This window comes from Pistacia vera, unplaced genomic scaffold (genome assembly GCF_008641045.1).
Source record: "Pistacia vera cultivar Batoury unplaced genomic scaffold, PisVer_v2 Contig241, whole genome shotgun sequence".
Taxonomy (NCBI): Eukaryota; Viridiplantae; Streptophyta; class Magnoliopsida; order Sapindales; family Anacardiaceae; genus Pistacia; species Pistacia vera.
The window spans coordinates 117,966-243,949 of NW_022196048.1; the positions used below are offsets into that span (position 1 = coordinate 117,966).

At 35.6% G+C, this 125,984-nt stretch overlaps 7 protein-coding genes and 1 pseudogene across 8 annotated transcripts; 5 read left to right on the forward strand and 3 right to left on the reverse strand.

Annotated features, from left to right (window-relative positions):
• The first annotated feature begins 12,804 nt into the window (after positions 1-12,804).
• LOC116131763 (pollen-specific leucine-rich repeat extensin-like protein 3) lies at positions 12,805-14,085 on the forward strand. The gene has a single exon (XM_031417441.1). The coding sequence runs from the start codon at positions 12,805-12,807 to the stop codon at positions 14,083-14,085; it is 1,281 nt and encodes a 426-aa protein (XP_031273301.1).
• Positions 14,086-28,237: 14,152 nt separating this feature from the next.
• On the forward strand, positions 28,238-34,247 carry LOC116131764 (hydroxymethylglutaryl-CoA lyase, mitochondrial-like). Its single transcript, XM_031417442.1, has 8 exons — positions 28,238-28,365; positions 29,148-29,346; positions 29,628-29,807; positions 31,044-31,124; positions 31,218-31,381; positions 31,739-31,875; positions 33,205-33,320; positions 33,832-34,247. Exons 1-8 carry the CDS (start codon positions 28,238-28,240, stop codon positions 34,081-34,083), a joined length of 1,257 nt encoding a protein of 418 aa, XP_031273302.1. The 3' UTR covers positions 34,084-34,247.
• Positions 34,248-57,967: 23,720 nt separating this feature from the next.
• On the reverse strand, positions 57,968-58,981 carry LOC116131765 (uncharacterized mitochondrial protein AtMg00810-like). Its single transcript, XM_031417444.1, has 2 exons — positions 58,613-58,981; positions 57,968-58,096 (listed from the first exon to the last, which is right to left on the reverse strand). The coding sequence occupies exons 1-2, from the start codon at positions 58,979-58,981 to the stop codon at positions 57,968-57,970; spliced, it is 498 nt and encodes a 165-aa protein (XP_031273304.1).
• A 14,399-nt stretch (positions 58,982-73,380) lies between these two features.
• Positions 73,381-75,814, reverse strand: LOC116131768 (serine carboxypeptidase-like 45). Its single transcript, XM_031417447.1, is given in 11 exon segments — positions 73,381-73,718; positions 73,789-73,906; positions 74,007-74,099; positions 74,223-74,347; positions 74,426-74,713; positions 74,828-74,898; positions 74,968-74,995; positions 74,997-75,061; positions 75,153-75,248; positions 75,329-75,430; positions 75,515-75,814. Coding segments are annotated over 11 exon segments (1,383 nt in total). The 5' UTR covers positions 75,765-75,814; the 3' UTR covers positions 73,381-73,571.
• A 1,949-nt stretch (positions 75,815-77,763) lies between these two features.
• Positions 77,764-80,619, reverse strand: LOC116131769 (annotated as a pseudogene).
• A 13,894-nt stretch (positions 80,620-94,513) lies between these two features.
• Positions 94,514-95,885, forward strand: LOC116131770 (mitotic-spindle organizing protein 1B-like). The gene is made up of 2 exons (XM_031417448.1): positions 94,514-94,643; positions 95,432-95,885. The coding sequence occupies exon 2, from the start codon at positions 95,434-95,436 to the stop codon at positions 95,644-95,646; it is 213 nt and encodes a 70-aa protein (XP_031273308.1). The 5' UTR covers positions 94,514-94,643; positions 95,432-95,433; the 3' UTR covers positions 95,647-95,885.
• Positions 95,886-100,472: 4,587 nt separating this feature from the next.
• Positions 100,473-105,256, forward strand: LOC116131773 (putative SWI/SNF-related matrix-associated actin-dependent regulator of chromatin subfamily A member 3-like 1). Of its 2 annotated transcripts, XM_031417450.1 has the most exons (4): positions 100,784-100,884; positions 101,007-102,113; positions 103,165-103,456; positions 104,107-105,256. In XM_031417450.1, exons 1-4 carry the CDS (start codon positions 100,876-100,878, stop codon positions 104,910-104,912), a joined length of 2,214 nt encoding a protein of 737 aa, XP_031273310.1. In that variant the 5' UTR covers positions 100,784-100,875; the 3' UTR covers positions 104,913-105,256. The 2 variants fall into 2 exon arrangements, with proteins under 2 accessions (XP_031273309.1, XP_031273310.1); XM_031417449.1 differs by having other exon boundaries at positions 100,473-102,113.
• Positions 105,257-120,892: 15,636 nt separating this feature from the next.
• Positions 120,893-121,450, forward strand: LOC116131766. Its single transcript, XM_031417445.1, has one exon. It carries the CDS (start codon positions 120,893-120,895, stop codon positions 121,448-121,450), a length of 558 nt encoding a protein of 185 aa, XP_031273305.1.
• The last annotated feature ends 4,534 nt before the right edge of the window (positions 121,451-125,984 follow it).

Sequence of the window (125,984 nt, forward strand, 5' to 3'; positions counted from 1 at the left end):
GGCACATAACTCCCTCTGACTGACATCAAAGCTCAATCACGATAAGAAAAAAAAAATTTTATTTTTCTTCATTTGTTTTATCTATTCACATGTCATATTCAACACATCATAATTTGTTTTATATTATGTCCATCCCGAGAGTAGTATGATACTTTGAAGCCTCAAAACACATCTCCTATGTTCGTAATAAGTTTGTGCGACTCTCCTTTTCTTTTTAGCAATAAAGGAAAAGTACAGAGGTTACTCAACTCTGCAAAGTGGGCACATTCCAACCAGCTCTTTCAGGGGAATAGCCAGCTTTGTTCTTCACACCTCAAACCACTACCGAAATCTCAAAAGCATAGAACTCACCTTCTTACTCCTTCAAGATTGAGAACCCACGAGAAATCCACTAAAACCCACCAGAAGAAAGGAAGAAATCAGAAGAAAACCAACACCAAAACTCTTTTAGGCATATTCTTTTTCGACTTCTCCTCCAAAAATACGCAAAACTCAATAAACTCATCTAGTTTCCTTTTCACAAACTACCCAAAGTCAATCGACTCTAGAAGATCAAAAGCTTCATACAACTAACTAGCCAACCCAACACAAGCAACAACCATAGCAGAACAAGTCACCAAACACTTCATTTAGATCAAAAGCCTCCATTGGCTTATCCATTGAAGTTATAGACCACATTCGGCCCTATGTTTCACCATTCGGTTCACTACTTAGTACATGCACCCCATGCATATCACTGCTCCATTTAGCTTTTTCTTTTCTTTCATTTGGTCTGTATTAAACATCCATGCCATGCATACTACTTCTCCTTTTAGCTTATTCAAATTTTGCTCACCACGTGTTCCTCTATCATCAAGAGGATTTTTTGTTAGTCTATCTCCCCACTTTGCTCTTCCAACTCTTTTCCAGTTGTTCATGGCCGAGAATATTTCAGCGACTAATCCTAAATTCAGGAATAGCGTTGCCCTCGGATGATCTTGTCGACAAAACAGGTACCGGCTTTACATATTCAGTCAAATGGTTGGAGCAATGCTAGCAACAGGAGATCTCAAGTCAAAAAACAAATACTCCACTCGATTCAACAAGTGTGGGCGGTAACACTTTAAGGGGAAAGCTCAGTCTTCATTCGGCTCTTTGTTTCTCCATTCGGCTTATTGTTCAACACATGCATCCTAGGCACAGTATTTCTTTCTCTATTTGATTTATTATTTATTTGGTATATATATATATATATATATATATATATACGCACACCATGAATCACTTCTCCATTCAGCCATGAGTTTGTTTGGCTTAACTGTACACCATGCGGGATACCATATGAAGTTGTTTTAAATCATCTACTGTGATCACCTTCAATCGGCCCAGACCGATTCATGAGTTTACACCTTCGATCGGCCCAGACTAATCCACGAGTTTATGCCTTCACGAGTTTACGCATTCAATCGGCCCAGACCGACTACTAGTTCACGCCTTCATGAGTTTACGCTTTCGGTCGGCCCAGACCGATCCACGAGTTTACGCCTTCATGATTTTACGCCTTCGATTGGTCCAGACTGATCTATGAGTTTTACGCCTTCATGAGTTTACGCCTTCGATCGGCCTAGACCGATCCACGAGTTTACGCCTTCATGAGTTTATGCCTTCGATCGACCCAGACCGATCTACGAGTTTACGCCTTCGATTGGCCTAGACCGATCCACGAGTTTACACCTTCATGAGTTTACGATTTCGATCGGCCCATACCGATCCATAAGTCTACATTTTCAATCGACCCAGATCAAGTGAAAGACTTGTACCTCAAATCGACAAGTCATCGACCCAATCCACATAACAGTCCATCTGACCTAATGAGTTGCTATCACTAATCCGCTCAGTCTACACTCATTCGATTAAATCTACTCTCTAAGCTAAATACTCTTTAACTTAGAGAGTGGGGGGCTAACTGTTAGGGCCAAAAATCGTCTTGGGCTTGACGAGGTCTAATAACGAATTAAACATGTCACGGCTCAAGGCCTTAACCCAATCCCGATTAGGCCTACGCTTAAAATTACCTTGTGAACTACCCATTCTATAAGTTGTGCTATCCTATAAGTTAAGCTAAACTAGGTTTCAGCCCATTAGCCTACAATAATCCATAAATAGGAAATCAGAATCTCATTCTATTTCCTCTTCTACTAAGATTCCAAATCTTACTCAAACTATCAAACTTAATATGATAAAGTTAAGAAATCATATCTCTTTCATGATAGGGATTATCTCCCAAAATAGGACTTAGTGTCCCACTAAGATTCCAAATCTTACTCAAACTATCAAACTTAATCTAGTAAGGTCAAGAAATCATATCTCTTTCATGACAGGGATTATCTCCCAAAAGAGGACTCAGTGTCCTACTAGGATTCCAACCCCTTGGGTTCACTATAAAAATAGAGGCTTGCCCTCTTATTAGGTATGTAATCTCCCATAGTCAATCTACACTACTCAAAACCATCTATTTGCTCCTAACGTTCTTGCTTCTGAGAACCCGACGCCTTCATCGTAGTCCTAGCTTCTGAAAAGACTCCTAGTAATTCTTCATCTCCTTAATTCTTATCAAAAAATCTCTTTCAGCCTTGCTGACTTTAGCGTCAGAATGCCTACGGCAGACACCACCCTGTTGTTTTCTGGAAGCTTCAAGCTTGTCCTTTCATGTGTGCAGGTCTAGCAGATTGTCAGTGGCTTCAACCTTACGGGATCAGACCCTATTTTCATGATAGTAGATTTTTTGCATCTATACAAGTAATGATATAAGAGATCAAAATGATATGTATAGAGAATGTAAGGACCAAATAAAATTGTCCTTTATTCCATTTCCATGCATGACCCATTTTTTTTCATTATTTCATTCAATGAGTGCAAACTATAAATATAAAAATGTCCTCGTGGTAATCTTAATATTTCCCGTACGTCAACAGTTCTGGATTTCGTTACCATATTTTCTTGTTCATCAATCTAATACTCATGCTAACAAAATTTCATGTTCATGATATGAAACTTTAGGTTCATTTATCATCTCAATTTGCAAACTTCAGGTTGCAATAATATTCATTGTATCAAATGATACTGATATAACAACAATATAATTCAAAATAATAAACTATAATAAACACATTAAAATGATAGACTAACCGCATTTTCTGATATGAAAGATCCAATTTTATGGGAATCGTAAAGCATACTCCTAACCATAGTCATATGTAGCAAAATATCATGTTCATCATTAATAAATACCGTATGGAGATACTTTTGACAATTAATTAGGAGTTTTTGTCTCATACCTGCCCTAAGGTTTTGAAAAATACTAGCAAGACGCCCATGGTATCATAAATGATTAGGTACCTGCTTTAGCCATGTTAATTCAATGTGGAGGTCAAAAAGCACAAATGTGTAATTGCATAGGGTTGAATCTCTTTCAATGGCAAAATCACTTCAAATGGGAGCTTAAGCTCCTCTTATGACAACTTTTCTTTAATACATTCCTTGTTTCAAAGAGCATGACAACTACATAATATGTATCTTTAAACCTTAGAAAGTTTGAACAAATGGATTAGTGTTGTACATAAAACTGCAAAGCCTAATCTACTAAGTCATTTAAGAGGACTACTAATATGCATGTGACTTATTAAAATTAATTAGGATTGATATTCATTTATTTTTCATCAATGCTAGCAAAATAACGTTAAACCTAATCTTGATATGATAATATCTTAATCAGGATATACAGCAAATTGGATTTGATTAGATTTTTTAAATCTCTAACTTTAAATGCTATTAAATACTATCTCACATTTCATATATTGTAGATTTTTTTGTTTTTTGTTCAAAATTTGTGCTATAAATACAATGTGTACATTGATTTATGGAAACTCAAGTTTCAAATTTGGGAGCCGTGACTTGTAAGACAACCTTGTCATTGTTCTTCTCTTTCATCATCTTTGAAGTACATATTTTGTGTTTGGAGTCAAAACACCTTCATGGCTTTCGAGAAATGCAAAAAAAAATTCATAATCTTTATTTACATGAGCTTAATTGTCATACTTACAACCTTTAAAAATGTCAAAAGTTGTTCACAGATGGCGGTGGTCTTACTGATCATTCATGTTGTGATAGTCTAATGTTAAGAGGACCAAATTCCACAGGAATGAAAGGAGAAGTACTAGGAGGACCTTATCCTATCCACAACTCATCGCCCATAAAGAGAGAAGTATCAGGAGGACCTAATGCTATCCACAACTCGTTACATATTGAGAAAACAACAACTGGGGTACTTGCTCCTCTTAATAACTCATTGCCACCACAAGGACGTGATGAAGTGTAATATACAGATTATCGTATTATAACTATTATCCTCGAATAAAATTACAAAAAATTCTCAATACGAGGCCCATAGGTTTTGTGCGTTTGCATTATCAATATCCTTCTCATCTTCCTTTTGTTATATAAAGATATAATATGTTATTAAATTGTTTAAACATGATTAAAGGCAATGATCAAAGTTATTGCTTATATAACTTTGTATTAAGATTATAATTCAAGTTCTAATTGTTTTGGCAATACAAAAGTCGTAGAAGGTATGTATCAAATGCTAAATAAGAGCATGGGTTACTTTTCTTGTATTCCACCATAGGAGTGAGAAGATAAACAAAGAAAAAAAACTTATTAGATTTCATGCATTCTCGAAAAAAGAATCCTTAAGAACATATTGCAAACAGAAAGTGTGTGTATTTCTAAAGTGCATTAGTTATGCAGTTGTTTTGAATCTTGACAACCCAAAGTTCTTTGAATCAATTGTTAATGTATGCCCTAGGAACTAATCGTGTCGTTGGTTCCAAGGTATTATGTTTTGTATTTATGTTAATGTATAAATTTTGTATATACATTTTTATCTTATCAATAGAAGAAAGTGTTCTTATTTCACATGTGGTTTATTGCTTCATTTATATATATGTATTACATGTGAAATGTTTGGATGATACAAATCTTTAGAAGATCAAAATTATCAAAGTATTCCCTACATAGGTAATATTAATTGGATAATAATATTACATAGTAGACATGCTAAATGCCTCCGTAGAATATCATGTGATGATATTAGTGTGGGTAATTATAAAAGTTATATCACTAGGGCATTAGCATGAATAAGCTGTTTGTGCACTGTTTATCGAATATGGCCGTTTATGATGAATCACATGGACATTTAAAATATAATCAATTATTCATCATAAGATTGTACTAGTGAATTATTAATCCTTAGACCTGAGATATCACGATTGAGTTCTGCATAAACGCATACGGTTCATATGTTGTATAAACATGAGGCTAATCATGTCATGTGTTAATAAGCCGATTTGGCCATGTGTTGTTTATGTGTGAGGACAAGTGATAGTTAAGATGAGATCCGTTGACTTGATAGAGATTGGTATCAAGTTCCTAGACAAATATCAAGATACATTGGAAAAGGGAAATCACCGGCCGGGATATATAAAATGTTACTTGAAAGGTTGTTTCACGGTGACACATTCCATATTTATTGATTGTCAATTTGATATAAAATTAAGATAAGGATTTTGATATACCATGAATCCATTCTTAATTGGGATTAGACAACGGAAGGATTTGATTATATAGCGCATATGATTATAAAATTGTTCATTGGAGTCTATCTTCATTGTGACCTAGGGGTTACGGAATATTGCTAGATGCCTACCATAATCGGTGGGAGTTTTGTTCATAAAGAGTTATGACAAAACATATTGGAATAGACTATGATACTGGGCCTACGGCTAGGCCACAATGAACCTAAGAGATCACACATAAAAACTAAGGAGAATGAAGAAATAGCCAAAGAGAGTTGATTATCCAAGGTTGGCTAGCACCTACCAAGGGTAATAAAGTTATTTATATTATTATCATTGAATTAGATTCAATGGAGGGTTATATTAGTTATTATAAATAATTTAAAGTTAAATTGTTCATAATTAATCATTTTCTTTATATTAAGTTGAATTTAATAATGGATTGTAATCATAAACATATGAACAATTTAACAATTTAAGAGTTAAATTGTTAATTGTGATTTAATGTTAATCCAATGTTATTATTTAAAGAAGTTTAACAACTTCATAATAATCATGGAATTATTTACAACTCCAAAAACAATTATGGAATTGTTTAAGGAAGTCCAAAACAATTATTGAATTGTTTACAAGGCTAGATATATAAAGAAAATGATATATCAATTTTTGAGATAGAGATAAAAAATTCCTAAGAACCCTAAATGTCTCTCTTGACCTAATTCTTCTTTTACCTTAGTGTGGATACTCTTTTGTTTAATTTCTCTTGAAATTAAAAGTCTCCAAGATTACTAAGGACTTAAGGTGGTTTTCATTTTGATTGAATTTTTTTGCAAAATATGAATATACATGTTACAGTATCACATGCATCATTCTCCATGCATTCCATCTTTCAAATGGTATCAGAGCCAAGGATTTGGTCCTTATTTGTCTAAAATTGGCCAAAAAGTTCATATTCATATGTTGAACAATGTTGTGTAATTTTACAAATTCTGATTTGTGAAGTTACATGTTAACTTGCTTTGTAAGAGTTGTAGATCCATGGATGTGTATCCTTTATATGCCACAAAAAATTGTTTTTGATCATGTTGGTTGACTTGCAAAATTTAGCCATGGCTTAAGGTTTTTTTTTTTTTTTTTTTTTAATTTTTAATTGCACTTTATGTTCTTTTGATCTTTGTTTGAAAAACATGATGGTTATGGCACAAACATCAAGATTTAATTGAAATTTTAGTGTTTGATTGAAGTTGGCCAAATGAGTTTTGGGTTAAAATGTTGCTTGTTCAATATTTATGGCTTGAAGAATATGATTCGTGATGATTAGGACATTGCATGGATGCTAATATGTCAATTTTGATGAAAATTGATGTTGTTCACATAATTTTGATAATGTGAAATTTTGGCCATGAAAAGTTTGTAAATTAATTGTTGATTAATTAACATACTTGTTTAGACAATTTAAAAGTTTTAATGTTTTAATAGTGATTAAAATGTTCATGGAAGCATGGAGATGAATTTTGTTCATGTGAGAGATTATTACATGTTTTTTAATTAGGTGTAAAAGGGTTGTTTGATCTTCTTTGGCGACATTATGTTTGTTAAATATGTGATTTAATGGACATTAAAGGGTATTAAGATGATTTACCTTAAAGAGTTAAGGGTAAAATTGTCTTTATACCAAGAACATGGAAAGGTAGTATGAACACAATTTAATTGTTCATTATGTCTTTGATAAGATTAATTGAATCAATCATTAATGTATATTGATATTTCATGTGATAAGATAAGCATAAATTTACTCCACCAACTTTTCATTACCAAATGTTGGTTGTATAATTGCTTATTTAATGTAAGTGTTACATTATCCCCTAAAGTTTCATGAGTGATTATTAATGGGCAATTTATTAGATATAATTGAATAATTGATATATGGGGAATACATGTGTTATATTAATACAATGCATATTTGTTATGTTTGACAACATGTGATGCCATATTTAAGCATGTAATATGTTTGTATGATTTATGCATATTAAGTATGTTATTGTTTATAGTTAAGTTTTAATATTTATATGAAGTGTTGAAACTTAATTTTATGGCATGACATTTAGTTTTAGGTTTGTAGTTTGGGGTTTATGTTTTATATTTAGTTGATACATATGGTGGATATGTATAGGCTAGATATTAAAACATTAACCTAAAACAAAACCTAATCTTTAAATTTTCCCTAATTAAAATATTAAGTCTAAGACTTCCATTATGAGTCAATTAATTCTTTGCCATAGAATTAGAGATCCCAAGATTTCTATTATGTGAGGGTATAATAGGAATTATATTTTAAGAAAGCATAATGGGTCAGATTTAACTAGTCTAGGGTATCAAGATTTCTATTATGTGAGATATTCGAAACTAGAGGCAAGGAACTGAATCATAGCTTATATGGTGATGTAAAAAGAAATAGTTTCCTACTTATTGAATTTAATGGACCAAGATTTCTATTATGTGAGGTTTATTAAATTTGATAAGAATTTGATTCCCCACTAGAAATTTTAATCCAGTGAAATTTCTGAATCTTTATCCAGGGAAGTGTAGGATTTGAATAAAATAGTGGGAGCTATTAGATTAGCTTAATGAAAGACATATGTGACAAAACACTCATAATTTTTTAATTTCCTTGCAGCATCTCTCATAAAATATTAAACCGTAAAAGATGAATAATCTACTGTTGAAAATCCTGGATGAGAACAACAAGTTAGTTGGCCATAGTAATTTCAATGATTGGCTGAAGAAACTGACAATAATATTGAATTCAGAAGAAGCAGCCTACGTTTTAGAAACGCCCATGCCTGAACTTCTTCCTTCTGATGCTCCTTCTGATAAGCATGATGAATATAAAAAATGGAAGGAAGATGAACTTAAAGCTCGCTCTTATATGATGACATCGATGAGTGATGAGCTCCAAAGAAAGTGTGAAGAGATGACAAGTGCTAATGAAATTTACCTCACGTTACAATAGTTGTACCGTGAAAATTCAAGGATAAGACAATATGAATTAAGTTCAACTTTATTTAGAATGAAGTTGAAAGAGGGTGTGTCACTAGAAGAGCATGTCATGAAAATGATTAATATTCTGGGGCAATTACATGCCATGAAAATTGAAATGCCAGACACCCTTAAGGTGGATTTAGTTATTCAATCTCTACCTTTAAGTTTCACACTTTTAATCAACAACTATCATCTAAATAGAATTGAAAGGAAACTTTCTGATTTGTTGAATGAGATTCAATAGTTTTATGATCAGGAAAGAAAATGGAAAAGGCAGGAGATTGTTAGTATGGTTTCTTCCAATAAGACAAAGAAGAAAAAGCTAATGAATTCCCAAAAGAAATTGGGAACAAAACCCAAGGGAAAGGGGTTTAAGAAAAAAGTTGCACCTCAAGCCAATAAATCTAAAGAAAAGGGCCAATGCTTTTGGTGCAAAGAAAAACGACATTGGAAGAGGAATTGTCTTCTCTATCTAGAAAGTCTTAAGAAGACTAAAGCTCTTCTCATTGAGAAGACTGGATCAGGTATATCCCAATGCTATGTCATTGAATTTGAATTAAATGTTAGTTCAAATAATTTATCTTGGATATTAGATACAGCTGCTACTTCGCACATTTGTGTTTGTTTGCAGGATCTGCAGAATAATTCTGCTCTAGCAAAAGATTAACTCATGTTAAGAATGGCGATGGAGCAAATGTTGCTGCCGAAGCCATGGGAACATGTAGTTTGATGCTTCCATTAGGACACTTTTTGTATTTGTACAATGTCCTATATTTTGCTAAAGCCACTAGAAATATAATTTATGTTTATGTATTATGTAAATATGGTTACAATGTATAGTTCAATAGAAATGAATGTTTAGTTTATTTTGGAAATAAACTTTTTGGCAAAGCTATCAATATAAATGGTTTGTATGTGCTAGAATTAAATGGCCATAGCATAATGAATTCCATAACTAATAAACAAACTCAAAATGAAATTAATCCTAAATTACTTTGGCATCATAGATTAGGTCATATAGGAGATAGAAGAGTAATCCAGTTAGGAGAAAGTGGACTTTTACGTTCATTGGGTTCATAACCCTATCCGACCTGTGAATCTTGTCTTTAAGGAAAAATGACCAAGTCACCTTTTAAGAGTAAAGGGGAAAGGGCAATACATACATATGTATTTGGACAATTTAATGAAATAGCCAGAGGAGGTTTTCATTAGTTCATTACCTTTACTGATGATTATTCAAGGTATGAGTATTTGTATTTAATGAAATACAAATTAGAATCTTTTGAAAAGTTCAAAGAATTCAAGAATGAATAGAGAAACAAACTGGAAAGAGTATTAAAATTCTATGATCAGATCGTGGAGGTGAATACTTAAGTACAGAATTTTGAGATTTCCTAAAAGAAAATGGAATTATATCACAATTAACTCCTCCATTTACACCACAACACAATGGTGTATCTGAAAGGAGAAACATACTTTATTGGATATGGTACGATCGATGATGACTTTTACGGACTTGCTGATTTACTTGTAGGGGTATGCCCTACAAACAGTAGTGCATATTTTAAATAGAGCACCATCTAAATCAATCCAGAAAACACCATATGAAGTATGGTGTGGCAAACCACCTAGTCTTAACTATTTAAAGGTCTGGGGTTATCCAACTTATGTCAAGGCTGTCAAAACAGATAAGTTGGACGTAAGATCTGAAAAAGGTCAGTTTATAGGGTATCCTAAAGAAAGTTTAGGATATTATTTTTACTTCTCTATTGATAAAAGAATCTCAATTAGTAGAAATGCATATTTCCTTAAGAAAGAATTCTTAGAAGAAGGAGGTGCGGGAAGAAAAATTGAACTCAAGGAATATTCCAAAGAGTCTCAAATCGATCATACTCATATAGGTGAACTAGATCAAGAACCTTTTCGCATGACACAATGGTTCCAGCCCGTAAATCTTCTAGAATATCTCAACCTCCAGAGAGATATTATGGTTTTCTACATGAAAAAGTTTTTGAATCTTTTTCAGTGGGAGAAGCTGATCATGGAGATGATCCTAAAATTTATGAAGAAGCGATATTAGATATCAATTCTGGAAGATGGCTAGAAGCACTGAATTCTGAAATAGAATCTATGCACACTAGTCAAGTTTGGACACTTGTTAACCCTCCAGAAGGAATAGTTCCTATTGGTTGTAAACGGGTCTTCAAGAGAAAGGTTGGCAAAGATGGAAAAGTAGAGACCTATAAGGCTAGACTGGTAGCGAAAGGTTATACTCAGAAACAAGGGTTGGATTATGAGGAAACTTTTTTACCAATTGCAATGCTTAAATCCATAAGAATCTTGCTAGCCATAGCAGTACACTATGATTATGAAATTTGGAAAATGGATGTCAAGACTGTGTTCCTCAATGGATTTGTATCCAGTACTTAAAGACATAAAGTGTGCAAATTACATAGATCCATTTTTGGATTGAAGCAAGCTTCCAGAAGCTGGAATATCCGATTTGATGAAACGATTAAGACTTTTGGTTTCATAAAGAATTAGGATGAACTGTGTGTATATAAGTGGGTAAAAAATCATGTCTCGATTTTCCTCATATTATATATAGATGACATATTGTTAATGGGAAATGATATTGGGATGATGATCAAAGTTAAAATGTGGTTATCAAAGGCTTTCTCAATGAAAGATTTGGGAGAAGCAAATTATATCCTAGGAATTCGCATCTATAGAAATAGAGTGAAAGGATTGATAGGGTTATCTCAAAGCATGTATATAGAGAAAATGTTGAAAAAGTTCAACATGCAAGACTCCAAAAGAAGCTTTTTGCTTTGTGGTCATGGACTACATCTTTCTAATGATATGAGTCCTAAGACTGACCAGGAGCAAAAACGGTTGCGTAATATACCCTACGCTTCAGCCGTAGGTAGTCTTATGTATGCAATGCTATGTACAAGGCCTGATATAGCCTATGTTGTAAGTGTTCCGAGCAGATATCAATCAAATCCAGGAGAAAAACACTAGTCAGTAGTTAAAACAATCTTTAAGTACTTGAGAAGGACTAGAGATTTGTTACTGAGTTATGGAGGTTCAGAATTAAAAATCCAGGGATACTCAAATTCTGATTTTCAATCAGATGTGGATGATAGAATGTCTACATCTGGATTCATCTTTACATGTAATGGAGGAGCAATTAGTTAGAAAAGTTCCAAGCAGTTGACCACTGTCGACTCCACTACAGAAGCTGAATATTTTGAAGCAAAAGAAGGTGTGTGGATACGCAAATTTGTAGCTGAACTTGACATTTCCGAACATGAGTTATCCAATAACCTTGTTCTGCGACAATAATGATGTTATTGCACAAGCAAAGGAACCAAGAGCACACCAAAAATCAAAACATATTCAGTGCAAATATCATATTTTGAGAGAGCTTGTTGAAGATGGAGAAATTTTGGTGCAGAAAACACCTTTAGCCGATAACCTAGCTGACCCACTTACTAAAGTGATGGCACATAAGCAATTAGATCATCATCTTGAGAAGATGGGTATTAGACACCACAACAATTGACTCTAGTATAAGTGGAAGTTTTGTTAGTGTATGCCTTACTCTCTAGGAACCAATTGTGTCGTTGGTTCCAAGGCATTATGTTTTGTATACATGGTAATGTATATATTTGTATATAAAACTGTGAAGCTTAATCTACTAAGTCATCTAAGAGGACTACTAATATGGATGTGATTTATCAAAATTAATTAGGATTGATATTCATTTATTTTTTTCATTAATGCTAGCAAAATAACTTTAAACCTAATCTTGAAAAGATAATATCTCAATTAGGATATACAACAGATTGGATTTGTTAGATTTTCTAAATCTCTAACTTTAAATGCTAATAAATACTAAATCTCTAACTTTAAATGCTATTAAATACTAAATCTCACATTTCATATAATGTAGATTTTTTTTTTTTTTTTTTGTTCAAAATTTGTGCTATAAATACAATATGTACATTGATTTATTGAAACTCAAGTTTCAAATTTGGGAGACATGACTTGTAAGCCAAACTTGCCATTGTTCTTCTCTTTCATCATCTTTGTAGTACATTTTTTGTGCTCGGAATCAAAAAGCCTTCATGGCTATCGAGAAATGCAGAAAAATATTCATAATCTTGATTTAAATGAGCTTAATTGTCATAGTTACAACCTTCAACAATGTCAAAAGTTGTTAATAGATGGTGGTGGTCTCACTGATCATTCATGTTGTGATAGTCTAATCTTAAGAGGACCAAAATCCAAAAGAATTAAAAGAGAAGTACTAGGAGGACCTGATCCTATCCACAACTCATCACCCATAAAGAGAGAAGTACCAGGAGGACCTGATCCTATCCATAACTCATTGCTCATGAAGAGAAGAGTATCAGGAGGACCAGATCCTAGCCATCATTCATTGCCCATAAAGAGGGAAGTACCAGGAAGACCAGATCCTAGCCATCACTCATTGCCTATAAAGAGAGAAGTACTAGGAGGACCAGATCCTATCCATCACCCATTTCCTGTGAAGAGAGAAGTACTAGGAGGACCAGATCCTAGCCATCACCCATTTCCCGTGAAGAGAGAAGTACTAGGAGGACCAAACCCTAGCCACCACCCATTTCCCCTGAAGAGAGAAGTACTAGGAGGATCAAACCCTAGCCATCACCCATTTCCCATGAAGAGAGAAGTACCAGAAGGAAAAAACCCTAGCGATAACCCATTGCCCATGAAAAGAGAAGTACCAGGAGGACCAAACCCTAGCCATAACCCATTGCCGGTGAAGAGAGAAGTGCCGGGAGGACCAGACCCTAGCCTTCACCCATTTCCCATGAAGAAAGAAGTGTTGGGAGGACCAAACCCTAGCCATCACCCATTTCCCGTGAAGAGAGAAGTGACGGGAGGACCAAACCCTAGCCATCACCCATTGCCCATGAAGAAAGAAGTGCCGGGAGGACCAGACCCTAGCCATCACCCATTTCCCGTGAAGAAAGAAGTGCCGGGAGGACCAGACCCTAGCCATCACCCATTGCCCGTGAAGAAAGAAGTGCTGAGAGGACCAGACCCTAGCCATCACCCATTTCCTGTGAAGAAAGAAGTGTCGGGAGGACCAGACCTTAGCCATAACCCATTGCCCGTGAAGAGAGAGGTACCAGAAGGACCAGACCCTAGCCATAACCCATTGCCCATAAAAAGAGAAGTATCAGGAGGACCAGACCCTAGCCATCACCCATTGCCCATAAAAAGAGAAGTATCAGGAGGACTAGACCCTAGCCATCACCCATTGCCCATAAAGAGAAAAGTACCAGGAGGACCTGATCCTATCCACAACTCATTCCATATCGAGAAAACGACAATTGGGGTACTTGATCCTCGTAATAACTCATTGCCACCATAAGGACATGATGATGTGTAATAAACAGATTATCGTATTATAACTATGATCCGTGAATAAATTATTAAAAAAATTATGAATATGAAACCCATAGGTTTTGTGCGTTTGCATTATCAATATCTTTCTTATCTTCGTTTTTTTATATAAAGATACAATTTGTTATTAAATTGTTTAAACATGATTAAAGGCAAGGATCAAAGTTATTGCTTATATAAGTTTGTATTAAGATTATTATTCATGTTCTAATTGTTTTGGTATTACAAAAGTGGTAAAAGGTATGTATCAAATGCTAAATAAGAGCATGTGTTACTTTTCTTATATTCTACCTCAAGAGCAAGAAGATAAACGAAGAAAAAAAAAATCTTATTGGATTTCATACTTTCTTGAAAAAAGAATCCTTGAGCACCATATTGCAAACAAAAAGTGTGTGTGTGTGTACTTCTGCAGTGCATTAATTATGCAAGTTGTATTGAATCTTGACATTCCAAAGCTCTTTGATTCAATGACTCATAAAATGTGTTATTTTGTGTCAAAAAAGTGGTGCTCCTAAACTTTCCCCACGTATATATTTTAATTCTCATTTTTTGTCTGCTAAAGGATACATAGGGATCAACTTGACTGGTATTAAGAGTTATTGGCGTATCAGCCTTCGCCTATCCTCATTGCATAGAAATGGTTTTCCTATTGAAGGAAGTTTTCTTCTTCAAGGATTTTATTCCTTAAGCGAGTCTATCTATTTAGAAAAGTTCATATTTGTTTGGGATATGCACGTGGTGAGGGTAAAAGGGTAAAATCATGTATGAATAAGGCCTAATGATTTACTTGAATATTCAAAGGAATGTAATCCTAAGTAAAGAAAGAAGGTCCAATGCCTTAGGAAGGTCTTTAGGTCTTGGCTCTTGTTTGATTGCTTTAGATTTAGGACTACGATGAGAGGCCAATGACTTTTCTCTTCAAAGATTATCCTAAGAAAACACCTATGTGTTGTCAAGTGAATGAATCTTAAGATGGTTTTGAGCAAGGACAGAGGGCGGGGGGTCAAGGAGGGTCAGTTGATCTTCCTTGAGTTTTAAATTTTTTTGCTAAGTTTTTTACAAAATTACCCTTATATGAAAAGTAAATATAAAAAAACCTTCAAGATGTAGCCCCTTTTTTGCTATAAATAGGAGTCTTTATATGAAAAGTAAAGTTTACCATACTCCTACAACCCTAGCACTATAAATATGAGTCTTTAGCTATTTTTATGAGGAGAGATAGAGAGAGAATAGAGAGAAGATTAGCTACTATTTGTAAATCAAAACAACAACATTTGGGTTTTTGGTTCATTATCTAGGGAAGTTTTCTTTTATCTTTTTCTTGAACTTATGTTTGTAATGATAGTTTCTTTTAATTCAATTATGAACTAAATAATAGTTTCTAAGGCTAAGATGTAGCCCAATTCTATGAATATGTGTTGATCTATTGTTGTTAATTTTTATTAAGCATTCTTTCTAAGTTTTATTATGGTTCTTAATGCTTCAATTCTTTTAAGCATAAGAGTTGATTGATATAATGGATTAGGTTGAGATCGAGAGATGAAATCTAGTTAGTCTAATGTAATAAAACCATAGGTTGAGTGAACACTGGAGATAGGTTATTGCGATCTGTGAGGCTTTGACAAACTCCATATAGCTTAATGATCTCTTAAGACTTAAATCCAATTTAGAGATATCTTGGTTTAGTAATAAAGAGTTAATTCGGTAATTGTTCGAGAGAAAGTTATTGGAATTCTAGGAGTTTGGCTTGTAGAAAAGGCTTAATAATATTAGCAATAATTATTGATACATAAGAGTAGAATTTGTATGAAGTCAATGCCCTAGGTTTAGTCATATTGTTTAAACAGCCAGTGTTTTATTTTGTTTGCAATTTTATTTCTTTAGTTTCTAGTTTATTTTAAATTGTTAGTTTTTATTAGTTCATCTCATAAAGTTTTGGTTAATCAAATAGTAAGAGGATAGTTTATTTTGGTACTCGGTAACTCGTAATTCTCTAGGGCTTTGTATACTCATACTATATTACTTGCATGATTTCGTATGCTTGTGAAACCCTTGCCAGTGAAATAATATGTCTCACTTAGATCTTCGCACACCTTAATGTGAAATATGAAGTGCGAAGGATAATACATCTTTAAAATATTGTTAATAAAATACTAGACACATTTATAGATGAATAATTTTATATAAATACACCAACGTGGGTTATTACTCTAGCTCAACAGCCTGAGAACGACGCCACAAATAATTTATCTGTTGCACGCCAAAAGTGTGGTAAACCACTTAGATCCAAAGATATTATTTCTTGAAAGAGGAAAATAAAGATTAAAACTAACATTGGTGTTACTAACAATAATGCCTAAGCTATAGAGAAAACCACATTCTTTCGGATTTAGAAATAATTATCCTTGAAGAGGTAAAGGCCTAGAAGAGGCCATGGCCCTTGTGAGATGTATTTACTTATAAAGCAAAGGAAATATACATAGAATTGATCTTGATGAGATGTATTTACTTATAAAGGAAAGGAAATATACTTAGAATTGATCTTGGTGAGACGTATTTACTTATGATAGATGATATCATATTTAGATACGTAATCAGGTATCAGTCCTAAAAGGACTTGATGTGTGTCTCATAGACTTTGCCACTACATACTTGTACGGAAAAAGATATACTAATATAATGATCACTCCTTGGAAGGATTCAAAAATGTCTGAAGCAAATTCAAGAAATATGTATTGCAAAGATCATTGTACGGGTGGAAACAATTTCGACGAATATGGCATAATTGTCTCACTGAATACTTGATAAAATAGAGATATATTAGTAATCTAATTATGCCCATGCATGTTCATATGGGGATTAGTATCTGGTTTTTCCAATTGTGGTAGTATGTGTCGATGACATAATCTTATTTGAACTTCTGAAAAGTTCACAAAAGTAGTTGAGTGCTTAAAAGAATAATTTCAAAAGTTTTTCAAATGGAGTGTTAACCCACCAATCAGCTTCTATTTAAAAAAATTCTAAGAATAATTTAATATGGATAAAGTCTCACCCCTTGAGTATTCATAGTACAGCCTTTAGATCCTTAGTCGGATCAATTTCTTCCTAAAGATGATGATGAAAATATATATACTTGGTCCTGAAGTATGATAACTTTATTCAGTAGGTGATTTATTATACTTAGCACAAGTATATTAAACTGGACATAGCATTTGCAGTCAATATATTGATGTTGGGTACCTTTCTAATCCCTATAATGCCCGCTGGCAAATGGAAAATCTTTTTAATTAAATGGCACAATAAATATCATGACGCTCTAAAGCAAACTTTGGTTGCAATATTTTCTAACAATTTATAAATCTTAGCACTTGATGAAACTAGTCAAAAATGCATATGATTATCAACACCAACTTTTGAGAAGTTGGTGTATTGCACCGGTATGCAGTGACTCTAAAGCAACCAAGTTAATTTTATTAATATAAGGTGGAGCAGTGATTAGGAGGAGCAAAATTTTGAAGCGAGGTATTATACTAGATATATGTGCATTATACTCTTTTCCCCTTGACTAGGTAGTATTAAACACATCCAAAACTATTTTATAGTTCATCAAATAATTGTGTTTATTTGCATAAGTTTTTGTCTCATTGGATTTTTCTTAGGCAAAGTCGAATATAATTATCTATAATTGGTGGATTTCAGTTTGTGGAAATCCAAGGAGAGTGTTGTATATTTGGTGGATTTCCACAGTAAGGCTTAGTGTCCCTTGTGGGACGTGTCTTCAAGTAGTATGAGGGGTTTTCTATTTTACTATCAAGTGTCTTTGATTTGACAACTTTTGATTATCTAGGGGGCGTCAAGAATGCTTATATAAAGTCCTCCCCCTATTGTAATTTGGCTGTACCAATATGAGAAATAAGTGAACAGAAATGGGCTTTTTACCCACCTCGTTGGGCCCCCACCCCCGAATGGATCAAGGATGGGGAGAAGAATATTCCCCGTCGGCAGGGGCAAGGCAGGTTTGGGGATAGGTGTATCCTCAACCTGCCCTATCCCGCCTTAAAAATATATAATTAATTAATTATATGTTTTATAAAATTTTATATAAGATAATAGATTTTGTATAAAATGATCATCTGAATCATATGATACAATCAAATTTTGTAATTATTATCTTAAATTTATTATTGAATATTTTAATTTATGTAATAAAAGTAACTATAAGCCCTAAAGTGAATATATTTTGACATTTGATTAAAGACCAATAATTTATTATGTTTCATAAGGATACTTAATACTTTTGAGTGAAAATTAATAATTCAAAATTGTCCCAATAATATATCCCTCTCTCCGTCTCTCTCTCTAATTAACAGATTAAGTAATTTATTTACTTGCCATAAGATGTGTTCGTATTTGTATATGTTATGTGATTGATTTCCCTTATTATTAGTAATATGACCCGTCCCGACCCTCCTTATCCCATAGGCTCCCAACGCACCCATGAGACTCAGGTGATCGAGACGTGCTATGTGTGAAAACTATAAAACCTGTTTATAAATAAAACATCATAAAACTCTTCTAGACAAAACATTTATAAACATTCTTTTATTTTATTTTATTTTTCTTTCTCACGAATAAATATAACATCATTTACAAATAAATAAATGCAATTGAATTTTCTTTTACAAAATGAACATATGGTATCAGATTTTTCCATATATTTAATAATCCAGAACAAGAAATAAATACATGATGAAGAAAACATAAACTTTACAACGGAAAATAAAACACAACTACAGAATATATGATGAAATGAAGTCGTGTGACCCAACCTTGAGTGGAATTCACTCCTCTGCACGATCTCCTTCTTAACCTGGTAGGGGGAAAAAAAACATTTGAAAACGAGAGGTGAGCTATAAATGCTCAGTAAGTGGAGAATGAGTTAGTATGTAATAAAACATTTCAATATACAATAAAAACACTCATGCTTATAAAATTTCATTTCTATAAACACATTTTATAATATAAGCCATATTTCATAACACATGTTGAAATCTTTCATGGCAAGACTTCTTTCTGAACACTATTATGGTAAACGAATCAATACTCATGTTTCTCTAAAAAATATCATTTCTAGGAAACAGTTCATATACAGATAACATTACATTTATAATTTTCCATTTTCAAATAAATGATATACATACATGTACATATTCAAATCATCTCTCAATCACATGTGAAAACTCTCACCCAACTAGTACCCAGGGGTAAATCCGTCCAACCTAGCAAGATCTAACATCGCGCTGGTGGAACCACTAAATCCATCCTGCTAGGCGAAATCGGTCACCGCTCAAGCCTTCGACCTAGTGAGTCCAAGCATCAATCGGGCCGGCAAAACCATATCCCGTGTAGCGATATCTGCCTCGCTCAGGCCTTCGACCTACTTGGGTCGGCAAATCAAATCATGTGTAGTGATATCTGCCTCGCTCGGGCCTTCGACCTATTTAGGCCGGCAATATCAATCATGTGAAGCGATGTCCGCTTAGGCCTTCGACCCACTTGGGCCGGCAATATCAATTCATACGCATGTGTAGAATCAAATCAACATCATGAAGGGGTTGGGTACTAAGTAGGGTGGTTCGAAACCCACTATCATCTCATACTTATTCTCAAAACATTTTTCTCATAAAATATAATAATTTCATAACATCTCATGCAACGTAAAAATATAAATGCAAGTTCTCAAATATTTTCAAATCTAACATTTTCAACCCATTCTCATTTCTTTTCAAACTGTTGCCCAAAAGCATCAAAATTCCATCTTCTCATGTCTATCAACAATTTCCAACAATAACATTGCAATAAAACTCATTTATATAAAGAAATCAAACATGTTAGGCAATTTAAAACAATAAACAAGTATAAATAAGCATTTAGAGATAACGTTGTTAAAATGAAAGTTAAGGGTTTTGATTTTTCCACTCACCGTTTGAAGCTCGACCCTTAAGCCGAAAAATGATTGAAATCTTCTAATAATGCCCCTGCTTGCCTCCCTATATACAAAATCCAATAAATCTTCCATACATAAGCCTCCATAAGGTAACACCTCAATATTAAAATCATTGGACACTTCACACATCAAAAGATTAATATAACTTCTTCTTTAACAAAACTGTCTCATAACCAAACATTGGTCGCTCTCTGATTTTTCTTAAAAATTATATTTATCATTTTAAGCTATAATTTTAACAGGGAATTCTAGAGACACATAAGTTGTTACCATAATTTTCTCAGGTCATTCCGGAATAATAACTATTTAAAACACAATTTTCTTTCAACTCATTCAAATCTGTCCCCTGTTTCCAGAATTGGGGTTACTGACTTGAAAAATTCATAACAATTCAGCCCTTAATCCAAACCTCACGAAAATCTTCATAATTAAACTAGACACATATAGGATTCACCAGAATTTAAAATCACTCAATTTGGATAAGCATAGATACATCAATTCATTTTCCAAAAATACATGTTCTGCAGGAAACGAAAATTCCAGAATTCACAAGGCAACTTCAAAAATCCATATAAAATTCAATCCTTCAAGTTTTTGAGTGAAATAAATTTCTAAACACTCCTCAAGAAGTATAAAACAGTATATCCGAAATTCAGCTGCAAACAAAAACCCAAAACATACAAACAATTTTCGGAGTTCTAGATGGTCAGATTTCTGTACAATAAACCCTTGTATCAAAATCATATCTTTAACCCATTTTTGTTTAGGAACAACCTCTATGTTCTACCCACACCAAATTATTAAAATCAATCTCCCTATTATAGTGTAATCTCATGTTATTACACTCAATGATAACCAACACAATCTAGTGAACTAAATCTCATCAAAAAAAAAGGAAATTTTAACCTTTACTCACCTCCCATATGCTTGATCTTCCTCCACTCTCCGATCACCGGAGTTTTGCTCGCCCGCGGCCACTTTTCCAGCCACCTCCGTCAGTCTCTTCTCTCCTCTCTCTCTCTATTCTTGGTTTCATCTTCCTCTCCCTTCTTTCTTTTCTTCTTCCTTTCCTTCTCTTCTTCTTCTTTCTCTCTTTTCCTCTCTTTTTCTTTTCTTCTTCTTCTTCCCCGTTTTTCTTTTCATTGAATGATCACTGTTCATCAAAATATCTAAAAAATTTTAATTTAGTCCTCACTTATTTCGGCTATTTTGTATTCTCCTAAACTTTCAAATTATTACACTTTACCCCTAGAATCACAAAATAAAATTTAATAAAACTCCATAAAATAGTACGGGGTATTACAATTAGTGTCAAATATAATCATCATAATTGTGCAATTTAAAAAAAAAAAAAAGGCCGTAAACTTATTAATTTTTTATATGGTATTTCTTGAATATTATAAAACTAATCACCACTGAAACCTTCAATAATGGAATAATATTTCTATTATGTGAAGTATTATTATTTTTGTTATTATTAATAATTTTCAAACATTAAGCATTATTGAGCACTAATAAATTCCAATAACAAAATATATGTTGAATTTGCAATTGCAATTAATTGTGTTGATGATGATCTCTCTATTATTAATGTAATGAATTATAGCCTATAATGAATCATATTAATTTTTTCTCAAACATAAATAAAATATATTATGTCATTATATATTTTAATTTAATTATCTGTAAATTAAATATTCAACTACTAACATAATCTAATAGATGAACAAGTCTATTATAAGACCCAGTTTGGTGATACATAGAAATTGGAACTCTTAATCTTAATTGCATAAAATTACAGGTCCAAAACTTCAAATTGTCTAATGTAAAGGTGGAAAATTAACCCGCTCGACCCGATCCATGGTGGGTTAGGCCAAATGGTAGGCTGAGTTAGGCTGTTTCTTTGGCCAAAAGGGTTGGCCCAGCCTGACCTGCCAACCCTAACCCGCTAGGTTTTGGTGCGGGCTGGGCCGAAATTTTTTTTATTTTTTCTTTTCTGTAATTATTTTAGCTAACTTTTCAAATATTAATTCAATTAAATTAATTTTTTTTAGTTAACATTTCAAATATTAATTCAGTTTTAATACAATAAAATTGTAATATAAGAAAAAATTGATTTATTCATTTATCAAAATAAAATAAGAAATAAGAAATTACAACAATTATTGTCTTATTAAAAACTTTACTAAGAAAAACCCAATTAGGACAAAAACTTGGTAAGGAAAAAAGAGTGCAATAATTGACAGTTAATTTACAAATTACAAAGTTACAATTTACAAAACAACTAATTTGAGGGTTGACTAGGATCTCCCTCATCTACATCATCTAAATTATGAGACTGAAATAATTCTATTAAAGTATCGTCGATAACCTCATATTGATCCTGATGGCGCGACTGTTCCCAATCTCGAAGACATGTGAGGATTTCAATCATTTTTTATAAAAATTTAGTCCTCATTTCATTTAAAATTCTTCCACTTGCACTAAATGTTTGTTCAGATGAGACGGTTGAGACAGGAACAGAGAAAATATCTAGGGCAAGTCTTGATAATACCGGAAAAATACATTTTCTGGTTTTCCAATATTCTAAGACATCAAAGTTGGCTCTTTGTTGTGGATTTGCTGGTAGCAAGTCAGGGGTTCCCAAATATTGGTGAAGCTCATTACTCTGCAGTTGCATGAAGGACAGTATATTCGTTGTTGATGCTTCTGAAGAGAAGGCTATGCTTCGGGTTCGTGTCTTTTTCGGCCTATTAAGTGCACTTCAGGAGTCGAAGTCTTCATTTGTGTCTTCTGATGCTACTTCCTCAAGTATTGCGCCTCTTTGCTGGTTCCCATACCTACTTTCATATTGCAAATATACCTTTACAAGACACTGTCTTATCTCTCTTAGTTGATTGGCATATGCTTCGTCTCGTAAATTTTCACTTAATGTGTCTAAACCATTTTCTAAACCCGCTAATTTAATTCTAAGATCAAATATGACAACTAAACAAAAAAGAAAATGAATGAGTTTCTAATATTTTTTTAAATTTTAATTCCATTGCCTCTATTGGTCCTGCTAAAATTTAGTTGTTTCTGTTTTTTTAAATAAATCTGAAATTTTTATAATTGTATGTATTACCGATGGACTAGTAAGATAATACACATCAGAAAGTTTTAAAGTGAATTAATAAAAGATTTTAAGAAAAGAATGATATTTTTGAGCTATATGCCAATCACTGTCTACCAAATAATGATGACCTTTATTATTTACTACAAAATAACCAATTAAATTTCCATAAGGTAAACATGAATCAAGCATAAAATAAGTACTATTCCATCTAACAAGCATGTCTAATGCAAAATTTATAGGAGATAAATTTGATTTTATACAAGCATCTTGAAATTCAACATTTCTTCTATTACTACTAGTAATCTAAGCTAAAGAATCCATAATTCTATCAATATTATTTCTAATATTTTTCATACCACTTTTTACAATTAAATTAATAATGTGACACGCACAATGTTGGTGAAAAAACTTCAAATTATCATAAAAAGGAAAATTTATTTTAAAAAAATCTATAACTCTACTGTTAGCACTTGCATTATTTAAAGTTAAACTTATCACTTTGTGAACAATATCATAATCTTCTAAAACTTCAACAATTTTATTATAAATTTGTTGACCACTATGATCCACATCCATTAATCTAAATCCCAATAAAGATTTATTTAATTTATATTCGTTATCAAAATAATGACTAATCACACAAATATAATATTGTTTAGCTTTACCACTCCAAATATCGACGGTTAGAGCGACACTAACATGACAACTATGTATTTTATTTTTTAATTATAATTTCATTTTCCCAAACAATTTTATTAAATCATTTCTAGTTGCAGTTTTAGAATAAGTTTTAAATTTTGGAAAAAATGAATTTTTAATAAATCTTTCAAAATATTTATCTTCAACCATATTAATAGGTTGATTAGTTGCAACAATATATAAAGTTAATTGTTCCCCATGTACATCAGAATTATAATGCCAAGTAGTACCCATACTAGTTATTTGAGTTTAATTGGTTTCTCTATTTCCATAATGATTTATATATATTTACTAGCATGCCTTTTTAAGGTACTAGTACCATTACCTGCATCGGCTTTATAAATATTTCCACAATACTTGCATCTTGCTTTCTTCACTTAAACTCCATTTTCTGTATCGTAAAACTTTTTGAAATGCACCTAAACATCTGATGTGTGCCTGTCGTCGGTTCTGATTGCAGTTGATGAACCCGCTTCTACTTAAGATAGAGTTGGACGAGGACGACGATTATGAGAACGACCTCTAGAACCACCGGGAGCTGTAGCAGCATGGGGAGGAAGGGCGAGAATATTATGAGGTGTATCGGATTTTGAGAATGGGAAAGCGAGACTGTTTGAATTTACTGCATTTACGTTAGTAAATTCAGGGGGACTAGGATAATTTTTTTCATCATCGAATTTGATGGGACGGAAATATCTATCCATTCTAGGTTAAAAAAAAAAAAAAATGGATATAAAAGATTTAAAGAAGGAGAATTGAAATTTGGAAATATGAATTGAAAATTGCAAAAACCAATAAAAATTAAAATAAGAGCAAATTGACAACAAAGAGATTGAGAGATTTCAATAGAGAATGAGAGAATTTGAGATGTGAGGAAACATGAAAAGTTTAGGCCCTATTTATAGAAAAAAAAAAAAAAAAAGACCAAAAAAACTCCTCCAACTGCTATAAAACGGTTATATTTGAAGGGTAAGATAGGTTTTTGCAAAAAAATATATTTAATTAATTAATTAATTTTTTTTTTTGTCCAACCTGTCGGGTTGGTGGTTGCCAACCCACGGATCAACCCGGTGGGTTGACAACCCCCAACCCGGCAGTTTGGACGGGTTTTGAAAAAAAAAATAAAAAACAACCTGTCGGGTGGCCAGGTTGACCTAAGAAGGCCTAGTTCGCCCGGCGGGGGATACCCGAGCCGGGTTAGGGTCGACCAGCCTAACCCGACCCATTTGTTCCACTTCTAGTCCAATGTGAAAATTTATTAAATAAATTATTTATTTGTTTTTTGGAAGAGATTGATTAATATTAAATGCATTTATAATTAATTGAAAATATTATATAACCCTCTAAATATATTGTTTTGGGGGGAAATTCCCTGCGGTGATTACTCCACATTCAAGGGAAAATTCCCTGTGGGTATTATCACCCGAAAATCCCCATCCTTTGGGTTGGGGATAGGGATTCCTCGATCCACCCAACTCAAGGACGAGTGCTCCCCCATGGGCTCTGGGTCGGGGATGGGTACAGGGGACCATCCCTCAGCCAGGTCTTGCCCTACGCCCATCTCCAAAGTGGATGAGAAAGCAAACAACATTTTAGTCCTCTTATTCTTTCTCTATCTTTTAGTCCATTTATTTTATATTGTTTGTAATTATTTTACAACATTTTTATATTTATAACCCATATAATTAGGGGTGATCGGGTTTCAGTACCTGAAATTTTTGGAGGAACGAGAACCGATTGGTTCCTGAAATTGGGAATCGGAACCGAAACCGATCGGTTCCGATTCCGAATACCCTGAATAAAATTGGTCCCTATTAGTTTACAAAATGACAAAAACACCTTTAAAATTTACAATACACCCCCATTTGTTTACATATTCTTTAACTTTTCCCTTATTAATTAATTTAAATATTTCAAATAATTTTAATTAGTTATTGTAAAATTACTTAAAACTCCCCAATGTTGTATACTACTTTTTTAAACCCTGGTTCTTTTCTGGTTCCTATCAGGGTACCCTATTCTCGGTTCCTAGTAGGTTACCCTATTCCAGGTTCTGGTTTCGGTTCCTGGTTCCAGGAATGAAGGAACCGGAACCGGAACCGAAATCAAAGAGTCTCAGCTCCTATTTTTTAGAACGAGAACCTACCTTGTGAGGGCCAGTTCCGGTTTTGGGGGGTACCCGCCAGTTTCGGGTAGAACCTATTTTCTTACTCACCCTTACATATAATACTGATTCAGACGTTTATATCTTCATAAAAAAAATCATTTTAAAAATTAATAGTTTACATAATGGTAAGAAAAAGACTAAACTGTATTATATTCACCAAAAAAAAAAAGACAAAAAAAAGAGCGGCTCTGTTTGGCTTATTATTTCTACCCATATTCCCAATCATATTCCCAAAATACTTGTTTGTTTTGTTATTTGAGAAATATTAGTATATTTTTTTAATTACTTTTAGACACTTTAAGTTTATTAATTTCATTAAATATCCTCAGAAAAAAGTTTAAAAATTAACAAAAACACCCCCATCCACCCATACTTGTTAGATTTCGGCAACCACCATCTGTGGTAGCTGGAATCTATCACAACGGCCTACAAACAATTGGAACTAGCCGGTAATTCACCGATCTGGCCATTAGCAACGGCTAAAGAAAAAGAAATGGCCATCGTTGACCGACAACGATGACCATATCTTTGGTCATTGTTGACGGCCAGATCTGGACTTTTGCGGCCGTCGACGACCAGATCTAGCCGTAGATCTGGCATTTTTCGGTCAGATTCTTGGTGGACTAGCCAGAAAAGGCCATATCGACGCCCTACCCGCCAGATTCGACTGATCTACGTCGCAATGCCATTTTCCGGCCAAATTCCAGCGGTGGTGACCGGAATCTAACACTATGGGTGGGTGGGGGTGTTTTTGTTATTTTACAAAAAATTTATATATTGGGGTGTTTAGTAAATTAGCAAACTTAGGGGGTTTTTTTTGTAAATTTTTAAATTTTACCTCATAATACTCCCCTATTCAACTACCTAATATTATTCACAAAATTCTATCCAAAATAATAAAACAAACAGACTCGCAATATTGACATTTTCTTTTTCATTCACTCTAAAAAGTGAAGATAAGAACTAGACTTAGCAATCCCCTACCCGTACCCGTGGGTCAACGGGTACCCATACCCAACGGGCGGGTACGAATAACTCATAATTTGACCTGTGAAAACTTGACCCATACCCGATCCGCCCGTAACATTTGCGGGTAGATCGGGTAATACTCGCAGGCACCCGCAATTTGAATTTAAAAAAAATAAAAATAAAAATGTTTGAATTCAAATAAAAGATGAAAAGTTATCTAAGTGAAAAGTTGTCAACGGAAAAAGTCAAAAAACGCAGCTCTCACCTCTCTCAGTCTCTCAGTCTCTCAGACTCACACACGGTACTCAATCTCATACTTAACAACTCTCTTCAGTCTTCTCTCACACAGCATCTCAACATGGCAGTGGTAGCACTCTTCTCTCACGCAGGTGACGCAGCATGGCAGTAGAGCACATTCATCTCAGTCAACACTCTTCTCTCACGCAGGCGACGCCGCACGGCAGTAGAGCACACTCATCTTAGTCAACACTCTTCTCTCACGCAGGCGATGCAGCATGGCAGCAGCAGGTCTTTTCTCTCACGCAGCGAAAAAATACACACTCATTAGTCATTATGAACAACGTACAAAATGTGTTCTGTAATGTGATCCTTGTTTTAGAGTTAGCAGCGAAAGCACATTTTTATTTAAAAACTTATATTATTCAAGAATCAAGATTTGGATCTGGAACCATTAAATCATTTTATAAATTAGGGTACTGAAAAGCAATTTTTCACGGGTGACCCGCGGGTGACCTGTACCCGTACGAGCGGGTACAGATTATATATATATATTGCGACCCGTTCGAAAAAATGACCAATGGACCCGTATCCGTTTCACCTGTAACCCGTTGCTACCCAGTCCATCCCCGCCCGACCCGCCCGTTTGCCAGGTCTAAAATTAAGAACTATGAAGACGGATTGACATTACCTGGAGGGGTATTTTCGACAAATTTCAAAATAAATGGGACTTAAACTTGCAATAGCCCATCCAAATTATGTTGATACACGTGGCCCTTCTTTACTAGTGTACATAAAACCCTGCGCCATACCTTCCCGCAATCTGGTCAATTCTGTTCTTTCATCTTCTTCCTTGATAACAAATCCTCTTCAGGTTATCATTATCTCGTCAGACCTTGTAATTACTGTTTTATCGTCAATATCAAATGCTAAAAGCGAGGGTATTGAGCAAGTATTCAGGCCGTGTTATGGCTCCGTTGATGTCAAATTTCAAAGAATCTCATGGCGTTGCCGGGTTCTCAAACTTTGGACTCAATACATTAAAAGGTGGCAAGTAAGCACTCCTTTTTTTTCTTTTTTTTTTTTCTTTTTGGGTATTTAAATTTTTCCATTGAAATTCTGTTTAATCTGAATTTATTTTTTAATTTTCTTTTAACGATTTTGTTATGAGTTATTAAATATTTAGTGGTACATGAACCGCTCAAGTAGTGAACTTCTATTTTTTTGAATTAATTGATGATAGATAAGGAGTGAAGAATTGGGTAGATGCTAGAAAATTTAGTTGGTGATTATATGAAATACAGTTTTGAGAATTTTTTTTTTTTAAATGTAGTTCTTCATCCTAATGAAGATCATGTGGTTATTTGATTGAGTTAGAGAAGAGACCTCCCAGTGGCTTTTTCACCAAGCATACCAAATGCTTGTTAGCCCCAAAAGTATAAGAAATAAAGAGTGTCTGGCTATTAAAGGTTTTTATTTTATTATTTTTTGGACATCTTTATCAGGCGATTAAAGGATCAAATACTTTTTTTTTTTTTTTTTTTTGGTTTTTGTTTTTGTTATTTTTGATAGTTTCACCATTTGGGGGTGTGCATTTTTGGTTAAATGCTGAACAGACTAAACAAGAGATGTTTGTTCTGTCAACAGGTTTCGTTCGATGTTATTATTGTTTTTGTTCAAATTGTGGAATAAGGCATGTGGTATAGATTCAAACAAATTATTTTAATCAAGGGCTGTGATAATGTTTCTATAATGATCTTACTAAGGAACTTCTTTTCCTATCTGGATGGATTGTTTAGTAACTGTTTGTTTTTAATCTTTTCCTTAACCTGGCAGTGATGAGTATACAAGAGAAATGTTGTTTTGGAGTAAACAAGTGAGGAATATATCTCAGGGTAGTTTCATTCATCATAAGTATGAAAACATAAGTTGGAATAATATGGTGCATGGTAACGGTCATAGTGCCTGGTATTTGTCAAATGGTCATTATAGCTCCAAATCCAATGATAAATCAACGAGGGAATTGCCAAAGAAGGTGAATCAATTTTTTATGGAATTTACTATTACCTGTATTCATCTTGGCTCATAATTTATTATGCTAGAGTTATGATCCTCTTTTATGTTCTTTTGAGCAGTTAATTTAGTTTGAATGAATTCTGTTGTTTCCTTAAGGTGAACATTAACATTATGTATTGTCTTGAAAGTTTTATTTTCTTCTTTTTCTTTTTCCATAGTTGCTTCATTTAGATGCTTCTTTCTAGTTGTTTCTCTTTTGTAATGTAGTCTAATGCTGTAGCACTAAAATTGATCATGCAGCTTTTAAGAAGTGTTCCAGAATTTGTGAAGTTAGTGGAAGTTGGCCCAAGGGATGGATTACAAAATGAGAAGGATATTGTACCTACTGCTGTGAAGGTCGAGCTGATAAAATTGCTAGTTTCTTCAGGATTGCCTGTTGTTGAGGCTACAAGTTTTGTCTCGCCAAAATGGGTGCCACAGGTAGCTGAGGGTTGGTTGTTTATGAGATGATCACCTTTCTGTATACTCTCTTCCCTTTGGTTCTTGGTTCTTTTTTCGCGGGCTGGATTGTCTTGCTATATAGTGTACTCTAATAAATGACTCTCTCATGTTGTCTTAATGTATACTTGTACTGTGATTTTGATCTCTTTGCTTTTGATAGGAAAAACTCATATTATGCCTGCTATAGTTTTGTTTTTAAGATCCTTAAATGTATATTCATTTGGTGTTTTCAATTAAATTATTGGACCTTACAACTTATGGGTTGCCAAATTTTGATACTTCCATGCATCTAGAAAGCATACATAGTGATAATATGGGCTGGTGTTAGTCATAACTAGGTGATGATATAAAATAAGGATATTTGGAACAAACTTCTTGATAGTAGAGAATGTGATTTGGAGTTTTGACAGATCATGTTATGTTAAATGGATTTGGATGTACTGGTTTGAATTTGTTGATCCACTTCATAACTCAGGTCTTTGGTTCAAGTTTAGGATGCCCCTCTGCTCCTAGATAATGATTAGAAGTATGTGATTCCACCTTCATGGTAGCTCCACTGAGCTCCAGATGCAGGAACGGGGGAGAAAGATTTGTGATTTTTGTGATTGAATCTTCTACTTGAACCAAGCCAGTGATCATGCATGGTTACGTAGTCCTAAATTGATTCATTGCAAATACCAGTGGCAGAGTTGTTTAAGTGATTTTATTGCTTTATGGGAGCTGCAAAAAGCAGCACCCAGCAGCACACATTTATGAGTTAGCTAGAAAATAATAATAAAATGATAAATGCACCCTGTATAACAGATAGTAGTCTCAGTTACAGAATGAGGGAATTAACTAAGATTGAATGTTTTTTACCCTGGACTTACAGTTATAGAAAAGTGTATTTTGTTGATAGGAATCTTCTAGAGGGTAGAAGGTTCTAGATGAAATTTGTTTAACAGTGGTGAAAATTACAGGCTACTGTGCTGTGGAATTACCTAAATAAGATTTATTTTTTGGTGATTTTATACATTTTGAATTCTCCTTTTCAAATTTTGTATAGCATATTTAATACCCTTCAATTTACATCGGATAAGGATTAAACTGCTAATATGCCTCCATATTCCTTGGTTTGGATTTTGAAGTTAGTTGTGTGTGTGCAGTATTTGAAAGAGGCTATCCTCCAAAATAAGCTTAAATGAGATATTGAGCTATTTTATGGTTGAACCACAGCTAGCAGATGCAAAAGATGTAATGGAAGCTATACGAAATATTGAAGGTGCTAGATTTCCAGTGTTAACTCCAAATCTTAAAGTACGTCTTTTTGTAATTCTGAAATCTTCAGTCATAATCAGACATATATTAGTGTGAAGGGAATTGTTGATTTTTTGTGTTTCCCTCCTCCAGGGTTTTGAAGCTGCTGTTACATCTGGAGCCAAGGAAGTGGCCATCTTTGCCTCAGCTTCGGAGTCATTTTCAAAGTCAAACATCAATTGTAGTATTGAAGATAGTCTGATTCGTTACCGTGATGTTGCGTTAGCTGCTAGGGAGCTCTCGATTCCTGTTCGTGGGTATGCCTTTTAATTCCTGTGATAGATACTCACCTTTTTTTTTTTCCCAAAAAAAGCCCTCTACTTTTCCTATGTGTTCACCGAGCTTTAAACTGGGGCTACTACGAGTCCTTACAACCTGGGCAGCCAAAAAACTTATGAAATATAATATTCCAAGTAGGTGGCCCCTAGGGGCTTCCGACCGTTGACCTTTTAGTTGAATACAAAGGCTCTTACCACTTAGCTTAACCATCAGGGTTAGTAATAAATACTCATTTTCTTTTATGATAATAAAACATTTGTTTTCCCTTCTTCATCTAATGTGGAATTAGCGTAGTGAAATGATAAAACAACTACTTTTATTTCTAACTTTGATAGGTACATTTCTTGTGTTGTTGGGTGTCCAGTGGAAGGAATGGTACTTCCATCAAAAGTAGCATATGTAGCTGAACAGCTTTGTGACATGGGTTGCTCAGAAATTTCCCTTGGTGATACAATTGGCGTTGGTACCCCTGGTAATGTTTGAAGCTTCCTTTGGCCTTTTTTATAACAGATGACTGAATTCTTTTGTTGCAAGAGAATTTTATGTGTCTGTACTGTGAAACTGTTGCAATAACATGATGCTTCATGATGCAGGCATATATATTTTCTGTTTAATATATTGCAGTAGTCAAACCAATAGGACCTTTCAAAATCTGAAGTTTCTATTATCTAGAATCCAATACAAGGCTTTGTTAGTGGGATTTGCTACCGGTATGAATTTGGATTTTCTAGCTCATTTAGGCTTCCTTCTATGAAGTCTGAGGAAATATCAACCTTTCAGTGCTTCACCTGTTTGAATAAAAAATTTGGAGCAAGCCTATTTTTCTTTAAAGGATGGAATTTAAATTTCTGTGATTTCTCATGAAAGAATGTAAATAACACATCAGAGTTGAAGGTGAAGCTATCAGATTTTGGATGATGAGTGAGAAATACAGGGGTCAATGTTGGATCATTTAAAACTAATTGTGACTGGAGCTATCAAGTGAGAATCAAGTATTACGAACTGTTGCGTTGACAGATATGGCGAGTAAGGTTGTTCATTTAGAGAGGAAATGTCAAGAAATAATTTAGAAGGTGACAGGCACTTATTAAGCATGATTTAAATGGTGGTCTTACCATACAATACTCACATGTGGTTAGATGGCACTTCCAAAACCCTTATCAGCTGTCCTGATGAGATTGAGGAAATAGATTTGCAGAACTCATGCATTTACCAGGTTTTGAAGTTTCAATTTTATGACAGCTTGAAGATGGACATGGTTCAGATGCTTAATGTGTGTTCATATTAAAGGGAACATGTTGGATTATGCTATGATTTTACATAAAAATAACTCCAGAGCTAAACGTTGGAACGTATGGTCACTGTTTGAAAATTTATATGGGAAAGAGTGTAGGATTCTCTTAAGTAGGGAAACTAAATATGGGGTTAGGCAGAGGTAGTGGGCTTAGTCATGAGTTGCCTTTTGCTCTTCTATGTTCAGTTAAACATTTCAGAAGCCAGACCTGGAATACTGTCCTTGATCATTTCCAATATTAAGATGACACTTTACTCTTTTGTGACATCTTGATATCCTGCCTAAGAATTATTGAATCACGTAACAGAAGATCTGAAACTTTATCCACCAGCTTCCTGGAACTAGTGTAATTTAAAATTGTTGTTGGGAAAATTATTCCTTCTCTAGTTATTTACTAACTCAGCATTTGAAGCCAATTTCAGCATCATTATTTAGAAGCATTACGTTGTGTTACCTTTTTTTTATTAACAATAAATTAGATTTTTAATTTTTTTCCCCTTGGTTCAGGTACTGTCATTCCAATGCTTGAAGCTGTTCTTGATGTTGTCCCTGTTGATAAGCTGGCAGTCCATTTTCATGATACTTATGGGCAGGCTCTTTCCAATATTCTTGCATCACTCCAAGTAAGGGACCTTCTAATTATGACTTTTACATGATTAACAAATCAGTAAAAGCTGTTTTTGAGGATCTTCATGGCCTTGAGAAAGATTAAACTTAAGCTTTCTTTTCTGCATACTGCATTTCTGATCAAGACATTGTCCCAATATTTATTGTCTTACCATTATTTGTCAAAGCTTTTTGATGGTCAAGTTGTTTATCGCTCAGGCTGAGAATTATTGCAGATGACAAATCATATTGCTGAAGACATCTTTTAACCTCTAGAGCCTTTATTTTACTTTTTTTTGGTTGTTAAAGCTTTAGACAACTTCACAGTGTTCAATTATGACAATTTGCTCAATTCCTGCAAGTCTCATTTAAGTTCTGTAACATGACCTTTGTTTGTTAATTAAACTTTGGCTGAAATGACTAAATAATTTAAAATCGAAGTACTTACAAACTAAAATTTAAATAAATGTATTTAAGTGTTGAAACACGTAGAAGTTCTGTAAAATTCTTTTCTTATTTTTCTTATAGATGGGGATCAGCACAGTAGATTCATCAGTCTCTGGTCTTGGGGGCTGTCCATATGCTAAGGGTGCTTCTGGTAATGTTGCCACTGAAGATGTTGTTTACATGCTCAATGGGCTTGGAGTCAAGACTAATGTAGATCTTGGAAAGCTCATGATAGCTGGGGATTTTATCTGCAAGCATTTGGGACGCCCATCTGGTTCAAAGACAGCAACTGCATTAAATAAAACCACCATAGCTCATGCCTCCAAGCTTTAGGGTAGTAGAGCTAAGATCAATCTATGTTCTTCCATATTGTAAACTAAAATAATACATCTCTTTCTCCTCTTCCTATGCATTTCCGCATTTCTTTTTGGATATTGTTTCATGTTATCTTGGTTAACTTTACTATTTTAATTTCCCGTCTTTGCAGATGGCCCTATGTACATATTTTCTGAAATAAAAAGTATTATCTTTTGTAATTTCTCTATCATGTTGTTTGTTTGTTTGTTTGTTAAGTGGAAAGTTTAGACCTTGTTTAATGTCTCTGTGGTTTGTGAGATATCAGAAGTCTTTGTGTTATCGCTAGAATTGTCATTATGCCGACCATGCTGTTAGAATGCAGCCTGTACAGATGGTCATTTTTTTTTTTTTTTATCTGGGGTCATGTTTTTACTTTTGTGCAATGACTTACTAATTCGAATTTGCTTTGTTTCATTACACAATAGGGTCTTCATCCTTTTCATGGACTTCTAGTTTGTCAATTTGAAGTATATGGATCGATTTGGTGCTTGAGGTAAAGACACACTCGAGAAACTTATGATAAATTTTGAAAGATTACTCGAAAAAATCTGAAATGGCTGAAAAATATCTCCATTTTTTCCATTATGATAGCAAAGAGTCAATGATTTAATTGGTGATATGACTGATATTTAAAAGCTTTGTATTTTAGTATTCACGGTGCTGTGATTACCTGCATGGGCCTACTAGCTTCCAAGAAAATACTGAAATACACAGTGCAGGCCCTCTTGTGTATATCATGTGATGATCTGAGTAACAAATGATTTATAAGCTAAAGCCAGTCCAATTTCTTTTTCAAGAATTACTTGGTGTTGAAACTAATTGTTTTGAGAATTTTATTCAGGAAAACTTTAGAATCAATCCATGATTTTGTAATTTGCTGATCTGTTGAAACTATTACCAATGTCAAACTTGAAATTTGTATCATTGAAACTGCTGCAATTAGTATATGAGAACATGAAAATGAGAGGAAAAAAAAATGTGACTGGTACATTAATTTGACCCACAAAAAATGTCAAGGCATAAGACAATTTGGGTTTGATGGATTCAGGCATCATGTCATGTGCGTTCCGCAAGTGTTCTGGTGTGTCTTTCAAGTTTTGAAACATGTTATAAGTAGTAGCCACTTGCGTTTTTGTTTTGTGTTGAATTTGAAATCCTCGAGAGAGAGAGAGAGAGATTGGTGAGTGAGAATTCCAAAATAATAAATATGAATAAGCAGCATTTAGAAAGAGCGATTGGTTGGTGGATGGGTGGATTTAAGAAGAAAGGTTGTTGATGTTGATGTATGAGTATGACAATAGACTTAATAGCATATTGGCGCTTTTAAAACTCTCTTTAAATGCTGCTGCAGGCCTTGTCTGTCTACTGCAGATCAAATATACTTAACCTATCCAATGGGGAAGCCACCCTAGTTAATGAATTCAACCTTTCTTTCTTTTTTTATTTTTATTAAAAAAAAAAATACTAAAAATTAGAAAATGAAAGGAAAACAGAAAGAATCCCTTTGTCCATCTAGTGTAAAACATTTTTTCCCCATAATTCATCTCAAAAGAAGTAATTAATGCAAGCTTCCTTTGCTAAAGTGTGTTTTTGAGTATTATTATTGTTGTTAAAAATGTTTTTTCTATAGTTTAAACTTAAAAAGAATAATCATTTCCTATGATTAATGTAGTATTAGACACATAAACAGTTATATAATCCCAACTTTATTAAATTACATTATTGTTTAGTATAATATAATTGAATCATTTTCAATAGTATTTTATACCTGCTTCTTTTGGGATTGTTTTTGTTATCATCCGGCTTATGGATTTAAGAAAACATTACCAGACGTTGAAGTATTAAAGTATTTAATGATTAAAAAAAAGAAAAGATTGTAAAAGATTACTTGAAATACGCATAAATTGATCTAAACACTCTCGATCATTAAAAAATAAAAAAAAAAACATTGTTTGTACTTTCAAATACGAAGTTGAAGATTATGATTCTAATTTTTTTTTTTTTAATCGTTATCATTTGCTTTCATTTTATAAAAGTTTTTTTTTTTTTTCTGTTATAATAAAAGGTAATTTTTTTTAGAAGTGGTTTATATATGCTAAATGGGATTATTAATTCTAGGAAATTAGATTATTGGTAGCATCATTCGAAGATACAGTTAAAATATGAACAAATGAGAACAAAAAGTCATTGATATACAACTCATCTTCTTCCAAAAACTTCACATTCACACTACTCGATATAGTAGAAAATGTATGCGTAAATATGGTATCTTTTCGACATGAAAACTAAAGTCTTACTTGTTCATGTTTGCTCATACTTTATGGGAAATGAAATCACACAAAAAGTATAAGAAAAAAAGAGAAGTCCCGCATGCAAAAAACAAATGGCGTGTAGAAAAAGGATAGTCTCTTTATATATACAAACCAGATCAACAAAGTCACAGACAGAAAGAAACCCTTTTCAATTGTAGCCTTATTTCTTTTCACCTTTCTTCTCCTCTTGAGTTTCCCAATTTCTTTTTTTCCTGTTCTTTTACCTTTTTTCCTTTTTTAATGTCAAACCTATAAATTTACATGCACTGCGTGGTACAAGTTATAAAATTTAGAGAAAAATATTTCATTCACTTTATTAAAGTGACTGGTTTAAGTTTAATACACACACTGAGTTTCATATTCTTTATTGATTTCATTTTCGCAGCATTGTTTTGAGAGAATAGAAGAATCAAAATTTTAGTTTTCATTTTTTAGTAATAATAAATAATAATAATATATAGGAATATTGAAGTGTGTTGGGTTTCATGTAGTGGATATATGGCTGGAAAAGCAAGAATATATCAGTACCAAACATGGAGTGGGGTCTGCCTCATAATCATTCAAAGTAGAGAAATTAAGATGATTAGATGGTTGTAAGACAATTGAATCATACTTTTACCTTATTAACATTTCTGATACTACTGCAAAATTTTGCCGGTAATCTGAAAATTTTGATACAGACACTGTCGAGAAGAGTTAAAGTTTATTTTATCACTAATTTTCGTCCAGAACGTTATAGATTAAACACTGATCTCCCTCTGCACTTGACAAATAATTGTACGTTTCCTCTTTGACTCAAGGCCTCGAATCTATGGATTGCATGGCAGATTAATTGATTATAATCTTAACTAAATTCATGTATACGTGTGACAAATTATACTTTTGTGGAAAATGTATTATTCTTTTATTGCGAATTATTCTGAATAATGATGATTCGAATATTGAAAGTTGATTCTAATTTCTGAATTAAAGCTGATTATTCTAAATACAAAGTTATAATGCGTAGGAAATAAAAAGATTATATGCTATAATGCGTAGGAAATAAAAAAGATTATATGCTAACTACAATCTGTGAGCATTATTTGCATATTGAAAGTTGATTCTAATTTCTAAATTAAAGCCGCCTGTAAAATTTGGATGAAGCGAAGAGAAATTTACAAAATATAGTGTCTCCTATTAAGTACAAAGAGAGTAACAGTCGACTATACAGCAGTGAGCAGACCAACATTGATACCAACAACAACCCCATTAATGGCAGTATTAATGTTTCATGAAGAAACTTATATTTGAATAATAATATTTCTTCACAGTTCTTATATAGTAATCTTTAACAAATTAATAGGTATATTTCCTCACAAAAAAAAGAAAAAAAGAAAAAAAAAAACTCAAAAGCTAAACTTTCATATACATCTGTAATATTTGCTTGAGGCATCTCAAGCATCAAAAATGCTCATAAGAAAGAACACAAAAAAGAAGAAAGAAATAAGAGAGAACTTAAAGCTAACAGAAGAGAAGATTAATATCAAAGCTTTAAAGAGAGAAATCAGGGTGGTTTCTCCGATAAACTTATCTGTTGTGTAGAGGGTTTGGTCCGGTATAGACTTTTCTCTTTTCAGCACCAAAAACTTCATCTCCTTTTTTAACAGGATGTGCTTTAAAGCCGCGAACAGATGTGTGCTGAGAGTGAGAATTACCAGGGCCGGCTTTAAATCTACTAAACTTTGCAAAACCTTCGGCATAACATGGAGTCTCCAACTGTAGTAATAGCATTAGAAGCAGAAGAGATAAAAAGGCCAAGTCTCTTCTGAATCCCATGTGTTTGTTGGTGATGATGAGGACCAAAATCATGTCATGGAAGTGAAACTCCAGAGGAAGTGTACTGTAAATGGGTGGTGTTGTTTTTGGTGGAAGATGATGAGGTGTGAGTGTGAGGAGTATTGTAGTAAAGAAAGTTTTTGGCTTATTTTAGAGAGACCTAGGAGTTTGAAGAATAGGGAAGTCAATGGTGGAGTGGGAGTCAAAATGCATAGAACTTGCTGCCTGGTTTCTATAAAAATATGGAGCAGATTGCAGAGGGTGTTATTGGAAATTTATTTTGCTACTGATTTCAGAGCCTAGGTTTTTGGCTGGGAAAAGCTTTGAATTAAACCACTGAGAGAGAGAAAGAGAAAGGAGAAAGAGAGAGATAAGTGGTTTCAATTTCATAACCTGAAAGAAAACCCCAATGTCTCTCTTTCCAATCTTTATCAATCTTGGGTCATGTGAGATTTAATCATTTTCTTGGTTTTTCCTCAAACTTACTCCAATGTGACTCTCCTGTGTGCACCATACTCATATTTACGTTTCTACCCTTCTTCCTAAATATATTCCCAAGGGCATTCTAGGTAATTTTTACCTTCACAAGGCTTCTAGGATTCATTTGCCCCTTATGTTATATTATAGGTCAAACATATATCATATCTAAATTTTACATTTAAAGTAATACTACCAACTAATTTTTATTTCATAAAATTTGCCCCATAATAGAAAATGTTTATCTATATGATAAATCAATGAATGTATATTATTCAATAAATCTTGGCTAGTGAGGGACTACATATTGTATTTTCTTTTTAATTTCCATAAGAAAGGATTAACTTGATGAGAAGAAAAATGAAAAGAACAGTAGTAGGTAGCAAATGTACATGGAGCTAGTACAATTTAAGACCTTAAAAACTATTAAAAGCATGCATGCACATATATATATATATAGTTCCAAGTTCCAACTCCAGCTAAAAGTGCCGGTTCTTTTTGGGGTTTAAAGAAGATAGAAAACAAAAAGTGACACACCACCTAGGGAAAGAAAGGCCAACTGCATCACCATCACCAACACCAACACCTTTCAACAATCAGTTGATCCATGTAGAGCTCCCCAAATTGGACTCTCTACCCTTCAAAATAACCACACCATTTGCCCTCTTTCACACTCATTTAGTTTCAATGAGGCCACCTATTGGGGATTGCAACTTAATTACAATAATCAACATGTGGAACAAGTCCCAATTTATTATTCAAACATTGTGTTACTACTTTCAACATTTCACGCTACTTAATAATTGTTTTGAAATAAGTCAATGTTCAGAATAATACTATACTTTCGACTTGATTGATGAAATACTATGACAAATTCCTTAATAATCGTAAATTAATCTTCACAAAATTTCAGTCGCTACTAACAAACAAAAATGTATGTGGAAATGAATATCACACCCCTAGATCATCTATATATATATGATTCATTATATTCCCAATATCTATGTGATGTAAACGTAGCAGCACATGAGTAGTGAGAATGCACTTATTGCTTACACATTCAAAAGCTTTTTTCTCTAGTCTGTTACCCTCCAAGTAGGTTGATTTGCTCAACCGATATTTTACATTAATCAATAAAATAACAACATTAGGTGGAAAGGAGGAAGAAATATTTGTCACTCATTTTAGTCAATGACATAATTAAATGTGTGTATGCCAAAAAGGAACCAACTATATAAAAAGATATTACCCATATATACATATATATCAATAATGCGACTATCCATTATAATTGTCCGAATTGTCAGCTTAGCTTTATTTTTAACTTTTCTGCATTATATGAAGACTGGAGCCGGTCGATTAAGACAATGCATTATTTTGCAATAAGGTTCAAAATATGTTTAAAAAACTAGTAAAGTTTCTGCTTTAATAAAATTTAAAATGAATTAACATTTTAATTGAAGTGGACATCATATACATATACGTTTTGTAAGGCACTTCGAAAGTCTGAAACTCTCAGTTTCTTATATCCTTTAAAGATATATAAAAGGCATATAAAAAAAAAACTGGTACAAGAAAAGATTTGAAAAACTTAAATTTTCTACAATGGAGAAAATTTGGAAGATACTATTATAATAATTATTATTATTTAAAGAAAAAAGAGAGAGGTGTGATGGCCGGTGGGGCACAAAGAGGTGGGAGTTGAAATGTATCAGAATGTTTGTAGTGGTTTCTTTCTTAGAAGAAATGATGATGTTTTAGGTTACTTTTTTTTTTTTTAATTTGTAGAAGAAAAAGATCAGTACATGAAAGTCATAGACAATTGATGATTTTTGCACCAACAAAAGTTGATCTATAAATCCTAATATACCACCATACTTGTATAGTATTAATGCTTTTTACATATTCTCAGCAGTAAGAATTTGAATTAAGTAAAGAATATATTTCCCTTAAATTATGCATAATTATTTGGAAATTATGCTTTTTGTTTCCCTTAAATTCTTTACTATTTATCTTTTTTTATTTCAACCACTGGCTTATTGTAATCAAGAATAGTAAGGGAGAAAGAAGGTGCCTAAATAATTATTTCCATTAACTTTTACATTGAGTTAAGGAGTACAAATAATAAGTGTGTATACGATTGAGGGTCAGGATTATTTGTTACATTGTAATTTTGAGTTGACCAAAATAGTTATTGAACTAAATGGGGCCTTGGTCCATACTAATTATGCCATGCAAATAACAAATAGAATTACACATAAGAAGTTTTGACTATGCTTGTGTTCTTCATCTTTTCTACCAGATGTTTTTATTGTGTTTGGCTCTCAATATGTATATAACTTAATTACTTTTTATTGAAGTCGAGACCATATTCTTTCTTCATCTGATTTTTAAATCAAGGTTGTGATTAATTAGCAATTCGGGTCAGTTTAGTAAGACTTGATTCTCATTTTTTAGGTGCAAAAATTATCCAATGCATGACACACAATTTGGTTAATTTGGTCCACGTTGGTCGTATAGTATCAATTAATTGTAGTTGATATTTGACATATCTAACTATAATAGGGCCCTAATTATAAGTTCAAATGTAAATATAAGTTGCTCTATATTTCTTTGTAATATATAAAATACAATGTGTGCTATCAACAAACTTATAGAATTTGTGACAGTTAAGACAATTAATAATATTATAAAATTGAGCTTAATGCATTAACACAAGACTTCAATGAAGATTTTCACGATGTCTGTTCATGGTGATGATATATGCATGAACATCATGGTTTTAATATTATATATAGCTTAATGGTAAAATTCCTTTGCATTAAGATGAGAAAATAATTAATTATTTTTGAGGTAAGCTAATAATTTATTCGGAAAGTAAAAAATAGCTTACCAACACCAACTTATTGCAAAAGCAAATTAATCAACAATTAGGTTAGTTGAAACATCTTGATAATGATAAAACAAAGCTGGACTATATATAATTAATGTTGAGCCAGAACTACTAATCTCACACCAAACATAAATTAGTGTGCTAATTTAGAGCCAATGTACCTAGACCAAGTCAACTTTCATCAGTCCATTTGTGTACATCACAATTTAGTTAATACATATTTAAGAACTATAAAGATTAGATAAAGGGGGTGATTGTATTTGAATATAGAAAGTGTGATATGGTTGATGGTTAATTTCTCTGATTTTTTGTGTGGTTAGATTTCCTTTTAGAGATAATTAATTGCATAGACCCACCACTTGGTAAGGGCTCCAGAATGAAGCAAGAATGTGAAAAATGAAAATGAGTAGCGCATAAGCTTTGGGTGGCAACAAAAAAAGATGATCAAAATCCTTAAATGGGCAATGTCGTTAATGAGTACACAAGGCATGATTAAGGCCAAGAATATATTGCTCTACAAGCAATATTTGGTTTCTCCTTTTTATCATTTTGTTTTCTGCCTTTCTTTCTCTCAATTGCTTTCTTTTTCTCCAGTCAAACTCTACCTCCTTTCATCATTGGAACATAACTGCTATATGAAATTTTTTTTCATTATGTGGACTTCAAATAGTTACCCTTGTTAATACCAATCATGTGCATTTTACATAATTGAGTCTATTTGTGATTATTTGACTTCTTTTAACCATTTGCTTACCTTCAGTCTTATCATTTTACTAGTTACGTAACAATTGATATAAAAGTATTTAGATCAGAAGAGAAGAGGATCATAATTCTATATATTAGTATCTTTTTTGTTTTATTTATTTAGTTCTTAAGTGCACATTTTCACTCTTTCATTCTATTATTGTTTTTATTACAGGAAAAAAAAAAACACATTTTTTTGGGTAATCTGGAGATTTTATAAAAGAACGAAAAAATACTACCTATCAAGGAAAAAAAACCCTTAGAGAAGAACCTTGGACATGCCCAAAAGGTTCAAACTACAAACTAAAGGAACGGATATACAATCCCAAAATCACAAAGAGCACACCACAAGGCAAACACGAGGCACACCTTGCGGCAGCAACCAGACAGTTAGCATATAAACAGAAACAGCCCGAAAACCTTCCAAACAAAAACAATCCCACAGGGCAAACAAAAACGGTGTCCACCCAAATCAGTTCTATACACCTTTACTATCTGAATATTCACATCATAAAGAAGCCACCAAAAATCTCCCTTATACCCACTGTAGAAGCCACACCAGACAGAAACATCCAGGCCAGCCCCTTGAAACAACAAAAGGTTACAACACATATTTTGATTAACGTTTGTTATATATGGCTTATTCTTTTTCTTTTATAAATTAATAATAGCAATTTTAAGTAAATTTTAGATCAGGAAAAACATTCCATTCACAAAAAAATATTGATATTTGAAAGAATAATCAAATTTATCTGACTAGAAAATGGAGAATTGAGACTGTCCATTGAGCATTTGGGCACTATTTTCTCATTAGTTATATAATCACATTATTTATTTAAAAATATAGATTAATATTTACCTACTTGTGAATGAAGCATGAAGTCACATGCACCTAGATAAAATGAAGAATTAATTAATTTAATTTAAATTAGTTGATTAGATTCTTGAAGAGCAATAATCTTAATGTAGGGTTAAGTTGCTTAGAATTAAGGGTGGTCAAATCAAGCATGATGACACTCTAGCTGTCTGTGAATAATTCAACTTCTTTTTTCTTTATGTTTCTTTTCTAATAGGCATCTAACATCTTTTTGGTCTCTTAATCATAATTAGAGTAATATTAATCACTTTCTACCAGTAGTTAGCCTTCAAAAACTTTTATTAATTTCAACATTTTTCAGCATAATAAGATTTAATCATTACCCTTTTCGGTGCTTCTCAAAAGAAGGTTAACACTGCTCAGTGCCAGCCAAAAACAAAAAACAAAATTATAATTATTTATGCTGAAATTATTCACATGTGAACTCGATTAATTATAATTTGGTATTAAAAGCTCATTTCTTTCTTTTTTTTTAATGACAGTGGATAATAATTATCATTGTTTTTATTTTTTACAAAACACATTTTTTTATTTATTTTGCTAATATAGTTGAAGCCTTCCAACACATATACTGATATTATCAACCACCAATAAACCAAAATATATACAAGTAGATAACCTCATATCTATGGTTATATTATTTATCCAGGGAATTTAATCTCCGCTTCCTGCGTTTGGGAAATTAATCAAACCGTTAAAAAGAAATTCAAATTCTCAAATCTTAACCCCAAAACATACTCAAACCTTAAATATTAAAATTATATATACCAAATCTTCAAGCCATTGAAATCAAAATTTCCAAAAAAAAAAAAAAAAATCTAAAGATCTACCCACCATTGCGAATGGGACCGTGGATCTTCATTGGTTAAAAAAAAAAGATTTTTTAAATGTTATATATATAAAGTTAGTCAAAGTCAACTGCTTGTAACTAACGTCGAATTTGTGATGTTGGTTTCCCAAACCTGGCGGTTTGAGTCTTTCCACTAAACTTCAGGGGTGAAACGTAAATTTCTCATAATTAACATAACAATGAGAATTTAATCTCTCCTATGAACCAGCGGAGTTTTGAACTATATTTTGACATGGATCAACAATTAATTATCATGTAAAATGTATGATAAATCAATAAACAATATATCCTAATAAAAAGAATCGTGATCTCCCCTTATATTTAAATATTATTAGCAAAACCTTTAAGGTATGTGAGTCATCAACAAACTCCCCTCAAATTTGACAAAATCATCAATCACTTGACCATAAAATCTGATGGTCAAAACTAACATGATCAAGGGAAGTAACTGATGATTTATAAGATATGAGGGGGAGGTAGCGAATGATTTCTAATATCTTTTAGGTCTTGTTAATATTTCTTTACCCTCAGGGGAGGTAAGAGATAATAGCCTTTAAAAAAAAGGTGTTTAGCTAAGAAGATAGTTAGGCATAGTGACCAGTTGACATGACATAGCAGATTATGAGCCTAATTATGGTGTTGGGAAACTAGTTCTTACATTTTGTTGGTCAACTGAAAAACTGTAAAGTTGCCATTGTTACGTTATGCTTAAGCACAAAAGATCCAGGGTGCACATGTGGAGCGAACACGTCGTACACAGATCTTACCATTTCGTTAGCCTATGTGTCATGAGTTCATATACTGAATGTAGTTGGCAAAGAACAAGCAAAAGAAATTAACAAGAATCGAGGGAAACAAACAAAAGCTCCATTAATTGCATCTGAAATTAGATAGATTTCAAGTCATCGCAGATATCGTCCATACTGTTTTGATCTAAGATTTTGTAAGCTGATCAGTTGGTGAAGAAACCTATCCTTGATATTCTTGATTACTTTTAGCTTATACATAGTCATTGGCTTAATAAACTATACTTTTTATGACCCTTTCCTTTTAGCTATATGAAGGCCTTAGTTAATGTTTTGAACATTATTTTAATATGGGTTACGCCAGCAGGATATATTAATGGGATTAATGGTACTTGTTCATATACGATATATCTATATATATATTATCAAATTTTCCTGTTGATGTTTTTGGAGAAAAACAAGAAAATTGTAAAGTGTTTGAGAACATGAATTTGATTAATCTGAGTTGTTACCGCAAAACTCTAAATTATTGGATCTCTTTTTTCTGTTTGTCTTAAGTGATACATAATCAATGAAAACTCAACAGAAATTCCTACAATTAATTCCCTAGAGAAGAAAAAACATCATTTAGAGAATCTCAAATATTACTTGGAGAAGCTCAAACATTTCTTGCATCAGAATTCTAAACACTTGCATGAGAACTTTAACTTTGACACATATTTTAATAAAAGATAAATTCTAAAGACATGTTGAATTAACTATTGATGTGTTAATATCAACACTCCCCTGTAATGCAAGATCCTCACAACTCCAATGCTTTCCCTAAGATAACATAATTTTTCTTTTGGAAGTGCCTTGGTAAGAATATCAGCAAGTTGCTCATTTGTTCTGCAATATTCAAGACGAATCTTGCCCCTTTTTGACGATTTTCTCATGGAGTGATATTTAATTGCGACGTGCTTTGTCTGGTTGTGACTGACCAGATTTTTCACAATAGCAATAGTTGACCTGTTATCACAAAACAATGTAGTTTCACTCCCTTGCTTTTCTCCAAGTCTTCTAAAATTCTTCTTAACCAAATAGCTTGAGATGTTGCTTTGGTAGCAAAAACATATTCTACTTCTGTAGTAGATTGTGCTACATTTTGCTTCTTTAATGAGAACATAGTCAAGAGTGTTCTTCATGTCGTCAAGACAACTAGTCCTATCGCTATCGCAATACTTAATCAAACTTGAATTTACTGATGCTTCATATTTGATCCCATAATCAAGTGTACCCATTAGATACCTTAAAACTGTTTTAGCAACACCAAAATGAACTTGACTAGGTTCCAACATATATCTTGAAAGTAAACCTGTAACAAGCATGATACCTAGTCTAGTGATAATAGTATACAAAGAGTACCAATAGAGACTTTTGTACTTAGTAGCATGTACCATCTTAGCACCATAATCTTTCTTCATCTTCTCATTTGCACCAAAGGAGTAGCTATTGGTTTGCAACCTAGTAGATTAAACTTCTTGAGAATATTTTCCAGAATATTTCTTTTGAGAAATGAAAATACAATTTTTCATTTGGGACACTTCAATTCCCAAAAAATTGATGTAGTAGCCCAAAAGTCACTCATCATATCTTTTTTAACAATAAAACTACACTTATAACTTTTTTATACAACCATGAGATGGCAGCCTATGATTTGTCAGTTTGTATTTAGGTAGACGAGACCCACTATAAACTGACCAATCACAAGTTGTCACATTAGGGTTATATGAAAAGATTGTATGAAAAAGTTGTAAGTGTAGTATTGTTTCTTTTTTAAATTGCAAAAGCATATTTTCATCATTGTTAGTAAAATTTAAGTCATCAACAGACACTAAGACAATAAGAATGAGAGACTCTTTCTTCAACACGAAAAGTGAGGATTCATTCTTAACTTTAAAAACCTTTCATCAAAGTTTTTTATCAATTTCAGCATACCAAGTTCGAAGAGCTTGCTTTGGCCTATAAAGAGTTTTCCTCAAATTGTACACTTTTTTTTTTTTTTCTCCTTCCACAAGAAAACCCTAGGGTTGCTCCACATACACCTCTTTTTTTGAAACTCCATTCATAAAGGCAAACTTTACATCAAGTTGAAAAATTTTCCATCTCTTTTTTGTTGCAAAAGTAATCAAAGTTTTGATTTTTTTCAAGCTTCCAATAGGAGCAAAAGTTTTCATAAAATCAATGCCTAGTTTTTGAGTGAATCCCCTGGCTACTGTCAAGATATAAGCTTAGGAGTAGTCTGGGTTAAAATGTAATATTGGAAAGTAGTTAGGACTAAATTGTAAAATTTTGGGTTAAAGTGTCATAAATCAAAGTTTGTAAGAAATGCAACGTTTTGTATCAACGACTTTATAAAAGAGCCACGCACATTATTCCAGTTAATTAATGAAAATTTAATATTTCTCTTCTCTTCAATTTCATGCTTGTTCTTAGTTTTCTTCTAATTGATTCTAGAAAAATCTTCTCATGGTATCAAAGCCAATGACTAACGTCAAGTCTGATTTTCCTTCATTTTCTCAACAACCAAACAGTCCAAAGAAAACACAAAATTTGTCATCTTCATCAACTTGAGTTATGCTATCCACCAGTCTTCAAGCTATCTCATCAAAATTGATCAAGGACAATTATCGGTTATGGCGATCACAAGTGTGTAGACGATAAAATCTACAGTTGATTCAGAAAGGATGGATCCTGTGAAACTTGAGCCATTAACAATCTGATGGACCTGCACAAAAAGGAAAAGAGAACCGAAGGCTTGGTAAACACCAGTGTGGTGTCTATCCTAAGCACTCTGATGCTCAAGTCAGCGAGGTTGAAGTTATTTTAGTTATGGTTGAGAGCGGGAATAATGTGGCGATTCTTGAGAGCTAGGTGTTATGGGTTATTTCTGAATGAATAATGAGAGGGTTGGCCTCTGCTTATATAGTGAACCTAGGGGGTTGGAGTCCTAGTAGGATTCTGAGTCCTACTTGGTAGATGAGTATCAATCAAGAAAGAAGTATTATCCCTTACCTTTATGAGATTAGATTTACCACTTCAAGTAAGATTCTGGATCTTGACTGAAGTAGAAGTAAATAGGATTTTGATTCCTATCTCGGGACTGTTAGAAATTCAGATTTAATTGAAATCCCAGGATTCTTATATTTAGCAATAATTATAGGGATAGCAGTAATCATAGGGAGTAATTATAATCAATTAGCTGTAAATTAGTTGTTAATTGTTTCATGATTTCTAGGGATTAACTTTCTAGAATAACAATTCATTACTGTATAAATTCTTTGTATTTAGTCATGTTTAATAAGAATTAAGAATTCCATTATTCTCTTCATGGTATCAGAGCTTTAGGCTCCTTTCTGGGATTAGAAATCTCATCTTACAGGCCTTCATCGCCAAGATCCTTTATGCCCTGCTTGTATCCTATATTTTTCTTATTCTTTTTTCTGTTTAGCCTTCATTAATATGTCTTCCACATCTGAGAAAACCACTACCTCCTAGACTGAAGCATTGACTCTTAATCAAACAACAGGAGAGCTACCTACTATTTAATCTGCTTACAGATGGAATGGACAAAATCATAGGAAGTAGTCTCAAGTGGTGCAGACCTTTCTAAAAGGGAAGGGAAAATTGAGTCATTTCCTTGGTACTGGACCCAAGAAGGGAGATCCTAAATTTGACGCTTGGGATGAAGAGGACTCCATGGTCATATCTTGGCTATGGAATTCCATGCTGCCAGAAATCAGTGATACATTTATGTTTCTACCAGAAATCAATGATACATTTATGTTTCTGCCAACGTCTAAAGAAATATGGGAAGCGGCAAAAGAAACTTATTCTAAGGTAAGAGATTGTGCTCAAATCTATGAGATTAAAACTAAAATTTCTGGCATCAAACAGGGAGATCGCTCAGTCACGGAGTATGCCAATCTCTTGAAGAATCTATGGCAAGAGATGGATCATTATCGGTGCATTGAGATGAGGTGCAACGACGATGCAGCTGCATTAAAGAATTTCATTTAAAGGATCGAATTTATGATTTCCTCGCTGGTTTAAATGTTGAGTTTGATCAGGTGAGAGTTCAGGTATTAGGAAAAGAAGATTTACCTTCATTGAATGAGACCATCTCTATCATCAATGCCGAAGAAAGTCGAAGGGGAGTTATGCTTCACTCTCAACCAGTTGATGGATCAACAATGGTGGGAAAATCCAATGATCAGAACCTGAAGTTTAATACTGAAAAGACATCTACCTACAATACTACAAATTCAAAAATTGGCAAAATAGAGTCTCGGTCCTCAAACAAGGATAACCTCTGGTGTAACTACTGTAAAAAGCCTCGCCATACCAAAGAGAAATGTTGGAAACTTTATGGAAAACCACAAAGTTCTCAATGGAATAAAGGTCTTAGAGGAGGAACACAGCGAAGCCAGACGAATATGACTCAATCTAGAGAGGACAAGTCACATGATTCCAGTGGTGAAGAGCAGCATGAATTTAACAAAGAAGACATTGGTCACTCTTTGATTCATTAGAAAAGTCTATAGGTACCTGTTCCCTAGCAAATTCAAGTAAACTTTATTCCTTATATGCTTTAAGTGCCTCTAGTTCAGATTTTTCAAATTCCTGGGTTATTGACTCCGGAGCAATCGACCATATGACCCATTCTTCACACAAATTTCTCATATACCATCCCTGTCCTAGCAACCAAAAAGTATCTATTGCTGATGGATCTCTGGCCACTTTTGCTGGCCAGGGAGACATTATTTTAAGTCCGTACATAACTCTTAAAAATGTACTACATGTACCTAAGTTATCTACAAATCTTGTGTCTATTCATTAACTTATAAAAGATTTAAACTATAGTGGTGTTTTCTCTTATTTCTTGTACATTTCAGGACCAAGTTACGAAAAGGATGATTGGACATGCTAAGGTGAGACAAGATCTTTATTATCTTGAGTTACCCAACAGCCAAGTGAAGATGGGAATAGACCACATTTCTCTTTCTTGTCCAACAACCCTAATTCCAATAATGACCAAATCTGGCTTCATCATCTTAGACTTGGACACCCTTCTTTTAGTATTCTTCGTGTTATGTTTCCATCCTTGTTTAAGAATGTTAATGTAAATGAGTTTTACTGTGATGTTTGTGAATTTGCTAAACATTGATATGTCTCCTTTCCTTCGAGTAATAAAAGAACTATGGTTCCTCTTTCCTTAATCCACGGTGATATTTGGGGTCCTCTCGAGTTTCCAACATCTACGAGGCTCGTTGGTTTGTCTTATTTATTGATGATTGCACTCAAGTTTCATGGGTTTATTTGCTAAAACAAAAATCTGATGTGAGCACCATTTTTCCTATTTTTCATAAAATGGTCAAAACTCAATTCAATGTTGGAATTAAGAGGTTGAGAACAGATAATGCTAGAGACTATTTCAATCAAACTTTATCTCCATATCTTCAGAAAGAGGGAATTATTCATGAATCTTCATGTGTGGACACACCCCAACAAAATAGGGTTGCTGAAAGAAAAATGGTTATCTTTTAGCCTCTATTCGTGCTCTTTTGTTTCAAAAGAATGTTCCAAAAACTTTTTGGGGAGAAGCTACCCTCACTGCAACTCATCTAATAAATTGTATCCTGTCTTGGGTCCTTGACTTTAAAAGTCCAATGGAAGTGTTATCTCGGTATTTTGTAGATTTCAATATGTCAACTAAGTTAGCCCCTAAAGTTTTAAGATGTGTTTGTTTTGTTCATGTTCACTCTCATGGTCGGAACAAGCTTGATCCTAGAGTTGTCAAGTGTGTTTTTATAGGATATTTCCCTACTCATAAAGGATACAAATGCTTTAATCCTACCACTAGAAAAACTTATGTGTCTACTGATGTCGCATTTGCTAAACCAGAAAGTTATTTTTCTAATCCTTATCTTCAGGGGGAGACCTCATCTATGGAAGATAAGGATTTGTTTTTTAGAGAACCATCCATGTCAGTCAAAACATCTCCCATGCAAATTGAACCCAATCCTGAACTGAAACTGAACACATATCTGCACCCATTTCTGAAGTTGATCCTATTGAGTCATCTATTGAATCATCTCCTAATCCTTCTACAGAACCATCAAACCCTACACTCACACAACTAGTACAGGTTTACTAAAAATGAATAAAGCCCGTGATCAATCCTGTGCAAGTTCAAGAAATCGAATCGTCACCTAGGAATGAGGTAAGTCCTTCTACTAGAGTATCAGCTACTCTTGATTTGGATCTTCTTATAGCCACAAGAAAGGGTGTTAGAAAGTGCACAGAATACCTTTTATCCCAGTTTGTGTCCTTTAAAAAATTATCAGCCCCACATAAAAGCTTCCTTACTCATCTAAACACTATAGCCACCCCACAAACCTTATCTGAGGCACTTGGTAAAGAGGAATGGAAGCATGCAATGAGAGTAGAAATAGAGGCCTTGGAGAAGAACAAAACATGGGAACTAGTGGAATTACCAACTGGTAAGAGACCAGTAGGATGCAAATGGGTCTTCATAGTGAAATATAAGTCGGATGGATCCATTGAGAGGTATAAAACGAGACTAGTAGCCAAGGGGTATACACAAACTTATGGAGTGGATTATTAGAAGACATTTACACTAGTGGCAAAGATGAATACAATAAGGGTGTTGTTATCTCTTGTAGCAAATTATGATTGGACTTTACAACAGATCAATGTGAAAAATGCCTTTTTACATGGAGATCTTGAGGAAGAAATTTATATGGAAGTTCTACCTGGCTTTGGCATAAATCCAGGCAAAAACAGAGTGTGAAGATTGAAAAAGGCATTGTATGGGCTCAAACAATCTCCTCGAGCATGGTTCGAAAGATTCACTAAAGCAATGTTAAATATGAAGTACAAACAAAGTCAGGGTGATCATACATTGTTTATCAAGCATTCTGCTTTAGGGGGAGTCACTGCGTTGATAGTTTATGTGGATGATATTATAATGACTGGAAATGATCCAAATGAAAAAGGAAGCTCTTCAGAAAGATTTAGCAAAAGAATTCAAAATCAAGGACCTTGGGAAGTTAAAGTATTTCTTAGGAATAGAAGTAACTCGGTCCAAGGAAAGAATCTTTATTTCACAGCATAAATATGTTCTTGATTTGCTAGAAGAAACAGGTAAACTCGGTTGTAGACCATCAAACACGCCTATTGAGCCAAATCATAGACTAGGAGAGTCATTATGGAAGGAAAACCAACTGACAAAGGCATGTACCAATGACTTGTTGGGAGGTTAATCTACTTGTCACACACGCGGCCGGACATTGCATATGCTGTGAGTGTGGTAAGTCAGTTCATGCAAAACCCAATGGATGCCCATCTTCATGTAGTATACCAAATATTGCAATATTTGAAAAGCAGTCCAAGAAAAGGGATTCTCTTTAGAAAAGCATAAATATGGAACTAGAAGCCTACACAGATGCTGATTATGTTGGCTCTGTTATTGACAAAAGATCAACATCTGGGTTTTATACCTTTCTTGGTGGAAATTTGGTAACCTGGAGGAGTAAGAAACAACCGGTAGTAGCAAGATCTAGTGCAAAGGCAAAATTTTGTTCGATGGCACAAGGTATTTGTGAGTTGTTATGGCTTAAGATTATCCTAGAGGACTTGAAGATTAAATGGAATAACCCAATAAAGCTTTATTGCAATAATAAGTCTGCAATAAACATAGCTCATAACCCAGTTCAACATGACAGAACTAAACATGTGGAAGTTGACAGACATTTCATAAAGGAAAAGCTTGAGAGCGGATTAATTTGCACTCCCTACATTTCTACAGAAGGTCAATTAGCAGATGTTTTAACTAAAAGATTGACAAGTTCCGCATTTCAAAGGATTATAAGCAAGCTAGGGATGGCAAATATCTACTCCCCAGCTTGAGGAGGAGTGTTGGAAATTCAGATTTAATTGAGATCTCAAGATTCTTATATTTAGCAATAATTATAGGGATAGCAGTAATCATAGGGAGTAATTATAATCAATTAGTTATAAATTAGTAGTTAATTGTTTCATGATTTCTAGGGATTAACTTCCTAGAATAACAATTCATTACTGTGTAAATTCTTTGTATTTAGTCATGTTTAATAAGAATTAAGAATTCCATTATTCTCTTCATAGCCCAATTCATCTAGTGGTCATTTCACAAGATGGATTTAAGCGTAGGCCCAACCAGAATTGGGTTAAGGCACTGGGTTGTAGTATGCTTATTTCGTTATTGGATCTCGTCAAGTCCAATACGATTTTTGGCCTATACAAAGTGTTATTTGTTGTTAGAGCTCATGAGCTCGAAAATCATCTAGTCAGGTTAGATCCATGTCCTCCTCTTTTCATTAATGAAAAACTTGATACTAGTGTTAATTTTAGTGAAACAACAATGTTCAAGAAAGTCACAAACCTTAACTACACAATTTGGAAACGAGTTGACAAAGCTTCAGTTAACTAGCTCTTAGCCTCAATTTTTGAATCTATGTTTGGTCATATCTCAAAATGTACTTCTTCTTCATATATTTGGTGTACTCTAGAGTGTGAATTTTTGTCTGAATCAAAGGCAAAAATGATGCATTTGAGGAGTTTATTACAGTCCATAACCAAAGAAAATCTAAGTGTGAGTGACTTTATTTTGAAAATGAAAGAAATTGCAAGTCAATTATCTCTAGTGGTCAATTTATATCTGATGAAGAATTGTTGTCATACATCCTAGATGGTTTAGGATATGAGTTTGATGTTGTTGTATTTAGTCTCTAGTCTAGAGTTGGTTCCATCTCTATTCAAGAAACTTAATTTCTGTTACAAAAGTATGAACTTTGACTTGAGAAGCACAATAGTCTAAATTCCTTGTTACCAATGGACTCTCATGTAAGGTCAGCTCACAATGTCACCATTGTCATTGTAAATAACAGCAATATGTTTGGTAACTCTTCTGGTAGTTCCTTTCATTTAGCCTCACAAAACTTTCAAAGTTTCCCATCAAAATCACAACTTCCACACTCTCCTTTCGCACCACAACATTATCATGATCCTTATCATTACCCTACAACTATTTCCCTTTACCACAAACTACTCCTGGTTTTCTATCTGGTGGAAAAGGAAGAGGTAAAAACTTTGGTAGAGAAAAGCCTATGTATCAATTATGTAATAAAGTTGGTCATGAGCTTTGTAATGCAGCCATTGATTTGATTTTTGAAAGTATTAAACATTACTGAGTTGTTAAACTTAAGCAGAATGGGTTCATTTGTTCATTTTGTGCTTAATGAGTTGTTTAAAGGATAATCAACATAAGTAAATCATCCATGACATAAAATAAAGAATACAACTCATTTTTACATATTTCGGAAACTTGCCTACATCTATGGGACCAAGTCCAGAAGAAGCAAATCCACTATGAAATACTTATGTGTTCAAATACAAAGCTAAAGACAAGTATCAGTTGCAAAACACTCCCTATTTAGTCAACACTTCAATCTTCACTCTTTGATTAAACATCAAGCCACCATAGCAAGCTTCACTTCACAAGATCATTTGGTCACCCTTGAGCTCCTCTCAAGGTTCAACGTCGAAAGAGCACTTCAGTTTCAGCAGCTTGAACACGTCCAAGTAGCAACCATGGAACCAACGTTCCTAAAAACAACTTAAACAAAAGAGAGTTAAGAAGGTAATTTAAGCCTACCAAAGCATAGAGAAACCAAGTCCAAAACAAAAGAACCTTAACAAATATTTAGAGACGATACAGAGGTATATTCTCAAATTGAAATGCATTTGCAAATAGAATATATAGAAAACAAGCGCATAAAGATGAGGGATAAAGCAGCCAACAAGTTACTTTTTGGTTTTGCCTTTTTAGGAAAGTTCACACAAACTTTGTTATGGACCATGGAAATGGCAAAACGAATATTTCAGTACACCTAATGAATTGATGACAAGTGTACATGGATCACAAACACATATCTCAACAAAGAATAAATCAATGAATAAAGAACACAATATGTGTTGTGAAAAATACCTAGCAGATGAGTGTCATCACACAGATTTGACATGCCCACACGACATGTATGAAAACAGAAATAACTGAGTGTGGTCACATTGACAGAGAGTCATGACACTGGAAATGAAACCGAAATGATTGTGCATGAATCAAAATGAAGTCCCCACACTAAGACAGTGTTACCACACTAAACTCATAAGTTGACAAAATACTTACAATTTTAATCATCAAGAAAATAATTTTCAAAGAGCTACCTCAAACTTTCTAGCAAGGTTTCCTATGAATCTTCAAGGTTCAAATGGTTTTGGATATTCTTCTAGTGGTTCATTTTTTGGGCTTTCCAAGCAATCCTAACTTATTTGCACACCTGGATATTCTCCATATCATTATCAAGATTCATTACAGAAAACTCAGTCTCAACTGCCAATTCTCAATCATCTTCTCAGTACAATCCATGCACTAACACCACTTCACAAGTCTTATATGTTGCTCACACCATCAATCTATAATCATATTCACATTAGGATTTAATATGATATATGGATTTTGGAGCCACTGATCATGTCTCACCTGACAAAAATCAACTTCAATCTTCAAACAACTATCATGGCTCAGCTCAACTACAAGTTGGAAATGGTGAGAATCTATCTATCTCTCATACAAGGAATACAAGTTTTCTAAGTTCTTTAAGAAATATGTATGTTCACTCGAAAAACATTTTAGGTGTACCCCAAGTCACTCAAAATTTGCTGAGTATTTATAAGATTACAATAGATAACAATGTTATTGTTGAATTTTCTTCTGATGGTTGTGTTGTTAAAGATAAAGTGTCTAATATCATCCTTCTACAAAGAACACATAATCTGGGCATGTACCAGCTAACTATTCCAACTCTAGTTACTAGACATTCCTCTATTTCAAACCATGTCATTGTCTTAAACACAGTTTAAGATTGCTCAAACAACTTCACTTCAGCTAAAGAACAAGTTGATATCTCCAAGAATAAAGCGGCCATTTTAGTTTGTCATCCTGAAAAACATGATATAGTAGTAGATAAAGATTTAGCAATTTCTTCTATTTGCAATATTTCAAAGTTGTCTACTGAATGTAATAAAGATTTCTCTAGTAAGTTGTGGCATATGAGATTAGGACATCCTAATGCTCTTGCCTTGAAAACTATCTTGCAATAGAGATTGCTCCAACAACTTTCAATTCAACTAAAGAACAAATTGATCTCCAAAAATAAAGTAGCCACTTTAGTTTGTCATCTTGAGAAATATAATGCAGTAGTAGATAAAGATTTAGCAGTTTCTTTTATTTGCAATGTTTCAAAGTAGTCTACTGAATGTAATAAAGATTTGTCTAGTAAGTTGTGGCATATGAAACTAGGACATCCTAATACTCTTACCTTGAAGACTATCTTGCAACAAATGAATGTAAACTTGTCCCAAGTTAATTAAGACATTGTGTGTTTAGCTTGTCAATTTGAAAAACTAAATCAATCTCCTTTCCCTTGTTCTAATTCTAAGGCTAATGCTCCTCTTGAACTTATCCATTCTGACTTGTGGGGACCAACTCCTGTCACCTCTACTAAAGATTTTAAATATTATGTATACTTCGTAGATGATTACATCATATTTGTGTGGATGTTTCCTCTCAAAGAAAAATCTAAAACAAAGGCATTTGTTCAAAAGTTTCATAGATTGGCTGAGACATAATTTGGTACAAAGATTAAGACTTTACAATCAAATTAGGGAGGTGAATATAGAAGTCTTGTTCCTTACCTAACAACTCAAGGCATTCAATTCAGACATCCTTGTTCATATACTCATCAATAGAATGGAAGAGTTGAGGGAAAACATAAACAAATTGTGGAGTTGGAATTGACCTGACTAACTCAAGTTTCCATGCCTCTAAAACAATTGAGTTCAAGTTTTCAAACTGCAGTGTTTTTGGTAAACAAATTGGCTTCCTTAGTTCTTGGTTTTCATTGTCCACATCAAGTATTATTTAACTCAACATTATTACAACTCCTTAAAAGTTTTTGGCTGTGTCTGTTATCCTTATCTGGGGCCTTATAACAAGCATAAATTTCATTTCCATACTAGCAAATGTGTGTTCATAGGATACAGTCTTTTTCATAAGTGGTCTAAATGTTTAAGTGAAGATGGAAAAGTTTCTATTGCAACTAGTGTTAAGTTTGATGAGAATTCTTTTCCTTTCTCCACAAATGCTGATTTTTGAACAAACTATTTCTTTAATTCACATTTTGTTGATTTTACTAATGTTTCTGGTGTATATTTACAATAAGTTTGGAATTCTGATTTTGCAACAAGAAATCCTTCTTTGGCTGTTCCATCAATTACCTCTCCAATATCTTCAATATCCATACTTGTTGTTTCATCCATTCCTAAGACCTCCACATCTAGCTCTGCCACTTCTAAATATCCTACTATTCCACTTGAAGTTGTTCTACCTAGCCCTACACCATCCTCAAAAACATCTTCTCAATTGCCATCATCTACCACTTCTCATCCAACGCGTACCAGGTCTAAAACATCTTGTATTCCTAGTTACAAAATGTAAAGATAAGAGTAACAGTAAAGAAAAGAGTAAATGCAGAAAAAAAAAAAAAAAAAAAAACAAAGTATGAAGAATACATATTTATATTACTTTCTATCAGAAAAATTTTCCATGCATGAACCTTGACAATGACTACAATTTATACACAACCACTTGATCTTTCACACAATCTTCTCCGTTGAACTTTTTCTTCAGCTATCATTTTCCACCATTAGATCTGTAACTTGCTCTGCCACTTGCATTTTGTTAGAAAACACATAACGTGTTGAACTGAAATACTGGCTTCAAAAGCCAACTTGCTCTAACTAATTTATTGTAAAAAGACTTAAAAACCTACATGAATTTGCTTAATGTTGCAGCTTGCTTTGCATGGTAACATCGTTAACATCGTCCCTCAAACAAAACTTTAAGCAAAAAAAAATTCTTCTGTAAAAACAAACTTGCATGTCGTCCTTTAAGAAGAAACTAGTGTGTGCTTTTATCATCTGTGTTTAGAGTTTCCTTAGGTGGTGAAGCTTGTCCCTAAGCTGAAGAACAGAGGAAGAGCTAAACACATGAAGATGATCACGAAGAGTCTGAAACTGAGGACCAAAGAAAGGCTTGGTAAGAATGTCTGCAACCTGAAATTTAGAAGCAACATACTGCATCATAAGTCATTTAGACTGAACCATTTCGCGTACAAAATGGACATCTATTTCGATGTGTTTTTTACGAACATAGAAGACCGGATTGGAACCAAGAGCACCGGCACTGGTGTTGTCGCACTAGAGGACAGGCAAACTTGGAATAGAAATTTGAAGCTCCTGGAATAGATTTTGAAGCCAAGCAACTTCAATAGAGGCCTGAGCTAAAGCTTTGTATTCAGCTTTAGTGGAAGATAAAGCAACGACTTGTAGCTTTTTAGAGCCCTACTGTATTAAGTTAGAACTAAGGAAAAGGTAGTACCCACTGGTAGACTTGCGGTCGGATAGATTGCTAGCCTAGTCTGCGTACGTATAACCCTCAAGATGAAGTGTGGAACTGCGGTGAAAGGTTAGACCATGAGTGAGTGTACCTTGAACATATCGGAGAACTCTCTTACAAGCTTGCCAATGAGTGATAGTGGGAGCTTTGAGAAATTGGCTGAGTTTATTTACAGCAAAAGAGAGGTCAGGCCTGGTTATGGTAAGATATTGCAGAGCACCAATGAGACTTCTGTAGAGGGAAGGTTGTTCGAAGAGAAGACCATCCTCAAAGTGTAACTTGGAACCAAGAACCATAGGAGTGGCACATAGGTTGCAGTCTTTCATGCCAAATTTGAAGAGAACTTCTTGAGCATATTTGGCTTGATTAAGTTGTAACCCATATGAGGTATGAACAACAGAGATGCCCAAGAAATAATGAACAGAACCAAAAATCTTTAGACCAAATTTAGTATCCAAAGCTGAGACGATGGAGTGAATGAAGGAGGGGTTATTGCCAGTTAATAGTTTATCATCAACGTAAACAAGAATATAAATAATCATGGCATCTTTAATAAGATAAAAGAGACTAGAATCAGAGGTGGAGTTCTGAAAACCTTTGCTCAACAACACAGTTTTAAGCTTATCAAACTAGGCCTTAGGAGCTTGTATTAAGCCGTATAAAGCTTTGTGCAATTGGCAAACATGATAAGGTTTAGATTGATCAATAAATCCCTTAGGTTGTGTCATGAAAACAGCTTCAGTAAGGTCACCATTTAGGAATACGTTATTTACGTTTACTTGTTGGACCTCTCACCCATTGTGCACGGCTAAGCATAAGATGACTCTAATGGTGGATGCCTTAACAACCAGAGAAAATATTTCTGAAAAATCAACTCCGGGAGTTTGATGAAAACCCTTAGCCACAAGGCGTGCTTTGTAATGCTGGAGACTGCCATCAACATTTAACTTGACTTTGAAAACCCATTTATGACCAACTAAAGTCATATTATCAGTATAAGGGACTAAAGTCCAGGTGTGATTATTTTGTAGTGCAGTAAACTCAGCATCCATGGCCCGAACCCAAAGAGGATTGTGTAATGCGGTAGTGACAGATGAAGGTTCTTTATGAATCTTAGAGGAAAGGGAGGGAACAGGAACTATGGTTGTGCATTCAGAGATAAGGGCAGCAGCTTTCCTACGAGTGAGCATAGGATGGACATTTAGTGTAGAAATATGGGAGGGCTGAGAGGGAGTGTTATAGGCTTGGAAATCAACTTCCAAACATGGTACAAGTGGTTTTGGAGGAGAGAAAGTAGGTGAAGGTATAATGGGAGTGTTATGGGTAGATGGCTCAACATCAGACAAAGAGGTTGAAGGAGCTGAAGTAGTTTGAGACAAAGGCTAATGAATCAATGACATATGAGGAATTTTCCAGGTCTGAGACGAAAAACAAGAATCAGCATTTGTAGATACATCAGAATTGGTAAGTGAAAAACCATTGGCAAAAGGGAATATTTGCTCATTGAACTTAACAGTCTGAACCGTGTAAACTTTGCCATGAGCATTGAGACAGAGATAACCCTTGTGATGAGAACCATAACCCAAAAGAGCACACTGTTCTAAGTGAAAAGAAAATTTACATTGTTGATAAGGTCTAAGGAAAGGAAAACATTGACATCCAAAAGTACAAATAGCTTTATAGTCTGGAACTTTATGAAAAAGCTTTTGAAAAGGTGAGATATGGGATATACCTGTAGAGGGAAGAAGATTTATTAGATACACAGCAGTGTGGAAGGCAAACCACCAATACTTAAGCGGCATAAATGCTTGAGCTGACAACGTTAATCCAACTTCTGTCATATGGCTGTGTTTCCGCTCAACCTTTCCATTTTGTTGATGGATATAAAGGCAGAGATGTCTGAAGTGAATACCCTGCTGAGCAAAATACTCAGCAAGAGGATGAAATTCACCTCCCCAATCTAACTGGAAGGTCTTGATCTTGCCATCAAACTGTTGAGTCACTAATGCAACAAATTGTTGAACAATATTATGTACCTCAGATTTCAGTTTTAAAGGATAAAACCAAGAGTAGTATGTGAAATCATTAACAAATAGTAAATAATACTTGAAGCCAGTGGCTGAGGTAACAAGTGCAGGGCCCCATACATCCGCAAAAACAAGTTCAAAAGGTTGGCTTGATTGAGAAGCTGATGGAGGAAAAGAATTATGGTGAAGTTTACCATACTGACATGCTGTACAGAACTAAACTTTATTAATAGAGTGATCCTTTAAATTCAAATGTGAAACAAGAGAATTGAGAGCAGCTACATGAGGGTGACCAAGTCTGTTGTGCCACAAATCTCTGTCTTGTGTAGGACTAGTTTGCTCAACATTATTTGCAGGTATACTAGGTGAAGTACAAGTGACCAAACAACTTGTTGGATTATACACAATATCAGAATCTGAAGGTAAAACACTAGAGCAACCAGAAGGAGTAACATAGGTTACTGAGGAGTTATGATCCACAGACTGATGTAGAGAAGAAACCATAGCATGTTTATTCATTGAATTTGAAGTTTGAGCAGAAGTCAGTGCTAAACTTGTGACTTGTTTATTGTCGGCAGAATCTAAAGAAATGGTAAGTTGGTAGAGACCATTGTGCATAGTTCCTCTAAGCAAGATCTCTTAGGTTAGCTTGTCCTTAACAACACATTCATCGGCAGAGAATTCAACTACCACATGATTATCTCTTGTAATTTTGGAAATACTAAGGAGATTCTTGGTAACTTGGGGAACACAAAATATATTTCTAAGTTGCAAGGATTTATTTACACAAGAAGAATGGATAAATGCCAAACCTGTGTGTGAAATGTTAAGGCATTAACCGTTGCCAACCTGAAGAGAGTCCGATCCTGTATACTGATTTTTATAAGGAAGATGTTGAGGATCTGATGTAATATGGTGAGTGGCTCCAGAGTCAATGAACCAGGTAGGATCAGTCATTGTAAGTGGTGTTGCGGTTGAATTTTTTTTATTTCCACCAGGAGAGGTTATTGTAGAAGATTGATTCGGGTTAAGAGGAGAAGACTGATTCAGATGTGAGGTATTCTGAAACTGCATTTGATGAGGAATCACTAGTGAAATAAGAGAGAAGGGTTGTGGTGTGCCATAAGGAGCATATGAGCTTGTTGTATTTGCAAAGTAGGCCTGTGTAGGACCTACGTGTTGTATGGACTGTTGTGGATTGCCGTAGTGCATGCTAAACTGAGGTCGGTGATTTTGATGTCCTTGAAAATTTGTGTCGAATCGTTGATAGCATTGAAGAGCCATATGACTTGGCTTTCCACATAACTGGCAAATCAGTCGCGGCTTGTAAAAGTTTCGTCCTCTACCTCTGCCCCTGCCAAAGGCTGGATTGAAGGTTTGAAACTATTGAGTCCTCTCATAGGTATTCTTGTATTCATCTTGATGTGAATGTAGAGTTTGTGAGTCTTGTGGTATTTGTTGATCTATATTGTTGTTCATTAGCACATTTTAGGGTGGAAAAGATGATTGTTTGTGAGCAAGAATGCTACAGCTTCATGAAAGCCTAAGTAAGTTAAATGTTGCTTTTCTAGCCTCATTTCGTGTTTGTGTAGTAGAAACTACGCTTCCTGTAAGGATACTTCGTTACTTCTTGACGTTAAGGTGGCAACCATGGCATCATATTCAGAGCCAAGGCCATCAAGAATGTAAAGCAGTAGCTCTTCATCACTAACAGTTACGCCATTGGTGGTTAAGAAGCCAGCAATTTCTTTCATCTTTAGCACATAGTTGTTTATACTTAAGTTATCCTTCCTAGTTGTTTGTAATTGATTTCTTAAATGCAACACTCTAGCCTTAGACTTAGTAAGAAAATGCATCTCTAAGGTATGTCATATATCATACGCAATATTACAGTTTGCTACATGCCGAAACATTGTTTCAGATATTGATGAGTTTAACCAACCAAACAAGAACTGATCAACTTTCTTCCACATTATATATTCAAAATTTACTTTTCTTTTGGATTCATCAACGAGAATAAAGGACGAGGGATAGGATTTTTCACCTGTTATGAAACCTTCCAGATCATAAGCTTTCAAGGCTAGAAGCACCTGAGATTTCCAGTATGCATAGTTTCTTTCTCCTAGTTTTACATAAACAGTTGGAAGCATATTACTTAAAGGTGAGGTTGACGTGGAGGTTGTTGTCACTTTGTCTACAACTGAAGCTGAAGAAAAAGATGCCTTAGGATCTGCCATTGACGTCTATCGGTATGCTCTGATACCATGTAAAGATAAGAGTAACAGTAAAGAAAAGAGTAAATGCAGAAAAAAAACAGAGTATGAAGAATATGTGTTTATATTACTTTCTATCAGAAAAATTTTCCATGCATGAACCTTATTTATACACAACCACTTGATCTTTCACACAATCTTCTCCGTTTAACTTATTCTTCAAATGTCATCTTCCACCATTAGATCTGCAACTTGCTCTACCACTTGAGCTGCCACTTGCATTTTGTTAGAAAACACATAACGTGTTGAACTGAAATACTGGCTCCAAAAGCCAACTAGCTCTAACTAATTTATTGTAGAAAGACTTAAAAACCTGCATGAATTTGCTTAATGTTGCAACTTGCTTTGCATGGTAACATCATTAACACAACAAAGCCTATGTATCTAGTCTTCAAAATCCTACAAAACCTACCTCTGTTTTTGAAGCCTTAACTCATCCAGACTGGTTAAAAGCCATGCAAGCTGAGTACATTGCTCTTATTCAGAACAATACCTAGACATTATTACCCTATACTGCATATATGAATGTAGTAAGAAACAAGTGAGTGTTTAGATTGACATATAATCCTAATGGAACTTTCCAGAAATACAAAGCTAGGCTTGTTACCAAAGGTTTTCAATAGACTGCAAGACTTGATTATTTTGAGATTATTAGTTTTGCAGTTAAAACTGCCACAATCAGAGTGATTTTGACTCTTGTTGTGACATATAATTGGGAGATTTGTCAAATATATGTGAATAATGCTTTTCTAAATGGTGAACTGTAAGAAGAAGTATATATGTTTTAGCCTGAAGGCTTTATTGATTCTACAAATTCTGGCTATGTTTGCAAATTGAAGAAAGCTTTGTATGGTCTTAAACAAGCTCCTCGAGTTTGGTATGAAAAATTGAAGGCATCTTTGATTGATTGGGGTTTTGTCAACTCAAAATCAAACTCCAGCTTGTTTATTCTTAACACAAATGACAAAGTTCTTTATGTGTTGATCCATCTAGGTGATATTCTACTTACTAGTCTTGATAGTAAGTTAGTTTAGAAACGGGTTCAATGTCTCAATGCTCAATTTTCTCTGAAAGATTTAGGCTCTCTTCATTATTTTCTGGGATTGGAAGCTTATAGAGACAACAATAGTATTCATCTTAGTCAAACAAAATATACAGTTGATCTTTTGACAAAAACAAATATTTTGGAAGCTCATAGTTGCAATACACCTATGGCCTTAGGTACGAAGTTATACTTTGAAGACAAACTAGTTTTATAGCAACCTGCAGTTTAGAGAAGCATAGTGTGTGCTCTTCAATATATTACACTAACTAGGCCGAATATTGACAAGAGTTTCACAAGCATATGAAATTGTGCAAGTAAAACAATTGAATAAGCAGACGTCGAACCCTAGAGTACATTAAACAAGTACCAGACTAACCTATCTTATTACTATTTGATTAATCAGAATTTTGAAGAATAACTTAACTAAAATTAAAACAAACTAAAAACTAAACAAAATTAGAATTTTGAATAACATTTTGATTGTGAAGCAATATGACTAAACCTAGGGCACAAATTTCACACCAATTTACTTATATGCATTTACAATTATTGCTAACATCATTGAGCTTTTTCTAGAATTCCAATAACTTTCACTCAAATAATTATCGGATTAACCATGTATTACTAACCCAAGATATCTCTAAATTGGATTTAGGTCTTAAGAGATCATTAAGCTCTATGGAGTTTACCAAAGTCACACAAAACGCAATAACCTATCTCTAGCGTTCGCTCAATCTACAGTTTTATTACATTAGACTAATTAGATTTCATCTGTTAATCTCAACCTAGTTCATTAAATCAATCAATTCTCAGGCCTAAAAGAATTGAAGCATTAAGAACCATACTAAAACATAGAAATATGTTCAACAACTATTAACAATAACTAATCAACACATATTCATTAATTGGGCTACATCTTAGCCCCGGAAAATATTATTTAGATCATAATTGTCATGAAAGAAACAATCATTATAAAGATAACAAACATAAGTTTAAGAAAATAGTAGAAGAAAACTCCTCTAATTGATGATCCAAAGCTTCAAGAATGATTACTTTGATCTTCCAAAATTGCAGCCACCCCTTCTCTCTCTCTCTTCTCTTCCCCCCTCAAATAATAGTTAAAGACCTCGATTTATAACAGTAGGATTTGAGAGTGTGATTATGAATGGTACAACAGGAAAATTCGGATGAAGGCTTAGCATAATCCAAGCAAACTTAGGAGTTCAGGATGCTCGCCGCAGTGATGATTTTCTTCGCTACAGCGAACTCTCAACCTTGAAATTTGCTCACCACCTAAAATATGCTCGCCGCGACAACAGGATTCTTTGCTACAGTGAACAAAGATTTCCTCCAATGAGCTTAATATCTTCAGAATTTGATGAAGTCATTAACACACAAATTGCAACTCTTTGAATCAACTTTCCAACACCACAAGAATCATCCAATTTCAAGGTTTACAAATCAGGTTATCGTCCAAGTATGAAAGCATATTCAAAACTGAAACATATTCCAGGATTTTTAGTTCATCTTCAAAACACCATAACTTTCTAGTCTCAACTCCAATCCTTGTACCGTTTGTTCGACGTCATCAAGATCTCCATAGATATTGTTCTTCTTCATCCAAGTATCCTTTGTAACCATTTGTGACCTGGAAATACTCAAAACACACATGTGATCCCATAAAAGATACTTATAAAATAATTAACTCAAATTTCGCAATTCAAACTAATTTTCCCACAAATAATCTTACTAAATTAGTAAATAAACATGTATTTTCAAGCTCTCATCAAATATCTCCTTTGCAATGAATAAGTTGGGTCAATTCTTGAAATCCCCCACTGAATTGTATTGGCAAGCATGTAAAAGAGTTCTTAGATATGTCAAAGGTACTCTACATTATGGTTATAGTTTCAAGTAGCAGCATAGTTGAACTTAGAATGTTATGCAGATGTTGATTGGGTAAGCAACATTTAAGAAAGGAAGTCCACAAGTGGCTATTATGTGTTTCTTGGTCTCAATCTTATTCAGTGGAGTTCTAGAAAGCAAAAGGTAGTTGCTCTTTCTTCTACTGAAGTTGAGTATAGGGCCCTAGCGAATACAACAACTGGAGTTGCTTGTTTGTAGAGTTTGTTTCATGAACTTGGTATATCTATTTCTACTTCTCCTATTATTTGGTGTGACAATATCAGTGCAGGCTCTCTTGCATCCAATCATGTTTACCAAGTTCTTTGCAAGGTCTTGTTCTCGAATATAAGCTCATTGTCCAGTATGTACCTTGTACTTTACAAATTATTGATATCCTCACAAAAGTTTTACCAACTGCTTCATTTGTTTCGTTAACTCATAATCTTATCCTTAATACCTCTCCAAAACAAGCCTCCTATTCAACATAATCTAGTTCTTTTCAAGTTGCAGCTGCAAAGCAGCTTAGTTTGAGGGGGACTGACTTTAGTATTATGAAGTTCTTGATTTGTTGTTACAGTTTTGGAAGTATTTTCTAGTTGAATAGTATTTTTTGGAGTTCTTGATTTATAGAATAAAAAACTATACAAAAATTACCAAAACCATGCACTACCACCACATGGCTAAACCACCGTTGACTACCAAAACATGGTTTGGCTCATTGTTGTGTTAGCAAGACAGCTTGGCCTAAATTAGGCCAATTACGGCCTAGCCAAAACCCATCCTAAGCCCTCTAACTAGTTATTTCCACCACATCTACCTCCTCCGCCACAACATCATCTTCTTCTCATATTTTTATTAATTATTAGTTTAAGTCTTTAAATTGTTTTGTTGTATTTGATTATGTGTATAATGTTTGATTTGATGGTTTGGAAGGAGACGATAGATGAATGAGTTTTGATTTTGTGTTTTTTTTTTTTTCCTTAATTTAAGTATTTTCATTAATAAATTTTATTTAGTTAATTGATACTCTAATTAGTCTTTGTTTGATTAATTTATATTAATTGTTTAATTTTGGATTTTCATTATATTAATAGGGGTAAATTTAGTATTTTTATATTTGAAGTTGGCAAACTTATGATTCAAATGGATGAAAACCAACGTTTGGGGGTATGCTGCTAGCTTTCAAAACGAAAAGGGTGACAATTCTTCAAGGCATAGAGGAGGGATCAAAATAATTCGTCCTTGAGAAGAAAATGTTGGGCTCTAGATATATTATTCATCGAATAAGTAAATGGGTTTTTGATGTTTTAGTTTGAGAATAATAAGATTGTTTTTATGTTTTAATTTAAGAATAAAAAGGGCTGGTTCTTAACATTGCAAATTGATAATAAAAGGATGGGTTCTTAATGTTTGAACTTGAGAATAAAATGACGGGTGGGTTCCCTCTGTGTTAGATTGTCCATAAAAGGATGCGTGGGTTCTTACACTATTAGCTTGGGAATAAAACTATAGGTGGGTTTTTGTTGTATTAACTTGAGAATAAAAATATGAGTAGGTTCCTGATCTAATATATCTTTTGAATGCTAAAGCATAATACATTCATTGTTGTAGGGATTTGTTGTATTCAATTGTTAAAGATGTGACAAATGTTGAAGAATTGCGGTATTAAAGTTGGGATCTCTTGTGGTTAATTGCCATAACATAAGTGTTAAAAATATCATAAAATATCAAGTACGAATACCAAGTATATTGATATTCTATGTATGCCATATTTTGTACAAAGATTTTATAAAATCTAAGGTCACTGCTATTGAACATGTTTAGACAAAGCATCAGCTTATTCGTTTATTCAACCATTAGACCTCTATAACATTTTAATACCTAAGGAAGTCTTTGAGGATACATTATTCCCCTTGATTTTAACATTTTAGACCTTTATAACATTGAATAATACTATTTGTACAAACTTTTTTATACAACTTTATGTATCATAAGATGAATGGATGAATGAATATAAAAAGTTAACTCATTAAATGTTTAACAAATTAGATGAATAATGTGTCAATTAAAGAGTGATGACACATAAGGTTGTATGAAAAAAGTTTGTATAAATAGTATTACTCCTATAACATTTTAATACCTAAGGAAGTCTTTGTACAAGTTTTATTTTATGTTTGTACATAATGTTGAGGTGATGCATTAAGTTTAGGTTAGAACTTAGAACATGTTTTTGTTATTATTATTTTTTTATTTATCATCCAAAGAAGGTTCAAAAGAACGTTAATTTCTTTTCAATGGTGTGAAACAAAAGTTGATAGAATAATTATCTACAACATTTAAAGAAACCCATTTTTCAAATTTCCAAAAGTATTCTCATCATTTTACATAAGGGATTTTTTAAGAAAACGCTCACGCATTTTAGAAATTATAAAAACCCCCTGGTTTGGAACCTAGCCCCCATTCCGTTAAAATTTTCCGTTAAACTTGACTAGAACTAAGGTAAACTTGTTATTTTCATTTTAAGGTAAGTCAAGTCTTCCAAATGGTATGGCTTGAACAGATCCTGTCTGAACTCTGGTGTTAAGTGAAAGTGGATTGACTATGTTAGTGCTCTACATCTAATTGTTATGAGAAATCCCTTCCCTCCTAATCAACTTATAATAAAATAAGATGATGTGGATGATTTTTTGTTGAAGGGTTTATTTTGTAATAATGAAGGTTTTGTTTAATTTATTGTAAAATTAAGGAGGATAGGGAAGTGATTGATGTATTATGTGGAAGGAAGAACTTTAATGTAAAATCATACTGCATCAAAGATTTTGGTTTGTTTTTTATTTGATTTTCAGTCTAAGTTTGTTGTTAAATTTTCATTAATTTAGATTTATTATTAACTTTGTTGTTAATTTTCCATTAATTTTCCTTAATTATTAATTTTGTGTGATTAATTATTATTTTGGATATTAAAAGATTAATCACTTTATAGAATAATGAATGATTAAAGACAAAGATTTAGGTTAGTTGTTGATAGGGAGGAGCAATATCATCATCGTCCCACTACAACTTTGTCAAATACCCAAATTCATTAACATATCATTAAGGACAATATTACACTTACAACCTAATCTCACAAATTTTCTCTCACAAGTTCGACGTGGCAGGTCGCAATTGGTCAGCCTGAAATAAATCTCACATGTCTAATTGCGAGCTGTCACGTCGGGGTTGTAAGTGAAAGTTTATAAGATTGGGTTGCGAGCCAATCTTTATTGTACCATTAATGGATGGTACAACGGTGGTGATCTTTTAAAGCAAGACTACCAATTTGTAAATTCACTAAACCTACAATGAGAATATGTATTTCGGCTCCAAAGAAGTTTTACTAATGGATTTCTTATAGTTTAGTCTTAGGGATGTAAAAACCCCAAGCCCAAGTCGAACTCACCTAGGCTCGGCCCAAGTTTTTAAAAATCCAAGCCCGGGCCAAGGAAAAAGTTGGCGTTTTATAAACCCGGGCCAAGGTTACCTAAGCTCGAGCCAAACACATGCAAGCTTTAGGCCCGAGTTTGGTTATATGAATAAACGGTTTTGTGTAATTTGTTATAAGTGAGGCCTAGAATAATTTTATAGGGGTTTATTGGAACTTTTATATTAAAGAAGGTTGTTGAATGATTTATGAGGGCTTTATAAACTTTTTTAGGAGTTTTATGTAATTTTATATAAGGGGATATGATAATTTCACAATTCTTGTGTAATTTTATAGAAGGGGCTTTACTAGCCGAACCCGAGCCCGGCCTGGGATTTATATATACCGGGGCGGGCCAGGCTGGTTCTTTTTAACATCCCATCCCTAATTAGTCTAGACGCAAAATCTTTGTAATATTATAGAAAAGAATTAACTCATAGTATTGATAAATTTATATAATATAATGTAAGACTAGTTACACAAAAAAGCTATCAGAATTACTGATAATCAGTTTATAAATAATAAATATACATGGTAGCCTAAAACATCAACGGTTAACATTAGATAAAGTTAGATGAAATGATGGAATAGAAATTAATATAAGCATTTCATATTTGAATGAGATATTTTAATTTAAATTAATGACTTAAAACATCTAATCCTCTATTTTCATCAATCTAACGGTTAGGATAACTGCTAATATGGCATTAAAACTTAATTTAAAGTCCGAGATGGCATTAAAATTAATTTAAAAAAGATTATCTAGGATGTTAAAACTTAAAACACTTTGCTCTTGATTTACTATTCTCTACAACAAGGACTCCATCGCAGTAATGGAAACTCTATCTCCATTACAATTGCTGCAAGTTTCTAATCAAAGTTACAAACTCGTTTCTATCAGCGTTGATTACTCAAATTTAAGTTCTTTATTTTTTTTAATTTATTTTTATTTTGAATCCTTTAATCGTATAGTCTTTGATAATTTTGCAATTGTTTGAGGCAATAAGTGGGGAAGATAATTTTACAATTGTTTTTCCTAAAATCTAATGTTAACTGATATCATTACAAACCCATTCCACAAATTTTACTTTTAACTACAAATTGATGAAATATTTTAGAAAATAGAGACGATACCAGGAGATAAACGAAATGGTAAAAATTAATTGACGGATGGAGGCAATAAGTGGGAAAGAGATTTGGATTGATCTGTAGCTTTGATTCAGACTGATAGATATAATTTGTAGCTTTGATTAGAAACTTGTGGCAAATGTAATGGAATTATGGAGTTCTTGTAAAGAAGAGGAAATTTAAGAGTCGGTGTTTTGAGTTCCAACATGCCAAATCGTTTTAAATTAATTTTAATGTCACCTCAGATTTCAAGTTAAGTTTTAATGTCATCTCAATAGTTATCCTAATCATTGGAAGGATGAAAATAGAGGGTTAGATGTTGTAGTATAAAAGATCCTGCCACTTTCATATTACCAGTTTAACATAAAATTATGCGCGCATTGTTTTTTTCGAAAAACAACTAAGGATTTTAAATTGGAAACAAAAGAAAAATGTATATAAGGATAAATTTTAACAAAACAAAAATATTCTTTTAAGCAATGATAAATATTTAGGTCATTAATCCCACTATTTCCAATATTCAAAAGAGTTAGAAAGAGAGCTAGAACAACTATCCAATTAAGCAAACAATAACTATTGTTCGTCAATATCTTTAGTTTTGGTAGTAATGCTACACATATAAACTAATCCTTACAAATTGATGTGATAATTTTACATATTTAAATATCATTTACTTAGTTTGCTTAATTTATCTTGAATTTTAAGTCATTCAATCATATTATAATATGACAATTTGTATGAATAAGTTTGTATAAGATGTTTATACATGTAAAATTATTTTAACAATAAAGATAAAGCAAACAAAAAAAAACAAAAAAAATAAGGGTAGGCCTACGTCGTCTTTCATGGAATTTGAAAAAAAAATGATATCCTTTAACACCCTTATTAATTTTTACCATTCTCAAAATTTTAAATTACTCAGCCTATAAATAAGTCCAAAAATAAAAGATGTTAGCCTCATTTCACTTGACATTTGTTCTATTTACCCAATTATTGGACTAAAGAAGTCTCACTTTTAATAATTTTTTGTTTAAAAATGTATTCTAATATTAAATTTTTAAACTTATTTTCACTTCTATATTATTTATAAATACTTTTGACACCCCACTTTTTATGTCATAAACTCTAATTAAAATAATTATAAAAACTAAAAGAGAGTTTAATGGAGAAATTTTTTTGAAAATGGAGTATATGATGTTACAAGCAATATAACATTGTAATCTTTTAATTTCTTCTCATTTATTTTAAAATTCAGTTAATTCTTTTTTGTTAGCACATATAAATATTTTTCCTTCAAATTAATGGTAATTATTCTAATATCAATAGTGTTTGTTTTGTTAATTTAGTTATATTATGTCAATAGTTTAATTTTTTTAACTTTCTATTTGAATATCTAAAATTGCAGTTTAGGAATAATAATAGTGGGGCATATAGTACCAGTGAAAACAATTAAATGTCTACTCTTTCAAAAGAAAAAAGAAAAATAAAATGGCGGGTATTTATGGATTTCATGAGGTGCCATAAAAAAAAATAATAAAATAAAAGTAAAGAAAAAACACTTTTAAATTGGGCATATTTAGAAGTCAGGCTTCTTTAATTTTGAAATATGGGCTAATAAAACCACTTTCTTCATAAATTTGACTTAAAAGGATCATGAAGCCTATGATTTTTCCAAATCTTACTAAATTAGGCTTTAATTCTAAAAAAATAAAGAATAAAACCAAGGTAGTGAACATTGCACGTAAAGAATAAAGTGTATAAATAAGTTCAGTTGGGCTCTTACCCGACCAACAATTCTATGAGTCAGAAGATTAATTAAAGTACGTACAAACTGGTTAAAAGACACTAAGTGATAAAAAAAAGAGCAAACGACATGTTCCCACCCTAGGTTTAGCCAAATCCTAAATTCATACCCCTAGTTCTATTTATTCCATATTCCCACCCTTAAACTAACACTGTAAGTTAATTTTAAATTTTGATTTGTGCAATTACCATTCTGCCCTTCGTTCTTATTTCACCCCACCCAACCACCATCACCCTCACCATCCAGCCACCACCACCACCCACCAAACCCGATCACCGTTCAGGCCCAATTTGGCCTAATTCCAACGCCGATTGACCAACCCAACACCACCATCAGGATCCTCTCATCTCCCTCTCGAAAACCCCTCTCATCTCTAACTGTTTGCTGCCACCGTTCGTCGACCACTGCGCCCAATTTGTTCGCATGCTGCAAGCAAAATTCTGACGGTTTTTCGACTCCAAAATCCCACCACTCACCACCATTAACCTCTTCACTTCCTCTTGAACAAAACCCCTACCAACATTGACCACCGTTGCTTCCCAATCACCGGCCACCACCCGTTGCAATTCACGACTAAACCACCAAGCCAACCCGAAATCAATCCAACCCAAAAAACAACAAAAAAACTTCGAAAACAAGCATAATCAATCTCCAAATCAATCACACACCCACAAACTCCTTGTAAAATCTTGAATCAACCTCTAATTAAATCTAATTTTCACCAAAATCGCAAAACCCTAAGGGGAGTGACGAACGGCGAATGATGGGCAACCACGATTGGATCTGTTTGGGGCTTTTTGAGGTGGGATGTTGGTGAAGCTATTGGTGGTAATGGGGTTGATTTCCAGCACCGAGAGAGACAGGAATTTTGCTTGCAGCATGCGAACTAATTGGGCGCGATGGTCGATGAACGGTGGCAGCAAACAGTTAGAGATCGAGAGGGAGATGAGAGGATCCTGATGGTGATGTTGGGTTGGTCAATTGGCGTCGGAATCAGGCCAAATTGGGCCTAAATGGCGATCGGGTTTGGTGGGTGGTGGTGGTGGCTGGATGGTGAGGGTGATGGTGGTTGGGTGGGGTGAAATAAAAACGAATGGCAGAATGGTAATTGCACAAATCAAAATTTAAAATTAACTTACAGTGTTAGTTTAAGGGTGGGAATATGGAATAAATAGAACCACGGGTATGAACTTGGGATTTGGCTAAACCTTGGGTGGGGACATGTCGTTTGCTCTAAAAAAAAAAGTTTAACTGTGAAAAAAAAGATTTGAAACTAAAAATGATAAAACATGTATCCATTAGTTTATTTATTGGTGACATTAGTATTTATTAAAGTAGTTACCACTATTATTTTATAAATAACATTTTTGAGCAATAAACATTGTGAATGATCAACTGCTCCAACAACATTTTCTCACAAATTCATTGACATTATGTATTGATTTAACCTTCATTACATTCATCATGAATTTGGTCAACTCAATTCACAGCTATGCTTCTGGTAGCGGCTCTCCTGATAGAAATCCCTTAAACAGGACAAGTGACCTCTCTGGCTGTGTAAATGGAACTCCGTGCCCAGCTCCTCTAACGGTGGCAAAAGATAAAAAGTCTCCGTAAACTTGTGTCCAACCAGCTATCTGTGAAACACCAAGTTATTTGCTAATGGCCAAGTAGTTCGATTGAGTGTTTAATATGAATATGACTAACCTGTTTTCCTTCAAACCAGGGTCTGTAAGGCACTGTTATTTTCAGTCCCACTTCTCTTGCCAATTCATATACTAATTTCCTGGTTCCAATTAGTGGGATAACTGAATCTTGGTCCCCGCTGAAGAAATTGAAGGCTTTATATTACTATCACAACAATGATTGTGACTATAGAAAGATTTGACAAAATTTACATTTATGAAAATGGACTCTTGTGGCACCTGTAAACCAAGACCCTGATGCCAGATTTGGCTAGCATGCCTAGAAGATGGATGGTGGGTACTTCCAGATTTTGCAACTCATAGTTGATGACACTGTTAAAAAGAGGCAAAAAAATTTAGTATCAGCCACCTAAATATGAGAAAGTGGGATGTAGTCATTTGCTCGTGCTGTCAAAGTTTAGGAAATAAACAAATAAGTTGTATATAAGCCCTTACTCGCTACAGATATTCCATCTTGAGACTCCAATAAGCTTAGCATTGAGAGCCACCTGCACATCTTTTCGGTTCAGGTATTTAGTTATTTCGTCTTCCTCACAGACATCTATGTTCCATTTGTCATGCTGCAAATACTAATTATCAATAAATACTAGAAACAGAGGAAAACAGTCTCAAAATACTAGAGTGAGCTCAAGATTCACCAGTTTATTCAGCATCTTAGATTGAGAAACAATGGAGGGTAAGCAAACATCAAGAGTAACATCGTAAATGTCAATAAATTTGGTAACTTCTCTTGAATATTCCGTCGCTACTTTAGAGCAAACAGGAGAAAGTGGAACATTTTGAATGCTTTGGCTTCTAAAAATCTGAGAAAAGTTACACAGTGAGGTGAAAGCTTCATAGGTTGAATCTGATATCAGTCCATGAGACCACCAGTATTCAGCTCTCGAGTTAAAATCAGTGTTGAATTCAAGCAGAGGATTTCCTATCTGCAACAACAATGTTTGAGCATATTTTTCACTAAAAATTACTCATATTAAAAAAAAATGTAGCAACAAAGTTTATGCTACTTGTTTTTCTTTTATTTCTTTCTCCTCACTTACTGCTATTCCCTTGAGATTGAACCTCATGTTGGATTGAAGTATGAGTTGTGCTAGTTGTGGGACATAGTGGCCTGGAAAGAAGTGGAAGTATCTGAAACCTTTCCCTCTGATTCAATGGAGTCAATCAGTTAAAGACTTACCTGCATAGCTCCCCCCTGTGATAAAAAAAATCTCTTTTTTTGTATTCGGGGAATATGGTGAACCAGCTCTTCAGGAATGCTAGATTATCTCGAGCTTAAAGTGAATTTTCTCAGTGTCAATATAAGATGCAATACTGGTATCATATATTCAATTGTTTATAAAATAAATAAATAAAACAAAACACCTGTGATCTCGTCATTCACAGAATTGTAGAAAGATTTATTAGCATGGTAGGAGAAACCAACTCCTGCAGGTGACTCCAGGTACAACATATTTGCTTCTGTACAAAAAAGAGAAGTATTTCATATAAGCAAACTAAAGAGAGAAACTACAAAGTTAAATGTTGAGTTCTTTGTTTACCTTTGTTCCAGCTATATTCATTTCTGATCAATATGTCTCCACTTGGTCTGAAAGGACCATTCTCCATTAAAGCTCCACTTCCAATGGAAGAACAACCAGGCCCTACAAAATCCCAGAAATTATTGATTTAACCCATGCAGTTAAAACTGTTTCTTTTGTGATGCAGAATCAATAATGGAAATTTACCTCCAGTTAACCAAAGAACAAGTGGTTTTGAAGCCACTTTCGTTTCCGCTTCAACGAAGTAGTAAAAGAGAGCTTTTTGTTGCTTCTCATCAATGGTTACATGTCCTGCATACTGATGGAAACTGACATGTGGTTGGCCCGGTAAATTGATGATTTTATGAGCTTCAGGGACAGATTTTGTTGTTAAAAACGACTGGAACAGAGTTGCACAGATTGTAGTGATGATTATCCATGACTCAATTCTCATCATGTTTTATTAGTCTGTAAGTGAAACTGCAGTTACTTTGGCAAATTTATAAAAGCCTGTGGTACCTAATCCTTATTTAAATACAAGGACTAGCACTAGGTTTTGCAGAAACTAAGAATGGAATTATAGCGTTGACTTGAAGCCAACCTTTTCTTCAAGATATTTTACAGTAAAAAAACACATAATATTATTAATATATGATTTCGGGTGCCATGTCCTATTCCTATCATTTTCAAAATACACATTTATTTTTCTATTCTAAAAAATACTTTATCTTTTATTCAACTTTTTTAAATTCCTTAAATTTATTAATTTAACTAAATACTTCCAAAAAAAAATTTTAAAATTAACAAAAATACTCTCATCCATCCACATTTGCCAGATTCTGGCTACCTCCACCGAAAGGTGGTCAAAATCTGATATAATAGCACACTACCAACTAGATCTGACCGGTATTACATCGATATAGACTTTTTCAACTAGATCCACTATGAATCTTGCATTTTCGACCAAAGATCTGGTCATTGACAGCTAGATCTTTGGCCGTAACTAGTCGTCAATAACGACGTTAACCATCAACGACAACCATATCTCTGGCCATCTTTGATGACCAAACGCAGCTATCTCGGTGCATGATCGGCCAGATCCAACTGGTCGTACGTTGATACGACGACTCTGGCCACCCTCTGATGGTGGTGGCTGGCTGTCAGTATTTAATGGGTTGAGTGGGGGTATTTTTATATCTTTAATATTTTTATTACAGGGTGTTTAATAAATTAACAAACATAAGGAGTGTTTTTGTCAATTTTTAAATCTTATCTCATTATTACCACCCAACTTTTGTTTTTTCAAAAATACTATCCAAAATACTAAAACAAACACATCCAAAATACTAAAATGTTTTGTATTTTGAAAATTGAAATTATTTTTAATTACAAAAGGTTTATTGTTAAGTAGTTTTTAGTAATGTCATTTTTCTAAATGTCTCCAACCTTCAGTTTTTAGCCATTTTATTCAAGAAAAAAATAACTTCTACAAAGGTTTAACAATTGAGAAAAAGTTTTGGCTCAAGCTCACAGTTATGTCTGATGTGTTACGTTATGGAATAATTGACCGTGTTACCTAGGTTAAAAGTAACAAATGATTGTCCAGCTAGAATTAAGTAAACAAAAATGAAATAAAATGACTGGTCGAGTCACTGGGATACAAATGACATATAATGATTGTATATGGTTGTTGGAGTTATCAACTACTTAAGTATTAATGGACCTTGAGCACGTAAGTGGTTTAGGTTTTTTTCATATATAACTACGAAAAAAATTCTTTAAGTTATTAATTACTTACTAGGTTTAGATTTAGGAATAAGAATCCTTGTAATCTTAAGTTTTAGTCTTTTAAATCTAATATATATAAACACATTTTTCTCTTGTAATGAATGATAGCAATCATAAGACAAATTCATTCATAGTAAACCAGAGAAGTGAGACAGTATTACAATAATATGGACTCAATTAGACGTAACCTGTTAATTAGATGAATCAGATAAAATCGCGCATACTTCTTCTTTCTTTTACTGTTTATAATTTGTGTGTTTGTTCTCTATTTCGTTCAATGGCCAAATCAGTAGGGGTACGAGTGACACTATGTGATAAGAATCACTTCGGATTTTAAGAAGAAAAAAATGTTTGAAGGAAATGATGATTTGAATTCTATGGCTTTGGCTATATATATGTTGTTTATGAAAGGCTGTTGTTTATTAATAATTGATGCTTCAGCTGAAAGGTGAATTTTATTAATTTTATGTTTATGTTCAAAAATTTAAAGGTTATATTCATGTTAAATTACTAAAAATACATTTTATGTACAATTTTACTTAGTTGAAAATTTACTCCTCTCCATTAGCATTTTTGTGGAGTAGTTTCAAAATTAGTTTGGGGGAGAATAATAGTGTTTGAATTTTTGAGGTTTTTTTTTTTTTTAAAACACTCAAAAGATAATATCCTGAAGATTGAGGGAAATACTTCCAGCAATCAATAGCTGTTACTTCCTCAGACCAAGAACTGAAACAACTACCTAGTTAAGAGAATGGTTATCTCTTCCAGTGGTCACAATTTTTGCTTCAGAAGGTAACAAAAATGAAAATGACAATATGTTTTTCTTACAACAATTACTGGCATTAATTATAATCTCACCATTGATTATTCATGAATTTGGTCACTAGACCTTTATGCTTCTTCTGGCAGTGGGTTTCCTGCCAGAAATCCGTTAAACAGAACAAGTGACCTCTCAGGCTGTGAAAATGGAGCTTCATGAGATGCTCCTCTAATTGTAGCAAACGATAAGATATCGCCGTATACTTGTGTCCATCCAGCAACCTGGATAAAAGTAGGCCAAAAAAAATTGTTGGATGTTGGTTTCAACTTTGAGTATTTAACAGTGTGATTCATGTTGAATCATATGGTTGTGCAAATTGACTAACCTGTCTTCCCTCAAACCAAGCTCTATAAGGCACAGTTGTTTTCAGTCCCAACTCCTTTGCCAATTCATTCACTAATTTCCGTGTTCCGATTAATGGGATAACTGAATCCTGATCCCCACTGAAGAAATTTAAAGTGTGATGTTACTACCACAAGGATCTTACATATATATATAGTGTCGGAAATATAAATTATGGAAAAATTTATGAAAATTGTTCTTGCTGCACCTGTAAACCAAGACCCTGATGCCAGATTTGGCAAGTGTTCCCAGAATATGAATGGTAGGTACTTCTAGGTTTTGCACATCATATTTGATCACACTGTTGATAAGAGACACAAGTTGAAATATAAGAGTAAATCTAAATCAGTAAAAAAACTAATTGATCATCTTTGCTTTCCTGCAGCACATATAGTCTGGAAATTTTAAATGACATCATGAACAAGTCCTGAAATTATAAAATGTGTTTGCATAAAAAAAACAATGCAGTATACAATTACTAAGCCTACCATCCTAAGTCACTGCAATATTGATGTGACTAAATATTTGCAATGCTATTTACTTAAATAAACCTTACTCGCTACAAAATGTCCATTCGGAACTCCAACAAGCTGAGCACGCAAAGCTGCCTGTACATCTTTTCGGTTCAAGTATTTATCTGTTTCATCTTCCACAAACATCTAATTTTTCTGCTTGCAGCTGTAATTTAGAATTCATATTGTTACCCCAAACATCAATAAGTATTTAAGCAGAGTTTCAAAAGATATTGATAGTTGTGGAATAAAAAGAAATGTAAACTAGAGTGAGTTCAAGATTCACCAGTTTATTCAGAAGCGAGACTGTGCAAAAATGGCGATAAACAACATCGATAGTAATATCGTAAGCATTAATGATCTGCTGACTTCTCTTGAAATTCTCTTATAACTTCAGAACAAACAGTGGTAAGAGTTCCACTTTGCATCTCTCTACTAATTTGAGAATAGTTACACATGAAGTGAACATTTCAAAAGTAATCTGATATCAGTCATGAGACCAAATGTACACAGCCCTTGAGTTGAAATCAGTATCAAATCCAAAAGGGGATTCCCTATCTGCAAAAACAAATGTTTGAGCTTATTTTCTAATCAAATTAATGCAAATAAATAATTTATCTTCTTTCAAAACTTTTCTCTTCACTTACTGCTATTCCCTTGAAATTGGACTTCAGTGTGGATTGAATTACGAGTCGTGCTAGTTGTGGGACGTAGTGGCCTAATAAGAAAACGAAGTATCTGAAACTTTCCTTCTAACTAAACTTTTATAGTCAATTCAGTAACAAAAGAAAAAAAAAATGTACTAAATGCGTTCAAATTACCGGCATAACTCTCCCCAGTGATGAAAAAATCTTATTTTCTGTACTCTGGGAATTTCTTGAACCAATTTTCCAGGAAGGCAAGATTATCTCGTGCTTAAAAATAATTGTTAAATTGTAATGCTATCAGGGCAAAATATCACAGAAACAAAAGAAAATTTTCAAATTCTGTGTATGGATTGAACAAAACAAAATGTTTAAAAGAAAGAGAAACCTGTGATCTCATCGTTGATAAATGAGTAGAAAGATTTATTTCCTGAATAGGAGAAGCCAACCCCGGCAGGTGATTCCAGGTATAACATATTTGCTCCTGAACAAAAAAGAGGAACTCATATAAGTAAATTAAGTTAAACTACTCCACTCTGTGTTTAAAGTTTAAATGTTTAGCACCTTTGTTCCAGCTATATTCATTTTTGAGAAACACGTCTCCACTTGGCCTAAAAGGACCATGCTCCACGAAAGCTCCAGCTCCAATGGAAGAACAACCAGGCCCTACAAAACCCAGAATTTTTTTATTTAAGCCATTTAGTTAAAATTGTTCCCTTTGTGATGCAGAATCATCAATGGAAATTTACCTCCATTTAACCAAAGAGCAAGTGGCTTTGAAGCTGGGTCTGTTTCTGCTTCAACAAAGTAGTAAAAAAGAGCTCTCTTTTGCTTCTCATCTATGGTTATGTATCCTGAATATTGCTGAAAAGTGACCTGAGGTTGACCAGGCAAACTGGTGATTTTATCAGCCCCAGGGCCGGCTTTTGTTGTCAAAAAAAGAGTTGCACAGATTGAGAAGATGAGTATCCATTGCAGAGGCCGCATTATGATATGCAGCTTGAGTTTAGGGGTTCTTGAGGAGATTTCAATGAAAATTTTAGAAGGTATGGCTTTTGTTAATACAAAATGTGATTATAAAATGGTTGTTGTGCATTATCCATACGGCACTCGTGAGTCAATCATTGCCATTTTGATCTTTGAATATGATTTCCAATGGGCCCAGAAATAGAGAGAGAAAATTTACAGTCTCACAGTAACAGATAACAAATGATTCTTTTCAAGTTCTCAATGCAGCATGGTGACTTGAGATTAAGGTGTAAACTGAGCTTTGATTATCAATTTGATTCACTACATGCCAAGCTTCTGAATATTAAATAATCTTGAAGAATGTACTTAGAAATTTAGCTACATACTTTACAGCTAAGTAGCAACTTTCTTTTTGTTTTAAAATGTCTTTATTATTCAGAAAGAAATTTACTTTTACTTTTTCGAAGTTTTGAAAACACTGAGCGGAAGCCAATGAGCAATGGCTTTATCTGTGAGTTAAAGTTAAAACATACAATAGAAAAAGGGTCCCTCTGTCTCTGTGACAAGGTTCAATGAAGATTCGGAAACCAATTGCAATAATATCAGGAGGTTCTCAATTAATCATATACTAAATACCAAGGATATTTTATATGGAAGAGTATTTTCATACATAAACTTGACAAAAAGCTTAGTCAACATTGTAGCTTGTGGCAGAAGGTTTTCCACACAACACACAGAAGATATGTTTGATAGGGGTAAAGTTTGGTGCAAATAACTTTCCACATAAAAGTCCAAAAACATAGCACCGATCATTGTACTGGACTCTAGTGGGTGGTGACCACAAATCACATGTCTTGACGCCGAATGTTCACAGCACCTTCCTTAAGGAGCAAACAAATGTAATGGATAATATTTAAATGTATATAAATCGCAGATAGTATAAGTAAATAAAGAGTTTTAATTATGAAGAGAAAGACATGATTGATGGTCTTCGTCAAGTGCATGATTCACGGCATTGATTATGACTTATGAGTAATTTGCTGGAAGATAATGCATGGTGACTATGATCACGAACTTGTGTCGGAATGACTAGTTTGACTCAACACTTCTGTTGTAAATCAATCCTAATTACTCAAACCACCAAATTAATCTCAGATCAAATCAAACGCAAGAACAAGAAATCACACAACACACAACACACAATATATCGTGGTTCACTTGTTCAATATAGAACAAGTTACATCCACGTTGAGCTCCAGAATATGGAAGTCACTGCACTAGGATTAATCACTTCAAAGATTACAGATTACAGACAAATCTCCTTCACTGTCAACAACACATTCACACACTCATTCACTTCCCTTTATCCTGCAAATCTCAATAACCACTAGAGTACTCTATACCCTTTAAGGAACACCCTGCCCTCAAAATAAGCCTCTAGAAAAATTCACACAGAGAAGAACCAGAATGAATATGAAACCCTAACCCAAGTTACAAAACGCATTTACAGAGAAGAGGAGAAAAACCTAATACATGATTTGACTTCCAAATGCGTGAAAAAGTTCCCTTTTATATTGTTGACTTCTGATTGAACTGGAGCCGTCGAATTCTATTTAATTTGATAGTTGTGATTTAACTTGGACTGATAGGCAAAAACGCAGCGTCTTTACTTGTCGTAAACGATGCCGTAGGCTTCACTTATTTAACAATCTTCACCTTGAAGTCTGTGACAGTCTTTCCAATAATATTCTCCTGTTGTGCAGCAAGCATTTCCATATTCCTTCTTAGCTCTGACTTGCTTATTCCACATGCAATAAGTTCCAGCAATGCTTGAACTTTGCAAGTGTTACAACCTTGGTTCCCATGTCTGCCGGGTTGTTTTCAGTTGGGATTTTCATCAGTTTCACCTCTCCTTTTGAGATCATATCCCTCACAAAATGGTACCACACATCTACGTGTTTGGTCCTCTCATGGTACACGGGATTCTTCCCCAAGTGAATAGCACTCTGACTGTCTGAATAGACAGTCACAGTTCCATCCAGCAGCTTGGCTTCTTTCAAGAACCCTTGAAGCCATATAGCTTCTTTGAATGCGTCAGTTACAGTCACATATTCCGCTTCAGTTGTAGACAGAGCTACCAGTGGCTGTAACTGGGACTTCCAACTGATACAGTTACCTCCCAACGTAAAACGGTATGCTGTTGTAGACTTTTGGGAGTCTCTATCACCTGCAAAATCCGAGTCTACATACCCAACCAGATCAAGTGAGGAGTTTCTTTTACAGAAATTTAAACCCACATGCACAGTGTTCTTAATGTATCTAAGAAGTCATTTCAAAGCATTCCAATGTTCCCATCCAGGATTAGACATAAACCTACTTAACAGTGATATAGAGTATGACAAGTTAGGTCTTGTACTAATCATGGAATACATGACAGAGCCAATAGCATTTGCATAAGGTATGGATTCCATTTTTAATTTTTCAGATTCTGTTTGTGGGCTTTGGGCTTTACGAAGGATGAAATGGCTAGCTAGGGGCATTGAGGCACATTTAGAGTCATTCATTCCAAATCTAACTACTAGTTTCTGGAGATAGGACATCTGGTGGAGTTTTAAACTGCAAGTTTTTCTGTTTCTTTCTATTAGCATGCCTAATATTTTCTTTGCACAGCCTAAATCCTTCATTTCAAATTCAGCATGTAATTTTCCCTTCAACACATCAATATGAGCTTTGGACTTACTGATTAAAAGCATGTCGTCAACATACAGTAATAGATATACAGGATTTGTATCCACATGTGCAAAATAAAAACAGTTATCATGCTCACTTCTAGTGAAGCCTATCCTTACTATGAATGAGTCAAACCTTTTGTACCACTGCCTAGGTGATTGTTTGAGTCCATACAATGATTTATGCAGCAAACATACATGATTAGGAAACTGTTTATCCTTAAACCCCATGGGTTGACTCATATATATCTGTTCATCTAATTCCCCATGCAAAAATGTAGTTTTTACATCTAACTGCTCTAACTCTAAATCATGATGTGCTACTAAGGATAACATCAATCTTATAGTTTTAATTTAACAACAGGAGAAAAGATCTCAATGAAGTCTATACCTGCCCGATGGGTGTAGCCTTTGGCCACTAAGCTGGCCTTATACCATGGTGGATCAGTTTTGTTGATGCCCTCCTTCAGCTTGTATAACCACTTGCATTCCACTGGTTTTGAGTCTTTGGGTTTTGGAACCAGAGTCCAAGTCTTGTTCTGCCGTAGGGAGTCCATTTCCTCATTCATGGCAGTGAGCCATTTCTTACTATCCTTTGATTGTATGGAATCTTCATAAGACTCAGGCTCTGTCCTCTGTATATCTACACCAGCAAGTAGTGTTGTGTAGATAAGTTCAGCATAGCTGAACTGTGGAGGTGGTCTTACTTCCCTCCTTGTTCTGTCTCTAGCAAGTTGGTAATAAGTCAGGTCCTCTTGTTGGGCATTATCATGGTTCTCTTCATTCTCATTTTCACCATCAGGATCAGTATCAATGGTATTTTGCACAGGTTCAGGTTCTGGTCCATTAGTGTTGTTTTCAGGTTCTTGTTGGTTGGTTGACTCCACCTCAAACTGAGTACTTTCAATTTGCTGTAGATTCTCCACTTGATGGCTTGAGGTACCTGCATTAATGTTAGTAACCCTGCAAGGAAACACACATTCGTTAAATACCACATCTCTACTGATAATGACCTTAATTCCTGGAGCCTCTCTCTCCTATAACCTATATCCCTTTGTCCCTTCTTGATATCCTAAGAACACACATCTTAGGGACCTTGGTTCTAATTTCCCATCTTTGGTATGTGCATAGGCAGCACATCCAAAAACTCTTAAATGGTTTATGGATGGTTTTCTTCCTGACCATCTTTCTTCAGGACAAATGTAACCAGTTGCACTAGATGGAATCCTATTTACTAAATAGGCAGCAGTGGTTAAAGCCTCCCCCCAAAAAGACTTAGGTAGCCCAGTAGTGAAAATGAGGCACCTCACTTTCTCTATTAGTGTCCTATTCATCCTCTCAACAACTCCATTTTGCTGAGGGGTTCCCCTCACTATCCTATGTTTCTCAATTCCCTGGTCTCTACAGTAAGTGTCAAACTCAGTGTTACAGAACTCTAGTCCATTAATTGTCAGTTTTGAGTGTTTTCACTTTTTTCTCCAGTTGGTTTTCTACTAAGGTCTTCCAGCCCTTAAACTTAATTAGAGCCTCATCCTTGGATCTAAGTAGGTAAACCCACACCTTCCTACTGAAGTCATCCACTATAGCTAGAAAATAACTATTCCCTCCATGTGTTTTGACTCTTTCAGGACCCTAAAGATCAGCATGAAGGTAATCCAAACAACCCACAGACAGGTGAGTTCCTTTTGGTAAGCTCAGCCTGTGCTGTTTGCCCATGACACAAGTTTCACAAAAATCTAGGTCTGACACATTTTTATTACCAAAATACCCCTGCTGTTTGAGATAGCTCATACCAGTTTGGCCTATATGACCCATCCTCAGGTGCCACTTTTCTGCAGTTGAAATGTTAGTGGATATAAAAGCAGAGTTAACATTCATTTGATGATATTGCCCATACAATATGTACAACCCATTCCTTTTAACACCTTCAAATAGCATTTGATCATTTTTGTAAACAGTAATGCACCTATTTTTAGCCTTATAGCTATATCCAGCTTCATCCAATGTGCCTAAAGAGATCAGGTTACGTTTAAGCTCTGGTATATATCCTACTCTGGTTAACATAATGAGTTTGCCACCTTTTAGTCTAATGGTGATATTACCCACCCCTTGGACTCTGCATGAGTGATTATTGCCCATAAACACTATTTCAGGTTCACCATTTATTAGATTCTGGAACCAGGTTTTGTTAGGACTCATATGGAATGAACACCCTGAGTCTAGAACCCACTCATTAGCCATTTCAGAACTAGACACAGTGAGGGCTTCTATAACTTCAATGCTATTACTAGAGGATGCTAAGTTGCTCTCAGTACTGTTCTGTATTTGCTTCCTAATCCAATCATAACAATTCTTTTTTATGTGACCAGGTTTGTTACAATGGAAGCACTTCCTAGTCTCTGATTTAGATTTATTATTATTATAGGCTTTCCCTTTCTTCTTGTTCTTTGGCCCTAACTTTTGTTGGACAACCTTTCCAGTGTCTTTACTAAAGTGACCAGTTTCTTGTTTTCCTTTTACAAAAAGATTACTCCCATTTCTTTTTTGTATCTTTAACTCAAGTTCTCTAGATTTTAGACCAGCTATTATAAGATCAACACTAGGGACTGTTCTAGTATACTGCAATGCATTTTTCACTACTAAGTATTCATCAGGTAACGAATTTAATAAAATCATTGCAAGACTCGAATCCCCTAATTCCTGATCAGTTCCTTTTAGCACTAGTGTCATTTTAAGAAATTCATCTAAGTTTTCTTCTAATGACTTAGAGACATCCATTTTGTAAGAAAACAGAGCACCTTTCAAGAATGCTAAATTAGGAGCAGATCTTAATGCATACAGAGTTTCGAGTTTACCCTATAGTGGAATTGGAGATTCCACACCATCCACCTTTCGCAGCACGGTGTCTGACAGGTTCATAATGATCAAATTGTATGCTTCTTCATCCACTTTGTCCACTTCAGCCTTTTTCTTTTTCTTTTCTTCTAGCCATTTGGACTCATCTTTTTCCAGTGCGATTCCAACCTTGTTGTGAGATAACAAGGCCTTCATTTTCTTTTTCCATGTATTAAAATCGATCTTCCCATCGTATTGGGAGATCTCCATACGAGTAGTGCTCATTGTACTGTAATGACAGGGCAGGACAGTCTAAGGAGTACGTAGCGTTGTTATACCAGAGGTTGCCAAGTACTGCCAGGCAGTTTTTAAGGTGGTTATTGGTTTTCCAGCCGAGATGCCCTTAAACAGATTCAGGACGATTCGAAACCCTGATTCGAAAGAAAACCCCCAAATCCTAACAAAACCCTAATTTTGATTTTGCCCGATTTTCGTCGATCCCTTGTGTTTGTGACCTAATCTCACGAATTAATCCCAAGACTCAGCAAGATTTGAAGTTCTAATGATCTAGGAACTTTTAAATCGAAAAACCCCCCAAAACTGACAAACCCTAATTTTTGAATTCGTCAAGCGTTAAACGATTTCTAAACCTAGATACTGAACGAAATAGAAACAACAACAGAAACAAAATATAATAGTAAAACAAATCAAACAATAAACAAAGAAAATAACACACGCAATTTACCCTAGTTCACCCAATGTGGGCTACGTCCAGCTGAGTCAATATTATTGCAATATGTCTCACCTCTCTTGTTTACAATGAATGAATTGCCCTATGTTTGCTATCACACACATAACAAGAGAAAAGTATGTTTATATACTAGGTTTAAGAGACTAAACCTAGTTTTACAAGGATTCATATTCCTAAGCCCAACCCAATAAGGAATTAGTAACTTAAAAGAAATCCTACAGCGGTTATACATGGAAAAGCCCAAAACCACCTATGAGCTCTGAGGCGTTACCCCCGCGACCCCCGCCCGCTCACCGGGGGCACTCGCTCGCTGACCGGGCAGTGGGACCCCTAAGTGCGTCTCCGTTACCCAATAATGCTGAAGTAGTCAACAACTCCAACATTCTCCCACTTGGCGAATACTTCACACAATGAAGGCCTACCTCATCAACACACCATGTAAACTTTGCTAAGCTCATAGCCTTGGTAAGAAAATCTGCAGCATTAACAAGTGTATCAACCTTCTCTAACAACACCAATTTTTCCTCCACCTTTTGCCTGATGAAATGGTATTGTATGTCAATGTGTTTTGATCGCGAATGAAAGGCAGGATTCTTGGCTAAGTAAATAGCCCTTTGATTGTCACACCCAATCTTCACAGCATCAAGCTTGAAACCAAGCTCTAAACTCAATCTTCGAAGCCACATAGCTTCCTTGCCAGCATGTGTCAATGCCATGTATTCTGCCTCAGTTGATGACAAAGCCACAGTACTTTGCCTTTTACTCATCCAACAAACAGCAACATCAAATAAAGAGAATACATACCCACTTTTGGAACGCCTACTATCGAGATCACATCCCCAATCAGCATCCATAAAACCTATCACATCTAGCTCATCCCCAATCGCCATGCCTCCATAACATAATGATAAATCCGAGGTCCCACGCAGATATCTAAGAACCCTCTTTATAGCACTCCAATGCTCCTTACCAGGATTTGACATAAAGCGACTCAAAACTCCCGCTGCTTGTGCAATATCAGGTCGCGTGCACACCATGGCATACATGAAACTACCTACAGCACTCGCATATGGCACATGTGTCATTTCTTCAGCATCTTCCTCAGACTTAGGACACTGATCAGTAGACAATTTCACTCCCAAAGTCATCGGAGTCTTCACAGGTTAGCAGTCTACCATGTTAAATTTCTTCAACACCTCCTCGATGTACTTTCTCTACCCTAACCATAATTTACAACTCTGACAATCTCTAGTAATTTGCATACCCAAAATAAAATTTGCAGCCCCAAGATCCTTCATGTCAAATTGTGCAGCCAACAAACCCTTCATAGAATTTATCAACTTCTTGCTATTCCCTATCAGCAACATATCATCTACATATAAGGTTAAAATAACTAAGACATTTTCTAACCTTTTTACATACACACAGTGATCCACGTTGCTGCGGCTAAAACCATGCTGAAAGACATAGGAGTCGAACTTTTGGTACCACATCCTTGGTGATTATTTAAGCCCATACAGAGACTTCCTTAACCTACACACCAAGTCTTCCTTCCCTTTACATACAAACCCCTTAGGTTGCCTCATGTAAATTTCCTCCTCTAAATCTCCATGTAAAAATGTCGTCTTTACATCAAGTTGCTCAATTTCAAGATCATACGCAGCAGCAATAGATAAAACATACCTAATTGATGTTAACTTGGCCACAGGAGAGAAAATCTCACCATAATCAACACCCTCAATCTACGAGAATCCCTTTGCAACGAGCCTCGCCTTATACTTTGCAATTGTCCCATCTGCCTGCAACTTTCTTTTGAACACCCACTTGCAACCAATTGCCTTTCTATCCTTAGGCAATTTACATAGGATCCATGTATTATTCTTGTCCAGTGACTGCATCTCATCATTCATCGCAACCTCCCACAGATTTGCATCTTCCATGGCTCTTGCTTCATTTACATTCCTAGGTTCATCACCAATCACATTCAAAGCATGTAATCCACTCAATGCACTTAGAGAGAAACGAACTGGTGCCTTTCTAACTCTTGTAGATCTCCTCAAAGTTGATGGCACCACAACTTCATCATCAGAATCATCCTCAAAATCATCCACAGAACCCTCATCAGCCACACTATCAAGTTTATCTTCATGGTCAGATTCTATAGACTCTGAATTTTCAGTCTCTGCAGCAACATTTGGAGTCATCTCCTCCTCTTGCTCTACTGTAGTCACATCAAACTGAATTTTCTTTGACTGCTCAAGATCTTCAGGAGTTCCCACACGTTGTTTTACCTCTCTAAAGATTACATCTCTGCTGTATATAATGCTTCTACTCACAGGATTCCACAACTTGTATCCCTTGATGCCATCCTTGAACCCCACAAACTTGCACTTCTCAGATTTACTGTCAAGCTTGCTTCTCTTCTCATTTGGCACATGCACATATGCATCACAACCAAAAACTCGAATAAAAGACAGATTAGGTTTCTTACCATACAAAGCTTTATACGGCGTCATGTCTTTAACAAAAGAAATGGGAGACCGATTCTTCAAATAACAAGCCATTGCGGTAGCTTCAGCCCAAAATTCAAACCCCAAATCTGTTGTATTCAGCATGCATCTAGCCTTCTCTAACAGTGACCGATTGAGACATTCAGCCACTCCATTTTGCTGAGGCGTGTAAGGTGTAGTTTTCTGCCTTGCAATTCCGTGTGTCGCACAAAATTGCTCAAACTTACTAGAGCAAAACTTACCGCCATTATCAGTTCGCAAAGCTTTAATCTTCCTGTCAAACTGATTCTCAACTAAGGCTTTAAATTCCCGAAATTTCTCAAAAGCCTCAGACTTGCTGCGCATGAAATAAACCCAACAGTATCTAGAAAAATCATCAATGAAAGATACATAATACCTGGATTTACCAACAGATTCCACTGGAGTGGGCCCAAAAACGTCATTGTGAATTAACTCCAGTATTTTTGTTGCTCTCATGCCTATCGATTGAAAACTAACCCGATTCTGCTTGCCTTGTAAACATTCCTCACAAAACCCAAAACTCATGGAACAGTTAGGAATACCTTTAGCCATATTCTGAGTCACCAAAGTAGACAAAGTTGTCTCTCCAATGTGCCCCATTCGCTGATGCCACAATGTTGCAGAATCAATTTCTTTTTCAGCCTCCTTTTCCGAAACATAACCACCCAAAGAGGAATTTCTTACAACTGATGCCTGCAGCCTGTATAGTGTACCATGTCGAACTCCTCGTGCAGTAACCATAGATCCCCGAGTCATCTTATAGGATGTTCTGTCACAATTGAATACTATACCTGCGTCAGCCATTGTTCCAACAGAGAGCAGATTTCTACTCATACCAAGGATGTGCATCACTTCAGGGAGCGTCCTCACTAAACCATCATGCAACCTCAGCCTGATTTTCCTGCGGCCAATAATCTTCACAGCAGTATTATCTCCCAATAGAACGTTTCCTCCATTGTATGTCTCATACTTACAAAACCATTCCTTGTGAGGTGTCATATGGAATGACGCACCAGTATCAACATACCAGACTGATTGGTCTAATCCAGCCATACATGCAGCAGCCACATACATATCACTATTTGATTCTCGTTTGTACAAAGTTTCAGCTTCCTTCCCTTTCACCGGTTTCTTTCTGCAGTCTTTCTTAAAATGCCTAAATTCCTGACATCTCCAACATTTAATCTTACTTTTATCCTTGCTCTTAGATCTACCTCACGACTTTCCCCTGTCGCTAGACTTATTAGAATTCCTATCAAGGTTTCGTCCCTTAGCAGTTAAAGCATCCCTAGACAAACCCTCTGAACCTATTCGCCGCATATCCTCTGCCAACAATGTAGAACATACAGATTCCCACGACATCTATGTCAATCCTCCACCACCAATCGCAACAATCAGGTTGTCCCACATATCAGGCAGCGAGCATAACAATGTTACCACTTTCTCAGATTCGGTGAGTTGTACATCCACAGCCAGCAGTTGATTCACCAGAGTATTAAACTCATCCAGATGTGCAGCAAGAGAATCCTCATCATGCATACGGAGATTGTAGAGTTTCTTGCGACGGAACAGCATGTTCACCAAAGACTTACTTAGATACATATTTTCCATCTTCTGCCATAAACCCTTAGTCGCATCCTGATCCATCACATTCATTAGAACGGAGTCCTCAAGACAGATGTGAATCAAACCTCTAGCTTTCCTATCCATCTTGTCCTATTCAGCAAGTGCGGCACGATCAGTCGCTAATAATTCTCCTTTAGGTGGCGTTGCAGGTTTAGACCCAGACGTACTTGACAATGCAGTTCCAGACGTTTCACTCATCGTAACAATGGTAGTCCCGGCTGTTAGCCTATCATTCACAATTGCACCCCACAAATCCCTATCAATGAGTAGATCCTCCATCCGCAATTTCCAAAGCTCAAAGCGTTTGTCATCAAACTTCTCAATCTCAACCTTTGATCCTGCCATCTCTAAATCACAATCTAACAAAACCTGGCTCTGATACAAATTGAACGAAATAGAGACAACAACAGGAACAAAATATAATAGTAAAACAAATCAAACAGTAAACAAAGAAAATAACACGCACGATTTACCCTGGTTCACCCAATGTGGGCTATGTCATGCTGAGTCAATATTATTGTAATATGTCTCACCTCTCTCGTTTACAATGAATGAATTGCCCTATGAATTGCTATCACACACATAACAAGAGAAAAGTATGTTTATATACTAGGTTTAAGAGACTAAACCTAGTTTTACAAGGATTCCTATTCCTAAGCCCAACCCAATAAGGAATTAGTAACTTAAAAGAAATCCTATAGCGGGACCCCCAGTTCGTCTCCGTTACCCAATAATGCTGAAGTAGTCGACAACTCCAACAGATACACCTTAGAACTTTTGGCTCTGATACCACTGTTGTAAATCAATCCTAATTACTCAAACCACCAAATCAATCTCAGATCAAATCAAACGCAAGAACAAGAAATCACACAACACACAATATACCATGGTTCGCTTGTTCAATATAGAACAAGTTACATCCATGTTGAGCTCCAGAATATGGAGCTCGCTGCACTAGGATTAAACACTTCAAAGATTACAGATTACAGACAAATCTTCTTCACTGTCAACAACACATTCACACACTCATTCACTTCCCTTTATCCCGCAAATCTCAATAACCACTAGAGTACTCTATACCCTTTAAGGAACACCCTACCCTCAAAATAAGCCTCTAGAAAGATTCACACAGAGAAGAACCAGAATGAATATGAAACCCTAACCCAGGTTACAAAACGCATTTACACAGAAAAGGAGAAAAACCTAATACACGATCTAACTTCCAAATGTGTGAAAAAGTTCCCTTTTATATTGTTGACTTCTGATTGAATTGGAGCCGTCGGATTCTATTTAATTTGATGGTTGTGATTTAACTTGGACCGATAGGCAAAAACGGCAACGTCTTTACTTGTCGTAGCATCTTTACTTGTCGTAAACGACGTCGCAGGCTTCACTTATTTAACAACTTCTTTAGTCTTTACTTACTTGTCCCTCGAGATGGCCTTGGAGAACTCCAATCTTAGATCTTAGTTGATGAAGACGTTGCCGTGAGAGAGTCTTAGTAAGTGCATGTGCAAGTTTATCCATGGTGAAGATTTTATCATTAAACACTTTGTTTTTTATTTGAAGATCGGGATATTCGAGTCAGTTTACGTATACCTCAAATGGCACCATATTCTGCGTCATCCTTGTTTATTGGCCCAACCCCTACCACAACCACTATCAAACAGATAAGTAATAGTGAGAATTATCGCTTACCTAGTACATGTAATAAACCACTAAAATCAGGTAAGCACTAAGCACACTCAAATAGACCAGAAATAGTAAAAAGTATCCTCATGTCATGAATCATGATGATTATGCATCAACGTGAACAAATCAAATTAGAAAACATGACATTCATTCAACATTTTTAATTATTTCACTTATTACAATGAGGAAAAAAAATGTTAAAGGGCAGAAAAATTATTTTAAATCCTTTTATAAGCTTGAAACTTAATTAATTTTAAAAATTATTTACCAAACACTTTTATTGTCCTAACTTAATTATAATCAAGCTAAAAAATTAAGTGATTAACTATTAAGCTACAGCAATCTCAACCGTACTCTATGAAGCTCTAATTTTTTTATAGCTATAGAAACCAAATATTAAATATAAAAAAATGTCGTTAGTTGAGTTGTTAGCATGACCTCCTTTCCGATATTTAAGTTAATAATTTGAGTAACTTGTTTTATGTAGAAACTCGGAGTATAGTGTAATACTAATGGAAATTGTGTGCGTTGACCTCATGGTTCCCATTCTATTCTGTATAATATAGTCTTGGGTGTAAAATAATAGAGGGATTTTTAGACTATATGTTACATGTTTAATGGCTTCAAATTCCAAATGTTGGTTGGTTACAATATGATTGGATGTAGTGTAGCTTTCCATTCTTAATGTCATGGTGACTGAACTTGATAGTTACGAAAGTTGAAGAGTATAAATACATTTATTGATTAATACCCTTATGGAGATGGTGAGCAGTGAGGGTATTCGGTTCTGGGTATCCTACATTTTTTTAAGAAACCAGAACCGGAATCGACGGTTCCTTGAAATTTGAAACCAGAACCAGAACCGATAGTTCCGGTTCTTAGGTACCCAGAACCGGAACCTATAACAATGGTTCCGGTTCCGATTCTGGGTACTCTATAAAATTACAATAACCCACCAAAATTTTTTAAAATAGAAAAAAAAAACCCTTAAAAACTTACAAATACCCCTCCACCTCGCACTTGTTAATAAAACTAAAATTACAAATTAGAAATTCAAAATTACAAACTCCATTACTTTGTAAAGGTAGATTCTCAAAAGTCAAACCAATTCACTTTAAATGTTATGAAATATAAATATAAATGTATTTACATTACTTTTTCTACGAAAGTTTTTATTAACCCCCCCTACTCTTTAATTTTATTTTATATTAATCTCGGTTTCCGATTTCGGTTCCAGTTCTTAACTATAGGAACTGGAACCAGAACCAGAACCGCACAGTAATGATTTCAAAAATTTAGAACCAAAACCTATCCGTTGATAGGCTGTTCCGGGTAGGAACCGGAACCAAACCTTGGATATCCACTGGTTTTGGTTCCAATGGATTCTTTTGAACACCTCTAGTGAGCAGTAACATGGTGCTTCGTTATTGGAGGATTGGATCATCATGATTTAAGTCTTGATCTTTTGGAGATTATGACCCATGAGATGCTTTCGGGCCTTTATCACATCTTTAGGCCACGCTTTGTCCCATTTTGACCACTCTTTTTGAAATATTCTTATTGAGCAAAAGTATATAATCTAATTCAATAATCTATTTGATGATACGTAATTTTGACACCAACAATTTGTATGTGTAAAATACTAAAGCATTATTCAAACTGAAAATGTCAAATTCCATATTACTTTTCAGATTTTACATTCATTTCATCATCAAAAGGATATAATACTTTATAGAATGACCGGTTACATATTTCAACTTTTATAAAGGATTTGTGAACATATGAAATGGTGCATATACAAACTATTTTTTACACATATTTATTCAAATTTTTCCAATAAAATTTTAATTTAAATCACCTAATAATAAATTTGTACATAAACATCGCTAACATGATTCTAGTGAAAAAGAAAACCCAGGATGTATGTAACTTGCAATTCAAAATCGAGCCAACTAAGTAGAATTCAAAAGGAAACTTTTGGGCCTCAACGGCCACTGGAGCCCGACCCGGTAACTCTTACCTCTCTTTCCCTTTCTTCTCCCCATTTCAATCTCTGCTCTCTCGTCGTCACCGCCGTTCTGTCAAATTCGAATCAAGGTACGAGAGTTTTTCATTTCCACCGTTGCGATTTTCTATCATCATAACAAGGTTAAAACGCGTGATTGTATATGATATTGGCAAAGTTTTTTTGATGGACAGCATTTTGCTTGATTAAATGTCCCATAGAAATTATTTCTCCGTTTGCATAGGTTTTTGTGGCTTTTAGTATTTGATGCTTTGTGGGTTTCCTATTTTTTACGTGCAAATGTGTTGAAACTATCTATGGGATTGTGGTTCAATTCAATAATTTTAATTTTGTGAATAGTTTAGGGTTTTGTGGCTTTTAGTATTTGATGCTTTGTGGGTTTCCTATTTTTTACGTGCAAATGTGTTAGAAACTATCTATGGGATTGTGGTTCAATTCAATAATTTTAATTTTGTGAATACTTTCTGGTGATTGCTAGAATTTGAAACTTTTGTGATTTTGTGCAAATGGGTTGAAATTCTGAAGAAAGTTTTCTATTATTTTTTCCTGTTTTTTCTATGCTGTTCTTTGTATCAATTTCTGCTCGTGTTGTTTTGTGGAATCTTATCATTATGAGAATCTTCTAGTTTTTATTCAATTGACATGTTTTAATCCACTTGGTGAGTGAGAATACATACTAAAAGATACTGTGTATTCATCTGAATTTTTGTGTTTTTTTTTCCCATTTTTCATCTGGCGCTGTGAGTTGTTGAACACATTGTTGTATGTGTAATTTAGTTATATTTTAAGTTTCATTTTGTGAGGTGGGTCAATTTGCGCTAATGTTTTCAAGAAAGCATAATTTTTTTGTGGTACCTAGCTATGGATCCAGAGGCTGCACGAACTGCCCGAGAATCCCTTGACCTTGCGTTTCACATGTCCAACATTCTTGATACGGGGCTTGATCGTCACACCCTCTCAATTCTCATTGCCCTTTGTGACTTGGGTCTGAACCCTGAGGCTCTGGCTGCTGTGGTTAAGGAACTCCGACGAGAACCCTCTCCCTCATCCACGATTCCTACTGCTCCATCATAGTAACTTAAATGGGTTTGTGGTATTATCTAATAACTTTAAATAGTGAGAAGGAACTATTGTCATGAGTTGCAGTCTATCCTGCTTGTACAGTTTCTACAACCCTCGATTTTGTCTGCATCACTACCTTGTTCTATTCTGTTGTGTCTTTGTTTAATCTGTGTTATTGTATTCTCTATTTTGAGTTTTGTTTAGTTTTTGTTGCTATGAATGAAGCTTGGGTTTGCTTGTTTAATTTTTTATGTCAATTTTTGCGGTGTGATGTTGCATCATTTTGGAACTGTCTGGATTAGATGATGAAATATTTTACATCATACTCATGAATATTCGTACAGTTGACTGTTAAGAATATAGTACTCATAGTGCACTTGATTTATTGGTAACTGATTCTCCTATAGTCTATGACTAAAAACATGTTTTACAGATATCAAATAACTAAAACTGTGTTTATGCTAGCTTGGAAGACAATAATGTTTGAGTGAAAATCAGGAAGAATCATCATAATCACATATACTAAACTATTATTTGACTTTGTGTTGAAATTAAAATGTCAATTTATGGAACTTCTGTTAAATAAATAAGTTAACTCATTTAACTGCAGTAAGAAAGCACCAATGGATCACTTTGGAAACCTGTAAGAAATAAATTTTTGGGATCACGCGATTTCATTTTGTATGAGATCTAATACTGCTCTCTTAGAATGAAATTTTAGTCAATAAGCCTCTAGCCATTTACTGTTGTAGTATCCTGTTGGCATGCTCAAATTTCATGGTTTAAGAGCTGGTTGGTGGCGTCTGTGTTGGTATTTAATTCCATCAAGATGAAAGAAGATACTCAAAGCCAGATTAGATGCTTCTCAGGTAAGGGAAATCTCCTGGCATATTTAATTTCTTCACATTGGAGATCTGATTAGGAGGACTTCTTTTCTTTTTTTTTCTTTTCGCTTGTTATTTGATTAACTAGGATCAGCAATGTTGCCTATCATAGTCCTCCATTATGCGAAACTCAATCTTAACTTTCCAATAAAGTACAGTATCTGAAAATTGAAGCCATAATTATTTTAGTGCTGCTTATGTTACTACAAATTGGTGGTCCAAACTTATTGGTGTTTAGTAAACATGGAATCAGGTTATCCTAGATCCCAGGAATCTTGATGTACTTGCCTGGTGTGTGCATAGATTTGGAGCATAGACATATATAGTCTGAGCTTCTTGATTGTTGTGGAATCATTACCTGGAAGCTGAAGAAGCTGCTTTAACATATAATGTGTAATAAGAGTATTTCTATCTCATTTCTTTCCATGTTTTAGTCTCATCTCGTACACAAGGATAAACATTGAGAAATATAAAATTTTCAGATTGCCTTCTCTAAATCATAATTTCGATGATAGAGATTTCTCCAAGAATGATGGTCTGATTGTGATTTAGCTGTTCTGATATGTTGGGCTGAGTTATGCAGTTAATCCTGTAGTCAAAACTATTGCTCTCTGCTTGACCCTTTTTGAGTGGTATTTTCTTTGGTATCCAGCATTTGTTAAACCTATTATATATATATATATATATATATATATATGATTGCAAAATAACAAACATGTAAATTGAAGGAATGGCAATTTTTATCTGTGGTGCCTCAAAGATGCCATTCTAGTGAGTGTAGCACAAAGCTAGAAGAATGGACTGCCAACTTATGGACCCTGAGTTGCTTCACCAAAGAATCCCAGCTTATGAATCATACAACTATTTATTGGGTTATATGTTTCATGTTAAGATTACAATATTGGGTTATATGTTTCATGTTAAGATTACAATCTTCAAAATAAAACTCGAGATTTAGAATTTAGGGTTTAGGGCTTAGCAGTGTGCCTTTTATTTCAAACAATATGGAGGCTACAACCTCTTTGTGCATGGGGACATATACTCTTAGTTCAAACATAGCAATTAGTTGATATCATGCATTAACACAACCCATAAAGATCTTTACAAGGGTGGGCGATAACTGTTTCTCTAGAAAGCATATTTGCCATGTTACTAGTTCTGCAAACTACGATATTTCAATTTATGGTGCGGGACTAACATATTAGGTAAAAATTATGTTACTATTCATTTAAATATCTCATTTTTTTGCCAATATGATAACTGTTTATTTATAAAATTTAATGAAACTTTAGTACAATTTTTTGTGGTTTTATATTAAGCATATATATACTTATTTATGACAAACCAATTTAAATTGTTATCAATAACTCAACTTTCACTAATGTGTCTTCCAAATTGTTATCATTATAGTTTCAATAATTATATATATTTTGATAATACTCTTGAGTTTTTCAAGTTGAAAAACCTTATACCAAATCTACTTATTTGGACTTATATATCTTTTAGTTGATTATACTCGAGTTTTTAAGATGTTCTCGTCTGTGCTCTATGGTGGTGTTTTCTACTTTATAAAAGTATTGAAAATAAGATTAATTTAAATTATGAGTATTCAGAACATAAAAACACGTTTATGAATTTCTATTTTCTTTCAAAATAAGCGTGCAACCATTCGCTCTGTTTTATAATTTTTCAATTTAAAAAATGAAATTTGTAAACTAACGACATTTGCACAAATTACAAGTTGATAAAATGAAAATAGGAGAATGAGTACGGAAATGAACCGGTTGAAGGGTTACAAAATTTTTACACTGAGGAGGGGTTTGCGGGATTGTTCAATTTTAATACATTATGCTTCGTTTGGATCATATAATATTTTATTATAAATAGATATTATATTAATGGAAAAATAGATCATATTAAAAATTACTGAGAATGTTTAGGAAATTGCGTTTGGTTGGTTTGAATAAATTGGTTAATATGTTATATTTATATGTTTGGTTGGGAGAATAAATGGGTGAGTATGTTATGTAAGTTATTGTCCTCCTTTTAAATATTAATATAATATTATTTTTCAATTTTTTAACCCCTTACATTTGAAATTCTGCTAAAACACCCCAGCAATATAAAACTTTAATTCATAACAAAATCACCCCCACCCACCCCAAGTCACTGTTAGTAGCCAGCCACCACCGCCGACAGTCGATAGAATGACGCACGACTGGTCGTATATGGCCGACCATGAGCTGACAAAGTCATTTCTGATCATGGATCACAGATCCATGGCCGTTTCACAGCCAAAGATATGGTCGTGAAACGACCATAGAAAACGACCTGACTAGCCACGACCGGGCAAATCTCATTGGTCGCACGCCATTACGACAAATAACGCTAGTAGTGGTCTTGGGTGGCTAGGGATATTTTGTTAACTTTTAAACTTTTTTATGACTGGGGTGTTTTAGCTAAATTCTCAAATGTATGGGGGCTAGGTTGGTTAGTTGATAGACATTTTAGGGCAATTGTGTCCGAAATGATATTTAATTAAAGGCAAAATAGGTATAAAAATCAGATTTCCTAGTAATCTTTTAATAACACCTTAGGGGGAGGGGATCGTATTACCCCATACATTACTAACAATAAACACTATTTGTAATAAAAGATACATGTACTATTTTATTACTTGTAAACCAAACAACGGAATATTACAAAATAAACGAAGATTACTCCTATTTTCTTATATGACCCTGATCCAAACGCACCCCTAGGGTTTTCAGAAATTATTGAAAACGTCCGATAAGGGGTTTTTTCATACACCTCTTATGGGATTGTTTAATATTAGCACGCTTATTTTTTGAAACTATCGATGTTGATACGTGGTTTTGATACCAACGACTCGCACATGCAAAGTGTTAAGGCGTTCTTAGAAATATAATTAGATACAAAGACTGAATAATAAATGAGAGATATGATTTTTAAAGTGGTTTAGATGCTTAAAGTAAATCATACGTCCACTGTTTCTTTTATATATGAGAGATTACAAGAGATCGCGTATAGCGAACAGCAAATAGATGTATAATAATTGAGTATTCAAAGAGAATATCAAGTCCGTCTCTTTCTCGTAGGTTAACTTTGCTCTGAAAATAAAAATTACAATCAGAATGAAGGTTCAGTCTCAAAATCTTGAAAATGTGAGGGGGGGTCCTCTATTTATAGTAGAGGAATTCAAGGTAATCATTATAAATCTGCAAGTGATTAAGTATTGTGCAAGTCTTTTCTTGCCTCCTATTGGCAAATAACTTAAGAAATATCTTCAAATTATCAGGGGCTTAGGTAAGTGTGTAGTCCTCAGTTACTTATAGACGAAACTTGAATCTATTAAGTTGGTGACAATCATATTCTTTCTGTCATGGAGCAACGTGGCAGCTCTTAGATGGTGCAAAGTCTTCATAAACTCCGATTGGTGCTTGTTGAAATAGGCTAACGTCAACCCTGATTTTCTAGGCATAACAATTGAAAACCCTCCTCAAATAGGAGAATTTTTAATAATTTTAAGAGGGTTTTAAATAATTACATAAAGGTTTTTAAGAAGTTCCGAGAACACTAAATATGTTAATATAAAACAATGTCACAAGGAATATGAAATAAACCCTAATTGAGTGATGGATATGAATAAAGACAGCATCAGTTAAAAAGGTTATCATATAACAGTAGATAATAAAAATAATATATTTTAAGCTTATATTAATTAATTAATAAAAATAAAACCCAGACTAACCATATAGAAATCAACCCCAGGACAGGCCTAACCCAAGGTGGCCTGGTTGGAGCCCAAATGTAATGAGGGCCTGTGTGTAGGTATGGGAAACGATTTTCTCTATCCAAACCCGCCTTTCTCGTTCCATTCAAACTCAACTCAAAACTCAAGCCGTCTCACTCCTCTCTGTCTCTTCGTTAACATCCAACGCTAAATCCACTTTATATAAACAGACGCTCGCTCGCTCACAGCCAAAACCCCACCACTTCATGGAACTTAAACAAGACCTCCAAGATCAAGACCCGATTGCCCTCTTCATGACTCTCGACCAATGGCAAGACCACGACCAAGACCCCGACCCCGACCAACTCTCCCAATCCTCCAACGACTCTTATATGCTCGGCTTCGTTATCGCCAACATTGTCGGCCTCCAGCACTACTCTGGCACTATCAGCGGCCGCGAAATGGTGGGTCTGGTTCGCCAACCCTTGAACCCTTATGACTCAAACGCTATCAAAGTCCTCAATACGAGAACCCTTCAAGTGGGTCACATTGAACGCTCTGTGGCTTCTGTTCTATCTCCGCTGATTGATGCTCGAATGATTCATGTTGAAGGTATTGTTCCTAATTCTCGTGGTGGTGGTAGTAGGTATAAAATTCCTTGTCAAGTTCATATTTTTACTAGATTGGAGATGTTTGATGTTGTTAAGGATGAGATTTCTCGAGGTGGGTTGCAGTTAATTTGTGATAATGATGTGTCTTTCGGGTTGTCGGAGGCGGTGGTGGTGAAGGAGAAGATGGAAGTGAAGGTTATAAGGAGTGTGGATGAGATATTCAAGTTGGTTGATAAGAATGTGAAGAAGAAGGCCAAAATGGTGGCTATGGATCCGCCAAAGGAGGTTATAAAGTCTGAGCTTTTTCTGCACCAGAAGGAGGGGTTGGGGTGGATGGTTCATAGGGAGAATTCTGAGGACTTACCGCCTTTTTGGGAAGAGAAAGATGGAAGATTTTTAAATGTGTTGACTAATTATTGCACTGATATTCGGCCTGAGCCTTTACGCGGTGGTATTCTTGCCGATGATATGGGGTTGGGTAAGACTCTCACTTTGCTTTCTTTGATTGCTTTTGATAAATGTACTGGTGGTGTTAGTTGTTCAGGAGATGCTAATAGTTTAGATGTAACTGAAGTTGAGGAAATTGGTGAGGAAGGTGAGGAGCTATGTGCTTCAAGTGCTAAGAAACGTAAGAGGGGTGGAGTGAGGAAAAAGGGTACTGGAAGGGGAAAAAAGTGTAAAATGGAGAATAACTCTATTGATGGTGATGCTAAAGGAAAGTCTGTGAGTTTTTTTGATAAGTCTTCTAGAGTTTCAGGTAAAAAGATGACATTAGTTGTGTGCCCTCCTTCGGTGTTTTCGACCTGGATAACACAGCTAGAAGAGCACACTATCCCTGGGAAGCTGAAGACTTATATGTACTATGGGGATAGAACTAAAGACATTGAGGAGCTAAAGAAGTATGATGTAGTGTTGACAACTTATAGTACTCTGGCTACTGAAGATTCTTGGTTGGATTCCCCTGTGAAGAAGATTGAGTGGTGGCGAGTTATTTTGGATGAGGCTCACTTGATTAAGAATGCAAATGCTCAACAAAGCCAGGCAGTCACTAATTTGAATGCTAAGAGGAGGTGGGCCGTTACTGGTACACCTATCCAGAATGGCTCATCTGATTTGTTCTCATTAATGGCTTTTTTGCGGTTTGAGCCATTTACTATTAAGAGCTATTGGCAAAGATTAGTACAACGTCCTCTCACACAGGGTAGTAAGGAGGGGCTCTCACGTCTGCAGGTAATGTTTCCATCATTCATTGTTTCTTCTGTGTATGTTACAAATTGATTCCTTTGGTTTGTGAATCATGCATTCTACGAGTTTTGAACTTTTGTATACTTGGTTTGTGTTCCATCAAGCTGAGCTGTTTTCTATTTTGATGATAATTTCCCCTTCTGCATTGTTTATTGACAATTTGATTACAGATGATTGTGTTGTCTATGAACCTCCTATAACGGTCTTCCACAAGCTACTCTCCTAATACCTAGCTTTCTCCAAACCCAGTTATGCCTCTCCTCCCCATGCTTCTAAACCACTATCTGTTACCATAAACTATTCTGTCTTCCTCATAATAATATAACCACTTTGCCATAAAAGCCATATTTAAACTAGTTAGTTTTCTAATACTCAAACCCCACCTCCTCCAGTTGTGAACAAACATACATACAATCTATAGAGTGATATTTGAATTCGTCATCTGTTTCACCTCACAACAAATTGCACTGTGTATGCGTACCCTTTTTCCTCTAAGATGCTAAATAGATAAAATGGAGATGATTATATGTGAGTACTAGATAAAACACCTATTGTTCCCTTGTTAGATAAAATAAATTGTGTATATTCTGAAGTTTGTAAAATATATTCTGTTTAGAAGCTATGCAATTCTTCCCCCATCCTTTGCCATCTAACTATTATCTGAGGTGGTATAGAGAATTTTTCTTTTACCATCCTAAAGGCTATGGTCTGGAGAAACTTTTTTTGCACTCTCTCTCGATGGATTATAATTACAGCGATGGATTATAATTACAGCCATGTCTTTGTTTTCATGGTTTCTGTATTATCTCATTGAATCTTTCCTTTCAACCGTCATATTTAAACATTTTTGGAGGTTTGATTACAGTTTAGTACATTTTAGTAATTAATTTCAGGCGGTTATCACATTTAATTTTCTTTTTCTTTATTACTGCCCTTTTTCTACCAACTGATTGAATTTTACAGTTTAGCATGTAACTTCTTAGCCTTTGTTGTTTATTTTCCCTTGTTTTATAAATGCAACGTATTATTCTTTCAGGTTCTAATGTCAACCATTTCTTTAAGGAGAACAAAAGACAAGGGTTTGATTGGATTGCCACCAAAAACTGTAGAAACGTGTTATGTTGAACTTTCTGGGGAAGAACGTGAATTGTATGATGAGATGGAAAGAATGGCCAAGGGTGTTGTCCAGGAGTATATAAGTGATGGTAGTCTAATGCGCAACTATTCAACTGTTCTTAGTATAGTTTTACGACTTCGTCAGATCTGTACAAACTTGGCTTTGTGCCCATCAGATCTGAGATCAATACTTCCTTCCAACAACATTGAAGGTATTAGAGAATTATTCAAGCTTAATGCCCTTTTATCTTTAATGGTTTGCATAGCTCACCTTTCAGTTCATCAATTTTTACCCGGAAGACAGTCTCTTTCTGCAACTTTTAATTTGCCATTTAAAAACTTAATTTAGTCAGGTCTATTGAGGTTTCATCTAGTTTCTGTCTAAATATGAGCAATTTATCCTATTCTATACTTTAGCCCTTTTTTTTTTATTGTTTTGAATTGCTTGAGATTGTTTTAGCCGTCTTTTTTTGTTTTTTGTTTATAGGTCAAAATTTTGTTGGTATATTGATATATTTTGTTTCGTATATATACCTTGGTTCCCATTAAGAGGCGATGGCAGCATACTGCAGCAGTGCCATCTTCGAACTTTAAGAGTAAGCTTGTGCTAATACAGGCTTAGATGAAGCACATTGACAAAAGCATTTATTGGTCAATGTAGGCAGCAAATTTTGCGTAGTCTGCCAATCAAATGGTTGTAGTAGATTATCTACCGGCATTATTTCTTTTGTAATGGTTTAGACTCCTTGTGGTTTTTACTGGAAAAGTTGTCATTGTGTTTCAGCTTTGCAAATTATCTTTGGTACCATATTCTGCAGGGCATATGACTGTGTACTTACAACCTGAATTTGATTTCAAGCAGATGTATCCAATAACCCAGACTTGCTGAAAAAGCTGGTTGCAGTGGTACAAGATGGTGAAGATTTTGACTGTCCAATTTGCATCTCTCCTCCTGCTGACATTGTAATTACATGTTGTGCTCACATCTTTTGCCGATCCTGCATCCTAAAAACCATACAGCGCACAAAACCCTGCTGCCCCCTTTGTCGCCATCCTTTATCACAATCTGACCTGTTCTCTTCACCCCCAGAATCATCTGACACTGACAATACTGATAACTCTTCTTCTAGAAATTCCACCTCTTCAAAAGTGTCCACTCTATTAAAGCTACTCCTTGCACTAAGGAACCAAAACCCTTCTATAAAGTCGGTTGTATTTTCACAATTCCGTAAAATGTTGATATTGCTTGAAGAGCCATTAAAAGCAGCTGGTTTCAAGTTCCTACGCCTAGATGGTTCAATGAATGCAAGAAGGAGAGCTGAAGTAATCGAAGAGTTTAGAGTTCCAGAAACAGGTGGACCAACTGTTTTGCTGGCGAGTCTTAAGGCTTCAGGTGCGGGTATCAACCTTGCAGCTGCTTCTCGAGTCTTCTTGTTGGAGCCATGGTGGAACCCAGCAGTTGAGGAACAGGCTATGGACAGGGTACACCGTATTGGTCAAAAGGAAGACGTGAAGATTGTGAGGCTGATTGCTCGAAACAGTATTGAAGAGAGGATACTAGAGTTGCAGGAAAGGAAGAAGAAACTGGCAAGGGAAGCTTTTAGAAGAAAGAGAAAGGACCAAAAGGAGGTCAGCGTAGATGATCTACGCATTCTCATGTCGCTGTAAGTCAGTCATGCCATTGTATGCATGTGATGCTTCATGTTACAGTTGCGATATCCATGGAACTTTCTTTCTCTTTTGGCTGTACATAACAGCACATCCAATATGTGGTATAGTGCATAGTATATCTGGTTAAGGTTTTCTGAGACTTGACAACAATTTCAACCAACTTGTGGTTGTAAAGAGAAGGGTTTATATCCACAATTTTTGTAACAGCTAAGATGGGGAATGGAACAAATATTTTGCAGGATTTATTGGGTTTTACAGGCAATTCTTAGAACTTATCAATCAGATGTTAGTGTGAGGAAATTGGGCGTTTTGAGGTCTCATGAAAGATACCTGTGACCCTCATGTCTCGGAAAATTATGACCATCGTGCCTTTACTTCCTAGCTGTTTCACTTCCATTGACTCTTGCTTAAAGAAATGCATTGTATTTTTACCCTTGGTAACATACACGAAAATAAAATAATTCTAAAATTAAATATTTATTTCCTCGATAGATTAAAAACTTACCCTAACATAATAATATTGATGTATTAATACAGTATACGATACATAAATATTGTACCATGACTAGGGAATAAATAAAAATTGGCTCCCTGTTGCCCTTAAAATGGCAACTGAATCCAAATATGATACCAAAACTAAATGGTTTATTCAGTGAGAGGACCTGATGAAATTAACTCTGAATTCCAAGTTCCAACATATCATAATGTTACGTAAAATGGATGAGTGAGTCCACATTTTCATCTCAGTGACAGACCTAAACGTACAAAGAGCTTCTAGTGGTCACGGTCTGATACAATTTTTTTTTTATTATTATTATAATAAATAATAGTAATTTCATCCCCTAAATTTCTAATAATTCGTGAAACTTAACGTTTTGACGCTGTTAAATGCAATTTCTTAAACAACCTGTCATTAGTTAAACATTACACTTGAACCCCAAAATATATTTTCTTGGTTCTGCCACTAATAAATCTTGCATGTCTATGTAGGAAATTATTGTGAAGAGTTAGTTTTCTTGGTTTGGATATATGAGAACTATGGAAATTAGAGTTTTACACGAATGGTATGTTATTATGATTTAATTAACTAGGTAGTCTTCACTGAATTTGTGAATATTTATTCTCAAATTTGTATTCTAATTAGCTTTGTATCATAACTTACACATGTAGATTTATTGATCCATATATCTTGAGATGCAAATTGTGGGGAAAAAGATGTGTTGTAGTGCTCTTGAATTAATAGCGCTTTAGTTTTGCCATTTTGGCCAAGTTTATCTCAGCATGATTTGGGACTTTCTTTAAAAAATCGTAGTTATAAATGATTAATTTCTGATAATATTGGTAATGAGTCAGACCAAGTAATTAAGATAAAAAATTATTGCAGATGCCATTGTCCAGAGGGGATTAATGTGTTTCCAACTTATAAAAATCCGGCACATCTTACCAAGTAGAATTCACTTTCCATATAAATTATAAAACACGGTGGTTGAGTTGTGTCAAAACTATAAAACTATATTGAAGATCAAATCAAGATCAATAGAGCAAAGCATATTAATGCCAAAAAAAGGAAAATTAAACAGTATTATTATTATACCAAAACAGATTCACGTACAGTACTTTCTCTTCACTAATTATTTTGTATGGAACTATCTGTATATCTTTCCTCAACCGAAGCCAAATCAATGCACTTCTTTTTTTTTTTTTTAATCTTTTTAGAAGTAATTATCTTCTTTACTTCTTATATTGACTGTTGAAATTGCACTTTTATGGCCATGGTTTTTTTGTTTGTTGTCTCAGTTAAGTCGTCATGCTCAAGTTTAATTTAATCCCATAACCTGTCTTTGATGATTGTTGAAAATCAATATAGTGGAATCATTTTCTTTTTGTTTGTATGTATAAAATCCCAACTATTCTTGAACTTTTGTACCAAGATAAAAATCAATAGTTTGTTAACATGAAACTTGATAGGCTTGATGAGTGGAGAACCTTCTTTGATGGTTCAAATGCAACTATATTTGAGGTTATAGAGCAGGCAACCAAAGTTGCAGCCAAAGTTACCCTGATGAGTTCAAGAACCGAAGGGGTGAAATTTCTGAGACACTTTATTCATGTTGTTTGACTCGATCTTGTGGCCATTATCAGAATGATCCGCTAAAGCAACATGAAAAGAAAGAATATGAAATCAATGTGCTAGAACTAGGCCGTTAAATGGCAATGACGAAGATCTAGAATTTTCTGATGACAAGAAATGTAAGTTTGGCAGCATTAGAAATGATGATCAAAGAACCAGATTAGTAAATTCAGCTACAGCGAAGCTTGGGCATTATCAGCAGAGATTGATGTGGAAAATGAGATTATCAATAAGGTTTTGAGGATCAAGGAGATCTGAATACTCGAGATGAGGTTTGTCTCAATTGTTGCTCTGGGATTAATTAATTAATTTTGTTTTAGGGTCAGTGAGATAGAGTAATTATATGCTTGCATGACAAGTTTTAGAGGTTTTTTTTTTTTTTCTTTTGGTAAACACTGTAATTGTATTAAAGAATAAATGAATTACAAGCTACAGCCAACCCTTGGACACGCCCAAGAACCGCTAAACTGAAAAAGGAGCAGCAAGGAATGGAAACCATCCCTCGAGCCCAGCATCTAAGCAATCAAAAGGAGAAGAAAAAGTTCCTTAGACTGCTGCAAAAGCAAACAGCACACAGACCGTAAGGAACCAATCAAATTTGAGATGTTTGAAGTTTATTGCATTTGTTTTTCATGTTGTGTTGTTCTTTGATTTGTCTTGGTGTTGCAGTCTGGAACAGTATTATTGGAGTCATTAAGGAAGCTTCGATTGATGGATATGTCTATTGAGATTCTACAGGTTGGAATTCTATCTGTATTTAGTTTGCTATTTGTTTAATAGGAAGTTCAATACGTTGGTTTCATAGTAATTCTTTTTAGAATTAATCGTGAAAATGGTTTCTTCGCCAACCTATAAAAACACATCCGCTATGTTGTAAAAGCTGGGGGATGGTTCATTATTTCATTTCATTGGATAAGAAGCTTTACTATCCGCAGGAAAACTTTGCAAGTATGCCGAAATTGCACCAGTAGAAGGAGTATGGTAATCGTCTCCATGTTTAGTTTTCTGTTATGGGAAATACCAGCGATTTGTGAGTTTGAAAATCATTAACCACGCATGCCTATAATGTACCTCTTGAAGATTCCATATCAAGATTACGATTTTGTTGTGAATGGGTCAAAACTGATTGCCCAGGATTTCAGTTTTATCTTAAATTTTTAAAATAAGTTATTGATTTTATGTGAATAGATATCAGAAAAACCAGTATATATTGTAATGGTTATTTTCATGAATAGTAATATACAGAAAAGGAGGAATTTCTTTTATTCTTGTTTCTTTACATGTTATCTGAGCTATGTTTTAGAGTTTTTCTGTTAAGTTTTTTTTTGCATCCTGATTCAGTTTTGCAGCAAATAAGTTTTTACAATCCTACTTGTTATGCTTGAAAAAGTAGGATTGACGCGGAGTCTTGTCAGCATGGGGTGATCAGAACTTGGGAAGGTTTTGCGACCGTTCAGCCGCGGTCACGTCGCATAATGACCCAAGTGGCATGCCGCTGTCAGTACAGTGGGTGAGTGTCAGGTTAGCGGATTGTTGGAAATCGTCCACGTGTCCAATCCCTGCGACAGTCGAGGAAATCACTCGGTCAGGTGAACAATGAGACACAAAGAAGGATTTGCACGGTACCCACCCACTTGCAGATTTAGTAATCATTACCTTGGTTTATTCCACTATAAATAGAGGTCTTCCCTCTCATTTGTGGGATTAGCTAATTTCACTCTAGAATAGCTTACTCTCTCTCTCTCTCTCTCTCTCTCTCTCTCTCTCTCTCTCTCTCTCTTGTATTCTTTAAACTATAATTCAGCTCATTGAATGCGACCTGACCTTACTCACATTAATACAATATCAATGGATGTAGGATTCGCTTTTGTGCATCCGAACCACTTTAAACATTGCTTTCACTCTTTATTTAACTAAATATTCTCATATTGCATGTGACTTCTAAGTCCGCTTAGCATTTCTCACGTGCGAATAGTTGGTGTCAAAATCAAGCATCAATAGTTTGGCGCTACAAGAAGGTCCTGATTTAGTACTTGCTCTTCATCAGAAAAATCACTGACTAATCGGTCCCATCACAGCAAATGGCTCGCGGTTTCGAATCTGAGCGAACCAACTATGGCAATGAAGAGATCCCTAGGTACAAGAGGACACTTCCCCCCAAAGTGTCGCTAGTCCAGCAGAATATCATGACGGATATCCCTTCAAGCTCGCTGCTTGATCCGGCCGTCATGAGTTACTTGGAGAGGTTCAATAATACTCTCCAAATAGTCAGCCAAAGGCTAGACTGATTGGATCAGGTTATGCCACCTAAATCCAATGAGGCGGTGCCACCGCCAAAGATGCCTGCAGGTCGCGTGAAAGCGCGGAAGAGGGCGAAAGCCCATGCCGCGCGCACTGCAGCATGTCAGAGACAGAGAAAGGGAAAGCAAGTGGCGCCCAGCGGACCCAAAGGCTCCGAGGGACTAGCGAACACCAATCGCACCCCGGGTAGAATACCCGTGGCGTTGCGACTCGATGACATGTCGCAGCATGAGCCGTCCTACGCCACATCATACGGGCACTCCCACAAAAGTGCAAGGCGGGGAGATTCCCATTATCACCAAAGTGACAACTTCGATAGTCATCGTGCAAGGGATTCCCACCGTCCGCGGGTCGGTTCGTATCACCGCAGAGGTCGGGAAGATTTCTCAAACCACTCAATGCCATCACACGGTTCCAGCAAGCGTGTGTCAAGATTGGCCGGAGCTCCCGGCCGAGGTAAGGAGGAGTCCGATTTACGGTCTCTCCTCAACTGCAACCATGAGGGTCGAACCCAAGTTGAGGAAAGTGATCCCCAGATAGCTCCACTACCTCGGATTGAGGAGCTATAACGAGCTCTGGATCAGCTTAAGGCTCAACAAAATGAGCAAGGGCATATCGCAGAGGTGTCTCCCTTTTCTCCAGCAGTATTAGTTGCCCCTCTCCTATCAAGATTCAAAATGCCCGACATGCGAGCATTCGATGGGAATTTCGATCTGCATGATCATTTGTACGAGTTCAATAACCTCATAGAACTCCACCAAGTCTCTGACTTAGAAAAATGTCGTTGCCTGGCAGTAACCTTTACCGCCCATGCCAAGTGATGGTTTAGGTCGCTCCCAGTAGAATCAGTCAGCTCGTGGCCTCAAATGACCTCGACATTTCTGAGGCACTTCTAGGCGAACAGGAAGTTTTCAATGCCGCTAGCTACCTGAGCAACATACGGCAAGAGAGGGACGAATCCCTCCAATCTTATATAGACAGGTTCCACAAAGTGGCTCATAATTTCGAAGAGTCCGTTCGGACTCTCATTATCGCGGGAGCTCGCCCGCAGACAAACTTGTGGAAGGAGTTACAATCTAAGGATGATGTTTTCCCCACTCGCTTTTACAACCTTACTGAAAAGTACCTCTGGATTGAAAACTCTATGGCTGCTCTCAACCACCACGACCCCGGTCCTTCGGGCAGTACTCCCAACCGGGGGGAGAACAGGAGGGTTGATCGCAGATGGGCTAATGACGATCAACAAAAAGGAAAGAAGCAACAGTACGAGCCCAAGAAATCCTATGCCCTAGTTCCTCGTCACGATTGCGACAAGAGTCAATACACTCCTCTGAATGCCTCAATATCGGCTATTCTGGATAAATCAGAGGAGGCCGGTTTGCTTGGAGAGCCCGAGCCCATGAAGAATCCCACGTCGATCAGAAACAGTAAAAAATACTGTCGCTGCCGTTATCATTGGGATAATGGGCACCACATCGATGAGTGTCGAGCTCTCAAGCAAGCAATTGAGGACCTCATTAAGCAATGACACTTCAAAGAATATGTCAATGACTCTGCTCCCGTTCAGGAGAAAAATCAAAAGGAACTGGGAAAAAAGCGTCGTGGTCGCAAAGGTCTCTACTGTGTAGGGATCATCTTTGGAGGACGGCACCTTGCAGGGAACTCTCTAGGTGCCTAAGAAAGGTATGCTCGCGCAGCCCGTCATGACCCCATAACTGTAATGAGCATGACGCCACGACCCATCAAGGTTCGCAGGGAGGAGGAAATCACCTTCTCTGAGAAAGACGCAATGCGATTGCATCATCCCTACGATGACGCTCTCGTCATCACGCCTAAAATAGGTCGGTGCGAGGTCCACAGAATGTTGGTGGACAATGGAAGCGCCGTGAACATCTTGTTCTAGCGAGCCTTCGAGAAGATAAAACTGGACGAGGCAGATCTGAAGCCTACCTCTATCCCTCTGTATGGTTTCACCGGGGATCATTTGATTTCCAAAGGGACAATCTCGCTCTAGGTCACGTTGGGAAAAACCAACGAGATGACCAAAATGACCGAGTTCTTAGTAGTAGACTATCCATCCACTTTCAATGGCATCTTGGGACGACTTCTACTACGAAGCTTCAAAGCAGTCACTTCAATCTACCATCTGAAGATGAAGTTCCCCACCCCGACAGGGATAGGGGAAGTAAGTGGATCTCAACGCACATCTCGTGACTGCTATGTAAGGGCAGTGCATATGACGTGCAAGGGAAAATGAACTCCAATCGCCATCCCTGAGCAGGCAATGGCGATCAGCACGATCGAGTCAAAGCCTGGCCTAGTTGAGGATAACATGGATCCTCGCATCCAGGAATACTCTTGCAGTGGGTCGGTCGAGGACCTATCTAAGGTATCGGTCGATCAAAGCGAGTCGAGCCAAGTGTTGAGAATCAGAAGTAATCTCAACCCCCAGCTTGCCAACGACCTGACCAGCTTCCTCAGGGAAAATACCAACGTATTCACATGGACTCATGCTGACATGGTCGGGATCAACCCGAATATTATATGTCATGCCCTAAATATTAATGGTGAGGTCAGGTCGGTCCGCCAAAAGAGAAGAGCAATAGATCCCGAGCGATATGCTGCCTTGAAAGTTGAGGTAGATAATCTCTTCTTAAACGGATCCATCCGAGAGGCACTCTACCCGAGCTGGGTTGCCAACCCAGTCTTGGTAAAAAAGCCTAACGGCAAATGACAGACCTGCGTTGACTTCACTGACCTCAACAAAGCCTATCCCAAGGACAGCTTTCCTTTACCAAGAATCGACCAGCTCATTGATGCCACCTCTGAGCACGAGCTGCTAAGTTTTATGGACGCCTACTTGGGATATAATCAGATTCTGATGTACGCATCGGACGAAGAGCATACCTCCTTTGTTACAGATTGGGGGTTGTATTGCTATAAGGTTATGTCCTTCGGCCTAAAGAACGCTAGGGCGACTTACTAACGACTGGTTAACCGAATGTTTTCTTAGCAAACCGAAAAATCAATGAAAGTCTATGTTGATGACATGCTGGTCAAATCGCATGTTGCTTCAGATCACATAGCGCATCTCGTTGAGCTGTTCGGTATACTCCAGAGGTACAGAATGATGTTCAATCCTCTCAAGTGTTCGTTCGGAGTATCCTCGGAAAAATTCTTAGGGTATATGGTTAACCAGAGGGGAATAAAAATTGAAAGAACAACATGCATGAAGAGTGGCGGAAATGAAGAATGAAAGCATGAAAAGTTGGATTCAAAAAACATTTTCAAACAAAGCATGGAAAAAACATTATACCTACTCCTTTGCTTTGGGTTGATGAAGACAAGACTCAAAATGATGAGACCTCCACACTTTAACACCACCTTAAGAGAGTTAGAGAGTGGCCGTGGCTAGGGAGAGAGCTTTTAGTTTGCTTTTTGAGTGAACAAAGTGAATAATGATCTAAAATGCAACCATTTGCATTTATATATACTTCGGCAATTTTGCAATTATTTGTTTTTCACTTTCAAGCCCCAATAAACTCTTATTTTAAAAGGGAGCCCAAGTATTTATTATGTCACCCTTTGAATAATCAATATTATTCAAGGGTCCATGTAAACTAAACTAGTTTACATCAACAACCCATTAGTTTACCCTTTTGCCCTTTGACTATTAAAAGGTTATTTTAGTTCATCTCATTTATCTTAACGTTTTAAGATATAATAATTAAATATAATTAATTATTGCTTGACCATTTTAACCCTTAAAATGTCACAAACAATTTTCTATGTAACTATTATCGTAGAAATCCCGTTATTACCCTCAGAAGGTGCTAGCCCTCTTCGGATAATCATTTCTCTCTCTCATCCTTCTCTAACTTCTCAAGGCTATTGGTGTGACCATGTAAGTCCACCGTGGATTAGCCGTGAGCCGATTCTGGGTGAATCCGAAAACCTTTCCAGAGGCCCAACGACTATGGTAAACATCTAGCAATGTGTCATAGTCCCTAAACCACGATGAAGAAATACTTCATTGAACCCATTTCAGATCATATATACCATGCAGGTAAAGTCCCTCCATTGATATATCCTAGTCGAACATGAACTCATGGAACGTCAAAATCCTAAACTCGATCTTCTATCGAATCGTCGATCAATATGTCTGAAACTTGTCATCACAAACTTGCTTTTGTATGACTAATAATAGACTCTGGCCAGAGATTCTGATTTTCGACATTTATCGACGTTCGACCAGGAACTCGAATCTGGATGGAGTCAGCGGTACTCATAATCCTATATTTCCAAGTCAATGGATCCCTTCTTGCCATCATTCGTTTCTGTATATGAACAACGCATGACCAAATAGGCTTTATCATACAAAACATGACTAGTCTCGTACTTATACACCGTATGAACCATACGCATCCTTATCGGATCCGACCATAATGTCTCAGGCCAAAGAACTACATCGTGCACTGATATAACCAAGCGATAAATCATTGGCTACATGCTTTTCCAAGTGATTTGTCATTATTCAGTCACATTCGAAAAACAGTTCACCAACCGCTAATCCATACCAATGCCCCAGTGACATGACTATCATCGTCATCCGTACTTATATCAACTCATGATATCTTTCAGAAGCATCCAGTATGTCTACTATGCAATATAGTTGCCCAAATTATATTGCTTCCGTAGGGAACCCTTTTCGATAATTCATTTACCGATTAAATGAATCATCTGGACTATTCATATACATACTTTATTTTAAATGCATGATTGAATAAAGGAAGCAATTTACATATATGAATTGAAGAACTCTTTCTTCTATTATTTATGATATATAGATACAAGACAAAATGCTCTGAAACCGACAACATGAATGGTTTCTAGGGCATACACTAATATACACTAACAAAAATTAACCCCGAAAAGATCCAAGCTCTCCTTGATATGAGAAGTCTGACCAACCGAAAACAGGTTCAGAGTCTCAATGGGCAAATAGCGGCTCTCAGTCGCTTCATATCAAAGGCAACAGATCTCTGCTTGCTATTTTTTAATGTACTCAAGGCCAACAAGAAGTTCGAATGGACTCCCGAATGTGAACAAACTTTCCAAAGCATTAAAGAACACCTCAAAAAGCCATCTCTTCTGTCCAAGCCTCTCTCTCAGGAAATTCTTCTTCTATATCTGTCTGTCTCTCAGCATGCAATCAGTGCAGCTTTAATTCGGGAAGAAGACAGGGTCCAATGGCCGATATATTTTGTGAGCAGACGTCTGTTAGAAGCCGCAATATGGTATCTAGAAATGGAGTGATTAGCTTATGCCCTGCTGATCGCCTCTAAGAAGTTGCGACCTTATTTTCACGCCCACACAATCTATGTATAGACCAACTATCTGCTCAAGCAAGTCCTCTAGAAACCAGAGGCTTTAGGTAAGTTGCTCAAGTGGGAAATGGAACTAAGTCAGTTCGATCTGCAGTACAGACTGAAAGCAACCATTAAAGGGTAGGCTGTTGCCGATTTCATTTCGGAGTTCTCACACTGACTGGTTAAGGAATCTAAGCAACAGGCCAGCGAAGTCACCGAGAAAACCATTCAGAATCTATCCACCTAGAGCCTCTATGTCGATGGATCCTCAAACAGGAAAATGGCCCACATCCATAGTATTCTTCAGTTTGGGTTCAAAGCAACCAACAACGAAGCATTGCTCGCTGGTCTGCGGTTGGCCAAAGAAATGAGGTTGACCGCAATCAGTATTCATAGCAACTCTATACTGGTTGTTAACCAGATCTTAAGGGAATATCAGGCCAAGGAAGAAAACATGATTAGTTATCTAAAGAAAGCTAAGGCCGCGCTCGAGTCATTCAAGCACTTTACGATCACGCAGATTCTAACAGATAGTAATTCTATCACGGATGTTTTGGCAAAAATAGCTTCGTCATTGGACTCAGATGCACCAGAGAATATTCCTGTTTGGTTCATAGAGATCCCTAGCATCAGCTCGCCCGAACAAGCCGTGAATGTGACAAAATCAATTTCCTGGATAACCCCAATTATTCAATATCTCCGAGATGGGACCTTGCCCAACGACAAGATCGAGGCAAGAACCATGCGGACTAGAGATGCTCATTACACACTTATAGGAGATCAATTGTACAAGCGAGGGTTTAGCGCCCTTTTCCTCCGATGTGTAACTGATGAGGAAGCAGACTATATCATGAGGGAGATACATGAAGGGATCTGTGGTAACCACACCGCTGCGCGATCCCTCGCTAACAAAGTTGTTCGTCAAAGGTACTACTGGCCCCTACTCCAAGAGGATACCTTCAACTTTGTAAAAAATTGTGACAAATGCCAATGATTCGAGAACATACCACGAGCTCCTTTCCACCAGCTGATAACCATGACCAGTCCCTAACCATTCTCCATGTAGGGAATTGATCTCATTGGACCAATGCCAGTTGGAAAGGGAGGGGTCAAGTATGCGATGGTCGCGATGGATTACTTCACCAAGTGGGCTGAGGCTGCACCTTTGGCCGCGATCACTACCAAAAAACTCAAAGACTTCATCTTCAAAAACATAGTATGCCGCTACGGAATTCCTCATACCCTCATCTCTGATAATGGGAAGCAGTTCGATAACGAGGAATTCAAGTAGTTTTGCGATGAGCTGGGGATCTATAAAAAGTTTGCCTCAGTCGCAAGACCGCAAGCAAATGGCCAGGTTGAAGCTGTCAACAAGACCATCAAACATACTTTGAAAGCTAAGCTTGGCGTTGCCAAGGGTAATTTGGTCGACGACCTTCTAGAGGTCTTAGGGGCATACAGGACAACTCCGAGAACCTCTACTTTAGAAACACCTTTCTCACTAGCATATGGCTGCGAGGCAATGATCCCAGTGGAAGTAGGGATTGGTTCACTTCGGCGAGACCTGTTCAATGAAACAGACAATGAAGTGCTTATGCGTACAAGTCTGGATTTAGTTGAAGAACATCGTAGCAAGGCTCAATTGAGGATAGCAGCCTACTAGCAGAGCGTGAAAAGATTCTTCAACTCTAAAGTCAGGAGAAGAGACTTCCATGTCGGCGACCTAGTTTTGAAAGAAGTCTTTCTGGGTATAAGAGAACCAAGTGCGAGAGTATTGGGGCCAAATTGGGAAGGCCCATACCATGTCGCTAAGGTGATACGACCGGGGATTTATCACCTTAGAAGTCTCAACGGTTCCAAAGTACCGCAAGCTTGGAATGTTGAACATCTTCGCCCCTATTATCAGTAATTCTGAACTCGTTTTCTAATTTTCTTGTAAAGATTTACTCTTTTCAACTCTGTAAGTAAGATAACTCTAATGTAATATTTGTACAAGTACTATCACAAATAGTTAGAAAGCTACCTTGTGTCCACATGTGTAATGTTTATGAGGCACAAAAAATTATAGGTACTCACAAATGATTAAAGAAATAATCTCTTTATTTATTATAGTTAAATACAGATACAAATGTGCGAGCACAGGTACGATTATAGAAAAGAAAAGTAGAAACAATCATTGGCCTACGTTCTCAGGCCCTGAAAAAGCGATCTCGGTATCTCCAGGTTGGTCGCCGACCATCTGGTCAGTTGCCAGTTCCTCCAGAACATACTCTTATGGATGCTCGTCTTCCGGATAAGGCCCTTGACCTTCCTCCTCCTCGTCGGCCTGCACCATGGAAGCGAGGATCCTCTAGTAGTCATCCGGGAGATCGGTGAGGTCCATGTTCGGATTTTTTGGTCGCAGAGCATAAATGGACTGGATCGACCAGTCAGCGGCTCTCCTCTCAATTTCCAGCTCTTGTCGCTTCATCTCTTCGGTTAACGAAGTGACGCGCACCTGAGACAATTCCAGTTCCGCCTCAAGTGCCCATCTCTGCTTCTCGATTGTCTCCCACAACCTCGCCCTGTCTTCTTCTGCTCGCAAGGCCCGCTTGGAGTTCGTTTGTAGCTCCAGCTCTTTCTCGCCAGCCTCCTTGGTGAGCTTGGCCACTGTCTTTTGGAGCTCTTTGATCTCTTCTCCCCTCTTCTCCAGCTTGGCCTTCTAGAAGTCTACCGTACGGAGCATAGCATTCCTCTCCGACAGGTACTAGTTTACCTGAATGGTGGACAGGTTCAATTTCGTCTGTGCAACCTCTAAGTCTCGTTTCAGCTGCACGTTCTCTTCTCTCAGCTCGACGAGCTCCTCAATGGCTCCCAGTTGAGTCTTCTGCTGGGCCAAGTGCATAGCGAGCAAAGACTGCATAGCAAAGGGAACAAATGGGTAAGTTCCATTTCATGGAAAAGACAAGTATAACAAAGTCCTCGATGAGGACGAACCCTCTTACCTGGCTTTGCAGCTGGAACGCAATGGTCATCAGGTCCACAGGGTTGGAGGCCACGAACTGTTCAAAAGCCTTGGCAAGCTAACACTCTAGGAGGGTGAACATCACCAGTTGCAAGTGCTCTGGGAATTGCCTCATAGAGTCCACCACAAGTGTGCCAGCTCCCGCAGCAGGTGGCATATCGGCCACCGTCTTCTTTCCTGCTTTCCTCCTAGGAGTCGCGGTCTCCCCTTGCCCCCTGCGCGAACCCTCAAGGGCAAGTGTAATTTAGATCACGCACTTGGGAGGCCCTCCCGAGCGAAAGGCTTGGTAAGGCTACGACCTCCCAGGCTGAATGCCCAAGTCCTTCGGCTCGAACTCTGATTTCTCGACCTGCAACTACTTCTTTTTCTTGGATTTCTGACCACAGTCTTTTGCTTAGGGAAAACAGTCGCCGAATGGGAAGCATCTACTGGCTATTCGCTTGGAGTTGGCGCCCCCACCGACGTCCCTCTGACCGGGGGACCACTAGAGCCTGCCACGGCTAGTCCCGTCGCACCGACCCGAGGAAAGGCGAACCCTCTAGCTCTCAACGACCTGGACACTTTGGGTGGCATGGTCGCTGCATGCAAATATCGTTAGCAAAATAATTCGCTACATGCAAAAAAAAAAAAGATTGGTTAAGGCTACGGACACTTACTCGGTAAGGATTCCAAGGTCGCTTCGGAATTAAAAAAGTCATATTTCCTCAAGTTAGCGGTCGTCACGAGCAGTTTTGCGTCGCGACTCTGATCAGGCAGAAGACCAAAAGCTGTTATTCTGTTAAAGTCAGTGAGAACCATCAACCTGGTCGTCTTGTTTACTATGAAGAAACGGAAGAGTTCGTTAGCAAAGATTTAAAGAAAAGAAAAATTCACCAAGCAAAAGAAGGGAAGACCTACTCGGCTCCCTAAATTGGCAAATGTCATCATAATTAAAAAAGAAAAACTTCGTCTCATATGCCCTGACATTGCTAGGGTAATTGAATATGCCTCTCTTGATCGTAGATTGCTTCGAGAGGTAATAAGAGTCCTTGTCCTTGCTCTTTTTTAAATAATACGAGCAGGCAAGCTCTAGCGCAGTCAACTCGCCGAGACCATTCTCGTCACATGCGATATACATGACCACAGCTATTATATACGCGTTAGGCGTCAACAGTAAAGGTGCGACCTCGAAGTAATCAAGGATCGACCTTATAAATGGATGGAAGGGAATCAGTGCTCCGCATTTGAAGATATTCTCGGAGATTGCAGCCATTCCCTTTAGCGGATTCCACGTTGTATGCGTCTTGTACTGGTAGACGTCTACACTAAGTGCGTATGAGTCAACTACTTTTTGTATTTCCTCTCCTGTGGCCACTGACAGAATTTCTTGCGAGGGACCTGCTAGGGCGTCCTACACCGATGAGCTCATCCCCTCGTCTATCCTAGTCGCTGAAGGTCCATCTCTTCTACGATCTGAACAAGAGCGACATGTAGGGATTACTCAGTCTTCGTACAAAGTTTCGTACGATGACGTGGAGGAATAGAAAAACACAGTGTCTTCCTTAAACCCTAGAAAAAACCTAAGAATCCTTAGGGACCACCCCCAAAGATTCATGCCCTAGAAAAAAGCCCATTCTCCGTTCGACCACCCACAAACACCCACTATTATCGCATGGTTATCTACAAAACAGAAAAAGGAAAGTAATGGAAGGATCTTCCTTACCTCTTGGGTATGGGTATTGAACTTCCTGCTATGAACGTCAAATGCGCACCAACTCGAAGGATGGAAAATCTGATCTCGCGAAAGCTTCTTGCTTTTTCTGAAAGAGTGAGTGTTGTGACATTGCTTAAGGCAAGCCTGGGATTTTATAGTGGAGAAGGCGACGATTGGTTTTCCCGAAGCCAAGCGACATTTGGGCGAAAATCATCTCCCGTCGTTGATCATAACCACGTGTCATCAATCGACGAGAAAGAGTAACCGCCACGCTTTGCGAAGTTCAATCATCGCTTTTCTCCGTTGAAATAATCGAGCGACGGCTCGTTTCCCTCCTCCACATTAAATGCGCTCTCATCAGCATTTAATACCCTGATAAAGAATGTCGTTTCAGCATGGCTTACATTTAATGCGCATGACTGGCACTTATTGCGCATAGGACACGTTTGTCAGAATAAAGGGTATTTCATTTATGGATTAGTTGCCAAGCACAACGGATAACATCTGAAGAGGTCATGGGAACAGAACACTCTTCGTCGCATGTCAGTTGCGAAGCGATGTGATTCCTTACCTTCAGCAAAAATATGCTAAGTATAACCAGGTCGCGGGCCTTGGTTAGGATAAGAGGTGCATCGATACGACACTGAATAGGGTCTGATCCAGGTTGTCAACCTTACAGAAGGAGACCATATCAGGTCGCTCGTAGGAAAATTTGTCGCAACCTCCTTGTAGCCAGGTCGGATCGACCAGGCGTCATTCGGGACATATCAAATCAAGGCATAATTGGGAAGTTCTCAAGGTTCGATTCTCAAACCTTAAAAACTAGGGGACTTCTGTTATGCCTGAAAAAGTTGGGCTGACGCAGAGTCTTGTCAGCATGAGGTGGTCAAAACTTGGGAAGGTTTTGCGACCATTCAGACTCGGCCACGTCACATAATAACGCAAGCGACGTGCCACTGTCAGTACAGTGGGTGAGTTCCAAGTTAGCGGATGGTTAGAAATCGTCCACATGTCCAATCCCTGCGAGAGTCGAGGAAATCACTCGGGCAGGTGAGCAATGGGACGCAGAGAAGGATTTGCAAGGTACCCACCCACTTGCAGATTTAGTAATCATTACCTTGGTTTATCCCACTATAAATAGAGGCTTTCCCTCTCATTTGTGGGATTAGCTAATTTCACTCTAAAATAACTTTCTCTCTCTCTCTCTCTCTCTCTCTCTCTCTCTCTCTCTCTTGTATTCTTTAAACTATAATTCAGCTCGCTGAATGCGACCTGACCTTACTCTTATTAATACAATATCAGTGGATGTAGGATTCTCTTTTGAGCATCCGAACCACTTTAAACATTGTCTTTCACTCTTTATTTAACTAAATATTCTCATATCGCGTGAGACTTCTAAGTCCGCTTAGCATTTCTCACGTGCGAATAGTTGGTGTCAAAATCAAGCATCAACACTACTGATAGCAAGTTGTTGCTACAATGGAAACCACTAACGAGTCAGAAGACTCAGGTCCAATGATGATTGGAAGCCAAGATCCAATGTCGCCATTCTTCTTGACATCCTCAGACAATCCTGGAAATGTACTGGTGTCTCAATTGATGAACAACATCAATTATCCGAGATGGAAACGAGCAATGACGACTGCCTTACGAGCCAAGAACAAATTTAGCTTCGTATATGGAAGCATTACAAAACCAACATCTGATGAAGGAAGGGAGCTTCATGTTTGGAACAAGTACAATTCCATGGTGATCTCATGGATAATAAACTCACTTATACCAAAGCTCCATGACAGTGTTGCTTACCTTCATAATGCGCACGAGTTGTGGAAAGACTTGGAAGAAAGGTTTTCACAAGGCAATGCTCCTCGTGTCCATGAATTGAGAAGAGAGCTAGCCTTGACAAAACAAGGAGACCAGAGTGTGTCAAGTTATTTCACACAACTTAGAGGCTTGTGGGATGAGCTTGGAACATATAGAAAAGCAAAAGATTGTACGTGTGGAGCAGCAAAGGATCAACTAGAAGAAAGAGAATAAAAAAAACTCCATCAATTTTTAATGGGCTTGAATGATCCTTATGGTGTGGCAAGGTCTCAGATCCTCAATACCAAGCCACTTCCTTCTCTCAACAAAGCTTACGCACTTATTATTATGGAGGAATGGCAACATGCAGCAGTAGCAAAAATGGGACCAGTTGAGGGAGCTGCTTATAGTGCAAAGGTTTTTTTTTTAATTTCTTGGTTTTTTTTTTAAAACTGAGGAAACATGTTTCGATGTGATCACTGCGAGAAAGTTGGATGCACAAAAGATAGGTGTTATGAGATTGTAGGCTATCCAGCAAATTGGGACAGAAGAAGGAAATAAGGAAACAAGTTCAAACAAAGCAAGGCCACTGTTCACAATGTTGTTGGTGCCACAACTGAAAAAGAAGCATAACCAATAACTGGACTCTCAAAGGAGCAGTATGATCAGCTGATGGCTCTTCTTTCAAATGACAATAGGAGTGAGGTAGCAAACTTTGTGGGTAAGATCACTAGTTCCGATAATAAAAATATGAAATGGATTTTTTATTCTGGAGCTTTAGATCATCTTACCTCTATGATGGATAGCATGAAGGATAAGCAAGAGCTCAAAACTAAATTTCATGTTAGCTTGCCAGATGGAAGTAAGATTCCTATAAAGATGACAAGATCAGTTATGCTCACACCACAAATTAGCTTGATAATGTTTTATATGCTGAAAATTTTAATTGCAATCTCATATCCATCAGTCGAATTACTAAAGATCTGAATTGTGCTGCCCTTTTTTAGCCAAATTCTTGTTTCTTACAGGACCTTGCCTCGAAGAAGCTGATTGGTCAAGGTAAGGTGGAGGATGGATTATATTATCTACAAACAATAAAGTCTATGGCAAGATCAGTGACAAAGGATGAAGGCATGGTCAAGCTATGGCATAAGAGATTGGGGCACCCTTCGTTTGACAGACTAAGGTTGATTTCTGGCTTATCACATTTTTCGTGTGATAATTTGAAGTGCTGTAACATTTGTCACATGGCTAAACAAACAAGAAATTGTTTTTCCTTTAAGTTTCAATAAATCAGAGACAAGTTTTTCCTTATTACACTGTGACATCTAGGGGCGATATAGGACTCTATCTCATTCTAGAGCAAATTATTTTTTTACTATGGTAGATGATCACACACGATGTACATGGGTATATTTGTTGAGAAATAAAAGCGAGGTTTTCAAATAACGATTAATTTTTACAAGATGATCGAGACTCAATTTGGGGAAAGGATTAAAGAAATAAGGACAGGCTATGCTTTGGAGCTTGTGGGAGGAAATTTTAAAATTTTCATGCAAAGGAATGGAATTGCTCATCAAACAACTTGCCCACACACACCCCAACAAAATGGGGTTGTGGAAAGAAAACATAGACACCTGTTGGAGGTGGCCAGAGCACTACGTTTCCAAGCCAACTTACCAATCCAGTTTTGGGGAGAATGTGTACTTGCAGCAACACACCTTATCAACTACATGCCCATTCCAAGTCTAGGAGGAAGAGTCCTTATGAGGCGCTATTTGAGAAGAAATCCTCTTATGATCACCTTAGGATTTTCAGGTGTTTATGTTATGCTTACATTAATCCCAAACCAACTGATAAGTTGTCACCTCGGTCCAAGGCATGCATCTTTGTTGGATACCCAATGGGAAAGAAATGATACTTAGTCTATGAAATAGATTCCAAAAGAATCCAGGTTACTAGGGATGTAAAATTCTTTGAGGATATTTTTTTCCCTTCAAACTGACCGAACCAACAAGTAGGACGAGTCCTAGTATTATTCCACTTCCAATGATAAAAGATGCAGATTCCTTCAACAACCAATTAATGATGTTCCATTTTCAATGGTGGAGAATGAAGATTCCCTACAACAACAATCAATGATCGTTGAACAAGACGTGATTTCCGGGCGAGGTTCAACCACGACCACAAAAGGAGAGAAGACCTCATCAACGCCTCCAATACTATGTTTGTCATATTGCTGAAGTAAATAATCCATCCCAGCCACACAACAAATCAGCCTTTGTAGGTAAAGCCTATCCTGTTTCCCACTATTTATCTAACAAGAGATTTAGCACTCCACATCAAATTTTTTTGGCAACAATTACTAATCAAAATGAACCAAGGAATTTTCAAGGGGCATCACGAGACCCAAAGTGGATTGAGGCCATGAGAAAGGAGATGAATGCACTTGAAGAAAATAGTACTTGGAAGCTTGAACATCTTCCCCACAACAAGAAGCCAATAGGGTGCAAGTGGGTAGATAAGATCAAACATAACGCAGATGGCAGCATCGAAAGGTATAAAGCACGATTAGTGGCGAAGAGATATACACAAGTCGAAGGCCTTCACTATACAAAAACGTTTTCTCCCATGGCGAAACTTACCATAGTAAGGTGTTTACTCGCAATTGCAGTAGCTAAGGATTGGTTTCTAGGGCAGATGGATGTGACAAATGCTTTCCTACATAGAGATTTACATGAAAAAGTGTACATGGAACCACCACTTGGATACAAAGTCAAAGATAATTCCTTATATTGCAAATTGCAGAAATCTTTGTATGGATTGAAGCAAGAATCACGGCAATGGTTTGAAAAGTTCTCAAAAGCTTTGAAGAAATTTGGGTTTGCACAATCTGTTCATGATAACTCTTTGTTTATCCTTTAAGAAAATAACTTTTTTTTGGCAGTGCTAGTGTATGTGGATGATCTTATTATAGCAGGAAATGATCCCATCAAATGTGAAAATTTGAAGCAGTTATTGAATGAGCATTTTAAGCTGAAAGATCTAGGAAAGTTAAAGTACTTTCTTGGCTTGGAAGTGGCGAGATCACCTGCAGGCAGGGGCGGATCGTGGGCCATGGGCCATCCTCAATTTTTAAAAAATAAAAATTAAATATATTTTTCCATTTAGTTTGACTTTGGCCCACCCTTAATTTTTATTGTCAAATATTAAAAAATTATGGCCCACTCTCAATTTTAGAACTAAAAATTTTTGTTTGGCCCACCCTAATAAAGATTTCTGGATCCGCCCTACCTGCAGGGATTTACCTATCACAGCGTAAATATACGCTAGATATTCTACAAGAGACTTGACTTCTTGGTGCCAAACCATAAAAAATTCCCATGCAACAGCAAATGAAGTTGAGCAGCAACAAAGGAGATGTGTTGGAGGATTGTAGCTCTTACAAAAGATTGATAGGAAGGCTAATTTATCTTACAATTAGCCAACCTGACATAACATATGATGTGCACATTCTCAGCCAATTTATGCATGCACCAAGGAAGCCACATTGGGAAGCAGCCATGAAATTGTTAAGATATTTGAAAAATGCACCAGGACAAGGCATCCTCTTCCTGAAGGAAAATGAACTTTGTCTTCAAGCATTTTGTGATTCAAATTGGGCAGGTTGTCCCATGACTAGGAGATCAATGACTGGGTTTCTCATAAAACTAGGAAAAGCTTCCGTTACTTGGAGATCAAAGCAACAAACTACAGTGTCAAAGTCATTAGCTGAAGCGGCGTATTGTGCAATGGAGAACACTACGAGTGAGTTAATATGGTTGAAAGGTCTGCTTAAAGATTTATCAATCAGAGTTATCAAACCGATTGAGCTATACTGTGATAACCAAGCAGCTATGCATATAGCTGCAAATCCAGTGTTTCGTAAAAGAACGAAACACATTGAAATTGGTTGTCATTTCATTAGAGAGAATGTGCAGTCAAAGGAAATAGCAACAAAGTATATTCCCACTCACTTGCAACCAGCGGACTTATTTACCAAGCCTATGGGAAAAGATCAATTCGATAAGCTAAAAGACAAGTTGGGCATTGCTAACTTGCATGCTCAACTTGAGGGGGAGTCCTGAAGATTACGTTTCAAGATTACGATTTTGTTGTGAATGGGTCAAAACTGATTGCCCAAGATTTTAGTTTTATTTTAAATTTTAAAAATAAGTTACTGATTTTATGTGAATAGATATTAGGAAAGCCAGTATATATTGTAATGATTATTTTCATGAATAGTAATATACAAAAAAGGATATAAAAATTTTACATATCAATCATAGAATATTATGATCTTCCTCATCATTCAGAAAATTTAATGAATATGATAATATAATTATAGTACTGATTATAAGAATCTTATTATAGTGAATGTGACTCATCATTCGTTGAAAGTAGTGGTGGGTGAGGATTAACACAACTCTTTCTACTATATAAGCATTGCATATTAAACTCAAAAGGAAAGGCTTATTTGTAGCTTTTGGCTCAGTGGTACAACCCTTCAAACTTTTCATTAATTATCATTTTCTTATACATATTTAATTAGATGGATGTATAAATATATATGCTGCTATTTTAATGATTTGTTTGTTTCTTGTAGGGATTGGAAGATAATGGTGGATGTGTAGGTTGATGCTACAGCAACTATTGCAGGTAATGAAATCAAAGTTTTGAATTAATGTAGTGTAAGATGTTTTTGATTTAGTCATCAAGTTGGGATCAG

Bases quoted from the DNA above. Each gene is read 5' to 3' on its own strand.
- LOC116131765 (XM_031417444.1), bottom strand. From the start codon at position 58,981: ATGATTATTTATATTCTTGTTTACGTTGATGATAAACTATTAACTGGC. The intron at 58,097-58,612 runs GTAAATAAACTC...TCTAAATTTCAG, and splicing joins GGCCTGACCTCTCTTTTGCT to GTTGCAGACATTCTTACCAA.
- LOC116131770 (XM_031417448.1), top strand. From the start codon at position 95,434: ATGGATCCAGAGGCTGCACGAACTGCCCGAGAATCCCTTGACCTTGCG.
- LOC116131764 (XM_031417442.1), top strand. From the start codon at position 28,238: ATGCTAAAAGCGAGGGTATTGAGCAAGTATTCAGGCCGTGTTATGGCT. The intron at 29,347-29,627 runs GTGAATCAATTT...TTGATCATGCAG, and splicing joins CGAGGGAATTGCCAAAGAAG to CTTTTAAGAAGTGTTCCAGA. The intron at 31,125-31,217 runs GTACGTCTTTTT...TCCCTCCTCCAG, and splicing joins TGTTAACTCCAAATCTTAAA to GGTTTTGAAGCTGCTGTTAC.
- LOC116131763 (XM_031417441.1), top strand. From the start codon at position 12,805: ATGCAGAAAAATATTCATAATCTTGATTTAAATGAGCTTAATTGTCAT.
- LOC116131766 (XM_031417445.1), top strand. From the start codon at position 120,893: ATGGAAACCACTAACGAGTCAGAAGACTCAGGTCCAATGATGATTGGA.
- LOC116131773 (XM_031417449.1), top strand. From the start codon at position 100,539: ATGGAACTTAAACAAGACCTCCAAGATCAAGACCCGATTGCCCTCTTC. The intron at 102,114-103,164 runs GTAATGTTTCCA...TTATTCTTTCAG, and splicing joins AGGGGCTCTCACGTCTGCAG to GTTCTAATGTCAACCATTTC. The intron at 103,457-104,106 runs GTATTAGAGAAT...GATTTCAAGCAG, and splicing joins TCCTTCCAACAACATTGAAG to ATGTATCCAATAACCCAGAC.